At 56.8% G+C, this 140,933-nt stretch overlaps 2 protein-coding genes across 2 annotated transcripts; both read left to right on the plus strand.

Moving 5' to 3' along the window:
* Nucleotides 1-45,474: 45,474 nt before the first annotated feature.
* On the plus strand, nt 45,475-111,387 carry LOC309679058 (tektin-3-like; the record flags this gene model as incomplete). Its single annotated transcript, XM_082492289.1, has 15 exons — nt 45,475-45,481; nt 45,778-45,960; nt 47,289-47,299; nt 52,462-52,632; nt 66,150-66,380; nt 79,928-80,158; nt 93,686-93,916; nt 96,336-96,450; nt 107,221-107,828; nt 108,386-108,469; nt 109,282-109,352; nt 109,610-109,753; nt 110,033-110,255; nt 110,578-110,724; nt 111,220-111,387. The coding sequence occupies 15 exons, from the start codon at nt 45,475-45,477 to the stop codon at nt 111,385-111,387; spliced, it is 2,625 nt and encodes an 874-aa protein (XP_082348415.1).
* A 3,327-nt stretch (nt 111,388-114,714) lies between these two features.
* LOC309679059 (tektin-3-like) lies at nt 114,715-122,657 on the plus strand (the record flags this gene model as incomplete). Its single annotated transcript, XM_082492290.1, has 8 exons — nt 114,715-114,725; nt 117,207-117,390; nt 118,087-118,170; nt 118,365-118,432; nt 119,304-119,450; nt 119,730-119,952; nt 120,265-120,419; nt 122,546-122,657. 8 exons carry the CDS (start codon nt 114,715-114,717, stop codon nt 122,655-122,657), a joined length of 984 nt encoding a protein of 327 aa, XP_082348416.1.
* Nucleotides 122,658-140,933: the final 18,276 nt, after the last annotated feature.

Consider the following 140,933-nt stretch of genomic DNA (forward strand, 5'->3'; position numbering starts at 1 on the left):
ATGGCAGGGGGGTTGGAACTCCATCATCTTGAAGGTCCCTTCCAATCCAAACCATTCTATGGTTCTATGATTCTATGATTTGGGGGACGGCGAGGGGCTCCGCCATGTTGCAGCACGACCAGTCAGGTGGGTCCCAGCAGACCCCTACCAAGCGCCCCCCATGCCACCACCACGCTACATGGCTCCTCCTCGGCAGCTGCCTCACCACCTTGCCCACCACCTGCCATGACTGGTGGAAGGAGTCCACCACCTCCTGCAGCTTCTCATAGCGCTGGAGGAGCTGTAGCCCACCTGTGCTCTGGTGTCCGTGCTGCAGACAGGGCGTGCTGCCTGCGCCTCTGCCTGCTCCTGCCCCGCGCTCTCTATTGGCCTCAGCTTGTGCTGCTGCTGCAGGAAGGGGAGAAGAATTGGCTCTGACATGGCATGGATGCAGCCACGGAGCCCAGGGACCGTGGCAGCTCCACGGCCCCAGCCAGCCCAGGGGACGTGCCACATCCAGCTCCTTCAGCTCCTGCTTTAACTCCTGCAGTTCTGGCAACGAATTTAAAAGCCACAGAGCTCCATTTGGCTAAATCATAGAATCACAGAATCATAGACTGGTTTGGGTTGGAATAGACCTTTAAGGGCCATCTAGTCCAACCTCCTGCCACGAGCAGGGACATTTTCATATAGACCAGGTTGCTCAGAGCCCCGTCCAACCTGGCCTGGAATGTTTCCAGGGATGGCTCGTCTCCCACCTCTCTGGGCAACCTGGGCCAGTGTCTCACCACTCAGCATAAAACGTTTCTTCCTTCTGTCTAGTCTAAATCTTCCCTCTTTCAGTTTAAAACCATCCCACCTTGTTTTACCACAACAGGCCCTGCTAAAAGGCTTGTCTCCACCTTTCTTATCAGCCCCCTTGAGGGACTGGAAGGGGCTCTAAGGTGTTTTGGGAGCCTTCTCTTCTCCAGGCTGAACCCCCCCCAACTCTCCCAGCCTGTCCTCACAGCAGAGGGGCTCCAGCCCTCGCAGCATCTCCGGGGCCTCCTCTGAACCTGCTCCAACAGCTCCGTGTCCTTCTGCTGTTGGGACCCCCCGAGCTGGAGGCAGCACTGCAGCGGGGTCTCCCCAGAGCACAGCAGAGGGGCAGAATACCCCCCTCGCCCTGCTGGCCACCCTGCTGGGGAAGACATTGGTGCCAGCAGCTACGAATCGATCAGGATGGAATTAAGAGGACCTACAACTCCCCGACTAAACGTCTCGATTTCCAGAGGACGAGCTCTGAGGCACTAAGGCGGGCAGAAGGATGGGCAGAGCCCCCCCCGCCAACTCTGAAGGGAAAGCTGCCACCACGGCCTAGCGACCCCTGTGGGCCGGGCTGGGCCGAGCCACGGGGCGCCTCAGGGGGGCCGCGAGGGGAGCGGGCCCTGCCGGGGGAGGCGAGATGCCAGGGACACTGGGCACGCAGACCACCAACATGGGGACACATCAAGGTTGCCGAGCCCCCAGACCACCACCGTGGGAACACAGCTAGGTCCACCAGGAACCCATATCACCAATCTGGGAACACAGCAAGGGTCCCCTGAATGCAGACCGACACCCTTGGGACAGAGCCAGGGCCACTGGGCATGAAGACCACCACCCTGGGGACACAGCCTGGGCAACCAGGCACCAAAACTACCACCTGGGGACAGAGCCAGGGCTACTGGGCACGGAGACCACCACACTGGGGAGAAAGCCAGTATCCCCGAGAACCCAGACCACCACCCTGAGGACACAGCCGGGGCCACCGGGCATCTAGACCACCACCCTGAGGACACAGCCAGGGCCACCAGAAACCCAGATCACCAAACTGGGGACACAGCAAGGGTCTCCGAGCACCCAGACCACCACACTGGTGACACAGCAAGGGTCCCCTGGTATGCAGACCACCACCTGTGAACACAGCCAGGGCCACCGGGCACCCAGGCCACGACTCTGAGGACACAGCCGGGGCCACCAGGCAGGAAGACCACCACCCTGGGGAAACAACCATGGTCCCCGTGCACACTGATCACAACTTTGGGCACACAGCTAGTGTCCCTGAGCACCCATAGCACCACTCTGGGGACAAAGTCAGGGCTACCAAGTATGCAGACCACAACACTGGGGACACAGCCAGGGCCACCGGGCACGCAGACCACCAATCCGGGGACACAGCCAGGGTTCCCTGGCACCAGAACACCACACCTGGGAGGCACTCAGGGGCACCAGGGACCAAGACGACCACCCCAGTCTAACACCAGGGATAGAGCCAGTGTTTCCCAGACTCTGGATCACCGCACCGGGGGTTTCTTTGTGGTAGGTGAAACCTCCATCATGGCTCTTAATGGCAGAAAGCTCCATCACCATCCCACGGAAGGCCAGAGCAGAACCTCTTCACAGGGGGGGACAGGCGCCCACTAGCTTGGTGCCTGCTGTATTTCCCGATAGGATCTGGGGGGGCAAAGTGGATCTGGGGGCTGTGAATTATGAAGGTGATGCCGCCCCCTCAGTCCCACTGACTGCTGCTCCTGGCCCATCCCTGAGAAAGGGGGAAGCTGGGGAACTTTTTAGATTTCAAATCAACATTGCTTAAAAAAAAAGGCCCCCCCCAAAAAAAGAAAAAAGACCAAAACAACCCAGGTTGACTTTTTTTTTTATTTCTTACATAGAAACAATGAATTCAATAATTAAATAACAATGAATTCAAGAATTGTTGTCCCTGTTGGGCTGCCCGGGTGCTGGATCCGTCCCGCGGGGCCCCCGCTCAGCAAGCAGCTGCTGGTCCAGCCGGCCCCTGCGGATGCAGCCGTCCTTGCCCAACAGACCCGTCATGTTGCCCTGGGAAGGAGAGAGCGTCTGGCTGAACCACGGGCCGAATTCAGCATCCCCAAGCAACGCTCCCACACCCAGCTCTCCCTGGGGAGACTGAGGCACGGACCCCCAGACGCTCAGCATCACCCTCCCAGCCCCAGTCACCCCCACCGTATCCCGACCTTTGTCACCCCTACCTTGTTGGGGAGCGTGAGGGGTGGGAGGAGCAGGGGAGGCCGGAGACACTGCAGGCGCCGCAGCGGGGCAGTGACAGTGCGCTGTTCCCCGCAGCTCCGTGGCACGGTGGGGTACACACCCTCAGCCGCCGTCTCTCTGTGGGATGGGGAAGGGGGATGCTCAGTGCCCAGCACTGTGGCACCCTGTGCTTCACCCCGCTACGCCCGCGAGGGGGCCAGGGGCTGCTCCCCGGTGGGGTCTGTCCCTCCCGGCTCCCCTCCGACTGCTGCGGGAGACACCCCACCCGTCCAACCATGCGGGATCTGCTCTTTCCCCACAGCCCCGGTGAGCTGGTCATGGCCAGGGCAGGTCCCTGCAGCCCACCCAAGGACAGCAGGAGGCAGGAGCTGGGCTGTCCCAGCTGCAGGGCTTAATTTTGGCAAGGTGTTTGAGGAGCCACGTGACCCCCCATGGCCCAGGTCAGGCTGAGACCAGACACAACTCGGCACGTGTGGCTTCAGCACCTTTGAGACAGAGCCCTGGGCCAGACGGGGCAGTGTGTGGGGGGTGTAAAACCTCACAGAGCTGGGGCACGGGATGGGTCCCCGTATCCCCTGCTTGTGGCTGTGCTGCCAGTTTTCCTCTGGCTTGAGGACAGAAGTTGGGTGGCAGTTGAGGTGGGGGGGTAATTTTGGCATCGATGGGGTGGCCACAGTGTGCCTGGGGAGAGCAGGAGCCGCAGATGGTTTATGGGGTACAAACGACCTACCCTGGCTCGGGGCAGCACCCCAAAACCCACGGGCTTGTACCCCATAGCACCGCCTGCCTGATACCACGCAGGCACCGACCAAGACAGCCAGAGGGACCAGGGCCAGCGCTGTCCCCATCACACTCACTCCTTAATCAAAGCCACATCATCAGCCGCTGGCTGCGGTGTCTTCTCCTGGAGCTGCTCCACTATTCTCTTGCTGTGCTCCTCCAGCTGCTGCCGGAACGCCCCCAGCTCCAGGCGGTCCAGCTGTGGATGGTGCACACCCTCAGCCTCAGGGAGGACCCTCAGAGGGATTCTACCTTAGGCTGATGAGCCACAGAGGTGCGAGATTTGCGTGGTGGGGATGAGCCACTCCTCACCTTGGACAGCAGCTCTTCATTGAACTGCTGCTCCACCTGCTCCTGGTCCTTCACCTGGCTCAGCATCTCCTCAACTATCTCATTCAGCTGCTTCATGCTTGCATCAAACTCGGTGTGATTGATTTTGCTGGCAAGGGCGGTGGTGTCTGCTTTCTAGCCAGAGGGAAAGGCAGGAGAGCGGTGGGGAAAGGGTGGAGGGACCATGGGCAGGGCCACCTCCTGACAGGAGGAGAAGGACAAGTGGCTACATGGCCGCCCTTGCCCCATCAGCACCGTGGGGTTGGTCCCAGCAGCCAAAGGGACCCGGGGAGAAAGAGAGGGACCTGGGGAGGGTCCCGCAGCTGGTCTGGAAATCCTCCTTCCCCCTGGCAAGTTCTGCCACCAAGCACCCAAGGGACAACGGGTGTTTGTCACCCTGCCTGGAACCCCCTTGGCCTGTGCCAGGGCCCTCAAGGGCTTACCACATCAATTCCCAGCACTGGGTCCTCCTTCTCTGCTTTGTCCTTCTCCAGCCTCTCCGGGGACTGCAACAGAGCCTTCACATGCAGAAAGCACCCCAGGATGCCATGGCAGGGTCAGAGCTGCCTCCCAGCCAGCTGAGACCCCCCAACCTCCCCAGTTCCCTCCAAAACCTCCAGGAAAGGCAGTGGGAACCCTGCCCCCTACCACACCCCCTCCCCCATGCCACCACCACACTACATGGCTCCTCCTTGCCAGCTGCCTCAACACCTTGCCCACCACCTGCCTCACCACCTTGCCCACCACCTGCCATGACATGAAGTCTACCACCTCCTGCAGCTTCTCATAGCGCTGGAGGAGCCGTAGCCCACCTGTGCTCTAGTGTCTGTGCTGCAGACGGGGCGTGCTGCCTGCGCCCTTGCCTGCTCCTGCCCCGCGCTCTCTATCGGCCTCAGCTTGTGCTGCTGCAGGAAGGGGAGAAGAATCGGCTCTGACGTGGCATGGATGCAGCCCAGGAGCCCAGGGGCCGTGGTGGCTCCATGGCCCCAGCCAGCCCAGGGGACGTGGCCAGGAACCCCACCAGAACCACTGCACTGAGCCGGCGGGCAGTGGGAGCACTCCCTGCAGACTTCACCTGTGCCTTCATTTGTTCGGCTGTCTGCATCACCACCTTCTTCAGTGTGGCCTTGGTCCTCTCCTGGTACTCTCCGAGCTCCTTCAGCTCCCGCTCTACCTCCTCTAGTCCCAGGTCCTTCATCTCTATCAGCTCCTGCTTGACTTTTTGCAGCGTGTATCTGGCCAGTGAGACGGGGGCACGGGCAGGATTAGCCTCCACGGGGCTGCTCAGGGGGTGTCCCTCGCCCCCCAAACCAGGATGCTCCCACCCCTCTGAATCCCTTGTAGCCCCACGGGGTAGGAAACCCTCTCCGTCCTTTTACCCCAGCTGCAGGCTGATCTGGTTGCTGACACGTGCTTTGCAGTCACCTCCAGTCACCCCCGGCTTTCCAAGGGCATCCTCCGGCTGCCTGATCTGGGAACGGCAGTGGTGGCACAGTCAGGGCATGGGTCCCGCTGTCGTCCCAGCACGGGGGTCCCTGGGATGCCCTGGTCTCAGGAGCTCACTTGTCCCCCGCAGGGGCTGCTGTGGGATGTCACTGCCATAGGCAGTGGAGGAGGTCTGTCTGTCTGTCAGGCCAGCTGAGGAGCTGCCCTGGCACTGCCTGTGCCAGGTCCTGTCTCCTGGCAGGATGCGCAGGGAAGAGAAGTGCTGAGCAAAGCGCCGCAGAGGCCGCGAGGCGTGCGGTGGCTGGAGGCGCTGGGTGCTGCGGTCCCTCTTGGTCCCGCTCCCGCAGACGGGATGCCCCAGCACTTACCACCAACAGACCTCAGACTCCTCTTCCTCTTTCTCCTCCTCCTCCTCCTCCTCCTCCTCCTCCTCCTCCCCCTCATCTCCCCCTCCTGCTTTGCTGCCCACCAGGCAATCCATCCCCCAGAACCCCCCAGCCCACCATGCTGCACTACCTCCTGTCCTGGTGCAGGACCTCGTGGCCGTACCACATCATGGTCCAACACTGTCTGGTCCTGAGGACCCAGAAGCTGGCTGGCAGCATCCTGGAATTTCCTCTGAAGAGGGGCAAGGAGAGGGGCACCAGTGTGGATGTGGGCATGGGATCTATAAGGAGCATCTGCAAAATAGCTTGGCACAAGGCAGGGACGCGGGGCTGGGCTTTCTCTCCCCTCTTTCCCAGCTCCCACGTTTCTTTTTATAAGCCTGTTTAGTTCCCCAGTGCCTCAGCATCCCTTTGGTGGATGCCTGCAATTCCCTCTACCCCAGCATGACCTGCAGGCAGTGGTGCCCGTTTCTGCCCTCCCCGGGGCAGTGCTGGCCAGTAGAGAGTGGGGGGCTCCAGGGGGGTGCGCTGAGCTCCCCCGCTCCCCCCAGTGGGACACCCTTCCCACTCTTCCCTCCTGGTGCCCTTCCCGCCAGGTGACAGCGCTGGCTGATGGCCACGGGGCAGGGGCTGGGGTGGCAATGGGGAGAGAGGCAGGGAGGGGGCGAGGGCCAAGCTCCCTCCTGGGGGCACCGGCAGAAGCTCACCAAGCCAAGTGCCTCCTGTATCACCCGGATCTCCTCCGCCATGCGGGACTGCGCCGCCTTCATCGCGCTGATCTCCTGGAGGAGCTCCTGGGAGCGAGCCATGGCCTGGGAGAGGGGGGTGGTGGGGTGAGCCCCAGGGGAAGGTCCCTGGGGTGCAGGACCTTTACCCCTGCTGTGATCTTTCCTTGAACCCGAGCTTATTTCTCCCTACGGCGGATGCTCTGGCAAAGCAGGTCTGCCAGTGGCTCAGCGCTGTGCAGGATGAGGCCCCACTCCCGTCCCCCCCAGGGCTGGCTTTAGCCGCTGGGCGAGCTGAGGGGATTTGCAGTGGGAGATGAGGCCCATGAGGTGCAGATGGAGCCTCTCAGCTGCCCCAGGAGCAGATGTGGTACCGGCTGTAGGTCAGCAGTGGAGAAGGGAGGGATGGAGAAGATGGTGGGGCCGGACCTCCAGGGGTGCTGAGCCTACAGCCAGAGGAGCCAAGGACACGGGGGGCTGTAGCGGACCCACCATGATTCACTGATGGCAATGTGGAGAGGACCCTGAGCAAGTGGAGCAGCATTTCAGCCCCAGCTCTTCCTCCCCAAAACTCCATCCATTCCTGCACTGAAGCCCCATGTGCCACCATGAGCTCGGGCTTGAGCCAGACCTTGGTCTAAGGGCAGGCCAACAGTGACATGGACCCTGGAGGAGGGGTGTCTTTTGCGGGAGGACCCAGGGGACCGGCAAAAGCCTTTACTTTGAAGATGCTGCTCTCATTGGCTTGAATTTTTTTCTTCATGTGCCTCACGCTGGCAGCCTCAGAGGAGAGCTGGGGGCCACTGGTGGGGTCCTGCAGTGGGTCCTTCCTGGGCAGCCGCTGCTCCGGCTCCTGGGGCTGCTGCCCCGGGCCCTGGGCCCTGTCCCCCTCCTTCTCCAGGACAGGGCGTGCCTTGGCAGGCTGGTCCGTCTCCAGGAGGGGGGTCGGGCTGTGCCCCCACTCCTGGACAGGGAGGTCCTGCAGGCCCAGGTGCCCGAGCACGACCTGCAGCAGGCAGCGCAGTGCCGTGAAGTTGATGGCTCCGACCTCGCCGGGCTCAATGGCGACATCCAGCAGCTGGGATAGCCTGAGCTGGGCCATCGCTGCTGCCCTGCTGAAAGGACAGTGGGACCTGAGGGGGACGGGAGCCTTTCTGCCGAGGGGGGACCGGGATGGGTGGGAGGAATAGGCAGTCGGCAGCCTTCCTCCTCCTCGTCTCCTTGTCCTCGTGCTCGTCCTCCTCCTCCTCGTCCTCCTCCTGCTCCTCCTGGCAGCCGAATGACCACCCCGGTGGCAGGACGGGTGCTAAGGACAATGAGGTCACCCATTGCCGGGCAGCACCCCGTAACCCCGGAGATGACGGGCCCCGCCCCGGTCCCGGCCTGTCCTTGGGATGAAGTTATCCACAGGGATGGAGGCGTGCAGGGGCCCAAACCGCAGCAGGCGCAGCCTGTGCTCGGTCAGAGGCACCTCCGCACAGGGTCTGTCCCTGTCCTGGGTGGCTGCACCGTGTGGGGAGAGGGACGGTCACACCACCTGCTCTGGCTGAGACTGTCCCGGAGGAGACCAGTCCCAGCAAGGAAGCACCTGAATTACTTTTTTGGGCGTACGAGACAAGGCCGGGTTGGCAGAGGGGGGAAGGATTGGGGGGGTCTGGGAGGGGCCGTTGGGAGCAGCAGTTCCCCAGAAATGCACTGGGATCATTGTCGAGGTTTTATTGTTAATTTAGAGGAAGGACACACTGCCGGGAGGGCACCAGCCCCAGGGCCCTCCAGCTGGTCTTTTCTACCCCCAGTTTGTTTTCATAGAATCATAGAATCACTATCATATCCAAATATATAGAATGTGTATAAATCCAGGCAGAAGGAAGCTGCAGCACAGAAGCGCTGCTGGGTGGGGGGTCCCTATGTCAGCCCTCCCCTAACATCCCTGCAGCGCAGCAGGAGACGCAATGATTAAATAATACTAAATCCCTTTTTAACAGCAGCTGTCCCTGCCCGGCTCTCCACTGCTGGACCGGTCTCACACTGTCCCACCGGTGCCCCCGTGCCTGGTAGAGATGGCCAGTGGACACGTCTACCCTTGCGCTCCACTGGCTGGGGCTTTTGGGCAGCGAGACGGGGGCACGGGCAGGATTAGCCTACACAGGGCCACTCGGGGGGTGTCCGTCACCCCCCAAACCGGGATGCTCCCACCTCCCCAGGCTCCTTTAGAGCCCCATGGGGTAGGAAACCCTCTCCGTCCTTTTACCCCATCTGCAGGATGAGCTGGGTGCTGCCAGAACGGGAATGGCAGTGGTGGCAGTCAGGGCATCACAAGTCCTCCCATCTGATGGAGCGTCTGCCCATTTCCCAGGGGTTTCTGGTGCCCTCTGTGTCCCTGCTGGCATCCCCCGGGAGCCAGGCTGTGTCCCCAAAGTCCCCTTGCTGGTCCAGGGCACAGGGTGTGTCCCTGGTCCCTCCAGCCCTACCACTGAGCTCGGCCCCCACTGGGTGTCCACATCCAACTGGACGTCCTCAGCAGGAGCAGAGTGGCCCCAGTGTCCCCTGAGAACAGGAAGCGAAGGAGAGCTGTGGGTTAACAAGACGTTAAACACATTGTGAAACATCAAAGACCAGAAGGAAGAAGAAAACAAGCAGAAATGTTAACAGAAGACAACGCATAGACAGCTTGTGAGAACTCTGCTGATTCGAGAAGAATCCGCTTGTCTGGCAGCTATTTCGCAAAAGGATGTTGATGGGGGAAGATGCTAACGCTGATTATCCCAGTGAAAAAGTACTGAGAAACCAGAGAAACTATGAAAGTTGAGTTTGGTTGGTAATAAACGATTCTGGTTGCAGACCCAACCTCATACGCTACAGGGAGCAGCTTCACGGGCAGTCATGCAGCGGTGCGGACAGACCCCAGAACCCTCCGCCGTGTCCCCACTCCCTGTCGCCAAACCACCACCTCACAGGGCCAAACTCAAGGACACCCACGGAGCCCAAGGCTGCCCACCCCGCGCAGACCTCCCAGGTCCCATGGCCACAGCCACCCGGCCCCTCCCCAGACCCCTTAGTGCTTCGCTCCCCTCTGCACCTGCAGGCTTGGAGCAGCCCAGCCAGGGGAGCAGCAAACCCCCCCCACTCCCCAGGCCATGGCAGCCAGGCCTTTGGCTCTCCACCAGTGCCATTTGCTGCTCCACACCTGCTGGACCAGAGCTGCTTCCCAGACCAACGGGCTGCGCCGGCAGTTCAGGAGCAGCAGCTCCAGGCAGGATTTGGAAACCATCTCACGGTGCAAAATGCCGGGCCCTGCCCCAAAATGTCCCGCCACTGTCCCCCGCTCCCACCCAGGGGCTGTATCGCACCCACCATGATTTGCTGATGGCAACATGGGGAGGACCCAGAGTGCAGGTTCATAGCCCCCCAAAAAAGCAGAAAAAAACCCAATAAAAACAGCTTGAAGGACTTTTATTAATTAAATAATAATAAATCAATTTTTAAAAATAGCATTTCCTACCCGCCTGCCCGATCCATCCGGGGGGGGGAGGGGCAAGGCCCTCTAGCCGGTCTGTTCTCCCCCCATTTTGTCTCCTTATATCCTCATATCTAAACATATCTAACGTGTATAAATCCAGGCAGAAGGAAGCTGCAGCACAGAGGCGCTGCTGGGTGGGGCGTCCCTATGTCAGCCCTCCCCTAACATCCCTGCAGCGTGGCAGGAGAGGGAACGCCTATCCCTCCTGAACAGCCTGTAGCCATCCACAGCCGCACGCCAGCCATGGGATTTGTCCCCTCAGGTTTCAGTAATGGCAACCAGGTCGTAGCGGCAGGGTGCCTTCCAGTTCCTCCTGTTTCTTGCCCATGCTGTGGGCATTGGTATAGAGGCACGTCAGCTGGGCTGTCGGCCATGTCACCTTCCCAGAGGAACACCCCTTGATGCCTTTGGGCAATGGTGTTGGCTCGGCAATGGCTCTTGGCTCCCATGACCTCAGGAGCCCCTGGCTCATCTCTCCAAGACTCCAAGTGTGCTGCAGTGTCGCCAGCGCCTCTCAGAGCAACAGACTGCAGGCCCTCGCTGGCACCCCGTCCCTCTAACCTTGCCGTGCCATCTCACAGCTTGTCACGGGCAAGCCTGATATTGTCCCCCTCTCCCTTCACACCCTGTTTACAGCCCTGTTGGGGAGCCCCACTAGCTCCTGAGCAAAGACCCTCTTCTCCCTTGGAAAAAGGTGAACCCCACCTGTGGGAGAGTAACTTAGGGATTTTTTGCTTCAGCCATTTTCTGGGTTTCAGCCACTTTGTATAGAGAATGATGACACGAGCAAGGTTGAGTAGCTTAGAACAACTCCTTCAAAGAAGAATGCGAATCGAGCCTGTGCTAGGCAAACCGATCGTGAAAGAATGTGCGCCCTAAAGTACCAAACCAAAGGGAAAAGGGACAGGAACTTGGGTGATTGAGGGGAAGGTGTAAATACCTGAAGTTTTGTAACTGGGTGGGCCTCTATTTGAGACACACCCGACTCAGCTGTCTCCCCCTTTTTGTTTTAAATAGTTTTTTCTATCTTTGCTTCAAAGGCTTTCTACATTCTAACCCCGAGCAAGCGTTTCTCACGCACCTGACACCAACAAGCCTGATGCCGCGTACACCACCTCATTATCAAAATAACGCCATACTGGACTCTCTGTTCCCCTCAGTAGGCAGTCGACTACAACTATAACCCATTTTTCTTCCTCGTGGAGCTGGTTGTCATACAGGTGGTACGCCGTCCCGACCATACCAGCAGCTCTGCTCTACACAGACCATCGTCCACACCATCCACTGAGTGGCCTTCCACATCCACAGCCCCATCCCTGCTGTATGGCAGCACCCGGGAAGGCGAGGTGGGCACGGAGGGGCTCTGCCTGCCGCCCTGAGTGTGGACTTGTCTCCCTTTGCTCCTCCGCTTTACGCTGCTGCCTTCAGACTGGCAGGGGCATGACACAAAATCCCCTTATCGGGGGGGTTTCTGGCGGCCGTTCCTGTCTCAGGGAGGGCAGAGCACAGTCCCACAGCCTCCCTCCGCCTAAGCCTTCCTCCTTCCCCTCGCAGCTCTGCCACCGCGCTGAGCACCCCGCCCTGCCCACGACGCCCACCCCTCGCAGGGACGGCGGGCTCTGCCGGTCTCTGCAGCCCCAGCCCGGGGTGGCTGCACCTCTCGCCAACGGCTCTCCCCGCTGCAGCACGCGGAGAACATGGCGTCCCGCGGAGGAGGGGGACGGTGCGCTGACCGAGCTCGGCCGGGCTGGGCGGGGGACCACGCCCCCCCCCCGCGAGCCCCGCCCCATCTGCCGCGCGCCGCTTCCCGCCCTCTGCACCCCGCCCCTCCCCACCGCGCGCCGCTTCCCGCCCGTGGCAGCGCCGCTGCTCGCTCGCCCGCCCTCCCGGGGCCGCTGCAGGCACCGGGCGGTCGCGGCTGCCGGCCCCCCCCCGGCCTCCTCAGCGCCTCCCGCCAGAGCTGCCGGCTCCCGGCGGCTCTCTCCGCGGCCCCGGCGGCTCCCCGCCTGAGGAAAAAGCCCCGCTGGGCGCCCAGACCGGCCGCTGCGGCGGGGCCGGGCCGGCTGCGGAGCAGCTCCGCGCGGCGACTGAGGTGCCTTTGCAGTTGTGATGTGAACCCCCAGCAGACCCCGAGCTCTCCCCACAGCCCGCAGGTGTAAAGCCCCCACAGGCTCCGTGGGACGCGGGCAGTGATGCTCATGGGGGGACAGAGTTACCTGGGGGGGGCGAGATCTGCGGGGACGTGGAACGGGGAGGAAGCCGCTGTGCCCCTACATCCCCCCCCACAGCTCTTGTTTGCATCTTGCAGCTCCAACAGGGCGGCCCAGCACCATCTGGAGAAGGACCTGGCCAACAAGCAGGTGGCCCACCACATCGACGACACGTGCCACCACCTGAGGAACTCCTCCCAGGGCATCCACTATTACCGAGGGGTGGAGCGCGTCGATGCCACGTGAGTGCATTGTCCTTTGCGCTTACTGCTCTAGTAAACTGGCTTTATCTCCACCCAGGAGTTTTTCCCTTTCCCCCTATTTTCTCCCTCTTCTGCCACACTTCTGATCAAGATGCCGCGTGGTCCTAGCTGCCGGCTGGCCTTAAGCCATGACATAGAGTCAATTTAAAAGCCTAGATTGAAGCTACATTTAATCCCCGCTGCTCCCTGGCAGGGTGCGTGCCTGCCCACGTCCAGCTTCAGCAGCACGGGCTTAGTGGGGGCCTCTCCTTACCTCCCCAGGATCTCGGTGCCAGCCTCATGGGCCAAGTTCACCAATAGCAGCATCCTCGGCTTTCAGAGCATGCGGGCTGCCTCCACCAAGCTGGGCGATGACATCCAAAGCCTGCTGGTGGTGACGGCCAACGAGATGTGGAGGCAATTCAACAGCACCAACATTGCCTTTACGAACCGCATCTCTGAGACAGCTGATGCCAAGGGCAGGATCCAGACCCACCTGGCCAAGGTAGCCGGAAGCCCTCCCTTTCGCTGGGGCACTGTCACTTCCCAGTGACACCTCTGAAGCGGGACCCTCCACGCAGCCCTGGCCCAAGCAGAGGAACGGGCACCACCAGAAGCTACTTCTAGTGTCATTTTCTCTTTGAAACTCAGAGCGCTGGGGCCTTTCTTCTTGCAGCAGGATGAGTTGGCACTGTGATTTCATCCCAGGGACAGTGCATCCCAGCTGACAGCCTGCTGGTGGAGGGGAGAAAAGGGAAATGACGTTGTCGCTTGAGAATATCTTTTTTCATTTATGCATGCGTTTCTTTTTTACGCCAGACCCTGCAAGGATTATTCCAGCTTGAGCGGAATATTGAAACCATCCAAAAGGCCATCAAGGACCACGGGCCTCCGTTAAAAGTGGCTCAGACGCGGCTGGATGCGTGCATGTGGAGGCCAAACGTGGAGCTGTGCCGGGACACTGCCCAGCTGCGGTACGGCGGGAGCGCGGGGCCGGCGGGGTCCTTGAGGAGTCCCGGGTGGTCGCACCCAGGAGTATCACTGGGTGGCAAAATTAATACGGGGCTGTTTGTTTCCTAATGAGTTCTTCAACGAGTGCACTGATAGACTCCCAAGCACCCAGCAGGTATCCCAGCCTTTCGGTGCTGGGAGAGCTCTGCCCCCACGGCCAGGTACTGCCTGATGCCACCCCATGAGGTGCTGGATTTTTCCCACTAGGGGAAACCTCTTCTTCTCTCTCACCTGCTTCCCGGCGGCCGGGTGTGGTCAGCTCCTGCCAGAAACGGGGGGTCTGCGTGAGTCTGAGCACGCTGAAGGGGGAAAGCCTGTGCCCAAGGGGCCCATCTGCAATGCCGGCCTAGAAACCACCCCCAGCACAGGACCGTTAACCAGGGCTTCTTGCTCTTTTCCAGCCTTGTCAATGAGGTCCACAACATCAACGAGACCCTCCAGAGCCTTCAGCAGCGCCTGAACCACATCGAGGGCGCGCTGCAAACTCTGGTTAGTGCCAAGGCTCTCCTGCAGCACGACCTGGCCATCAAAGCCAACTCTCTATTCATTGACCAGGAGAAACGCATGGGGATGCGCAAGACCTTCCCCAGCACTGCGCGGCTGCTGCGTCCCTCTTAGGTGTTGCGGTGTGATTCCTAGTTTTGCTTAGGTAGTTTGAAACCCCGTGATTAGACTTCCCCTTTCTGATGAAGCCCTTAGTAGAAATTAAGTAAGTTATCACTTTGTGTGTTAGAGGGTCTACCAGGATTTTTTTTTCCTTTGTTTTTTTTTGCTTCCGCTGCTCTTTCACAGCGTGCCAGAAAGTAACGGGAAGTATCTTCAATGAAGAGTAAATCCACTCATGGGGGTTCATTCCTACCCTTTCAGTCTGTGAATTGAGGAGAAAAACTGTCGCGCCTTCCTCCTTTTGAGTCTCTCTGACGTGGAAGAGCAGAGGGTGAAGCCGTGCCGGCTGTCTGGAATCCCCTCCCTGCCCTCCGTTGCCTTAGCATGGCTTCGAGGAGGGTCAGTTCTGAGATCTGCCCAGGCGCAGAGGGGAGGCTGCCGGGTCAGTAGTTGCCAGGGCTCTCCTTTCCACCCTTTATACAAACAGGTGCAGAGTTGCCCTTTTTCCAGTCCCCGAGGACTTCACCTGACAGCCATCACTTTTGCAGTATCACCTTCCCAGACGAAGGCCCCTCGATGCCTTTGGGGTGTTTCAGTGGGGTATTTCACTGAGGAGGGCCACGAAGATGCTCCGAGGGCTGGAGCACCTCTCCTATGAGGAAAGGCTGAGAGAGTTGAGGGTGTTCAGCCTGGAGAAGAGAAGGCTCCGATGAGACCTTCTTGCGGCCTTCCAGTACCTCAAGGGCCTATAGGAGAGCTGGGGAGGGACTTTTAACAAGGGCGTGTAGTGATAGGATGAGGGGGAATGGCTTCAAACTGGAAGAGGGGAGATTTAGATTAAATATCAGGAAAAAGTTCTTTCCTGTGCGGGTGTTGAGGCCCAGGCCCAGGTTGCCCAGAGAAGCTGTGTCTGCCCCATCGCTGGAGGTGTTGAAGGCCAGGTTGGAGGGGGCTTGGGGCAACCTGGTCTCGTGGGAGGTGTCCCTGCGCATGGCAGAGGGGTTGGAACTCCATCATCTTGAAGGTCCCTTCCAAGCTAAATAATTCTATGATTCTATGATTTGGGGGTCAGCGAGGGGCTCCCCCACGTTACAGCACGACCAGTCAGGTGGGTCCCAGCAGACCCCTACCAAACCCCCCCCATGCCACCACCACGCTACATGGCTCCTCCTCGACAGCTGCCTCACCACCTTTCCCACCCCTGCCATGATATTAAGGGGTCCACCACCTCCTGCAGCATAAACACTTGAGCTTCTCCTACCATGGGAAAAGGACACAAGGTTTTGAGGGGCTGTTGGCAGAGGAAGGGAGAGCCCCAGATATCTCCAGGGGCTGCCCATGTCCAAAGCTGGCTCTTTCTCCTCACCAACCTGCTCAGCCTCCTCTCCCTCTCCTCCATGGTCAGTGTCCAACCCTCCAGCCCTCCTCCTGCCGGTCCCAGCCTCTGCCGTGGTGGTGGGTGTCTCAGAGATGGCCATGACCATCTTTTTCCACTGGCCATGTGCAGAGATCACAGCAGCCCAGGCCTCACCCCGAGAGTCCTTGGCTATCCACCTTTTATGATCCACTCATCATTTTAAACGGAACGTGGGAAACCCAGGAAAACCCTGGGAAGTCTGCTGTGTTTCCCGGCCAGATGGAGCCTGCTGCAGCACTGCGTGTAACTCGTGCAGCTCGTCCCTCGGCGCCAGCCTTGGTTTCGTAGGGACATAAAATCTTGAAGCCTGTTTGGATCCTTAGAGTGCCCTGGGGCAGTTGGGAGTGTGCGCTGCCTGAGAACATCCTTGTCCTTCGGCGTGACAGCAGAGGCTGTGCCACACAGAGTTTAACTTTGTATTCATCCTCCATCAATTACTGTGACTTTTGAGCGTTATTCTGCTATTGGATAGACAATTGATCCCTTTCAGGCAGGTACAGTGTTTACAGGTGAGAGGAATAGTCAAAAGAGGCATAAAACTGCGACTGGACAATGTTATGGGTACGTGTAGACCCACGACGGATGCTATAAAAGATCTGGATCTGGGTATTTTGAGAAGGGCAGCTTATGGTCCAGCGTAGTGCTATATTAATAGACAGTGAGGATGTAGAGCTGTGACAGAAAGACCATTGGCCATATTGGCAACAAGGGCACATTGCTGAGTCATGGATAATTTACTGTTTACCGGGACCCCCAGATCCTTCTCCTCAGAGCTACTTCCCAGCAGGTCCGCCCCTAACCTATACTGGTGCTTTACATTCTTCTTCCGCAGGTGGACCTTGGTGCAGGACCTTGCACTTGCTTTTGTTGAACCTCATTAGGTTCTTCTCTGCCCAGCTCTCCAGCCTGTCTAGGTCACGCTGGATGGCAGCACGGTCCTCTGGGGTGTCAGCCACCCCACCCACCTTGGTATCATCAGCAAACTTGCTGAGGATACACTCTGTCCCCTCATCTAGTGTTGCGGCCAGGTAGAGGGGAGCAAGCACACCGATACGATGTATGTTAGCGTCAATCTCCGCTAAGCTCCGTTTATTGTTAACACTCGGGTTACATATATAGTCATTCATATCTTGTACACGCGATCACGCATTGTTTGATTGGCTGTCTCGCTTTGTGCATGCGGCGAGCACGAAGGGTTATTTCACCCATGATTGGTTAACATTAGCATATTGTTTAGTCTTGCTCAAGCGTTATTTTTCTTGCGGACACCTGCTCTTGTTTTACTCTTTCTGCCAACTTTCCTGTTATCTAGTCTCAAGGTTAAGGCGTTCTTCACAATTTGCTATACACACGGTCTATTTTCCAAGGACTGGCTCCCACAATCTAGGTCATTAATGAATATATGAAACAAAACCGGACCAAGATTTGACCCCTGGGGGACACCGATGGTTACAGGCATGCTGTAAAAGATCTGGATCTGGGTATTTTGAGAAGGGCAGCTTATGATCCAGCGTAGTGCTATATTAATAGACAATGAGAATGTAGAGCTGCGACAGAAAGACTGACAGCTTTTGGCTGAGATTTTGTGCTTTGGTATCTGAATGGATCCCTGGAAATTCCAGTTCAGTCACCTCGGCAAACCTGGGGTGCCGTGCCGAGAATGGGCACCCCCGCATAACATCAGCCTCCTGTTTTCACCCTGTTTTTCGTGGTGTTTTTTCTGATTCTGAGCTACAACAGTCGAGGCTCGGGAACAAACATATCTATCAAAACTGGATATGCCCCACCAGAACTGGGAGCGGTAGTTTAGTCATTTTAGTGACTTTGCTGCTGCTGGAGATGCAGTCAAAATTAAGGACCCCACTTTAATTGCTTGACTAAATGGAGATGATGTGAGTAGTCTACTTAATTCGGTGTGGTACCCAGAGCAGGAGGGATTTGGGGACCACTTACTGGGTGCAGTTGATAACTTTTTGCGTGAAGGTCACTTAGCTCGTGAATTTGACTGTTTTGCCCGTGCCAATGCTAAGCATGTGTAGCTTTTAGGTACATCGCTTGAAAAGCCATTCCAGATGCTACGGTGGGACCAAAGCTTCATGCATTTTGGTGTCCCTTGGCATCCCTGTGCATGGTGGTGCTCATGGGAGCTTCCCCAGAAAGTCCTGGTCTGCGTGCTTTGCAGAGCACCCGTGGGCCTTTCACAATATTATCTGATTCGTACTGCTGCATTTAGCAAATCCTTCAGAAACGGTGCGGTTGCCTACGACAATGCCTGCTGCCCCTCGTCGTGCAGCGATTCACCTGAGCCAAATTAGCTGCGGGCAGGCAGAGAGAGCGGGCATAGAAGGAGGCTGGGAGCGCTGCAAGGAGCAGAGAGCAGGGCTGGTACCAGGGTGTGCGCGCGTCCTGCGAGGGGCAGAGGTCGGCTTGCTTTAACTGGCATGATTGTCTCGGGTTTAGCTATGGGCAAGCAGCTTTTTACTTCTGTTGGATGGAGTTGGTTCTTCACCCGGCTGGAGCGAGACGCGTGTTTAGAGTGAAACCAAAGTGTGCGAACCTTTGCGTACACAAACCAGTGTGAGTTATCTCTTGTGTCAGACCTCTGGCAGCAGAGGCACGGCTTTCTCATGGAGGCCAGCTCCGCGTGCCTGTGCGCAGAAAGCAGGAGCGGTGGGACAGGGTGTCACTGCACTCACGAGAAGCTGTAAACCATTTTGGTACCGTCTCAGCCCTCATCTGCAATAACGGGGAAAATGAGAGGCAACTGAAAAAGGCTGTGGGAAGACGGACGGAATGGCCTGAGTATTGGATGAGGGCAGTGGTTTGCCCATTAGGAGCTCTGCTTTGCCTATGGCTGGCACTTGGTTGCCCAAGGGCTGTACTGCGTTGCCCATTGGCGGCACCGGGGATTGTCCATGGACAGGCTCAAGTTGCCCAGCAAAGGCATGAGGTAGCACACAGCATGCGCTGAGTTGCCCAGGGGTGGCCCCGCGTTGCCCATGGAGAGCCCTGGCTTGCCCAATGGCTACATCAGGTTGCCACAGTGGCTGCAGGGAGTAGGCAGGACGGAACCCGGTGACTCAGCACCTTGTGCCAGTGGCAACACTGCCCTGGTTCCGTGACACAGAGCGCACTGGGGATGCTCCAGTGTCTGGCAGAGCTTCGACCTGACCGGACAGCACAGCAGCGAGCAGCAGCCCCCCCGGGCACCCCCAAGCCTCTGCAGGGACAGGGTACGTACCTTACCTGGGAGGGGAGGAGTGAAAAAGCAGGGATTTCTCCTACTGCCCCCAACAGCTCCTCTGTCCTCCAGATGGACCCGGAGCCGGGGATCGGGGCATCCCATCATGCGTCCTGTTGAGGGCTGGCAGAAAGTGTCACCCTGGGGTGGCTTTACCGAGGGGGATGCAGGGGTGTTTGTTTCGGCTGGAAATGCAGGGAAAAGTAAGCCCGGTCCATTCCCGAGGGATTTTCCTCCCTTCCTTAAGTGTGTGCCTGTCAGGAGCTGAAGGGCAGTAATAGAGCAATAGCACCCACAGTGCCGTAAGCAGTTCTTGGGAGACAAATCTTCACGTGTGGCCCTTCCTCCTAGGACTGCTCCAAGGCTGGTGTTTGCAAAGGACTCCGAAAAGCTTTTCTGAGAGATCTTCTTCTGAAGCGCAGTGATTTGACATCAGGTGAGCCACAGACTTTCTTCTTCCTTTACAAGGCAAGAGACGGCTGTTCTGCTGAGGCTGATAGGGGGGTATGGGCGGGGTGGTTCAAATGTGGCTATAGTCAGCTCACCCGCAGACTCCTCACTCGAGCATTCGATGCAAGTGACGAGAGAGGGGTTTGTTTGTCTCTGCATTTCGGGACCTGACGCTCGATGCTGACAGCAGAGTCAAATCCTTTTCCCTACACAAATGCTTGGGATGGTGTCAGAGGGGATTTGCTCTCAAGAGCTTTAGGCCTCGACTGGGGATGCGTGGGTGCTGTGTGCATCGCTGGTGGTGTTAGAAGTTGCATGTGTGGCTGTAAGGGGTAAGGCAAGGAGCTTACTGAGTGGGTTTGTCTTCTCTCTCCTCCTCTGTGCAGGACACGGACCGAAGAGCGGTGTTGCAGAATGCAGCCTGTCAGCTCTCCCTTAACAGCAAAGTTTGCCCATGCAAGATCCATCCCCTCCAACTTTCTCCCTCCCATCAGCCCCGTGGCTTCCAGCTACAAGAATGGATTTCCTGAGCGCCCGTCATCTCAGAGCTTCAGCCGCCCCTGGATACCCAACAGCTACTACAGAACAGCTGCCCTCAAACCAACTTTGGCTGCCTTTTCCCAGATTGCCCAGGGCATCCCCGACAGCAAGAGGCTTCCATCTATTTCCAGCAGGACAACCGTATTCCACCGCTACACCCCCGAAGACTGGTACAGGTCCAACCACACCAACTATAAGGAGTCAGAGACAGCCCGACAAAATGTGAAGCTCCTGAGAGTTGATAACTCCCTCATGGTTCAGGATAACTATCAGAAGACGAAGAACACGCAACAGGAAAGCACCAAAGACCTTAGTGTACGGGCTAATGATATCGAGTTTTGGAAGTCTGAGCTCTTCCATGAGCTAGACAAGATGATTGGGGAGACCAACGCGCTCAGCGATGTGAAGAACAGGCTGGAGAGAGCCTTGGCGGAGACGGAGGCCCCTCTCCAGGTAAGGACCCCATCCAGTGGGCTGTAAGCTGCAGCCGCTGCTGAAACATCTGCAGCTGTTCAAACCTCTAATTAAGTTTCCCTGCAGCTCCGTAACGTCTAGAAAGGTTTTATGAAGGGCCCGTGAGTTAAGTTAGTAATAAACCAACCCCTTGTCATCTGCTGCATCCCCTACCAGCACGTGCTGAGCCCATCAGAGCAGCGTTTCTTAACCACCTATTTTCAGAGGTGCTCCATGCAAAATCCCGGTTTGGGAGACAAAAGCCCCATGTGTCACTGCGCGGCTCTGGCGAGGTCAGCATCAAGGCTGACACAGGTCCCTGATTTCGGCTGTGGTTGCACCAGGGACGCGTGTGCTCCCTCATGTCGATGCGATGCTGATGTGGCAGCTCGGCTGCTCGTTCTCAGCTAAAACAGCTGCCCCGGGCAGTTTTTTTTCCCCTGCTGCCATCTCTGTGCACACCTAGAATGTCTTTTCTTCTTCCGTTACTTGTGATGGGGAGCGTCCCTCGAGAGAACCCTGCCCCTGCAGCCAGCACTGATGGCATGTCCCCAACAGGTCGCTGAGGAGTTCTTGCGCCAGCAGGAGAAGAGGATGGGCATCGACCTGGTCCGTGATGACGTGGAGGAACAGCTCTTCACTGTAAGTTTGGCAACATAGAGCAGGTGTTGCAGGTGCTCTCTGTACCTCAACTGCCCGAAAGAGGCTTTGCAGCCCCTTCCTTAGTGCCGGTGAGGTGCCAAACTCTCCAAAGCCCCCAAACCTGCCGGGCCAGGGAGAGGAGCTGCAGACCCAGCGGTGTGTTTGTGTAGCGTATCGGGGTGCTCTGTCCCTCTTCAAGGGGTTGGTGAGAGCGTCCTGCCTTTCCCAGCCCTGCCAGAGCGGCACCTCTCTGTGTCTATGGCACATACCTATGGTATAGCTCTACATCTGTGTCACACACATACGCACACACAGATCTGGAGAAGGCGGTGTGCGCCTGAGAGCTTGCCCGCTTTTCCCAGCTCCGTTAGTTGGGATAAGGAAAGAGTGGGCTCCTGCAGACAGGAGGGCTGAAAATGGACTGGATGTGGAGCACTAATCCCCTGCCTGCAGTAGCTGGGGCTTCACAGACGCAATGGGTTTGTGCTGAAGTCAAGTGAGCTGAGAGCAGCACATGCCTTCCTCCAGCGCAGCTGAAGGCTTCTTAGAAATTCAGAGTGGGGATTTACAGCAGAGTCAAGTCCATCTCCTCTTGTCCCGTATGGATGGGATTGGTCCTGGGGAGGAAAACATTTTGGGAGCCAAACGGGCAGGTGCTGGTTTGGGGAGGAGTGTGAGCAGGACAAGTGAGTCTGGACACTGACGGGGCCATGTTTTGCCTTTGCCCAGGAAGTGGATGTCATCCGGTCGTGCCAAGAGAGGATGCAGCAGCACCTGGAGAAGGCAAAAGCCCAGCTCGGGTAAGGAGGAGCTCCTTCTCTCCTGCCCCAGGGCTGAGGTGCCTTTGCAGTTGTGATGTGAACCCACAGCAGACCCCGAGCTCTCCCCACAGCCCGCAGGTGTAACGCCCCCGCAGGCTCCATGGGACGCGGGCAGTGATGCTGATGGGGGGACAGAGCTGCCCGTGGGGTGAGAGCTGCGGCGACGTGGATCGGGGAGGAAGCTGCTGCGCCCCTACATCCCCCGCCCCCCACGGCTCTTGTTTGCATCTTGCAGCTCCAACAGGGCGGCCCAGCACCATCTGAAGAAAGACCTGGCCAACAAGCAGATGGCCCCCCGCATCGATGACAGATGCCATCACCTGAGGAACTACTCCCAGGGCATCCACTACTACCGAGGGGTGGAGCGCGTCGATGCCACGTGAGTGCATCTTCCTTTGCTCTTATTGCTCTAGTAAACGGGCTTTATCTGCACCCAGGAGTTTTTCCCTTTCCCCCTATTTTCTCCCTCTTCTGCCACACTTCTGATCAAGATGCTGCGTGGTCCTAGCTCCTGGCTGGCCTTAAGCCATGACATAGAGTCAATTTAAAAGCCTAGATTGAAGCTACATTTAATCCCCGCTGCTCCCTGGCAGGGTGCGTGCCTGCCCGCATCCAGCTTCAGCAGCACGGGCTTAGCGGGGGCCTCTCCTTACCTCCCCAGGATCTCGGTGCCAGCCTCATGGGCCAAGTTCACGGATGAGAACATCCTCCGCTCTCAGAGCGTGCGCGCCGCCTCCGCCAAGCTGCGCCATGAGACCGAGAGCCTGCTGGTCGTGACGGCTGATGAGATGTGGGGACAATTCAACAAGACCAACGTAGCCTTTACGAACCGCATCGCTGAGACGGCTGACGCCAAGGGCAGGATCCAGACCCACCTGGCCAAGGTAGCTGGAAGCCCTCCCTTTCGCTGGGGCACTGTCACTTCCCAGTGACACCTCTGAAGCAGGACCCTCCACGCAGCCCTGGCCCAAGCAGAGGAACGCATACCCCCAGGAGCTGCTTCTAGTATAATTTTGTCTTTGAAACTCAGAGTGCTGGGGCCTTTCTTCTTGCAGCAGGATGAGTTGGCACTGTGATTTCATCGCAGGGACAGTGCATCCCAGCTGACAGCCTGCTGGTGGAGGGGAGAAAAGGGAAATGACGTTATCGCTTGAGAATATCTTTTTTCATTTATGCATGCGTTTCTTTTTTACGCCAGACCCTGCAGGAAATATACCACCTCGAGAGGAACATCAAAGCTGTCCAAAAGGCGATCAGGGACCAAGGGCCTCCATTAAAAGTGGCTCAGACGCGGCTGGATGCGCGCACGCGGAGGCCAAACGTGGAGCTGTGCCGGGACACTGCCCAGCTGCGGTACGGCGGGAGCGCGGGGCCGGCGGGGTCCTTGAGGATTCCCGGGTGGTCGCACCCAGGAGCATCACTGGGTGGCAAAATTAATGCGGGGGTGTTTGTTTCCTAATGAGTCCTTGCACGAGTGCACTGATAGACTCCCAAGCACCCAGCAGGTATCCCAGCCTTTGCGTGCTGGGAGAGCTCTGCCCCCTCGGCCGGGTACCGCCTGATGGCCCCCCGTGAGGGGCTGGATTTTTCCCACTTGGGGAAACCTCATCTTCTCTCCCGCCTGCTTCCCAGCGGCCGGGTGTGCTCGGCTCCTGCCAGAAACAGGGGGTCCGCGTGAGTCTGAGCACTCTGAAGGGGAAAAGCCTGTGTCCAAGGGGCCCATCTGCAATGCCGGGCTAGAAACCACCCCTGGCACGGGACCGTTAACCAGGGCTTCTTGCTCTTTTCCAGCCTTGTCAACGAGTTCTACAACATTGACGAGACCCTCCAGAGCCTTCAGCAGCGCCTGAAACACACTGAGGACGTGCTGCAGACTCTGGTTAGAGCCCAGGCAGTCCTCCAGCATGACCTAGCCATCAAAGCCAACTCTCTATTCATAGACCAGGAGAAATGCATGGGGATGCGCAAGACCTTCCCCAGTACTGCGCGGCTCCTGGGTCCCTCTTAGGTGTTCGGTGTTGCTCATATGTTTTGAAAACACATGCTGAGAGTTGCCCGTCCTGATGAAACCCTGAGGAGAAAGTTAATTAATTATCACATTTAGGTTAAATGGTTCTATGGGGGACCTCCCCACCCCCCCGCTCACGCTCCTCCTCCCGCCCTGCCTGAGGCGCCGCGCGCCGCTTCCCGCCCTCTGCACCCCGCCCCTCCCCACCGCGCGCCGCTTCCCGCCCTCTGCACCCCGCCCCTCCCCACCGCGCGCCGCTTCCCGCCCGTGGCAGCGCCGCTGCTCGCTCGCCCGCCCTCCCGGGGCCGCTGCAGGCACCGGGCGGTCGCGGCTGCCGGGCCCCCCCCGGCCTCCTCAGCGCCTCCCGCCAGAGCTGCCGGCTCCCGGCGGCTCTCTCCGCGGCCCCGGCGGCTCCCCGCCTGAGGAAAAACCCCGCTGGGCGCCCAGACCGGCCGCTGCGGCGGGGCAGGACCGGCTGCGGAGCAGCTCCGGGCGGCGCTGACCCGTGTGCTGCGGGCTGAGAGCGACCGATTTCGAGACAAGTGCAACAAGAAGGAGTCGGAGCGCTGCCTCTGCAAAATGCCTCTCTCCTTCCCTGGGACCCCTTTGAGAGATGTCCCTTTTCCCCACGGGACAGAGAGAGTCCCTAACTTGTCCCAGACCCCCGGAAAACACGGGGCCATCACAAGAATGTCAAAATGCTGCTTCAAAGAATATCGCCACAGACTTGTATAAGACCATGGGACAGTTACAGAGATTTCCATCTGTACCCCGCTGAAGCCTTAAGTGTCGAGGGTGGGAAGTTGAATATATGCCCCAACAGAACAGGAGCTAGACGTTATAGTTCTTAGTGTCAGCTTCTGCAACTTTCTGTGTTCTGCAAGTCCTACTGACATGAAATAAAAGCAGATCCTGCAGAAATAGGGTATCTCTGCCATAAGAGAGATCCAACGTCTTGCGTATTCCCACATCTCTGTGCTATTCAGCTTCCCACTTTCATGACAGAGAAAAACCTGTAGCCACCATGGACGGCCAGAGATGAGGGTGGGTTGGCGGAGGGGGGAGGGGGATTGGGGGGGTCCGGGCTGGGGTGTTGGGAGCGGGGGCTCCCCCAGAAACTCACTGGGATCATTGTCTCGGTTTTATTATTAATTGAGGGGAGGGACACGCTGCCAGGAGGGCACCAGCCCATGGGATCCTCTAGCTGGTCTTTTCTCCCCCATTTTATTTCTTCATTAAATATAAAATGTAAATTTAAGGAGTTATATATATATGTAATGCGTATAAATCCAGAGAGAAGGAAGCAGCAGCGCAGAGGCGCTGCCAGGGTGGGGGGTTTCCCTATGTCCCCCCCAGCATCCCTGCAGCAGGGCAGGGGAGGGAAAGGGGAGAGTAATGAAAAATAAATGGATGGAGGCAGCTGTCGGCATCCCAGATCATGGCCATGGCGGCACAGAGATGATGGTAACCCTGGCCAAGGGGATGACCTGATGTCCCCCACATTCACCCCAGAAATCGAGACACTGTGGTTCGCAGGGGGCAGCTGGGACAGGGGACCATTGGAGAGATGCTACTGGAGGCCGAGGACCTCCAGGGGACCCTGGCAGTGTCTCAGGTGTCTTGATCGGGGTGCCCGAGGACGCTGGCTGTGTCCCCTGGGTGGTGATCTGGGTGCCAGGCACCCTGGCTGCCTCCCAGGGTTCGTGGTGCAGGGTCCAGGGGACACTGGCTGCATCTCTGGGGTGGTGGCGCTGGCATCAGAAGCCCTCCTCCCATCTGAAGGAGCGCCTGCCTGCTTCTCAGTGCTCTTTGAGTGCCCCCTCCCTGCTGAAATCCCCCCAGCATCCCCACAGCCCCCTCGAGGACTGCCGACTCCTCACCTTCCCCTTCTGAGGTGGAAGGGTGATGACTTGACCATGCAGGGAGGACACCGAACGATGGGGGGGCGATGCTGTCCTCATCTAGAGGGACACGGTCCAAGGGGACACGCTGCCAGTGAAGGGGTCTTGCCCTCGGGTCCAGGTTCAGAGCACAATGAGCCCCCGACCCAGGGTGACCCCACAGCAAACACCCCACGGGAGCCCCCCCACCCAGGGCTCCCGCCTCCCTCCGGGAAGAGCAGGTGCAGCTTCTCCAGCTTGCTATGGTCTGACTTGGTGGCTTCCAGCTGGGCCACCTTCTTCTTCAGGTGGCCAAGCTGCCTAGTCTGGCAGAGAGCCTCCACCGTCTCCATACAGCAGCCGGAGACTCTGCATGAGCCCAAGGACCCCCAGGGCACAGCCGGCTCCTGCAAAGGGGACATGGCCCTGACATCGGTGTCACAGCGGATCCTGGACCCCTGGGATGTTGGCAAGAGGGTCCCTGCTGCCACGTGACCTGCCCGGGCAAGCTGTGTGCTGGGCAAAGCCTCTGCACATCTCCAGGGCTGGTGGGAAGCAGAAATACGGGGTAATTTTTCAAGATTATCCCCTCTGTTGTGCTTGTGACCGTTGTTCAGAGCCCCCCAAAAATAGGGGAAACAATAAGGAATGGGTTGAAAGTTTTTTATTCATTAAATAATAGTAAATCAATTTTTAACAAAAGCTGTCCCTGCCCACCTGCCAGATCCGTCCTGTGGGGCCCCAGCGCCCTCTAGCTGTTCTTTTCTACCCCCAGTTTGTTTTGTTTTGATTTGTTTTGGATTTTAATATATAAATATATCTCATGTGTATAAATCCAGGCAGAAGGAAGTTGCAGCAGAGAGGCGCTGCTGGTAGGGGGATCCCTATGTCAGCCCTCCCCTAACATCCCTGCAGCGCAGCAGGAGACGGAATGATTAAATAATACTAAATCCCTTTTTAACAGCAGCTGTCCCTGCCCGGCTCTCCACTGCTGGACCCGTCTCGCACTGTCCCACTGGTGCCCCCGCGGCTGGCAGAGATGTCCCCCTCATCCCCCCCTCCTGCTTTGCTGCCCACCAGGCAATCCATCCCCCAGAACCCCCCAGCCCACCATGCTGCACTACCTCCTGTCCTGGTGCAGCATCCGGGCGTGCTCGTGGCCGTACCACATCACGGTCCAACACTGTCTGGTCCTGGGGACCCAGAAGCTGGCTGGCAGCATCCTGGAATTTCCTCTGAAGAGGGGCAAGGAGAGGGGCACCAGTGTGGATGTGGGCATGGGATTTATAAGGAGCATCTGCAAAATAGCTTGGCACAAGGCAGGGACGCGGGGCTGGGCTTTCTCTCCCCTCTTTCCCAGCTCCCACGTTTCTTTTTATAAGCCTGTTTAGTTCCCCAGTGCCTCAGCATCCCTTTGGTGGATGCCTGCAATTCCCTCTACCCCAGCATGACCTGCAGGCAGTGGTGCCCGTTTCTGCCCTCCCCGGGGCAGTGCTGGCCAGTAGAGAGTGGGGGGCTCCAGGGAGGTGCGCTGAGCTCCCCCGCTCCCCCCAGTGGGACACCCTTCCCACTCTTCCCTCCTGGTGCCCTTCCCGCCAGGTGACAGCGCTGGCTGATGGCCACGGGGCAGGGGCTGGGGTGGCAATGGGGAGAGAGGCAGGGAGGGGGCGAGGGCCAAGCTCCCTCCTGGGGGCACCGGCAGAAGCTCACCAAGCCAAGTGCCTCCTGTATCACCCGGATCTCCTCCGCCATGCGGGACTGCGCCGCCTTCATCGCGCTGATCTCCTGGAGGAGCTCCTGGGAGCGAGCCATGGCCTGGGAGAGGGGGGTGGTGGGGTGAGCCCCAGGGGAGGGTCCTGGCAGGCTGCTCTCTCTCCAGGACGGGGGTTGGGCTGTGCCCCCACTCCTGGACAAGGAGGTCCAGCAGGCCCAGGTGCCCGAGCACGACCTGCAGGAGGCAGCGCAGTGCCGTGAAGTTGATGGCCTTCACCCCCCAAACCGGGATGCTCCCACCCCCCCCAGGCTCCTTTAGAGCCCCACGGGGTAGGAAATCCTCTCCGTCCTTATACCCCAGCTGCAGGCTGAGCTGGGTGCTGCCAGAACGGGAATGGCAGTGGTGGCAGTCAGGGCATCACAAGTCCTCCCATCTGATGGAGCGTCTGCCCATTTCCCAGGGGTTTCTGGTACCCTCTGTGTCCCTGCTGGCATCCCCCGGGAGCCAGGCTGTGTCCCTGCAGTCCCCTTGCTGGTCCAGGGCACAGGGTGTGTCCCTGGTCCCTTCAGCCCTACCACTGAGCTCGGCCCCCACTGGGTGTCCACATCCAACTGGACGTCCTCAGCAGGAGCAGAGTGGCCCCAGTGTCCCCTGAGAACAGGAAGCGAAGGAGAGCTGTGGGTTAACAAGACGTTAAACACATTGTGAAACATCAAAGACCAGAAGGAAGAACAAAACAAGCAGAAATGTTAACAGAAGACAACGCATAGACAGCTTGTGAGAACTCTGCTGATTCGAGAAGAATCCGCTTGTCTGACAGCTATTTCGCAAAAGGATGTTGATGGGGGAAGATGCTAACGCTGATTATCCCAGTGAAAAAGTACTGAGAAACCAGAGAAACTATGAAAGTTGAGTTTGGTTGGTAATAAACGATTCTGGTTGCAGACCCAACCTCATACGCTACAGGGAGCAGCTTCACGGGCAGTCATGCAGCGGTGCAGTCAGCAGCTGCTGGTCCAGCCGGCCCCTGCGGATGCAGCCGTCCTTGCCTAAAAGACCCGTCATGTTGCGCTGGGAAGGAGAGAGCATCTGGCTGAACCACGGGCCGAATTCAGCATCCCCAGGCCATGCTCCCACACCCAGCTCTCCCTGGGGAGACTGAGGCACGGATACCCAGACACCCAGCATCACCCTCCCAGCCCCAGTCGCCTCCGCCGTATCCCGACCTTTGTCACCTCTACCTTGTTGGGGAGCGTGAGAGGCTGGAGGCACGTCGAGGGGGGGGAGGCGAGGGAAAGGGGTGTGGAGACAGTGCAGGTGCCGCAGTGTGGTGGTGATGGTGTGTTGGTACCCGCAGCTCCATGGCACGGTGGGGTAGCCACCCTCAGCCGCCTGCTCCCTGTGGGACAGGGCAGGGGGATGCTCAGTGCCTGACACCATGGCACCCTGTGCTTCACCCCGCTATGCCCGCACTGGGGCCAGGGGCTGCTCCCCGGTGGGGTCTGTCCCTCCCGGCTCCCCTCCGACTGCTGCGGGAGACACCCCACCCGTCCAACCATGCGGGATCTGCTCTTTCCCCACAGCCCTGGTGAGCTGGTCATGGCCGGGGCAGGTCCCTGCAGCCCACCCAAGGACAGCAGGAGGCAGGAGCTGGGCTATCCCAGCTGCAGGGCTTAATTTTGGCAAGGTGTTTCAGAGGAGCCACGTGACCCCCCAAGGCCCAGGTCAGGCTGAGACCAGACACAACTCGGCACGTGTGGCTTCAGCACCTTTGAGACAGAGCCCTGGGCCAGACGGGGCAGTGTGTGGGGGGTGTAAAACCCCACGAGCTGGGGCACGGGATGGGTCCCCGTGTCCCCTACCTGTGAATGTGCTGCCAGTTTTTCTCCGGCTTGAGGACACTAGGTGGGTGGCAGTTGAGGTGGGGGGGGTAATGTTGTCATCGATGGGGTGGCCACAGTGTGCTTGGGGAGAGCAGGAGCCGCAGATGGGTGATGGGGGAGAAACGACCTACCCTGGCTCGGGGCAGCACCCCAAAACCCACGGGCTTGTACCCCACAGCACCCCCTGCCTGCTGCCCCCTGGGGAGGGCTGCCTGTCCCCCCACTGCCGTGCAGGTCTGTGAGTGGACTTGGCAGGGTCAGGACCCCCAGGCAGACACACGAACCCCCGTGCCCAGCACAGCAGGGCACCACCAGTACCCATCTGCCCCTGTCCCACCCAGGATGCTGGGTGCTACTGAGGGCCAGGCACCCCCATGCTGAGGGGCCGGTGGCAGGACAGACTGGGGACATGGCTCAGTAGCTGCTTCATCAGCATCCCCACGGTTCGCTGGTGAAATTGGTCCCATGCCAGGGTACCATGCGGGCAGCAACCAGGACAGCCAGAGGGACTGGGGCGAGCGCTGTCCCCAAAGTCACCACTATCCCCATCACACTCACTCCTTAATCTCAGCTGCATCATCGGCCTCTGGCTGCGGCACCTTCTCCTGGAGCTGCTGCAGGGTGCTCTTGCTGTGCGCCTCCAGCTGCTGCCAGATCGCCCCCAGCTCCAGGCGGTCCAGCTGTGGGTGGTGCACACACCCATCCGCCCCGGTATAGGACATAGCAGTCCCCGGGGGGAACACCCAGGAGGGGGGAGCCTCAGAGGCATGCTGCCTTAGGCTGACGAGCCACAGAGGTGCCAGTTTGGTTGGCGGTGGTGAGAGAACCATCACCTTGGAGGCCACCTCTGTCACTGAACTGTCACTGGACCTGCCCCCGGCCCGTCACTTGGCTCTGCATCTCCTCGACCGTCTCATTCAGCCGCTTCACGCTTGCGTCAAACTTGGTGTGATTGACTTTGCTGGCCCGGGCGGTGGTGTCTGCTTTCCAGCCAGAGGGAAAGGCAGGAGAGCGGTAGGGAAAGGGTGGACGGACCACGGGCAGGGCCAGCTCGTGACAAGAGAGGGACAAGTGGCTACATGGCCCTGCTCGCCCCATCAACACTGTGGGGTTGCTCCCATCAGCCAAAGGGACGTGCGGAGAGACAGGGGGACCTAGGGAGGGACCTGCAGCTGGTCTGGAAATCCTCCTTCCCCCCGGCTGGTTCTGCCATCGAGCACCCAAGGGACAACGGGCGTTTGTCAGCCTACACAGGACCCCTCTTGGCTGCTGCGGTGGTCACTTGAGGCCGTACCACAGCAATTCCCAGCACTGGGTCCTCCTTCTCCGCTTTGTCCTTCTCCAGCCTCTCCGGGACTGCAACAGAGCCTTCACACGCAGAAAGCACCCCAGGATGCTATGGCAGGGTCAGAGCTGCCTTCTGGCCAGCTGAGACCCCCCGACCTCCCCAGTTCCCTCCAAAACCTCCAGGAAAGGCAGTGGGAACCTCTGCAGGGCTGCCAGCATGTTTGCAGGGGAACTAAGCCCTTGTGGTGCCCAGCCTGGGCTCTGCCTGGAGGATGCTCTGACTCCACGGGAGTTTCAGAGACATTCCTCGTTGTGTTTCTGCTACTGGGGACTGTCATCCAGGAGGTTCCCCATGACAGAGCTGAGCTTCTCATAGTCCCCTTGCACCTGCCCCATGGTGGCTTGGCTGAGCTTCAGCAGCTCCTCATCCTGCTTCAGGGAGGAAGGTGACAAGGCCGGGTGGCACTGGCTGCCCCGTGGGGACAGACCCAGGTTACTTGGCTGGTGGCCAGGGGCTATCAATGGCAGCAGGACATTTCCACAGGACTATAATTTCCTTCCCCACAGCTGACTTGTCCAAGCCCATTTGAGGAGAAGGACCTGGGGCTGTTGGTGGATGAGAAGCTCAACATGAGCCGGCAATGTGCGATCGCAGCCCAGAGGGCCAACTGAATTCTGGGCTGCATCAGAAGTGTGGCCAGCAGGTCAAGGGAGGGCATTCTGCCCCTCTTCTCCACTCTCATGAGACCCCCACCTGGAGTAGTGCGTCCAGCTCTGGAGCAGGCCTGAGGAGGGCCATGAAGATGCTCAGAGGGCTGGAGTACCTCTCCTATGAGGAAAGGCTGAAAGAGTTGGGGTTGTTCAGCCTGGAGAAGAGATGGCTCCAGGAAGACCTTATGGCGGCCTTCCAGTATGTCCTGGTTTGAGAGACACAGGACTAATTTCTCTTCTAATACTTGGGAAAACTGCACTTTTAGAAGACTCCACTGTCTGAATCTGTGAAAATATTGACTTTACAGTTTTCAGAGTTGGAAGGGACCTCTAGAGATCATCTAGTCCAACTCCCCTGCTAAAGCAGGATTGCCCAGAGCACATTACTCAGGACTGCATCCAGGCGGGTCTTGAAAATCTCCAGAGAAGGGGACTCCACCACCTCCCTGGGCAGCCTGTGCCAGTGCTCTGTCACCCCCACCGTAAAGAAGTTTTTCCGTGTATTTGAACGGGACTTCCTATGTTTTAACTTGTGCCCGTTACCCCTCTTCCTGTCACTGGGAAATTAGGAGGAAATTTTATATTAGGAGGAATTTAATAATTTAATATTAGGAGGAAATTTTTAAATGTGAGGGTAGTTAGGCCCAGGCCCAGGTTGCCCAGAGAAGCTGTGGCTGCTCCATCCCTGGAGGTGTTCAAGGCCAGGTTGGACGGGGCTTGGAGCAACCTGGGCTGGGGGGAGGTGTCCCTGCCCATGGCAGGGGGTTGGAACTCCATGATCTTGAAGGTCCCTTCCAACCCAAACCATTCAATGGTTCTATGGTTCTATGATTCTATGATTTGAGGGACAGCCAGAGGCTCCCCCACGTTACAGCAAAGCACAACCAGCCAGGGGGGTCCCAGCAGACCCTCACCAAGCCCCCCGCACTGTTCTCTCTACATGTCTCCTCCTCAGCAGCTGCCTCACCACCTTGCCCAGCCATGACAGGTGGAAGGAGTTCACCACATCCTGCAGCTTCTCATCCTACAGCGCTGGAGGAGCTGTAGCCCACCTGTGCTCTGGTGTCCGTGCTGCAGACGGGGCATGCTGCCTGCGCCTCTGCCTGCTCCTGCCCCGCGCTCTCTATTGGCCTCAGCTTGTGCTGCTGCTGGAGGGACTTTTTACAAGGGCGTGTAGTGATAGGATGAGGGGGAAAGGCTTCAAACTGGAAGAGGGGAAATTTAGATTAAATATTAGGAAGAAATTGTTCACTTTAAGGGTGTTGAGGCCCAGGCCCAGGCTGCCCAGAGAAGCTGTGTCTGCCCCATCCCTGGAGGGGTTGAAGGCAAGGTTGGACGGGGGCTTGAGTAACCTGGTTGGGTGGGAGGTGTCCCTGCGCATGGCAGGGGGGTTGGAACTCCATCATCTTGAAGGTCCCTTCCAATCCAAACCATTCTATGGTTCTATGATTCTATGATTTGGGGGACGGCGAGGGGCTCCGCCATGTTGCAGCACGACCAGTCAGGTGGGTCCCAGCAGACCCCTACCAAGCGCCCCCCATGCCACCACCACGCTACATGGCTCCTCCTCGGCAGCTGCCTCACCACCTTGCCCACCACCTGCCATGACTGGTGGAAAGAGTCCACCACCTCTTGCAGCTTCTCATAGCGCTGGAGGAGCTGTAGCCCACCTGTGCTCTGGTGTCCGTGCTGCAGACGGGGCATGCTGCCTGCGCCTCTGCCTGCTCCTGCCCCGCGCTCTCTATTGGCCTCAGCTTGTGCTGCTGCTGCAGGAAGGGGAGAAGAATTGGCTCTGACATGGCATGGATGCAGCCACGGAGCCCAGGGACCGTGGCAGCTCCACGGCCCCAGCCAGCCCAGGGGACGTGCCACATCCAGCTCCTTCAGCTCCTGCTTTAACTCCTGCAGTTCTGGCAACGAATTTAAAAGCCACAGAGCTCCATTTGGCTAAATCATAGAATCACAGAATCATAGACTGGTTTGGGTTGGAATAGACCTTTAAGGGCCATCTAGTCCAACCTCCTGCCACGAGCAGGGACATTTTCATATAGACCAGGTTGCTCAGAGCCCCGTCCAACCTGGCCTGGAATGTTTCCAGGGATGGCTCGTCTCCCACCTCTCTGGGCAACCTGGGCCAGTGTCTCACCACTCAGCATAAAACGTTTCTTCCTTCTGTCTAGTCTAAATCTTCCCTCTTTCAGTTTAAAACCATCCCACCTTGTTTTACCACAACAGGCCCTGCTAAAAGGCTTGTCTCCACCTTTCTTATCAGCCCCCTTGAGGGACTGGAAGGGGCTCTAAGGTGTTTTGGGAGCCTTCTCTTCTCCAGGCTGAACCCCCCCCAACTCTCCCAGCCTGTCCTCACAGCAGAGGGGCTCCAGCCCTCGCAGCATCTCCGGGGCCTCCTCTGAACCTGCTCCAACAGCTCCGTGTCCTTCTGCTGTTGGGACCCCCCGAGCTGGAGGCAGCACTGCAGCGGGGTCTCCCCAGAGCACAGCAGAGGGGCAGAATACCCCCCTCGCCCTGCTGGCCACCCTGCTGGGGAAGACATTGGTGCCAGCAGCTACGAATCGATCAGGATGGAATTAAGAGGACCTACAACTCCCCGACTAAACGTCTCGATTTCCAGAGGACGAGCTCTGAGGCACTAAGGCGGGCAGAAGGATGGGCAGAGCCCCCCCCGCCAACTCTGAAGGGAAAGCTGCCACCACGGCCTAGCGACCCCTGCGGGCCGGGCTGGGCCGAGCCACGGGGCGCCTCAGGGGGGCCGCGAGGGGAGCGGGCCCTGCCGGGGGAGGCGAGATGCCAGGGACACTGGGCACGCAGACCACCAACATGGGGACACATCAAGGTTGCCGAGCCCCCAGACCACCACCGTGGGAACACAGCTAGGTCCACCAGGAACCCATATCACCAATCTGGGAACACAGCAAGGGTCCCCTGAATGCAGACCGACACCCTTGGGACAGAGCCAGGGCCACTGGGCATGAAGACCACCACCCTGGGGACACAGCCTGGGCAACCAGGCACCAAAACTACCACCTGGGGACAGAGCCAGGGCTACTGGGCACGGAGACCACCACACTGGGGAGAAAGCCAGTATCCCCGAGAACCCAGACCACCACCCTGAGGACACAGCCGGGGCCACCGGGCATCTAGACCACCACCCTGAGGACACAGCCAGGGCCACCAGAAACCCAGATCACCAAACTGGGGACACAGCAAGGGTCTCCGAGCACCCAGACCACCACACTGGTGACACAGCAAGGGTCCCCTGGTATGCAGACCACCACCTGTGAACACAGCCAGGGCCACCGGGCACCCAGGCCACGACTCTGAGGACACAGCCGGGGCCACCAGGCAGGAAGACCACCACCCTGGGGAAACAGCCATGGTCCCCGTGCACACTGATCACAACTTTGGGCACACAGCTAGTGTCCCTGAGCACCCATAGCACCACTCTGGGGACAAAGTCAGGGCTACCAAGTATGCAGACCACAACACTGGGGACACAGCCAGGGCCACCGGGCACGCAGACCACCAATCCGGGGACACAGCCAGGGTTCCCTGGCACCCAGAACACCACACCTGGGAGGCACTCAGGGGCACCAGGGACCAAGACGACCACCCCAGTCTAACACCAGGGATAGAGCCAGTGTTTCCCAGACTCTGGATCACCGCACCGGGGGTTTCTTTGTGGTAGGTGAAACCTCCATCATGGCTCTTAATGGCAGAAAGCTCCATCACCATCCCACGGAAGGCCAGAGCAGAACCTCTTCACAGGGGGGGACAGGCGCCCACTAGCTTGGTGCCTGCTGTATTTCCCGATAGGATCTGGGGGGGCAAAGTGGATCTGGGGGCTGTGAATTATGAAGGTGATGCCGCCCCCTCAGTCCCACTGACTGCTGCTCCTGGCCCATCCCTGAGAAAGGGGGAAGCTGGGGAACTTTTTAGATTTCAAATCAACATTGCTTAAAAAAAAAGGCCCCCCCCAAAAAAAGAAAAAAGACCAAAACAACCCAGGTTGACTTTTTTTTTTATTTCTTACATAGAAACAATGAATTCAATAATTAAATAACAATGAATTCAAGAATTGTTGTCCCTGTTGGGCTGCCCAGGTGCTGGATCCGTCCCGCGGGGCCCCCGCTCAGCAAGCAGCTGCTGGTCCAGCCAGCCCCTGCGGATGCAGCCGTCCTTGCCCAACAGACCTGTCATGTTGCCCTGGGAAGGAGAGAGCGTCTGGCTGAACCACGGGCCGAATTCAGCATCCCCAAGCAACGCACCCACACCCAGCTCTCCCTGGGGAGACTGAGGCACGGACCCCCAGACGCTCAGCATCACCCTCCCAGCCCCAGTCACCCCCACCGTATCCCGACCTTTGTCACCCCTACCTTGTTGGGGAGCGTGAGGGGTGGGAGGAGCAGGGGAGGCCGGAGACACTGCAGGCGCCGCAGCGGGGTAGTGACAGTGCGCTGTTCCCCGCAGCTCCGTGGCACGGTGGGGTACCCACCCTCAGCCGCCGTCTCTCTGTGGGATGGGGAAGGGGGATGCTCAGTGCCCAGCACTGTGGCACCCTGTGCTTCACCCCGCTACGCCCGCGAGGGGGCCAGGGGCTGCTCCCCGGTGGGGTCTGTCCCTCCCGGCTCCCCTCCGACTGCTGCGGGAGACACCCCACCCGTCCAACCATGCGGGATCTGCTCTTTCCCCACAGCCCCGGTGAGATGGCCATGGCCAGGGCAGGTCCCTGCAGCCCACCCAAGGACAGCAGGAGGCAGGAGCTGGGCTGTCCCAGCTGCAGGGCTTAATTTTGGCAAGGTGTTTCAGAGGAGCCACGTGACCCCCCAAGGCCCAGGTCAGGCTGAGACCAGACACAACTCGGCACGTGTGGCTTCAGCACCTTTGAGACAGAGCCCTGGGCCAGACGGGGCAGTGTGTGTGGGGTGTAAAACCTCACAGAGCTGGGGCACGGGATGGGTCCCCGTGTCCCCTGCCTGTGGCTGTGCTGCCAGTTTTCCTCTGGCTTGAGGACAGAAGTTGGGTGGCAGTTGAGGTGGGGGGGTAATTTTGGCATCGATGGGGTGGCCACAGTGTGCCTGGGGAGAGCAGGAGCCGCAGATGGTTTATGGGGTACAAACGACCTACCCTGGCTCGGGGCAGCACCCCAAAACCCACGGGCTTGTACCCCATAGCACCGCCTGCCTGATACCACGCAGGCACCGACCAAGACAGCCAGAGGGACCAGGGCCAGCGCTGTCCCCATCACACTCACTCCTTAATCAAAGCCACATCATCAGCCTCTGGCTGCGGTGTCTTCTCCTGGAGCTGCTCCACTATTCTCTTGCTGTGCTCCTCCAGCTGCTGCCGGAACGCCCCCAGCTCCAGGCGGTCCAGCTGTGGATGGTGCACACCCTCAGCCTCAGGGAGGACCCTCAGAGGGATTCTGCCTTAGGCTGATGAGCCACAGAGGTGCGAGATTTGCGTGGTGGGGATGAGCCACTCCTCACCTTGGACAGCAGCTCTTCATTGAACTGCTGCTCCACCTGCTCCTGGTCCTTCACCTGGCTCAGCATCTCCTCAACTATCTCATTCAGCTGCTTCATGCTTGCATCAAACTCGGTGTGATTGATTTTGCTGGCAAGGGCGGTGGTGTCTGCTTTCTAGCCAGAGGGAAAGGCAGGAGAGTGGTGGGGAAAGGGTGGAGGGACCATGGGCAGGGCCACCTCCTGACAGGAGGAGAAGGACAAGTGGCTACATGGCCGCCCTTGCCCCATCAGCACCGTGGGGTTGGTCCCAGCAGCCAAAGGGACCCGGGGAGAAAGAGAGGGACCTGGGGAGGGTCCCGCAGCTGGTCTGGAAATCCTCCTTCCCCCTGGCAAGTTCTGCCACCGAGCACCCAAGGGACAACGGGTGTTTGTCACCCTGCCTGGAACCCCCTTGGCCTGTGCCAGGGCCCTCAAGGGCTTACCACATCAATTCCCAGCACTGGGTCCTCCTTCTCCGCTTTGTCCTTCTCCAGCCTCTCCGGGGACTGCAACAGAGCCTTCACATGCAGAAAGCACCCCAGGATGCCATGGCAGGGTCAGAGCTGCCTCCCAGCCAGCTGAGACCCCCCAACCTCCCCAGTTCCCTCCAAAACCTCCAGGAAAGGCAGTGGGAACCCTGCCCCCTACCACACCCCCTCCCCCATGCCACCACCACACTACATGGCTCCTCCTTGCCAGCTGCCTCAACACCTTGCCCACCACCTGCCATGACATGAAGTCTACCACCTCCTGCAGCTTCTCATAGCGCTGGAGGAGCCGTAGCCCACCTGTGCTCTAGTGTCTGTGCTGCAGACGGGGCGTGCTGCCTGCGCCTCTGCCTGCTCCTGCCCCGCGCTCTCTATCGGCCTCAGCTTGTGCTGCTGCAGGAAGGGGAGAAGAATCGGCTCTGACGTGGCATGGATGCAGCCAAGGAGCCCAGGGGCTGTGGTGGCTCCATGGCCCCAGCCAGCCCAGGGGACGTGGCCAGGAACCCCACCAGAACCACTGCACTGAGCCGGCGGGCAGTGGGAGCACTCCCTGCAGACTTCACCTGTGCCTTCATTTGTTCGGCTGTCTGCATCACCACCTTCTTCAGTGTGGCCTTGGTCCTCTCCTGGTACTCTCCGAGCTCCTTCAGCTCCCGCTCTACCTCCTCTAGTCCCAGGTCCTTCATCTCTATCAGCTCCTGCTTGACTTTTTGCAGCGTGTATCTGGCCAGTGAGACGGGGGCACGGGCAGGATTAGCCTCCACGGGGCTGCTCAGGGGGTGTCCCTCGCCCCCCAAACCAGGATGCTCCCACCCCTCTGAATCCCTTGTAGCCCCACGGGGTAGGAAACCCTCTCCGTCCTTTTACCCCAGCTGCAGGCTGATCTGGTTGCTGACACGTGCTTTGCAGTCACCTCCAGTCACCCCCGGCTTTCCAAGGGCATCCTCCGGCTGCCTGATCTGGGAACGGCAGTGGTGGCACAGTCAGGGCATGGGTCCCGCTGTCGTCCCAGCACGGGGGTCCCTGGGATGCCCTGGTCTCAGGAGCTCACTTGTCCCCCGCAGGGGCTGCTGTGGGATGTCACTGCCATAGGCAGTGGAGGAGGTCTGTCTGTCTATCAGGCCAGCTGAGGAGCTGCCCTGGCACTGCCTGTGCCAGGTCCTGTCTCCTGGCAGGATGCGCAGGGAAGAGAAGTGCTGAGCAAAGCGCCGCAGAGGCCGCGAGGCGTGCGGTGGCTGGAGGCGCTGGGTGCTGCGGTCCCTCTTGGTCCCGCTCCCGCAGACGGGATGCCCCAGCACTTACCACCAACAGACCTCAGACTCCTCTTCCTCTTTCTCCTCCTCCTCCTCCTCCTCCTCCTCCTCCTCCTCCTCCTCCTCCTCCTCCTCCCCCTCATCCCCCCCTCCTGCTTTGCTGCCCACCAGGCAATCCATCCCCCAGCACCCCCCAGCCCACCATGCTGCACTACCTCCTGTCCTGGTGCAGGACCTCGTGGCCGTACCACATCACGGTCCAACACTGTCTGGTCCTGAGGACCCAGAAGCTGGCTGGCAGCATCCTGGAATTTCCTCTGAAGAGGGGCAAGGAGAGGGGCACCAGTGTGGATGTGGGCATGGGATCTATAAGGAGCATCTGCAAAATAGCTTGGCACAAGGCAGGGACGCGGGGCTGGGCTTTCTCTCCCCTCTTTCCCAGCTCCCACGTTTCTTTTTATAAGCCTGTTTAGTTCCCCAGTGCCTCAGCATCCCTTTGGTGGATGCCTGCAATTCCCTCTACCCCAGCATGACCTGCAGGCAGTGGTGCCCGTTTCTGCCCTCCCCGGGGCAGTGCTGGCCAGTAGAGAGTGGGGGGCTCCAGGGGGGTGCGCTGAGCTCCCCCGCTCCCCCCAGTGGGACACCCTTCCCACTCTTCCCTCCTGGTGCCCTTCCCGCCAGGTGACAGCGCTGGCTGATGGCCACGGGGCAGGGGCTGGGGTGGCAATGGGGAGAGAGGCAGGGAGGGGGCGAGGGCCAAGCTCCCTCCTGGGGGCACCGGCAGAAGCTCACCAAGCCAAGTGCCTCCTGTATCACCCGGATCTCCTCCGCCATGCGGGACTGCGCCGCCTTCATCGCGCTGATCTCCTGGAGGAGCTCCTGGGAGCGAGCCATGGCCTGGGAGAGGGGGGTGGTGGGGTGAGCCCCAGGGGAAGGTCCCTGGGGTGCAGGACCTTTACCCCTGCTGTGATCTTTCCTTGAACCCGAGCTTATTTCTCCCTACGGCGGATGCTCTGGCAAAGCAGGTCTGCCAGTGGCTCAGCGCTGTGCAGGATGAGGCCCCACTCCCGTCCCCCCCAGGGCTGGCTTTAGCCGCTGGGCGAGCTGAGGGGATTTGCAGTGGGAGATGAGGCCCATGAGGTGCAGATGGAGCCTCTCAGCTGCCCCAGGAGCAGATGTGGTACCGGCTGTAGGTCAGCAGTGGAGAAGGGAGGGATGGAGAAGATGGTGGGGCCGGACCTCCAGGGGTGCTGAGCCTACAGCCAGAGGAGCCAAGGACACGGGGGGCTGTAGCGGACCCACCATGATTCACTGATGGCAATGTGGAGAGGACCCTGAGCAAGTGGAGCAGCATTTCAGCCCCAGCTCTTCCTCCCCAAAACTCCATCCCTTTCCTGCACTGAAGCCCCACGTGCCACCATGAGCTCGGGCTTGAGCCAGACCTTGGTCTAAGGGCAGGCCAACAGTGACATGGACCCTGGAGGAGGGGTGTCTTTTGCGGGAGGACCCAGGGGACCGGCAAAAGCCTTTACCTTGAAGATGCTGCTCTCATTGGCTTGAATTTTTTTCTTCATGTGCCTCACGCTGGCAGCCTCAGAGGAGAGCTGGGGGCCACTGGTGGGGTCCTGCAGTGGGTCCTTCCTGGGCAGCCGCTGCTCCGGCTCCTGGGGCTGCTGCCCCGGGCCCCGGGCCCTGTCCCCCTCCTTCTCCACGACAGGGCGTGCCTTGGCAGGCTGGTCCGTCTCCAGGAGGGGGGTCGGGCTGTGCCCCCACTCCTGGACAGGGAGGTCCTGCAGGCCCAGGTGCCCAAGCACGACCTGCAGCAGGCAGCGCAGTGCCGTGAAGTTGATGGCTCCGACCTCGCCGGGCTCAATGGCGACATCCAGCAGCTGGGAAAGGCTGAGCTGGGCCATCGCTGCTGCCCTGCTGAAAGGACAGTGGGACCTGAGGGGGACGGGAGCCTTTCTGCCTGCGGGGGAGCGGGATGGAGGGGAGGGATGGGCAGTCAGCAGCTTTCCCCCTCCTGGGGGGACAGGAGCCTTTCTGCCGAGGGGGGGACCGGGATGTGTGGGAGGAATAGGCAGTCGGCAGCCTTCCTCCTCCTCGTCTCCTTGTCCTCGTGCTCGTCCTCCTCCTCCTCGTCCTCCTCCTGCTCCTCCTGGCAGCAGAGTGACCACCCCGGTGTCAGGACGGGTGCTAAGGACAATGAGGTCACCCATTGCCGGGCAGCACCCCGTATCCGCAGAGATGACGGGCCCCGCCCCAGTCCCGGCCTGTCCTTGGGATGAAGTTATCCACAGGGATGGAGGCGTGCAGGGGCCCGGCGGCCTTTGCCACTTCCATACCCAAACCACAGCAGGCGCAGCCCGTGCTCGGTCAGAGGCACCTCCGCACAGGGTCTGTCCCTGTCCTGGGTGGCTGCACCATGTGGGGAGAGGGACGGTCACACCACCTGCTCTGGCTGAGACTGTCCCGGAGGAGACCAGTCCCAGCAAGGAAGCACCTGAATTACTTTTTTGGGCGTACGAGACAAGGCCGGGTTGGCAGAGGGGGGAAGGATTGGGGGGTCTGGGAAGGGCCGTTGGGAGCAGGAGTTCCCCAGAAATGCACTGGGATCATTGTCGAGGTTTTATTGTTAATTTAGAGGAAGGACACACTGCTGGGAGGGCACCAGCCCCAGGGCCCTCCAGCTGGTCTTTTCTACCCCCAGTTTGTTTTCATAGAATCATAGAATCACTATCATATCTAAATATATAGAATGTGTATAAATCCAGGCAGAAGGAAGCTGCAGCACAGAAGCGCTGCTGGGTGGGGGGTCCCTATGTCAGCCCTCTCCTAACATCCCTGCAGCGCAGCAGGAGACGGAATGATTAAATAACACTAAATCCCTTTTTAACAGCAGCTGTCCCTGCCCGGCTCTCCACTGCTGGACCGGTCTCACACTGTCCCACCGGTGCCCCCGTGCCTGGTAGAGATGGCCAGTGAACACGTCTACCCTTGCGCTCCACTGGCTGGGGCTTTTGGGCAGCGAGACGGGGGCACGGGCAGGATTAGCCTACACAGGGCCACTCGGGGGGTGTCCGTCACCCCCCAAACCGGGATGCTCCCACCTCCCCAGGCTCCTTTAGAGCCCCATGGGGTGGGAAACCCTCTCCGTCCTTTTACCCCATCTGCAGGATGAGCTGGGTGCTGCCAGAACGGGAATGGCAGTGGTGGCAGTCAGGGCATCACAAGTCCTCCCATCTGAGGGAGCGTCTGCCCATTTCCCAGGGGTTTCTGGTGCCCTCTGTGTCCCTGCTGGCATCCCCCGGGAGCCAGGCTGTGTCCCCAAAGTCCCCTTGCTGGTCCAGGGCACAGGGTGTGTCCCTGGTCCCTCCAGCCCCACCACTGAGCTCGGCCCCCACTGGGTGTCCACATCCAACTGGACGTCCTCAGCAGGAGCAGAGTGGCCCCAGTGTCCCCTGAGAACAGGAAGCGAAGGAGAGCTGTGGGTTAACAAGACGTTAAACACATTGTGAAACATCAAAGACCAGAAGGAAGAACAAAACAAGCAGAAATGTTAACAGAAGACAACGCATAGACAGCTTGTGAGAACTCTGCTGATTCGAGAAGAATCCGCTTGTCTGGCAGCTATTTCGCAAAAGGATGTTGATGGGGGAAGATGCTAACGCTGATTATCCCAGTGAAAAAGTACTGAGAAACCAGAGAAACTATGAAAGTTGAGTTTGGTTGGTAATAAACGATTCTGGTTGCAGACCCAACCTCATACGCTACAGGGAGCAGCTTCACGGGCAGTCATGCAGCGGTGCGGACAGACCCCAGAACCCTCCGCCGTGTCCCCACTCCCTGTCGCCAAACCACCACCTCACAGGGCCAAACTCAAGGACACCCACGGAGCCCAAGGCTGCCCACCCCGCGCAGACCTCCCAGGTCCCATGGCCACAGCCACCCGGCCCCTCCCCAGACCCCTTAGTGCTTCGCTCCCCTCTGCACCTGCAGGCTTGGAGCAGCCCAGCCAGGGGAGCAGCAAACCCCCCCCACTCCCCAGGCCATGGCAGCCAGGCCTTTGGCTCTCCACCAGTGCCATTTGCTGCTCCACACCTGCTGGACCAGAGCTGCTTCCCAGACCAACGGGCTGCGCCGGCGGTTCAGGAGCAGCAGCTCCAGGCAGGATTTGGAAACCATCTCACGGTGCAAAATACCGGGCCCTGCCCCAAAATGTCCCGCCACTGTCCCCCGCTCCCACCCAGGGGCTGTATCGCACCCACCATGATTTGCTGATGGCAACATGGGGAGGACCCAGAGTGCAGGTTCATAGCCCCCCAAAAAAGCAGAAAAAAACCCAATAAAAACAGCTTGAAGGACTTTTATTAATTAAATAATAATAAATCAATTTTTAAAAAAAGCATTCCCTGCCCGCCTGCCCGATCCATCCGGGGGGGGGGGAGGGGCAAGGCCCTCTAGCCGGTCTGTTCTCCCCCCATTTTGTCTCCTTATATCCTCATATCTAAACATATCTAACGTGTACAAATCCAGGCAGAAGGAAGCTGCAGCACAGAGGCGCTGCTGGGTGGGGCGTCCCTATGTCAGCCCTCCCCTAACATCCCTGCAGCGTGGCAGGAGAGGGAATGCCTATCCCTCCTGAACAGCCTGTAGCCATCCACAGCCGCACGCCAGCCATGGGATTTGTCCCCTCAGGTTTCAGTAATGGCAACCAGGTCGTAGCGGCAGGGTGCCTTCCAGTTCCTCCTGTTTCTTGCCCATGCTGTGGGCATTGGTATAGAGGCACGTCAGCTGGGCTGTCGGCCATGTCACCTTCCCAGAGGAACACCCCTTGATGCCTTTGGGCAATGGTGTTGGCTCGGCAATGGCTCTTGGCTCCCATGACCTCAGGAGCCCCTGGCTCATCTCTCCAAGACTCCAAGTGTGCTGCAGTGTCGCCAGCGCCTCTCAGAGCAACAGACTGCAGGCCCTCGCTGGCACCCCGTCCCTCTAACCTTGCCGTGCCATCTCACAGCTTGTCACGGGCAAGCCTGATATTGTCCCCCTCTCCCTTCACACCCTGTTTACAGCCCTGTTGGGGAGCCCCACTAGCTCCTGAGCAAAGACCCTCTTCTCCCTTGGAAAAAGGTGAACCCCACCTGTGGGAGAGTAACTTAGGGATTTTTTGCTTCAGCCATTTTCTGGGTTTCAGCCACTTTGTATAGAGAATGATGACACGAGCAAGGTTGAGTAGCTTAGAACAACTCCTTAAAAGAAGAATGCGAATCGAGCCTGTGCTAGGCAAACCGATCGTGAAAGAATGCGCGCCCTAAAGTACCAAACCAAAGGGAAAAGGGACAGGAACTTGGGTGATTGAGGGGAAGGTGTAAATACCTGAAGTTTTGTAACTGGGTGGGCCTCTATTTGAGACACACCCGACTCAGCTGTCTCCCCCTTTTTGTTTTAACTAGTTTTTTCTATCTTTGCTTCAAAGGCTTTCTACATTCTAACCCCGAGCAAGCGTTTCTCACGCACCTGACACCAACAAGCCTGATGCCGTGTACACCACATTATCAAAATAACGCCATATTGGACTCTCTGTTCCCCTCAGTAGGCAGTCGACTACAACTATAACCCATTTTTCTTCCTCGTGGAGCTGGTTGTCATACAGGTGGTACGCCGTCCCGACCATACCAGCAGCTCTGCTCTACACAGACCATCGTCCACACCATCCACTGAGTGGCCTTCCACATCCACAGCCCCATCCCTGCTGTATGGCAGCACCCGGGAAGGCGAGGTGGGCACGGAGGGGCTCTGCCTGCCGCCCTGAGCGTGGACTTGTCTCCCTTTGCTCCTCCGCTTTACGCTGCTGCCTTCAGACTGGCAGGGGCATGACACAAAATCCCCTTATCGGGGGGGTTTCTGGCGGCCGTTCCTGTCTCAGGGAGGGCAGAGCACAGTCCCACAGCCTCCCTCCGCCTAAGCCTTCCTCCTTCCCCTCGCAGCTCTGCCACCGCGCTGAGCACCCCGCCCTGCCCACGACGCCCACCCCTCGCAGGGACGGCGGGCTCTGCCGGTCTCTGCAGCCCCAGCCCGGGGTGGCTGCACCTCTCGCCAACGGCTCTCCCCGCTGCAGCACGCGGAGAACATGGCGTCCCGCGGAGGAGGGGGACGGTGCGCTGACCGAGCTCGGCCGGGCTGGGCGGGGGACCACGCCCCCCCCCCGCGAGCCCCGCCCCATCTGCCGCGCGCCGCTTCCCGCCCTCTGCACCCCGCCCCTCCCCACCGCGCGCCGCTTCCCGCCCGTGGCAGCGCCGCTGCTCGCTCGCCCGCCCTCCCGGGGCCGCTGCAGGCACCGGGCGGTCGCGGCTGCCGGCCCCCCCCCGGCCTCCTCAGCGCCTCCCGCCAGAGCTGCCGGCTCCCGGCGGCTCTCTCCGCGGCCCCGGCGGCTCCCCGCCTGAGGAAAAAGCCCCGCTGGGCGCCCAGACCGGCCGCTGCGGCGGGGCCGGGCCGGCTGCGGAGCAGCTCCGCGCGGCGACTGAGGTGCCTTTGCAGTTGTGATGTGAACCCCCAGCAGACCCCGAGCTCTCCCCACAGCCCGCAGGTGTAAAGCCCCCACAGGCTCCGTGGGACGCGGGCAGTGATGCTCATGGGGGGACAGAGTTACCTGGGGGGGGCGAGATCTGCGGGGACGTGGAACGGGGAGGAAGCCGCTGTGCCCCTACATCCCCCCCCACAGCTCTTGTTTGCATCTTGCAGCTCCAACAGGGCGGCCCAGCACCATCTGGAGAAGGACCTGGCCAACAAACAGGTGGCCCACCACATCGACGACAAGTGCCACCAGCTGAGGAACTACTCCCAGGGCATCCACTACTACCGAGGGGTGGAGCGCATCGATGCCAGGTGAGTGCATCTTCCTTTGCTCCTATCGCTCTAGTAAACGGGCTTTATCTGCACCCAGGAGTTTTTCCCTTTCCTCTTCTTTTCTCCCTCTTCTGCCACACTTCTGATCAAGACGCCGCATGGTCCTAGCTGCCGGCTGGCCTTAAGCCATGACATAGAGTCAATTTAAAAGCCTAGATTGAAGCTACATTTAATCCCCGCTGCTCCCTGGCAGGGTGCGTGCCTGCCCACGTCCAGCTTCAGCAGCACGGGCTTAGTGGGGGCCTCTCCTTACCTCCCCAGGATCTCGGTGCCAGCGTCATGGGCCAAGTTCACCAATAGCAGCATCCTCGGCTTTCAGAGCATGCGGGCTGCCTCCACCAAGCTGGGCGATGACATCCAAAGCCTGCTGGTGGTGACGGCCAACGAGATGTGGCGGCAATTGAAAAACACCAACATTGCCTTTACGAACCGCATCTCTGAGACAGCTGATGCCAAGGGCAGGATCCAGACCCACCTGGCCAAGGTAGCCGGAAGCCCTCCCTTTCGCTGGGGCACTGTCACTTCCCAGTGACACCTCTGAAGCGGGACCCTCCACGCAGCCCTGGCCCAAGCAGAGGAACGGGCACCACCAGAAGCTACTTCTAGTATCATTTTCTCTTTGAAACTCAGAGTGCTGGGGCCTTTCTTCTTGCAGCAGGATGAGTTGGCACTGTGATTTCATCCCAGGGACAGTGCATCCCAGCTGACAGCCTGCTGGTGGATGGGAGAAAAGGGAAATGACGTTGTCGCTTGAGAATATCTTTTTTCATTTATGCATGCGTTTCTTTTTTACGCCAGACCCTGCAAGGATTATTCCAGCTTGAGCGGAATATTGAAACCATCCAAAAGGCCATCAAGGACCACGGGCCTCCGTTAAAAGTGGCTCAGACGCGGCTGGATGCGTGCATGTGGAGGCCAAACGTGGAGCTGTGCCGGGACACTGCCCAGCTGCGGTACGGCAGGAGTGCGGGGCCGGCGGGGTCCTTGAGGAGTCCCGGGTGGTCGCACCCAGGAGTATCACTGGGTGGCAAAATTAATACGGGGCTGTTTGTTTCCTAATGAGTTCTTCAACGAGTGCACTGATAGACTCCCAAGCACCCAGCAGGTATCCCAGCCTTTGGGTGCTGGGAGAGCTCTGCCCCCGCGGCCGGGTACTGCCTGATGCCACCCCATGAGGGGCTGGATTTTTCCCACTAGGGGAAACCTCTTCTTCTCTCTCACCTGCTTCCCGGCGGCCGGGTGTGGTCAGCTCCTGCCAGAAACGGGGCGGTGGTTTGCGTGAGTCTGAGCACGCTGAAGGGGGAAAGCCTGTGCCCAAGGGGCCCATCTGCAATGCCGGCCTAGAAACCACCCCCAGCACAGGACCGTTAACCAGGGCTTCTTGCTCTTTTCCAGCCTTGTCAATGAGGTCCACAACATCAACGAGACCCTCCAGAGCCTTCAGCAGCGCCTGAACCACATCGAGGGCGCGCTGCAAACTCTGGTTAGTGCCAAGGCTCTCCTGCAGCACGACCTGGCCATCAAAGCCAACTCTCTATTCATTGACCAGGAGAAACGCATGGGGATGCGCAAGACCTTCCCCAGCACTGCGCGGCTGCTGCGTCCCTCTTAGGTGTTGCGGTGTGATTCCTAGTTTTGCTTAGGTAGTTTGAAACCCCGTGATTAGACTTCCCCTTTCTGATGAAGCCCTTAGTAGAAATTAAGTAAGTTATCACTTTGTGTGTTAGAGGGTCTACCAGGATTTTTTTTTCCTTTGTTTTATTTTGCTTCCGCTGCTCTTTCACAGCGTGCCAGAAAGTAACGGGAATATCTTCAATGAAGAGTAAATCCACTCATGGGGGTTCATTCCTACCCTTTCAGTCTGTGAATTGAGGAGAAAAACTGTCGCGCCTTCCTCCTTTTGAGTCTCTCTGACGTGGAAGAGCAGAGGGTGAAGCCGTGCCGGCTGTCTGGAATCCCCTCCCTGCCCTCCATTGCCTTAGCATGGCTTTGAGGAGGGTCAGTTCTGAGATCTGCCCAGGCGCAGAGGGGAGGCTGCCGGGTCGGTAGTTGCCAGGGCTCTCCTTTCCACCCTTTATACAAACAGGTGCAGAGTTGCCCTTTTCCCAGTCCCCGAGGACTTCACCTGACAGCCATCACTTTTGCAGTATCACCTTCCCAGACGAAGGCCCCTCGATGCCTTTGGGGTGTTTCAGTGGGGTATTTCACTGAGGAGGGCCACGAAGATGCTCCGAGGGCTGGAGCACCTCTCCTATGAGGAAAGGCTGAGAGAGTTGAGGGTGTTCAGCCTGGAGAAGAGAAGGCTCCGATGAGACCTTCTTGCGGCCTTCCAGTACCTCAAGGGCCTACAGGAGAGCTGGGGAGGGACTTTTAACAAGGGCGTGTAGTGATAGGATGAGGGGGAATGGCTTCAAACTGGAAGAGGGGAGATTTAGATTAAATATCAGGAAAAAGTTCTTTCCTGTGCGGGTGTTGAGGCCCAGGCCCAGGTTGCCCAGAGAAGCTGTGTCTGCCCCATCGCTGGAGGTGTTGAAGGCCAGGTTGGAGGGGGCTTGGGGCAACCTGGTCTCGTGGGAGGTGTCCCTGCGCATGGCAGAGGGGTTGGAACTCCATCATCTTGAAGGTCCCTTCCAAGCTAAATAATTCTATGATTCTATGATTTGGGGGTCAGCGAGGGGCTCCCCCACGTTACAGCACGACCAGTCAGGTGGGTCCCAGCAGACCCCTACCAAGCCCCCCCCATGCCACCACCACGCTACATGGCTCTTCCTCGACAGCTGCCTCACCACCTTGCCCACCCCTGCCATGATATTAAGGGGTCCACCACCTCCTGCAGCATAAACACTTGAGCTTCTCCTACCATGGGAAAAGGACACAAGGTTTTGAGGGGCTGTTGGCAGAGGAAGGGAGAGCCCCAGATATCTCCAGGGGCTGCCCAGGTCCAAAGCTGGCTCTTTCTCCTCACCAACCTGCTCAGCCTCCTCTCCCTCTCCTCCATGGTCAGTGTCCAACCCTCCAGCCCTCCTCCTGCCGGTCCCAGCCTCTGCCGTGGTGGTGGGTGTCTCAGAGATGGCCATGACCATCTTTTTCCACTGGCCATGTGCAGAGATCACAGCAGCCCAGGCCTCACCCCGAGAGTCCTTGGCTATCCACCTTTTATGATCCACTCATCATTTTCACTGGAACGTGGGAAACCCAGGAAAACCCTGGGAAGTCTGCTGTGTTTCCCGGCCAGATGGAGCCTGCTGCAGCACTGCGTGTAACTCGTGCAGCTCGTCCCTCGGCGCCAGCCTTGGTTTCGTAGGGACATAAAATCTTGAAGCCTGTTTGGATCCTTAGAGTGCCCTGGGGCAGTTGGGAGCGTGCGCTGCCTGAGAACATCCTTGTCCTTCGGCGTGACAGCAGAGGCTGTGCCACACAGAGTTTAACTTTGTATTCATCCTCCATCAATTAATGTGACTTTTGAGCGTTATTCTGCTATTGGATAGACAATTGATCCCTTTCGGGCAGGTACAGTGTTTACAGGAGAGAGGAATAGTCAAAAGAGGCATAAAACTACGACTGGACAATGTTATGGGTACGTGTAGACCCACGACGGATGCTATAAAAGATCTGGATCTGGGTATTTTGAGAAGGGCAGCTTATGGTCCAGCGTAGTGCTATATTAATAGACAGTGAGGATGTAGAGCTGTGACAGAAATACCATTGGCCATATTGGCAACAAGGGCACATTGCTGAGTCATGGATAGTTTACTGTCTACCGGGACCCCCAGATCCTTCTCCTCAGAGCTACTTCCGAGCAGGTCCGCCCCTAACCTATACTGGTGCTTTACATTCTTCTTCCGCAGGTGGACCTTGGTGCAGGACCTTGCACTTGCTTTTGTTGAACCTCATTAGGTTCTTCTCTGCCCAGCTCTCCAGCCTGTCTAGGTCACGCGGGATGGCAGCACGGTCCTCTGGGGTGTCAGCCACCCCACCCACCTTGGTATCATCAGCAAACTTGCTGAGGATACACTCTGTCCCCTCATCTAGGTCATTAATGAATATATGAAACAAAACCGGACCAAGATTTGACCCCTAGGGGACACCGATGGTTACAGGCATGCTGTAAAAGATCTGGATCTGGGTATTTTGAGAAGGGCAGCTTATGATCCAGCGTAGTGCTATATTAATAGACAATGAGAATGTAGAGCTGCGACAGAAAGACTGACAGCTTTTGGCTGAGATTTTGTGCTTTGGTATCTGAATGGATCCCTGGAAATTCCAGTTCAGTCACCTCGGCAAACCTGGGGTGCCGTGCCGAGAATGGGCACCCCCGCATAACATCAGCCTCCTGTTTTCACCCTGTTTTTCGTGGTGTTTTTTCTGATTCTGAGCTACGACAGTCGAGGCTTCGGAACAAACATATCTATCAAAACTGGATATGCCCCACCAGAACTGGGAGCGGTAGTTTAGTCATTTTAGTGACTTTGCTGCTGCTGGAGATGCAGTCACAATTAAGGACCCCAGTTTAATTGCTTGACTAAATGGAGATGATGTGAGTAGTCTACTTAATTCGGTGTGGTACCCAGAGCAGGAGGGATTTGGGGACCACTTACTGGGTGCAGTTGATAACTTTTTGCGTGAAGGTCACTTAGCTCGTGAATTTGACTGTTTTGCCCGTGCCAATGCTAAGCATGTGTAGCTTTTAGGTACATCGCTTGAAAAGCCATTCCAGATGTTACGGTGGGACCAAAGCTTCATGCATTTTGGTGTCCCTTGGCATCCCTGTGCATGGTGGTGCTCATGGGAGCTTCCCCAGAAAGTCCTGGTCTGCGTGCTTTGCAGAGCACCCGTGGGCCTTTCACAATATTATCTGATTCGTACTGCTGCATTTAGCAAATCCTTCAGAAACGGTGCGGTTGCCTACGACAATGCCTGCTGCCCCTCGTCGTGCAGCGATTCACCTGAGCCAAATTAGCTGCGGGCAGGCAGAGAGAGCGGGCATAGAAGGAGGCTGGGAGCGCTGCAAGGAGCAGAGAGCAGGGCTGGTACCAGGGTGTGCGCGCGTCCTGCGAGGGGCAGAGGTCGGCTTGCTTTAACTGGCATGATTGTCTCGGGTTTAGCTATGGGCAAGCAGCTTTTTACTTCTGTTGGATGGAGTTGGTTCTTCACCCGGCTGGAGCGAGACGTGTGTTTAGAGTGAAACCAAAGTGTGCGAACCTTTGCGTACACAAACCAGTGTGAGTTATCTCTTGTGTCAGACCTCTGGCAGCAGAGGCACGGCTTTCTCATGGAGGCCAGCTCCGCGTGCCTGTGCGCAGAAAGCAGGAGCGGTGGGACAGGGTGTCACTGCACTCACGAGAAGCTGTAAACCATTTTGGTACCGTCTCAGCCCTCATCTGCAATAACGGGGAAAATGAGAGGCAACTGAAAAAGGCTGTGGGAAGACGGACGGAATGGCCTGAGTATTGGATGAGGGCAGTGGTTTGCCCATCAGGAGCTCTGCTTTGCCTATGGCTGGCACTTGGTTGCCCAAGGGCTGTACTGCGTTGCCCATTGGCGGCACCGGGGATTGTCCATGGACAGGCTCAAGTTGCCCAGCAAAGGCATGAGGTAGCACACAGCATGCGCTGAGTTGCCCAGGGGTGGCCCCGCGTTGCCCATGGAGAGCCCTGGCTTGCCCAATGGCTACATCAGGTTGCCACAGTGGCTGCAGGGAGTAGGCAGGACGGAACCCGGTGACTCAGCACCTTGTGCCAGTGGCAACACTGCCCTGGTTCCGTGACACAGAGCGCACTGGGGATGCTCCAGTGTCTGGCAGAGCTTCGACCTGATCGTACGGCACAGCAGCGAGCAGCAGCCCCCCCGGCACCCCCAAGCCTCTGCAGGGACAGGGTACGTACCTTACCTGGGAGGGGAGGACTGAAAAAGCAGGGATTTCTCCTACTGCCCCCAACAGCTCCTCTGTCCTCCAGATGGACCCGGAGCCGGGGATCGGGGGATCCCATCATGCGTCCTGTTGAGGGCTGGCAGAAAGTGTCACCCTGGGGTGGCTTTACCGAGGGGGATGCAGGGGTGTTTGTTTCGGCTGGAAATGCAGGGAAAAGTAAGCCCGGTCCATTCCCGAGGGATTTTCCTCCCTTCCTTAAGTGTGTGCCTGTCAGGAGCTGAAGGGCAGTAATAGAGCAATAGCACCCACAGTGCCGTAAGCAGTTCTTGGGAGACAAATCTTCACGTGTGGCCCTTCCTCCTAGGACTGCTCCAAGGCTGGTGTTTGCAAAGGACTCCGAAAAGCTTTTCTGAGAGATCTTCTTCTGAAGCGCAGTGATTTGACATCAGGTGAGCCACAGACTTTCTTCTTCCTTTACAAGGCAAGAGACGGCTGTTCTGCTGAGGCTGATAGGGGGGTATGGGCGGGGTGGTTCAAATGTGGCTATAGTCAGCTCACCCGCAGACTCCTCACTCGAGCATTCGATGCAAGTGACGAGAGAGGGGTTTGTTTGTCTCTGCATTTCGGGACCTGACGCTCGATGCTGACAGCAGAGTCAAATCCTTTTCCCTACACAAATGCTTGGGATGGTGTCAGAGGGGATTTGCTCTCAAGAGCTTTAGGCCTCGACTGGGGATGCGTGGGTGCTGTGTGCATCGCTGGTGGTGTTAGAAGTTGCATGTGTGGCTGTAAGGGGTAAGGCAAGGAGCTTACTGAGTGGGTTTGTCTTCTCTCTCCTCCTCTGTGCAGGACACGGACCGAAGAGCGGTGTTGCAGAATGCAGCCTGTCAGCTCTCCCTTAACAGCAAAGTTTGCCCATGCAAGATCCATCCCCTCCAACTTTCTCCCTCCCATCAGCCCCGTGGCTTCCAGCTACAAGAATGGATTTCCTGAGCGCCCGTCATCTCAGAGCTTCAGCCGCCCCTGGATGCCCAACAGCTACTACAGAACAGCTGCCCTCAAACCAACTTTGGCTGCCTTTTCCCAGATTGCCCAGGGCATCCCCGACAGCAAGAGGCTTCCATCTATTTCCAGCAGGACAACCGTATTCCACCGCTACACCCCCGAAGACTGGTACAGGTCCAACCACACCAACTATAAGGAGTCAGAGACAGCCCGACAAAATGTGAAGCTCCTGAGAGTTGATAACTCCCTCATGGTTCAGGATAACTAACAGAAGACGAAGAACACGCAACAGGAAAGCACCAAAGACCTGAGTGTACGGGCTAATGATATCGAGTTTTGGAAGTCTGAGCTCTTCCATGAGCTAGACAAGATGATTGGGGAGACCAACGCGCTCAGCGATGTGAAGAACAGGCTGGAGAGAGCCTTGGCGGAGACGGAGGCCCCTCTCCAGGTAAGCACCCCATCCAGTGGGCTGCAAGCTGCAGCCGCTGCTGAAACATCTGCAGCTGTTCAAACCTCTAATTAAGTTTCCCTGCAGCTCCGTAACGTCTAGAAAGGTTTTATGAAGGGCCCGTGAGTTAAGTTAGTAATAAACCAACCCCTTGTCATCTGCTGCATCCCCTACCAGCACGTGCTGAGCCCATCAGAGCAGCGTTTCTTAACCACCTATTTTCAGAGGTGCTCCATGCAAAATCCCCGTTTGGGAGACAAAAGCCCCATGTGTCACTGCGCGGCTCTGGCGAGGTCAGCATCAAGGCTGACACAGGTCCCTGATTTCGGCTGTGGTTGCACCAGGGACGCGTGTGCTCCCTCATGTCGATGCGATGCTGATGTGGCAGCTCGGCTGCTCGTTCTCAGCTAAAACAGCTGCCCCGGGCAGTTTTTTTTCCCCTGCTGCCATCTCTGTGCACACCTAGAATGTCTTTTCTTCTTCCGTTACTTGTGATGGGGAGCGTCCCTCGAGAGAACCCTGCCCCTGCAGCCAGCACTGATGGCATGTCCCCAACAGGTTGCTGAGGAGTTCTTGCGCCAGCAGGAGAAGAGGATGGGCATCGACCTGGTCCGTGATGACGTGGAGGAACAGCTCTTCACTGTAAGTTTGGCAACATAGAGCAGGTGTTGCAGGTGCTCTCTGTACCTCAACTGCCCGAAAGAGGCTTTGCAGCCCCTTCCTTAGTGCCGGTGAGGTGCCAAACTCTCCAAAGCCCCCAAACCTGCCGGGCCAGGGAGAGGAGCTGCAGACCCAGCGGTGTGTTTGTGTAGCGTATCGGGGTGCTCTGTCCCTCTTCAAGGGGTTGGTGAGAGCGTCCTGCCTTTCCCAGCCCTGCCAGAGCGGCACCTCTCTGTGTCTATGGCACATACCTATGGTATAGCTCTACATCTGTGTCACACACATACGCACACACAGATCTGGAGAAGGCGGTGTGCGCCTGAGAGCTTGCCCGCTTTTCCCAGCTCCGTTAGTTGGGATAAGGAAAGAGTGGGCTCCTGCAGACAGGAGGGCTGAAAATGGACTGGATGTGGAGCACTAATCCCCTGCCTGCAGTAGCTGGGGCTTCACAGACGCAATGGGTTTGTGCTGAAGTCAAGTGAGCTGAGAGCAGCACATGCCTTCCTCCAGCGCAGCTGAAGGCTTCTTAGAAATTCAGAGTGGGGATTTACAGCAGAGTCAAGTCCATCTCCTCTTGTCCCGTATGGATGGGATTGGTCCTGGGGAGGAAAACATTTTGGGAGCCAAAAGGGCAGGTGCTGGTTTGGGGATGAGTGTGAGCAGGACGAGTGTTTCTGGAGACTGACGGGGCCATGTTTTGCCTTTGCCCAGGAAGTGGATGTCATCCGGTCATGCCAAGAGAGGATGCAGCAGCACCTGGAGAAGGCAAAAGCCCAGCTCGGGTAAGGAGGAGCTCCTTCTCTCCTGCCCCAGGGCTGAGGTGCCTTTGCAGTTGTGATGTGAACCCCCAGCAGACCCCGAGCTCTCCCCACAGCCCGCAGGTGTAAAGCCCCCGCTGGCTCCATGGGATGCGGGCACTGATGCTCATGGGGGGACAGAGCTACCTCGGGGGGCGAGATCTGCGGGGACGTGGAACGGGGAGGAAGCCGCTGCGCCCCTACATCCCCACCCACAGCTCTTGTTTGCATCTTGCAGCTCCAACAGGGCGGCCCAGCACCATCTGGAGAAGGACCTGGCCAACAAGCAGGTGGCCCACCGCATCGACGACACGTGCCACCACCTGAGGAACTCCTCCCAGGGCATCCACTACTACCGAGGGGTGGAGCGCGTCGATGCCACGTGAGTGCATCTTCCTTTGCTCCTATCGCTCTAGTAAACTGGCTTTATCTGCACCCAGGAGTTTCTCCCTTTCCCCTCTTTTGCTCCCTCTTCTCCCCGCCCTTCTGGGGCAGGGGCTGCATGGTCCTAGCTACCGGCTGGCATTAAACAATGACATAGAGTCAATTTAAAAGCCTAGATTGAAGCTACATTTAATCCACACTGTTCCCTGCGTGCCCGCCCCTGTCCAGCTTCAGCAGCACGGGCTTACCGGGGGCCTCCCTCTCCTTACCTCCCCAGGATCTCAGTGCCAGCGTCATGGGCCAAGTTCACCAACGACAACATCCTCCGCTCCCAGAGCGTGCGGGCCGCCTCCGCCAAGCTGCGCCATGACATCCAAAGCTTGCTGGTGGTGACGGCCAATGAGATGTGGAGGCAATTCAACAGCACCAACATTGCCTTTACGAACCGCATCGCTGAGACAGCTGATGCCAAGGGCAGGATCCAGACCCACCTGGCCAAGGTAGCCGGAAGCCCTCCCTTTCGCTGGGGCACTGTCACTTCCCAGTGACACCTCTGAAGCGGGACCCTCCACGCAGCCCTGGCCCAAGCAGAGGAACGGGCACCACCAGAAGCTGCTTCTAGTATCATTTTCTCTTTGAAACTCAAAGACTCAGTGCGCTGGGGACTTTCTTCTTGCAGCAGGATGAGTTGGCACTGTGATTTCATCCCAGGGACAGTGCATCCCAGCTGACAGCCTGCTGGTGGAGGGGAGAAAAGGGAAATGACGTTGTCGCTTGAGAACATATTTTTTCATTTCTGTATGCGATTCTTTTTTATACCAGACCCTGCGAGAAATATTCCACCTTGAGAGGAATATTGAAACCATCCAAAAGGCCATCAAGGACCACGGGCCTCCGTTAAAAGTGGCTCAGACGCGGCTGGATGCGCGCACGCGGAGGCCAAACGTGGAGCTGTGCCGGGACACTGCCCAGCTGCGGTACGGCGGGAGCGCGGGGCCGGCGGGGTCCTTGAGGAGTCCCGGGTGGTCGCACCCGGGAGCATCACTGGGTGACCAAATTAATGCGGGGGTGTTTGTTTCCTAATGAGTCCTTCCACAAGTGCACTGATAGACTCCCAAGCACCCAGCAGGTATCCCAGCCTTTGGGTGCTGGGAGAGCTCTGCCCCCACGGCCGGGTACCGCCTGATGGCCCCCCGTGAGGGGCTGGATTTTTCCCACTTGGGGAAAACTCTTCTTCTCTCCCGCCTGCTTCCCAGCAGCCGGGTGTGCTCGGCTCCTGCCAGAAACAGGGGGTCTGCGTGAGTCTGAGCACTCTGAAGGGGGAAAGCCTGTGCCCAAGGGGCCCATCTGCAATGCCGGGCTAGAAACCACCCCCGGCACGGGACCGTTAACCAGGGCTTCTTGCTCTTTTCCAGCCTTGTCAACGAGGTCCACATCATCGACGAGACCCTCCAGAGCCTTCAGCAGCGCCTGAACCACACCGAGGATGCGCTGCAAACTCTGGTTCGTGCTAAGGCTCTCCTGCAGCACGACCTGGCTGTCAAAGCCAACTCTCTTTTCATAGACCAGGAGAAATGCATGGGGATGCGCAAGACCTTCCCCAGCACTGCGCGGCTCCTGGGTCCCTCTTAGGTGTTCTGTGTTGTGGAGTGATTCTTAGTTTTGTTTAGGTAGTTTGAATCCCCGTGATTAGACTTCCCCTTTCTGATAAAACCCTTAGTAGAAATTAAATTTATCGCTTTGTACGTTATATGGTCTTCCAGGAATTTTTTCCCCATTGGTGCCGGCTGTCTGGAATGCCCTCCCTGCCCTCCATTGCCTTAGCATGGCTTCGAGGAGGGTCAGTTCCGGGATCTGCCCAGGCGCAGAGGGGAGGCTGATGGGTCGGTAGTTCCCAGGGCTCTCCTTTCCACCCTTTTTACAAATAGGTGCAATGTTGCCCTTTTTCCAGTCCCCGAGGACTTCACCTGACTGCCATCACTTTTGCAGTATCACTTTCCCAGACGAAGGCCCCTCGATGCCTTTGGGGTGTTTCACTCGGGTATTTCACTGAGGAGGGCCACGAAGATGCTCCGAGGGCTGGAGCACCTCTCCTATGAGGAAAGGCTGAGAGAGTTGAGGGTGTTCAGCCTGGAGAAGAGAATAAGGTCTTCGTGGAGAGACCTTCTTGCGGCCTTCCACTACTCAAGGGCCTACAGGAGAGCTGGGGAGGGACTTTTAACAAGGGCGTGTAGTGATACGATGAGGGGGAATGGCTTCAAACTGGAAGAGGGGAAATTTAGATTAAATATTAGGAAGAAATTGTTCACCCTGAGGGTGGTGAGACACTGGCCCAGGTTGCCCAGAGAAGTCGTGGCTGCCCAGTCCCTGGAGGTGTTCAAGACCAGGTTGGACGGGCCTTGAGTAACCTGGTCTGGTGGGAGGTATCCCTGACCATAACAGGGGTATTGGAACTCCATCATCTTGTAGGACCCTTCCAACCCAAACCAGTCAAAGGTTCTATGATTCTATGATTTGGGGGACAGTGAGGGGCTCCCCTACGTTACAGCACAACCAGCCAGGGGGGTCCCAGCAGACCCCTACCAAGCCCCCCCCATGCCACCACATGGCTCCTCCTCGGCAGCTGCCTCACCACCTTGCCCACCACCTGCCATGACTGGTGGAAGGAGTTCACCACCTCCTGCAGCTTCTCATAGCGCTGGAGGAGCTGTAGCCCACCTGTGCTCTGGTGTCTGTTCTGCAGACGGGGCGTGCTGCCTGTGCCTCTGCCTGCTCCTGCCCCCTGAGCTATCGCCCTCAGCTTGTGCTGCTGCTGCAGGAAGGGGAGAAGAATTGGCTCTGACAAGGCATGGATGCAGCCACGGAGCCCAGGGACCGTGGTGGCTCCACGGCCCCAGCCAGCACAGGGAACGTGCCACATCCAGCTCCTTCAGCTCCTGCTTTAACTCCTGCAGCACAGCCCTGGCCCCTGAGACGCCCGCATGGGCAGGCTTAGCCTCCATGGGCTGCTTGGGGAACAGGGATCTGCTGGGGAGGGTCCAGCAAAGGGCTACAAAGGTGATGAGGGGATTGGAGCATCTTTCTTACGAGGAAAAGCTGAGGGAATGGGGTCTTTTCAGTCTGGAGAAGAGAAGAGTGAGGGGGGATCTTATCAGTGCTTATAAATACTCAAAGGGAGGGTGCCGGGGGGATGGGAACAGTCTTTGTTCAGTGGTGCCCAGTGACAGGAGAAGAGGGAACGGGCACAAACTGGAACCTAAGAAGTTCCATCGAAACCTGAGGAGGAACTTCTTTCCTGTGAGGGCGGCAGAGCACTGGCACAGGCTGCCCAGAGAGGTGGGGGAGCCTCTTACTCTGGAGCCATTCCAAACCCGCCTGGACGCCGTCCTGTGCAACTGCTGTAAGGTGCCCCTGCTCTGGCAGGGGGGGGGACTGGGGGAGCTCCAGAGGGCCCTTCCAACCCTCACCAGTCTGGGAGTCTGTGATTCTTGGAGTCTGGGAGTCTGTGATTTTCAGTAGGTCTGGTCTTGCTGAAGGACTAAGGGGGTTTGAAGGGAGTCTGGCTTCATCTGCCCTCGGGCAGTTAGACGTCGAGTCTGGGTGTGGGTCTGCGCACCTCTTATGGGACACGGGAGAAATGCACCTTCCCTTGCACCGTTTGCCTAATGCTGAAGGAAAGCATCGGAGGTAGCGCAGATAACGGCCTCTGGAGAGACCCATTTCTTCCTACCGACTGTCAATGAAATTATCTAGGATGCGATGTTGAAACTTAGGTGCGGTGACTCCTGTTCAGCGTGTCCCCCACGGGCCAAAGTGGGGCAGGTGGGCTCCTGTGACGTGTCCCGTGTAGCTCCTGAGCTCCAGGGCAATTTTGTGGGAGGCCAGAGGTATGTCAGCGTAAAATGGCATTGGCGTCTCCCCGCAGCGGGTCTCGCTGGTTGACCTCCACCGTTTTCTCAGTGCCTTTGAGGAATTACAAAAGTGGTGCCTGGGAGAAGCGTACCAGTGCTTCTGGGTAAAAGTGTTAGCAAGGTCTTGCAGCCTGTCCCAGTGATGGTGGGGGATGGTGAATTGTGTGACAGCAAAGACATGAGGGGTAGTGATAATTTGTTAGCTACAGTAGTGTCTGAGTATGATCAGGTGCGAATTAGGGCTTGTCCACCCAAGAAAGTGGCAGGACGATTAGCCCAGCTGAAGTGCATCTATACTAATGCACGCAGCATGGGAAATAAACAGGAGGAGCTGGAGGCCATTGTACAGCAAGGAAACTATGATATAGTTGCCATCACAGAAACGTGGTGGGAGGACATACACAGGTGGAGTGCTGTAATTGATGGCTACCAACTCTTCAAAAAGGATAGGCAAGGTGGTGGGGTGGCCCTCTATGTTAGAGGCAATTTTGAATGTCTGGAACTTAACAGTGTGAATGACAACACTGAGTGTGTATGGATAAGAATTAAGGGGAAGGCCAATAAGGCAGACATCGTGATGGGAGTTTGTTATAGACCTCCTAATCAGGATGTAGAAGCCGATGAAGTATTCTGTAAGCAGCTGGCAGAGGTCTCACGATCAGCTGCCCTTATTCTTGTGGGGGACTTCAACTTCCCAGACGTCTGCTGGAAATACTATGCAGCAGAGAGGCAACAGTCATGGAGGTTCCTGGAGTGTGTGGAAGACAACTTCCTAACACAGCTGGTGAAGGAACCAACTAGGGGAAGTGCCCTACTGGACCTACTGTTTGTTAACAGAGAAGGTCTTGTGGGGGATGTAAAGGTTGGAGGTCGCCTTGGGCAGAGTGATCACGAAATGATAGAATTTTCAATTCTTGATCACGTAAGGCGGGGAGCCAGCAGAACTGCCACCTTGGATTTCCGAAGGGCAGACTTTAGCCTGTTTAGGAGCATGGTCGAGAGTGTCCCTTGGGAGGCAGTTTTGAAGAGCAAAGGTGCCCAGGAAGGCTGGGCATACTTCAAGCAGGTGCTCTTAAAAGCGCAGGAGAAGGCCATCCCCTTGTCTCGAAAAACGAGCAGACGGGGAAGACGACCAGCCTGGCTAAATAGAGAACTTTGGCTGGACCTCAGGAAAAAAAGGAAAGTTTACATTCTCTGGAAAAGGGGGTTGGCAACTTACGAGGACTATCAAGATATAACAAAGCTATGTAGGGGGAAAATGAGAAGGGCCAAAGCTCAATCAGAACTCAGCTTGGCCACTGCAGTTAAAGACAATAAGAAGAGATTCTTTGAGTATATCAATAGAAAAAGGAAGACTAGGGAAAATGTAGGCCCACTGGTGAATGAGACAGGTGCCCTAGTGGTGGAGGATGCAGAGAAGGCAGAGTTACTGAATGCCTTCTTTTCTTCGGTCTTCACTGCTAAAGCTGTCCCTCATGAATCCCACACTCTGAAGGCAAAGGGGAAGGTCTGGAGAGAGGAAGATTTTCCCTCAGTTGAGGAGGACCGTGTCAGAGACCACTTGGCCAAGCTGGACATTCACAAGTCCATGGGCCCTGATGGCATGCATCCGCGAGTGCTGAGAGAGCTGGCGGATGTTATTGCTAGACCACTCTCCATCGTCTTTGAACGGTCATGGAGAACAGGAGAGGTGCCTGAGGACTGGAGGAAGGCTGACATCACTCCAATCTTCAAAAAAGGCAAGAAGGAGGACCCAGGGAACTACAGACCAGTTAGTCTAACCTCTGTCCCTGGGAAGGTAATGGAGCGACTCATTCTGGATGTCATCTCCAAACACGTTGAGGAACAAGAAGTTATTGGAAGTGGTCAACATGGATTTACCAAGGGTAAATCATGCTTGACCAATCTGATAGCTTTCTATGATGTTATAACTGGTTGGCTGGATGAGGGGAGAGTCGTAGATGTCATCTACCTTGACTTTAGCAAGGCTTTTGACACTGTCTCCCATGACATCCTCATTAGGAAGCTGAGGAAGTATGGGCTAGATAAGGTGACAGTGAGGTGGACTGAGAGTTGGCTGCGGGACAGAACTCAGAGGGTTGTGATCAGCGGCACAGAGTCTAGTTGGAGGCCTGTAACCAGTGGTGTCCCCCAGGGGTCAATACTCGGTCCAATTTTGTTCAATATACTCATTAATGACCTGGATGAGGGGACAGAGTGTATCCTCAGCAAGTTTGCTGATGATACCAAACTGGGTGGGGTGGCTGACACCCCAGAGGGCCGTGCTGCCATCCAGCGTGACCTGGACAGGCTGGAGAGCTGGGCAGAGAAGAACCTAATGAGGTTCAACAAAAGCAAGTGCAAGGTCCTGCACCTGGGGAGGAAGAATGCTAGGCACCAGTACAGGTTAGGGGCGGACCTGCTGGGAAGTAGCTTGGAGGAGAAGGATCTGGGGGTTGTGGTAGACAGTAAATTATCCATGACTCAGCAACGTGCCCTTGTCGCCAAAAAGGCCAATGGAATCCTGGGCTGCATAGGGAAGAGTGTGGCCAGTAGGTCGAGGGAGGTCATTCTCCCCCTCTACTCTGCGCTGGTGAGGCCACAACTGGAATACTGTGTCCAATTTTGGGCTCCCCAGTTCAAGAGGGACAGGGAACTGCTGGAGCGAGTGCAGCGAAGGGCAACTAAGATGATTAAGGGCTTGGAGCATCTGCCTTAAGAGGAAAGACTGAGAGAGCTGGGACTCTTTAGCCTGGAGAAGAGAAGGCTGAGGGGAGACCTTATTATGGCGTACAAGTATCTAAAGGGTGGGTTGAAGGAGGATGGAGCCAGGCTCTTCTCAATGGTTCCCAGTGACAGGACGAGGGGCAATGGGCACAAGTTAGAACGCAGGAAGTTCCGTTCAAATACACGGAAACACTTCTTTACGGTGAGGGTGACAGAGCACTGGAACAGGCTGCCCAGGGAGGGGGGGGAGTCCCCTTCCCTGGAGATTTTCAAGACCCGCCTGGATGCAGTCCTGAGTAATGTGCTCTGGGCAATCCTGCTTTAGCAGGGGAGTTGGACTAGATGATCTCTAGAGGTCCCTTCCAACTCTGATAATTCTGTGATTCTGTGATAATTTGGGGAAACGTCCTCCTGCAGGCGAGAGCCGATTCCTCAGCTCTGAGGCAGGGCTGGAGGTGGGACGTGGTCGCCCCGTGAGGACGAGGGTACCCGCGGGATGGGAATGGCCACCCCTGCCTTTGCCCCGGGGACACGAGGGGGCGGTGGGTTGGAGAGGGCAGAGGTTTGCCTTTGCCTCCCCTCGCCGCAGCCTGCCCTTTTCTACCTGCAGCCGGCTCAAGTGTATCCCCCGAGTTTATCGATGGAAAAATCGGGGTGGAAAAGGGGATGTGAACTTGGGCAGAAAACGCAGGTTCTGGGAAAACCATCACTAACCCCCTCAAGAATGTGAAAAAAGAATATGCACGTGACAGACGTAGATAAGAAATGATTCACTGAGGTATCTGTCAGTGATTTGTGCAAAATATTTGGGGGCATTTTTAACAGTATCTCTATGAAGAGCTCCTGTGTCAGAACCCAGCGCAGGACGGGACTGCACATAGTGATGCGCTGACATGGCAAAGGGGTTTCTCCAGCCTTCGCCAGCACGTGCACACAGTCACGGCTGCATCGCAGCATCCGCTGTGGGCTGATTCTTCCTTACTTTACGCTCTACTTTCTGCAGTCCAGGCTCCTGGGCACTGCAGAGGACATCCCACCTTAAACAAGACATGGCCATAACAATCTTTTTCCACTGGCCACATGCAGAGATCACAGCAGCCCAGGCCTCACCCCAAGAGTCATTGGCTATCCACATTTTATGGTCCACCCATCATTTTCACCAGAACGTGGGAAACCCAGGAAAAACCCCAAAAGTCTCATGTATTTCCCGGCCAGATGGAGCCTGCTGCAGGACCGCGTGCAGCTCGTGCAGCTCGTCCCTCGGCGCCAGCCTTGGTTTTGTAAGGAGATCAAATCTTGAAGCCTGTCTGGATCCCTAAAGGACCCTGGGGCAGACGGGAGCGTGCGCTGCCTGAGAGCATCCTTGTCCTTCGGCGTGACAGCACAGGCTGCGCCACACAGAGTTTAACTTTTTTTTCATCCTCCATCAATTAATGTGACTTTTGAACGTTATTCTGCTATTGGATAGACAATTGATGCCTTCCGGACAGGTACAGTGTTTACAGGAGAGAGGAATAGTCAGAAGAGGCGTAAAACTGCAACTGGACAATATCATGGGTACATGTAGACCCACGACGGACGCTATAAAAGATCTGGATCTGGGTATTTTCAGAAGGGCAGCTTATGATCAAGAGTAGTGCTATATTAATAGACAGTGAGAATGTAGAGCTGCGACAGAAAGACTGACAGCTTTTGGCAGGAGATTTTGTGCTTTGGTATCCAAATGTATCCCTTGAAATTCCAGTTCAGTCACCTCGGCAAACCTGGGGTGCCGTGCCGAGAATGGGCACCCCTGCTTAACATCAGCCTCCTGTTTTCACCCTGGTTTTGGTGTTGTTTTTTTGATTCTGAGCTCAAATGATCGAGGCTTCGGGACAAACATATCTATCAAAACTGGATATGCCCCACCAGAACTGGGAGTGGCAGTTTAGTCATTTTAGTGACTTTGCTGCTGCTGGAGTTGCTGAGAGTCACTTAGCTTGTGAATTTGACTGTTTTGCCTGTGCCAATGCTAAGCATTTGTAGCTCTTAGTTACATCACTCGAAAAGCCACTCCAGATGCTACGGTGGGACCAAAGCTTCAAGCATTTTGGTGTCCCCTGGTGTGCCTCTGCATGGTGAGGCTCATGGGAGCTTCCCCAGAAAGTCCTGGTCTGCGTGCTTTGCAGAGCACCCGTGGGCCTTTCACAATATTATCGGATTAATACTGCTGAATTTAGCAAATACTTCAAAAACGGTGCAGTTGCCTATGACAATTAGTGGTGCCCCTCGTCGTGCAGTGATTCATCTGAGCCAAATTCTTCTGGGCAGGGAGTGAGTGCAGGCGTAGATGGAGGCTGGGAGCGTTGCAAGGAGCAGAGAGCAGGGCTGGTCCCAGGGTGTGCGCGCGTCCTGCGAGGGGCAGAGGTCGGCTTGCTTTAATTGGAATGATTTTCTTGGGTTTAGCTATGGGCAAGCAGCTTTTTACTTCAGTTGGATGGAGCTGGTTCTTCACCCGGCTGGAGCGAGACGCGTGTTTAGAGTGAAACCAAAGTGTGCGAACCTTTGCGTACACAAACCAGTGAGAGTTATCTTTGATGTCAGACCTCTGGCAGCAGAGGCACGGCTTTCTCACGGAGGCCAGCTCCGCATGCCTGTGCGCAGAAAGCAGGAGCGGTGGGACAGGGTGTCACTGCACTCACGAGCAGCTGCAAAACATTTCGGTACCGTCTCAGCCCTCATCTGCAATAATGGGGAAAATGAGAGGCAACTGAAAGAGGCTGTGAGAAGATGGACGTATTGGCCTGAGTATTATGAGGGCACTGGTTTGCCCATCAGGAGCTCTGCTTTGCCTATGGCTGGCACTTAGTTGCCCGAGGGCTGTACTGTGTTGCCCATTGGTGGCACCGGGGATTGTCCAGGGACAGGCTCAAGGTGCCCAGCAAAGGCATGAGGTAGCACAGAGTCTGCGCTGAGTTGCCCAGGGGTGGCACTGGGTTGCCCACTGAGGGCACTGAGTTCATAGCATCACACAATAGCTCAAGCTGACAGAGACCCATAAGGATCATCGAGTCCAACTCCCTGCTCCTTGCAGGACTACCTCAACCCAAACACGACTCTGAGCATTGGCAGCCGCTCAACAGCTGCCCAACAGCTGCACCTGCTTGCCCATGGGGTGCACAAATTTGCCCAGCGAGGGCAGTAGATTGTCCAGGGCAGGATCTAGGAGGCCATATGCGGGTATTTTCTTGCCCAGGGGTGGCCCCGCGTTGCCCATGGAGAGCCCTGGCTTGCCCAATGGCTGCATCAGGTTGCCACAGTGGCTGCAGGGAGTAGGCGGGACAGAACCCGGTTACTCAGCACCCTGCGCCAGTGGCAACGCTGCCCTGGTTCTGTGACACAGAGCGCACTGGGGATGCTCCAGTGTCTGGCAGAGCTTCGACGCGACCAGACGGCACAGCAGTGAGCAGCAGCCCCCCCGGGCACCCCCAAGCCTCTGCAGGGACAGGGTACGTACCTTACCTGGGAGGGGAGGACTGAAAAAGCAGGGATTTCTCCTACTGCCCCCAACAGCTCCTTTGTCCTCCAGATGGACCCAGAGCCGGGGATCGGGGGCTCCCATCATGTGTCCTGTTGAGGGCTGGCAGAAAGTGTCACCCTGGGGTGGCTTTACCGAGGGGGATGCAGGGGTGTTTGTTTCGGCTGGAAATGCAGGGAAGAGTAAGCCCGGTCCATTCCCGAGGGATTTTCCTCCCTTCCTTAAGTGTGTGCCTGTCAGGAGCTGAAGGGCAGTAATAGAGCAATAGCACCCGCAGTGCCGTAAGTAGTTCTTGGGAGCCAAATCTTCACGTGTGGCCGTTCCTCCTAGGACTGCTCCAAGGCTGGTGTTGACAAACGATTCCGAAAAGCTTTTTTGAGATATCTCCTTTCCAAGCGCAGGGATTTGACATCAGGTGAGCCACAGACATTCTTCTTCCTTTACAAGGCAAGAGACGGCTGTTCTGCTGAGGCTGAAACGGGGGTTTGGGGGGGGGGGGTGGTTCAAATGTGGCTATAGTCCTGCAAAGCTCAGCTCACTCGCAGACTCCTCTCTCAAGCATTCGATGCAAGTGAAGAGAGAGGGGATGAGGACGGAGTCCCTCACCCCCGAATGGCGCTGGGCTGGTAGCAGCTGTGTGTCCAAAGGGGCGCAGCTCTCGGGGCTGCGAATGGCACTTTGAAAGAGAAAATGACCTCTGGGGCGCTCTAAGAGCAGCAGATACGCCACCCAGAAGCATTAAACGCACCACAGACAATCAGCGACTACACTTTCACGGGACTGACAGCTTGAGGGAAAAGGAAGGTATAGTGTCTGTTGTTCTGCTTTGCAGCCCTGGTTTGATTTTCTCTGCATTTCAGGGCCTGACGCTCGATACTAACAGCAACGAGCGTTTTCCTCTTCCCTACACAGATGCTTTTGATGGTGTCAGAGGGGATTTGCTCTCAAGAGCTTTAGGCCTCGACTGGGGATGCGTGGGTGCTGTGTCCATCGCTGGTGGTGTTAGAAGTTGCATGTGTCGCTGTAAGAAGTAAGGCGAGGAGCTTACTGAGTGGGGTTGTCTTCTCTCTCCTCCTCTGTGCAGGACACGGACCAGAACAGCGGTGTTCCAGAATGCAGCCTGTCAGCTCTCCCTTAACAGCAAAGTTTGCCCATCCAAGATCCATCCCCACCAACTTTCTCCCTCCCATCAGCCCCATGGCTTCAAGCTACAAGAACCGATTTCCTCACCGCTCATCATCTCAGAGCTTCAGCCGCCCCTGGATGCCCAACACCTACTACAAAACAGCTGCCCTCAGACCAACTTTGGCTGCCTTTTCCCAGAGTGCCCAGGGGATCACCGACAGCAAGAAGCTTCCTTCTGTCTCCACCAGAACAACTGTCTTCAACCGCTACACCCCTGAAGACTGGTACAAGTCCAACCACACCACCTATAAAGAGTCAGAGACATCCCGACAAAACGCGGAGCGCCTGAGAGTTGATAACTCCCTCATGGTTCATGCTAAACATCAGGAGACCAAGAAAACGCAACTGGAAAGCGCCAAAAACCTGGGTGTACGGGCCAACGATATTGAATTTTGGAAATCAGAGCTCTTCCATGAGCTAGACGAGATGATTGGGGAGACCAACACGCTCACTGACGTGAAGAACAGACTGGAGAGAGCCTTGGCGGAGACGGAGGCCCCTCTCCAGGTAAGCACCCCATCCAGTGGGCTGCAAGCTGCAGCCGCTGCTGAAACATCTGCAGCCATTCAAACCTCTAATTAAGTTTCCCTGCAGCTCCGTAACATCTAGAAAGTTTTTATGAAGGGCCCATGAGTTAAGTGAATAATAAACCAACCTTTGGCATCTGCTGCATCCCCTACCAGCACGTGCTGAGCCCATCAGAGCAGCGTTTCTTAACCACCTATTTGCAGAGGCGCTCCATGCAAAATCCCGGTTTGGGAGACAAAAGCCCCGTGTGTCACTGCGCGGCTCTGGCGAGGTCAGCATCAAGGCTGACACAGGTCCCTGATTTCGGCTGTGGTTTCACCAGGGACGCGTGTGCTCCCTCATGTCGATGCGATGCTGATGTGGCAGCTCGGCTGCTCGTTCTCAGCTAAAGCACCTGCCCCGGGCAGTTTTTTTCCCCTGCTGCCATCTCTGTGCACACCTAGAATGTCTTTTCTTCTTCCGTTACTTGTGATGGGGAGCGTCCCTCGAGAGAACCCTGCCCCTGCAGCCAGCACTGATGCATGTCCCCAACAGGTCGCTGAGGAGTGCTTGCGCCAGCGGGAGAAGAGGATGGGCATCGACCTGGTCCGTGATGAGGTGGAGGAACAGCTCTTCACTGTAAGTTTGGCAACACAGAGCAGGTGTTGCAGGTGCTCTCTGTACCTCAACTGCCCGAAACAGGCTTTGCAGCCCCTTCCTTAGTGCCGGTGAGGTGCCAAACTCTCCAAAGCCCCAAAACCTGCCGGGCCAGGGGACGGTGTCCCCCACACAGGAGCGTGCCCACACGCTGTGGGTAAGACTCGCACTTACAGAGGAAGGAAGAGCTGCACACCCAGCGGTGTGTTCGTGTAGTGTATCGGGGTGCTCTGTCCCTCTTCAAGGGGTTGGTGAGAGCGTCCTGCCTTTCCCAGCCCTGTCGGAGCAGCACCTATCTCTGTCCATGGCACATATACATGGTATAGCTCTACATCTGTGTCGCACACATACATCTCTATCACACACATACGCACACGCAGATCTGGGGAAGGCAGTGTGCACCTGACAGCTTGCCCGCTTTTCCCAGCTCTATTAGTTGGGATAAGGAAAGAGTGGGCTCCTGCAGACAGGAGGGCTGAAAATGGACTGGATGTGGAGCACTAATCCCCTGCCTGCAGTAGCTGGGGCTTCACAGACGCAATGGGTTTGTGCTGAAGTCAAGTGAGCTGAGAGCAGCACATGCCTTCCTCCAGCGCAGCTGAACGCTTCTTAGAAATTCAGAGTGGGGATTTACAGCAGAGTCAAGTCCATCTCCTCTTGTCCCGTATGGATGGGATTGGTCCTGGGGAGGAAAACATTTTGGGAGCCAAAAGGGCAGGTGCTGGTTTGGGGATGAGTGTGAGCAGGACGAGTGTTTCTGGAGACTGACGGGGTCATGTTTTCCCTTTGCCCAGGAAGTGGATGTCATCCGGTCGTGCCAAGAGAGGATGCAGCAGCACCTGGAGAAGGCAAAAGCCCAGCTCGGGTAAGGAGGAGCTCCTTCTCTCCTGCCCCAGGGCTGAGGTGCCTTTGCAGTTGTGATGTGAACCCCCAGCAGACCCTGAGCTCTCCCCACAGCCCGCAGGTGTAAAGCCCCCACAGGCTCCGTGGGACGCGGGCAGTGATGCTGATGGGGGGACAGAGCTGCCCGGGGGGTGAGAGCTGCGGCGACGTGGATCGGGGAGGAAGCCGCTGTGCCCCTACATCCCCACCCACAGCTCTTGTTTGCATCTTGCAGCTCCAACAGGGCGGCCCAGCACCATCTGGAGAAGGACCTGGCCAACAAGCAGGTGGCCCAACGCATCGACGACACGTGCCACCACCTGAGGAACTCCTCCCAGGGCATCCACTACTACCGAGGGGTGGAGCGCGTCGATGCCACGTGAGTGCATCTTCCTTTGCTCCTATCGCTCTAGTAAACTGGCTTTATCTGCACCCAGGAGTTTCTCCCTTTCCCCTCTTTTGCTCCCTCTTCTTCCCGCCCTTCTGGGGCAGGGGCTGCATGGTCCTAGCTACCGGCTGGCATTAAACAATGACATAGAGTCAATTTAAAAGCCTAGATTGAAGCTACATTTAATCCACACTGTTCCCTGCGTGCCCGCCCCTGTCCAGCTTCAGTAGCATGGGCTTACCAGGGGCCTCCCTCTCCTTACCTCCCCAGGATCTCAGTGCCAGCGTCATGGGCCAAGTTCACCAACGACAACATCCTCCGCTCCCAGAGCGTGCGGGCCGCCTCCGCCAAGCTGCGCCATGACATCCAAAGCTTGCTGGTGGTGATGGCCAATGAGATGTGGAGGCAATTCAACAGCACCAACATTGCCTTTACGAACCGCATCGCTGAGACAGCTGATGCCAAGGGCAGGATCCAGACCCACCTGGCCAAGGTAGCCGGAAGCCCTCCCTTTCGCTGGGGCACTGTCACTTCCCAGTGACACCTCTGAAGCGGGACCCTCCACGCAGCCCTGGCCCAAGCAGAGGAACGGGCACCACCAGAAGCTGCTTCTAGTATCATTTTCTCTTTGAAACTCAAAGACTCAGTGCGCTGGGGACTTTCTTCTTGCAGCAGGATGAGTTGGCACTGTGATTTCATCCCAGGGACAGTGCATCCCAGCTGACAGCCTGCTGGTGGAGGGGAGAAAAGGGAAATGACGTTGTCGCTTGAGAACATATTTTTTCATTTCTGTATGCGATTCTTTTTTATACCAGACCCTGCGAGAAATATTCCACCTTGAGAGGAATATTGAAACCATCCAAAAGGCCATCAAGGACCACGGGCCTCCGTTAAAAGTGGCTCAGACGCGGCTGGATGCGCGCACGCGGAGGCCAAAGATGGAGCTATGCCGGGACACTGCCCAGCTGCGGTACGGCGGGAGCGCGGGGCCGGCGGGGTCCTTGAGGAGTCCCGGGTGGTCGCACCCAGGAGCATCACTGGGTGACCAAATTAATGCGGGGGTGTTTGTTTCCTAATGAGTCCTTCCACAAGGGCACTGATAGACTCCCAAGCACCCAGCAGGTATCCCAGCCTTTGGGTGCTGGGAGAGCTCTGCCCCCACGGCCGGGTACTGCCTGATGGCCCCCCGCGAGGGGCTGGATTTTTCCCACTTGGGGAAAACTCTTCTTCTCTCCCGCCTGCTTCCCAGCAGCCGGGTGTGCTCGGCTCCTGCCAGAAACGGGGGGTCTGCGTGAGTCTGAGCACGCTGAAGGGGGAAAGCCTGTGCCCAAGGGGCCCATCTGCAATGCCGGCCTAGAAACCACCCCCGGCACGGGACCGTTAACCAGGGCTTCTTGCTCTTTTCCAGCCTTGTCAACGAGGTCCACATCATCGACGAGACCCTCCAGAGCCTTCAGCAGCGCCTGAACCACACCGAGGATGCGCTGCAAACTCTGGTTCGTGCTAAGGCTCTCCTGCAGCACGACCTGGCTGTCAAAGCCAACTCTCTTTTCATAGACCAGGAGAAATGCATGGGGATGCGCAAGACCTTCCCCAGCACTGCGCGGCTCCTGGGTCCCTCTTAGGTGTTCTGTGTTGTGGAGTGATTCTTAGTTTTGTTTAGGTAGTTTGAATCCCCGTGATTAGACTTCCCCTTTCTGATAAAACCCTTAGTAGAAATTAAATTTATCGCTTTGTACGTTATATGGTCTTCCAGGAATTTTTTTCCCATTGGTGCCGGCTGTCTGGAATGCCCTCCCTGCCCTCCATTGCCTTAGCGTGGCTTCGAGGAGGGTCAGTTCCGGGATCTGCCCAGGCGCAGAGGGGAGGCTGATGGGTCGGTAGTTCCCAGGGCTCTCCTTTCCACCCTTTTTACAAATAGGTGCAATGTTGCCCTTTTTCCAGTCCCCGAGGACTTCACCTGACTGCCATCACTTTTGCAGTATCACTTTCCCAGACGAAGGCCCCTCGATGCCTTTGGGGTGTTTCACTCGGGTATTTCACTGAGGAGGGCCACGAAGATGCTCCGAGGGCTGGAGCACCTCTCCTATGAGGAAAGGCTGAGAGAGTTGAGGGTGTTCAGCCTGGAGAAGAGAATAAGGTCTTCGTGGAGAGACCTTCTTGCGGCCTTCCACTACTCAAGGGCCTACAGGAGAGCTGGGGAGGGACTTTTAACAAGGGCGTGTAGTGATACGATGAGGGGGAATGGCTTCAAACTGGAAGAGGGGAAATTTAGATTAAATATTAGGAAGAAATTGTTCACCCTGAGGGTGGTGAGACACTGGCCCAGGTTGCCCAGAGAAGTCGTGGCTGCCCAGTCCCTGGAGGTGTTCAAGACCAGGTTGGACGGGCCTTGAGTAACCTGGTCTGGTGGGAGGTATCCCTGACCATAACAGGGGTATTGGAACTCCATCATCTTGTAGGACCCTTCCAACCCAAACCAGTCAAAGGTTCTATGATTCTATGATTTGGGGGACAGTGAGGGGCTCCCCTACGTTACAGCACAACCAGCCAGGGGGGTCCCAGCAGACCCCTAGCAAGCCCCCCCCATGCCACCACCATGCTACATGGCTCCTCCTCGGCAGCTGCCTCACCACCTTGCCCACCACCTGCCATGACTGGTGGAAGGAGTTCACCACCTCCTGCAGCTTCTCATAGCGCTGGAGGAGCTGTAGCCCACCTGTGCTCTGGTGTCCGTGCTGCAGACGGGGCATGCTGCCTGCGCCTCTGCCTGCTCCTGCCCCCTGAGCTCTCTATCGCCCTCAGCTTGTGCTGCTGCTGCAGGGAGGGGAGAAGAATTGGCTCTGACAAGGCATGGATGCAGCCACGGAGCCCAGGGACCGTGGTGGCTCCACGGCCCCAGCCAGCACAGGGAACGTGCCACATCCAGCTCCTTCAGCTCCTGCTTTAACTCCTGCAGCACAGCCCTGGCCCCTGAGACGCCCGCACGGGCAGCCTTAGCCTCCATGGGCTGCTTGGGGAACAGGGATCTGCTGGGGAGGGTCCAGCAAAGGGCTACAAAGGTGATGAGGGGATTGGAGCATCTTTCTTACGAGGAAAGGCTGAGGGAATGGGGTCTTTTCAGTCTGGAGAAGAGAAGAGTGAGGGGGGATCTTATCAGTGCTTATAAATACTCAAAGGGAGGGTGCCAGGGGGATGGGAACAGTCTTTGTTCAGTGGTGCCCAGTGACAGGAGAAGAGGGAACGGGCACAAACTGGAACCTAAGAAGTTCCATCGAAACCTGAGGAGGAACTTCTTTCCTGTGAGGGTGGCAGAGCACTGGCACAGGCTGCCCAGAGAGGTGGGGGAGCCTCTTACTCTGGAGCCATTCCAAACCCGCCTGGACGCCGTCCTGTGCAACTGCTGTAAGGTGCCCCTGCTCTGGCAGGGGGGGGGACTGGGGGAGCTCCAGAGGGCCCTTCCAACCCTCACCAGTCTGGGAGTCTGTGATTCTTGGAGTCTGGGAGTCTGTGATTTTCAGTAGGTCTGGTCTTGCTGAAGGACTAAGGGGGTTTGAAGGGAGTCTGGCTTCATCTGCCCTCGGGCAGTTAGACGTCGAGTCTGGGTGTGGGTCTGCGCACCTCTTATGGGACACGGGAGAAATGCACCTTCCCTTGCACCGTTTGCCTAATGCTGAAGGAAAGCATCGGAGGTAGCGCAGATAACGGCCTCTGGAGAGACCCATTTCTTCCTACCGACTGTCAATGAAATTATCTAGGATGCAATGTTGAAACTTAGGTGCGGTGACTCCTGTTCAGCGTGTCCCCCACGGGCCAAAGTGGGGCAGGTGGGCTCCTGTGACGTGTCCCGTGTAGCTCCTGAGCTCCAGGGCAATTTTGTGGGAGGCCAGAGGTATGTCAGCGTAAAATGGCATTGGCGTCTCCCCGCAGCGGGTCTCGCTGGTTGACCTCCACCGTTTTCTCAGTGCCTTTGAGGAATTACAAAAATGGTGCCTGGGAGAAGCGTACCAGTGCTTCTGGGTAAAAGTGTTAGCAAGGTCTTGCAGCCTGTCCCAGTGATGGTGGGGGATGGTGAATTGTGTGACAGCAAAGACATGAGGGGTAGTGATAATTTGTTAGCTACAGTAGTGTCTGAGTATGATCAGGTGCGAATTAGGGCTTGTCCACCCAAGAAAGTGGCAGGACGATTAGCCCAGCTGAAGTGCATCTATACTAATGCACGCAGCATGGGAAATAAACAGGAGGAGCTGGAGGCCATTGTACAGCAAGGAAACTATGATATAGTTGCCATCACAGAAACGTGGTGGGAGGACATACACAGGTGGAGTGCTGTAATTGATGGCTACCAACTCTTCAAAAAGGATAGGCAAGGTGGTGGGGTGGCCCTCTATGTTAGAGGCAATTTTGAATGTCTGGAACTTAACAGTGTGAATGACAACACTGAGTGTGTATGGATAAGAATTAAGGGGAAGGCCAATAAGGCAGACATCGTGATGGGAGTTTGTTATAGACCTCCTAATCAGGATGTAGAAGCCGATGAAGTATTCTGTAAGCAGCTGGCAGAGGTCTCATGATCAGCTGCCCTTATTCTTGTGGGGGACTTCAACTTCCCAGACGTCTGCTGGAAATACTATGCAGCAGAGAGGCAACAGTCATGGAGGTTCCTGGAGTGTGTGGAAGACAACTTCCTAACACAGCTGGTGAAGGAACCAACTAGGGGAAGTGCACTACTGGACCTACTGTTTGTTAACAGAGAAGGTCTTGTGGGGGATGTAAAGGTTGGAGGTCGCCTTGGGCAGAGTGATCACGAAATGATAGAATTTTCAATTCTTGATCACGTAAGGCGGGGAGCCAGCAGAACTGCCACCTTGGATTTCCGAAGGGCAGACTTTAGCCTGTTTAGGAGCATGGTCGAGAGTGTCCCTTGGGAGGCAGTTTTGAAGAGCAAAGGTGCCCAGGAAGGCTGGGCATACTTCAAGCAGGTGCTCTTAAAAGCGCAGGAGAAGGCCATCCCCTTGTCTCGAAAAACGAGCAGACGGGGAAGACGACCAGCCTGGCTAAATAGAGAACTTTGGCTGGACCTCAGGAAAAAAAGGAAAGTTTACATTCTCTGGAAAAGGGGGTTGGCAACTTACGAGGACTATCAAGATATAACAAAGCTATGTAGGGGGAAAATGAGAAGGGCCAAAGCTCAATCAGAACTCAGCTTGGCCACTGCAGTTAAAGACAATAAGAAGAGATTCTTTGAGTATATCAATAGAAAAAGGAAGACTAGGGAAAATGTAGGCCCACTGGTGAATGAGACAGGTGCCCTAGTGGTGGAGGATGCAGAGAAGGCAGAGTTACTGAATGCCTTCTTTTCTTCGGTCTTCACTGCTAAAGCTGTCCCTCATGAATCCCACACTCTGAAGGCAAAGGGGAAGGTCTGGAGAGAGGAAGATTTTCCCTCAGTTGAGGAGGACCGTGTCAGAGACCACTTGGCCAAGCTGGACATTCACAAGTCCATGGGCCCTGATGGCATGCATCCGCGAGTGCTGAGAGAGCTGGCGGATGTTATTGCTAGACCACTCTCCATCGTCTTTGAACGGTCATGGAGAACAGGAGAGGTGCCTGAGGACTGGAGGAAGGCTGACATCACTCCAATCTTCAAAAAAGGCAAGAAGGAGGACCCAGGGAACTACAGACCAGTTAGTCTAACCTCTGTCCCTGGGAAGGTAATGGAGCGACTCATTCTGGACGTCATCTCCAAACACGTTGAGGAACAAGAAGTTATTGGAAGTGGTCAACATGGATTTACCAAGGGTAAATCATGCTTGACCAATCTGATAGCTTTCTATGATGTTATAACTGGTTGGCTGGATGAGGGGAAAGTCGTGGATGTCATCTACCTTGACTTTAGCAAGGCTTTTGACACTGTCTCCCATGACATCCTCATTAGGAAGCTGAGGAAGTATGGGCTAGATAAGGTGACAGTGAGGTGGACTGAGAGTTGGCTGCGGGACAGAACTCAGAGGGTTGTGATCAGCGGCACAGAGTCTAGTTGGAGGCCTGTAACCAGTGGTGTCCCCCAGGGGTCAATACTCGGTCCAATTTTGTTCAATATACTCATTAATGACCTGGATGAGGGGACAGAGTGTATCCTCAGCAAGTTTGCTGATGATACCAAACTGGGTGGGGTGGCTGACACCCCAGAGGGCCGTGCTGCCATCCAGCGTGACCTGGACAGGCTGGAGAGCTGGGCAGAGAAGAACCTAATGAGGTTCAACAAAAGCAAGTGCAAGGTCCTGCACCTGGGGAGGAAGAATGCTAGGCACCAGTACAGGTTAGGGGCGGACCTGCTGGGAAGTAGCTTGGAGGAGAAGGATCTGGGGGTTGTGGTAGACAGTAAATTATCCATGACTCAGCAATGTGCCCTTGTCGCCAAAAAGGCCAATGGAATCCTGGGCTGCATAGGGAAGAGTGTGGCCAGTAGGTCGAGGGAGGTCATTCTCCCCCTCTACTCTGCGCTGGTGAGGCCACAACTGGAATACTGTGTCCAATTTTGGGCTCCCCAGTTCAAGAGGGACAGGGAACTGCTGGAGCGAGTGCAGCGAAGGGCAACTAAGATGATTAAGGGCTTGGAGCATCTGCCTTAAGAGGAAAGACTGAGAGCGCTGGGACTCTTTAGCCTGGAGAAGAGAAGGCTGAGGGGAGACCTTATTATGGCGTACAAGTATCTAAAGGGTGGGTTGAAGGAGGATGGAGCCAGGCTCTTCTCAATGGTTCCCAGTGACAGGACAAGGGGCAATGGGCACAAGTTAGAACGCAGGAAGTTCCGTTCAAATACACGGAAACACTTCTTTACGGTGAGGGTGACAGAGCACTGGAACAGGCTGCCCAGGGAGGTGGTGGAGTCCCCTTCCCTGGAGATTTTCAAGACCCGCCTGGATGCAGTCCTGAGTAATGTGCTCTGGGTAATCCTGCTTTAGCAGGGGAGTTGGACTAGATGATCTCTAGAGGTCCCTTCCAACTCTGATAATTCTGTGATTCTGTGATAATTTGGGGAAACGTCCTCCTGCAGGCGAGAGCCGATTCCTCAGCTCTGAGGCAGGGCTGGAGGTGGGACGTGGTCGCCCCGTGAGGACGAGGGTACCCGCGGGATGGGAATGGCCACCCCTGCCTTTGCCCCGGGGACACGAGGGGGCGGTGGGTTGGAGAGGGCAGAGGTTTGCCTTTGCCTCCCCTCGCCGCAGCCTGCCCTTTTCTACCTGCAGCCGGCTCAAGTGTATCCCCCGAGTTTATCGATGGAAAAATCGGGGTGGAAAAGGGGATGTGAACTTGGGCAGAAAACGCAGGTTCTGGGAAAACCATCACTAACCCCCTCAAGAATGTGAAAAAAGAATATGCACGTGACAGACGTAGATAAGAAATGATTCACTGAGGTATCTGTCAGTGATTTGTGCAAAATATTTGGGGGCATTTTTAACAGTATCTCTATGAAGAGCTCCTGTGTCAGAACCCAGCGCAGGACGGGACTGCACATAGTGATGCGCTGACATGGCAAAGGGGTTTCTCCAGCCTTCGCCAGCACATGCACACAGTCACGGCTGCATCGCAGCATCCGCTGTGGGCTGATTCTTCCTTACTTTACGCTCTACTTTCTGCAGTCCAGGCTCCTCGGCACTGCAGAGGACATCCCACCTTAAACCAGACATGGCCATAACAATCTTTTTCCACTGGCCACATGCAGAGATCACAGCAGCCCAGGCCTCACCCCAAGAGTCATTGGCTATCCACATTTTATGGTCCACCCATCATTTTCACCAGAACGTGGGAAACCCAGGAAAAACCCCAAAAGTCTCATGTATTTCCCAGCCAGATGGAGCCTGCTGCAGGACCGCGTGCAGCTCGTGCAGCTCGTCCCTCGGCGCCAGCCTTGGTTTTGTAAGGAGATCAAATCTTGAAGCCTGTCCGGATCCCTAAAGGACCCTGGGGCAGACGGGAGCGTGCGCTGCCTGAGAGCATCCTTGTCCTTCGGCGTGACAGCACAAGCTGCGCCACACAGAGTTTAACTTTTTTTTCATCCTCCATCAATTAATGTGACTTTTGAACGTTATTCTGCTATTGGATAGACAATTGATGCCTTCCGGACAGGTACAGTGTTTACAGGAGAGAGGAATAGTCAGAAGAGGTGTAAAACTGCAACTGGACAATATCATGGGTACATGTAGACCCACGACGGACGCTATAAAAGATCTGGATCTGGGTATTTTCAGAAGGGCAGCTTATGATCAAGAGTAGTGCTATATTAATAGACAGTGAGAATGTAGAGCTGCGACAGAAAGACTGACAGCTTTTGGCAGGAGATTTTGTGCTTTGGTATCCAAATGTATCCCTTGAAATTCCAGTTCAGTCACCTCGGCAAACCTGGGGTGCCGTGCCGAGTATGGGCACCCCGGCTTAACATCAGCCTCCTGTTTTCACCCTGGTTTTGGTGTTGTTTTTTTGATTCTGAGCTCAAATGATCGAGGCTTCGGGACAAACATATCTATCAAAACTGGATATGCCCCACCAGAACTGGGAGTGGTAGTTTAGTCATTTTAGTGACTTTGCTGCTGCTGGAGTTGCTGAGAGTCACTTAGCTTGTGAATTTGACTGTTTTGCCTGTGCCAATGCTAAGCATTTGTAGCTCTTAGTTACATCACTCGAAAAGCCACTCCAGATGCTACGGTGGGACCAAAGCTTCAAGCATTTTGGTGTCCCCTGGTGTGCTTCTGCATGGTGGTGCTCATGGGAGCTTCCCCAGAAAGTCCTGGTCTGCGTGCTTTGCAGAGCACCCGTGGGCCTTTCACAATATTATCGGATTAATACTGCTGAATTTAGCAAATACTTCAAAAATGGTGCAGTTGCCTATGACAATTAGTGGTGCCCCTCGTCGTGCAGTGATTCATCTGAGCCAAACTCTTCTGGGCAGGGAGTGAGAGCAGGCGTAGATGGAGGCTGGGAGCGTTGCAAGGAGCAGAGAGCAGGGCTGGTCCCAGGGTGTGCGCGCGTCCTGCGAGGGGCACAGGTCGGCTTGCTTTAATTGGAATGATTTTCTTGGGTTTAGCTATGGGCAAGCAGCTTTTTACTTCAGTTGGATGGAGCTGGTTCTTCACCCGGCTGGAGCGAGACGCGTGTTTAGAGTGAAACCAAAGTGTGCGAACCTTTGCGTACACAAACCAGTGAGAGTTATCTTTGATGTCAGACCTTTGGCAGCAGAGGCACGGCTTTCTCACGGAGGCCAGCTCCGCATGCCTGTGCGCAGAAAGCAGGAGCGGTGGGACAGGGTGTCACTGCACTCACGAGCAGCTGCAAAACATTTCGGTACTGTCTCAGCCCTCAGCTGCAATAATGGGGAAAATGAGAGGCAACTGAAAGAGGCTGTGAGAAGATGGACGTATTGGCCTGAGTATTATGAGGGCACTGGTTTGCCCATCAGGAGCTCTGCTTTGCCTATGGCTGGCACTTGGTTGCCCGAGGGCTGTACTGTGTTGCCCATTGGTGGCACCGGGGATTGTCCATGGACAGGCTCAAGGTGCCCAGCAAAGGCATGAGGTAGCACAGAGTCTGCGCTGAGTTGCCCAGGGGTGGCACTGGGTTGCCCACTGAGGGCACTGAGTTCATAGCATCACACAATAGCTCAAGCTGACAGAGACCCATAAGGATCATCGAGTCCAACTCCCTGCTCCTTGCAGGACTACCTCAACCCAAACACGACTCTGAGCATTGCCAGCCGCTCAACAGCTGCCCAACAGCTGCACCTGCTTGCCCATGGGGTGCACAAATTTGCCCAGCGAGGGCAGTAGATTGTCCAGGGCAGGATCTAGGAGGCCATATGCGGGTATTTTCTTGCCCAGGGGTGGCCCCACGTTGCCCATGGAGAGCCCTGGCTTGCCCAATGGCTGCATCAGGTTGCCACAGTGGCTGCAGGGAGTAGGCGGGACAGAACCCGGTTACTCAGCACCCTGCGCCAGTGGCAACGCTGCCCTGGTTCTGTGACACAGAGCGCACTGGGGATGCTCCAGTGTCTGGCAGAGCTTCGACCCGACCAGACGGCACAGCAGTGAGCAGCAGCCCCCCCGGGCACCCCCAAGCCTCTGCAGGCGGAGGGTACGTACCTTACCTGGGAGGGGAGGACAGAAAAAGCAGGGATTTCTCCTACTGCCCCCAACAGCTCCTCTGTCCTCCAGATGGACCCAGAGCCGGGGATCGGGGGCTCCCGGCGTGTGTCCTGTTGAGGGCTGGCAGAAAGTGTCACCCTGGGGTGGCTTTACCGAGGGGGATGCAGGGGTGTTTGTTTCGGCTGGAAATGCAGGGAAGAGTAAGCCCGGTCCATTCCCGAGGGATTTTCCTCCCTTCCTTAAGTGTGTGCCTGTCAGGAGCTGAAGGGCAGTAATAGAGCAATAGCACCCGCGGTGCCGTAAGCAGTTCTTGGGAGACAAATCTTCACGTGTGGCCCTTCCTCCTAGGACTGCTCCAAGGCTGGTGTTGACAAACGATTCCGAAAAGCTTTTTTGAGAGATCTCCTTTCCAAGCGCAGGGATTTGACATCAGGTGAGCCACAGACATTCTTCTTCCTTTACAAGGCAAAAGACGGCTGTTCTGCTGAGGCTGAAACGGGGGTTTGGGGGGGGGTGTGGTTCAAATGTGGCTATAGTCCTGCAAAGCTCAGCTCACTCGCAGACTCCTCTCTCAAGCATTCGATGCAAGTGAAGAGAGAGGGGATGAGGACGGAGTCCCTCACCCCCGAATGGCGCTGGGCTGGTAGCAGCTGTGTGTCCAAAGGGGCGCAGCTCTCAGGGCTGGGAATGGCACTTTGAAAGAGAAAATGACCTCTGGGGCGCTCTAAGAGCAGCAGATACGCCACCCAGAAGCAACAAACACACCGCAGACAATCAGCGACTAAACTTTCACGGGACTGACAGCTTGAGGGAAAAGGAAGGCATAGTGTCTGTTGTTCTGCTTTGCAGCCCTGGTTTGATTTTCTCTGCATTTCAGGGCCTGACGCTCGATACTAACAGCAACGAGCGTTTTCCTCTTCCCTACACAGATGCTTGTGATGGTGTCAGAGGGGATTTGCTCTCAAGAGCTTTAGGCCTCGACTGGGGATGCGTGGGTGCTGTGTCCATCGCTGGTGGTGTTAGAAGTTGCATGTGTCGCTGTAAGAAGTAAGGCGAGGAGCTTACTCAGTGGGGTTGTCTTCTCTCTCCTCCTCTGTGCAGGACACGGACCAGAACAGCGGTGTTCCAGAATGCAGCCTGTCAGCTCTCCCTTAACAGCAAAGTTTGCCCATCCAAGATCCATCCCCACCAACTTTCTCCCTCCCATCAGCCCCATGGCTTCAAGCTACAAGAACCGATTTCCTCACCGCTCATCATCTCAGAGCTTCAGCCGCCCCTGGATGCCCAACACCTACTACAAAACAGCTGCCCTCAGACCAACTTTGGCTGCCTTTTCCCAGAGTGCCCAGGGGATCACCGACAGCAAGAAGCTTCCTTCTGTCTCCACCAGAACAACTGTCTTCAACCGCTACACCCCTGAAGACTGGTACAAGTCCAACCACACCACCTATAAAGAGTCAGAGACATCCCGACAAAACGCGGAGCGCCTGAGAGTTGATAACTCCCTCATGGTTCATGCTAAACATCAGGAGACCAAGAAAACGCAACTGGAAAGCGCCAAAAACCTGGGTGTACGGGCCAACGATATTGAATTTTGGAAATCAGAGCTCTTCCATGAGCTAGACGAGATGATTGGGGAGACCAACACGCTCACTGACGTGAAGAACAGACTGGAGAGAGCCTTGGCGGAGACGGAGGCCCCTCTCCAGGTAAGCACCCCATCCAGTGGGCTGCAAGCTGCAGCCGCTGCTGAAACATCTGCAGCCATTCAAACCTCTAATTAAGTTTCCCTGCAGCTCCGTAACATCTAGAAAGTTTTTATGAAGGGCCCATGAGTTAAGTGAATAATAAACCAACCTTTGGCATCTGCTGCATCCCCTACCAGCACGTGCTGAGCCCATCAGAGCAGCGTTTCTTAACCACCTATTTGCAGAGGCGCTCCATGCAAAATCCCGGTTTGGGAGACAAAAGCCCCGTGTGTCACTGCGCGGCTCTGGCGAGGTCAGCATCAAGGCTGACACAGGTCCCTGATTTCGGCTGTGGTTTCACCAGGGACGCGTGTGCTCCCTCATGTCGATGCGATGCTGATGTGGCAGCTCGGCTGCTCGTTCTCAGCTAAAACAGCTGCCCCGGGCAGTTTTTTTTCCCCTGCTGCCATCTCTGTGCCCACCTAGAATGTCTTTTCTTCTTCCGTTACTTGTGATGGGGAGCGTCCCTCGAGAGAACCCTGCCCCTGCAGCCAGCACTGATGGCATGTCCCCAACAGGTCGCTGAGGAGTGCTTGCGCCACCGGGAGAAGAGGATGGGCATCGACCTGGTCCGTGATGAGGTGGAGGAACAGCTCTTCACTGTAAGTTTGGCAACACAGAGCAGATGTTGCAGGTGCTCTCTGTACCTCAACTGCCCGAAACAGGCTTTGCAGCCCCTTCCTTAGTGCCGGTGAGGTGCCAAACTCTCCAAAGCCCCAAAACCTGCCGGGCCAGGGGACGGTGTCCCCCACACAGGAGCGTGCCCACACGCTGTGGGTAAGACTCGCCCTTACAGAGGAAGGAAGAGCTGCACACCCAGCGGTGTGTTCGTGTAGTGTATCGGGGTGCTCTGTCCCTCTTCAAGGGGTTGGTGAGAGCGTCCTGCCTTTCCCAGCCCTGTCGGAGCAGCACCTATCTCTGTCCATGGCACATACACATGGTATAGCTCTACATCTGTGTCGCACACATACATCTCTATCACACACATACGCACACGCAGATCTGGGGAAGGCAGTGTGCACCTGACAGCTTGCCCGCTTTTCCCAGCTCTATTAGTTGGGATAAGGAAAGAGTGGGCTCCTGCAGACAGGAGGGCTGAAAATGGACTGGATGTGGAGCACTAATCCCCTGCCTGCAGTAGCTGGGGCTTCACAGACGCAATGGGTTTGTGCTGAAGTCAAGTGAGCTGAGAGCAGCACATGCCTTCCTCCAGCGCAGCTGAACGCTTCTTAGAAATTCAGAGTGGGGATTTACAGCAGAGTCAAGTCCATCTCCTCTTGTCCCGTATGGATGGGATTGGTCCTGGGGAGGAAAACATTTTGGGAGCCAAACAGGCAGGTGCTGGTTTGGGGATGAGTGTGAGCAGGACGAGTGTTTCTGGAGACTGACGGGGTCATGTTTTCCCTTTGCCCAGGAAGTGGATGTCATCCGGTCGTGCCAAGAGAGGATGCAGCAGCACCTGGAGAAGGCAAAAGCCCAGCTCGGGTAAGGAGGAGCTCCTTCTCTCCTGCCCCAGGGCTGAGGTGCCTTTGCAGTTGTGATGTGAACCCCCAGCAGACCCCGAGCTCTCCCCACAGCCCGCAGGTGTAAAGCCCCCACAGGCTCCGTGGGACGCGGGCAGTGATGCTCATGGGGGGACAGAGCTGCCCGGGGGGTGAGAGCTGCGGCGACGTGGATCGGGGAGGAAGCCGCTGTGCCCCTACATCCCCACCCACAGCTCTTGTTTGCATCTTGCAGCTCCAACAGGGCGGCCCAGCACCATCTGGAGAAGGACCTGGCCAACAAGCAGGTGGCCCACCGCATCGACGACACGTGCCACCACCTGAGGAACTCCTCCCAGGGCATCCACTACTACCGAGGGGTGGAGCGCGTCGATGCCACGTGAGTGCATCTTCCTTTGCTCCTATCGCTCTAGTAAACTGGCTTTATCTGCACCCAGGAGTTTCTCCCTTTCCCCTCTTTTGCTCCCTCTTCTCCCCGCCCTTCTGGGGCAGGGGCTGCATGGTCCTAGCTACCGGCTGGCATTAAACAATGACATAGAGTCAATTTAAAAGCCTAGATTGAAGCTACATTTAATCCACACTGTTCCCTGCGTGCCCGCCCCTGTCCAGCTTCAGCAGCACGGGCTTACCGGGGGCCTCCCTCTCCTTACCTCCCCAGGATCTCAGTGCCAGCGTCATGGGCCAAGTTCACCAACGACAACATCCTCCGCTCCCAGAGCGTGCGGGCCGCCTCCGCCAAGCTGCGCCATGACATCCAAAGCTTGCTGGTGGTGACGGCCAATGAGATGTGGAGGCAATTCAACAGCACCAACATTGCCTTTACGAACCGCATCGCTGAGACAGCTGATGCCAAGGGCAGGATCCAGACCCACCTGGCCAAGGTAGCCGGAAGCCCTCCCTTTCGCTGGGGCACTGTCACTTCCCAGTGACACCTCTGAAGCGGGACCCTCCACGCAGCCCTGGCCCAAGCAGAGGAACGGGCACCACCAGAAGCTGCTTCTAGTATCATTTTCTCTTTGAAACTCAAAGACTCAGTGCGCTGGGGACTTTCTTCTTGCAGCAGGATGAGTTGGCACTGTGATTTCATCCCAGGGACAGTGCATCCCAGCTGACAGCCTGCTGGTGGAGGGGAGAAAAGGGAAATGACGTTGTCGCTTGAGAACATATTTTTTCATTTCTGTATGCGATTCTTTTTTATACCAGACCCTGCGAGAAATATTCCACCTTGAGAGGAATATTGAAACCATCCAAAAGGCCATCAAGGACCACGGGCCTCCGTTAAAAGTGGCTCAGACGCGGCTGGATGCGCGCACGCGGAGGCCAAAGATGGAGCTGTGCCGGGACACTGCCCAGCTGCGGTACGGCGGGAGCGCGGGGCCGGCGGGGTCCTTGAGGAGTCCCGGGTGGTCGCACCCAGGAGCATCACTGGGTGACCAAATTAATGCGGGGGTGTTTGTTTCCTAATGAGTCCTTCCACAAGGGCACTGATAGACTCCCAAGCACCCAGCAGGTATCCCAGCCTTTGGGTGCTGGGAGAGCTCTGCCCCCACGGCCGGGTACTGCCTGATGGCCCCCCGTGAGGGGCTGGATTTTTCCCACTTGGGGAAAACTCTTCTTCTCTCCCGCCTGCTTCCCAGCAGCCGGGTGTGCTCGGCTCCTGCCAGAAACGGGGGGTCTGCGTGAGTCTGAGCACGCTGAAGGGGGAAAGCCTGTGCCCAAGGGGCCCATCTGCAATGCCGGCCTAGAAACCACCCCCGGCACGGGACCGTTAACCAGGGCTTCTTGCTCTTTTCCAGCCTTGTCAACGAGGTCCACATCATCGACGAGACCCTCCAGAGCCTTCAGCAGCGCCTGAACCACACCGAGGATGCGCTGCAAACTCTGGTTCGTGCTAAGGCTCTCCTGCAGCATGACCTGGCTGTCAAAGCCAACTCTCTTTTCATAGACCAGGAGAAATGCATGGGGATGCGCAAGACCTTCCCCAGCACTGCGCGGCTCCTGGGTCCCTCTTAGGTGTTCTGTGTTGTGGAGTGATTCTTAGTTTTGTTTAGGTAGTTTGAATCCCCGTGATTAGACTTCCCCTTTCTGATAAAACCCTTAGTAGAAATTAAATTTATCGCTTTGTACGTTATATGGTCTTCCAGGAATTTTTTTCCCATTGGTGCCGGCTGTCTGGAATGCCCTCCCTGCCCTCCATTGCCTTAGCGTGGCTTCGAGGAGGGTCAGTTCCGGGATCTGCCCAGGCGCAGAGGGGAGGCTGATGGGTCGGTAGTTCCCAGGGCTCTCCTTTCCACCCTTTTTACAAATAGGTGCAATGTTGCCCTTTTTCCAGTCCCCGAGGACTTCACCTGACTGCCATCACTTTTGCAGTATCACTTTCCCAGACGAAGGCCCCTCGATGCCTTTGGGGTGTTTCACTCGGGTATTTCACTGAGGAGGGCCACGAAGATGCTCCGAGGGCTGGAGCACCTCTCCTATGAGGAAAGGCTGAGAGAGTTGAGGGTGTTCAGCCTGGAGAAGAGAATAAGGTCTTCGTGGAGAGACCTTCTTGCGGCCTTCCACTACTCAAGGGCCTACAGGAGAGCTGGGGAGGGACTTTTAACAAGGGCGTGTAGTGATACGATGAGGGGGAATGGCTTCAAACTGGAAGAGGGGAAATTTAGATTAAATATTAGGAAGAAATTGTTCACCCTGAGGGTGGTGAGACACTGGCCCAGGTTGCCCAGAGAAGTCGTGGCTGCCCAGTCCCTGGAGGTGTTCAAGACCAGGTTGGACGGGCCTTGAGTAACCTGGTCTGGTGGGAGGTATCCCTGACCATAACAGGGGTATTGGAACTCCATCATCTTGTAGGACCCTTCCAACCCAAACCAGTCAAAGGTTCTATGATTCTATGATTTGGGGGACAGTGAGGGGCTCCCCTACGTTACAGCACAACCAGCCAGGGGGGTCCCAGCAGACCCCTACCAAGCCCCCCCCATGCCACCACCATGCTACATGGCTCCTCCTCGGCAGCTGCCTCACCACCTTGCCCACCACCTGCCATGACTGGTGGAAGGAGTTCACCACCTCCTGCAGCTTCTCATAGCGCTGGAGGAGCTGTAGCCCACCTGTGCTCTGGTGTCCGTGCTGCAGACGGGGCATGCTGCCTGCGCCTCTGCCTGCTCCTGCCCCCTGAGCTCTCTATCGCCCTCAGCTTGTGCTGCTGCTGCAGGGAGGGGAGAAGAATTGGCTCTGACAAGGCATGGATGCAGCCACGGAGCCCAGGGACCGTGGTGGCTCCACGGCCCCAGCCAGCACAGGGAACGTGCCACATCCAGCTCCTTCAGCTCCTGCTTTAACTCCTGCAGCACAGCCCTGGCCCCTGAGACGCCCGCACGGGCAGCCTTAGCCTCCATGGGCTGCTTGGGGAACAGGGATCTGCTGGGGAGGGTCCAGCAAAGGGCTACAAAGGTGATGAGGGGATTGGAGCATCTTTCTTACGAGGAAAGGCTGAGGGAATGGGGTCTTTTCAGTCTGGAGAAGAGAAGAGTGAGGGGGGATCTTATCAGTGCTTATAAATACTCAAAGGGAGGGTGCCAGGGGGATGGGAACAGTCTTTGTTCAGTGGTGCCCAGTGACAGGAGAAGAGGGAACGGGCACAAACTGGAACCTAAGAAGTTCCATCGAAACCTGAGGAGGAACTTCTTTCCTGTGAGGGTGGCAGAGCAAGAGGTGGGGGAGCCTCTTACTCTGGAGCCATTCCAAACCCGCCTGGACGCCGTCCTGTGCAACTGCTGTAAGGTGCCCCTGCTCTGGCAGGGGTGGGACTGGGGGAGCTCCAGAGGGCCCTTCCAACCCTCACCAGTCTGGGAGTCTGTGATTCTTGGAGTCTGGGAGTCTGTAATTTTCAGTAGGTCTGGTCTTGCTGAAGGACTAAGGGGGTTTGAAGGGAGTCTGGCTTCATCTGCCCTCGGGCAGTTAGACGTCGAGTCTGGGTGTGGGTCTGCGCACCTCTTATGGGACATGGGAGAAATGCACCTTCCCTTGCACCGTTTGCCTAATGCTGAAGGAAAGCATCGGAGGTAGCGCAGATAACGGCCTCTGGAGAGACCCATTTCTTCCTACCGACTGTCAATGAAATTATCTAGGATGCGATGTTGAAACTTAGGTGCGGTGACTCCTGTTCAGCGTGTCCCCCACGGGCCAAAGTGGGGCAGGTGGGCTCCTGTGACGTGTCCCGTGTAGCTCCTGAGCTCCAGGGCAATTTTGTGGGAGGCCAGAGGTATGTCAGCGTAAAATGGCATTGGCGTCTCCCCGCAGCGGGTCTCGCTGGTTGACCTCCACCGTTTTCTCAGTGCCTTTGAGGAATTACAAAAATGGTGCCTGGGAGAAGCGTACCAGTGCTTCTGGGTAAAAGTGTTAGCAAGGTCTTGCAGCCTGTCCCAGTGATGGTGGGGGATGGTGAATTGTGTGACAGCAAAGACATGAGGGGTAGTGATAATTTGTTAGCTACAGTAGTGTCTGAGTATGATCAGGTGCGAATTAGGGCTTGTCCACCCAAGAAAGTGGCAGGACGATTAGCCCAGCTGAAGTGCATCTATACTAATGCACGCAGCATGGGAAATAAACAGGAGGAGCTGGAGGCCATTGTACAGCAAGGAAACTATGATATAGTTGCCATCACAGAAACGTGGTGGGAGGACATACACAGGTGGAGTGCTGTAATTGATGGCTACCAACTCTTCAAAAAGGATAGGCAAGGTGGTGGGGTGGCCCTCTATGTTAGAGGCAATTTTGAATGTCTGGAACTTAACAGTGTGAATGACAACACTGAGTGTGTATGGATAAGAATTAAGGGGAAGGCCAATAAGGCAGACATCGTGATGGGAGTTTGTTATAGACCTCCTAATCAGGATGTAGAAGCCGATGAAGTATTCTGTAAGCAGCTGGCAGAGGTCTCATGATCAGCTGCCCTTATTCTTGTGGGGGACTTCAACTTCCCAGACGTCTGCTGGAAATACTATGCAGCAGAGAGGGAACAGTCATGGAGGTTCCTGGAGTGTGTGGAAGACAACTTCCTAACACAGCTGGTGAAGGAACCAACTAGGGGAAGTGCACTACTGGACCTACTGTTTGTTAACAGAGAAGGTCTTGTGGGGGATGTAAAGGTTGGAGGTCGCCTTGGGCAGAGTGATCACGAAATGATAGAATTTTCAATTCTTGATCACGTAAGGCGGGGAGCCAGCAGAACTGCCACCTTGGATTTCCGAAGGGCAGACTTTAGCCTGTTTAGGAGCATGGTCGAGAGTGTCCCTTGGGAGGCAGTTTTGAAGAGCAAAGGTGCCCAGGAAGGCTGGGCATACTTCAAGCAGGTGCTCTTAAAAGCGCAGGAGAAGGCCATCCCCTTGTCTCGAAAAACGAGCAGACGGGGAAGACGACCAGCCTGGCTAAATAGAGAACTTTGGCTGGACCTCAGGAAAAAAAGGAAAGTTTACATTCTCTGGAAAAGGGGGTTGGCAACTTACGAGGACTATCAAGATATAACAAAGCTATGTAGGGGGAAAATGAGAAGGGCCAAAGCTCAATCAGAACTCAGCTTGGCCACTGCAGTTAAAGACAATAAGAAGAGATTCTTTGAGTATATCAATAGAAAAAGGAAGACTAGGGAAAATGTAGGCCCACTGGTGAATGAGACAGGTGCCCTAGTGGTGGAGGATGCAGAGAAGGCAGAGTTACTGAATGCCTTCTTTTCTTCGGTCTTCACTGCTAAAGCTGTCCCTCATGAATCCCACACTCTGAAGGCAAAGGGGAAGGTCTGGAGAGAGGAAGATTTTCCCTCAGTTGAGGAGGACTGTGTCAGAGACCACTTGGCCAAGCTGGACATTCACAAGTCCATGGGCCCTGATGGCATGCATCCGCGAGTGCTGAGAGAGCTGGCGGATGTTGTTGCTAGACCACTCTCCATCGTCTTTGAACGGTCATGGAGAACAGGAGAGGTGCCTGAGGACTGGAGGAAGGCTGACATCACTCCAATCTTCAAAAAAGGCAAGAAGGAGGACCCAGGGAACTACAGACCAGTTAGTCTAACCTCTGTCCCTGGGAAGGTAATGGAGCGACTCATTCTGGATGTCATCTCCAAACACGTTGAGGAACAAGAAGTTATTGGAAGTGGTCAACATGGATTTACCAAGGGTAAATCATGCTTGACCAATCTGATAGCTTTCTATGATGTTATAACTGGTTGGCTGGATGAGGGGAGAGTCGTAGATGTCATCTACCTTGACTTTAGCAAGGCTTTTGACACTGTCTCCCATGACATCCTCATTAGGAAGCTGAGGAAGTATGGGCTAGATAAGGTGACAGTGAGGTGGACTGAGAGTTGGCTGCGGGACAGAACTCAGAGGGTTGTGATCAGCGGCACAGAGTCTAGTTGGAGGCCTGTAACCAGTGGTGTCCCCCAGGGGTCAATACTCGGTCCAATTTTGTTCAATATACTCATTAATGACCTGGATGAGGGGACAGAGTGTATCCTCAGCAAGTTTGCTGATGATACCAAACTGGGTGGGGTGGCTGACACCCCAGAGGGCCGTGCTGCCATCCAGCGTGACCTGGACAGGCTGGAGAGCTGGGCAGAGAAGAACCTAATGAGGTTCAACAAAAGCAAGTGCAAGGTCCTGCACCTGGGGAGGAAGAATGCTAGGCACCAGTACAGGTTAGGGGCGGACCTGCTGGGAAGTAGCTTGGAGGAGAAGGATCTGGGGGTTGTGGTAGACAGTAAATTATCCATGACTCAGCAATGTGCCCTTGTCGCCAAAAAGGCCAATGGAATCCTGGGCTGCATAGGGAAGAGTGTGGCCAGTAGGTCGAGGGAGGTCATTCTCCCCCTCTACTCTGCGCTGGTGAGGCCACAACTGGAATACTGTGTCCAATTTTGGGCTCCCCAGTTCAAGAGGGACAGGGAACTGCTGGAGCGAGTGCAGCGAAGGGCAACTAAGATGATTAAGGGCTTGGAGCATCTGCCTTAAGAGGAAAGACTGAGAGCGCTGGGACTCTTTAGCCTGGAGAAGAGAAGGCTGAGGGGAGACCTTATTATGGCGTACAAGTATCTAAAGGGTGGGTTGAAGGAGGATGGAGCCAGGCTCTTCTCAATGGTTCCCAGTGACAGGACGAGGGGCAATGGGCACAAGTTAGAACGCAGGAAGTTCCGTTCAAATACACGGAAACACTTCTTTACGGTGAGGGTGACAGAGCACTGGAACAGGCTGCCCAGGGAGGTGGTGGAGTCCCCTTCCCTGGAGATTTTCAAGACCCGCCTGGATGCAGTCCTGAGTAATGTGCTCTGGGTAATCCTGCTTTAGCAGGGGAGTTGGACTAGATGATCTCTAGAGGTCCCTTCCAACTCTGATAATTCTGTGATTCTGTGATAATTTGGGGAAACGTCCTCCTGCAGGCGAGAGCCGATTCCTCAGCTCTGAGGCAGGGCTGGAGGTGGGACGTGGTCGCCCCGTGAGGACGAGGGTACCCGCGGGATGGGAATGGCCACCCCTGCCTTTGCCCCGGGGACACGAGGGGGCGGTGGGTTGGAGAGGGCAGAGGTTTGCCTTTGCCTCCCCTCGCCGCAGCCTGCCCTTTTCTACCTGCAGCCGGCTCAAGTGTATCCCCCGAGTTTATCGATGGAAAAATCGGGGTGGAAAAGGGGATGTGAACTTGGGCAGAAAACGCAGGTTCTGGGAAAACCATCACTAACCCCCTCAAGAATGTGAAAAAAGAATATGCACGTGACAGACGTAGATAAGAAATGATTCACTGAGGTATCTGTCAGTGATTTGTGCAAAATATTTGGGGGCATTTTTAACAGTATCTCTATGAAGAGCTCCTGTGTCAGAACCCAGCGCAGGACGGGACTGCACATAGTGATGCGCTGACATGGCAAAGGGGTTTCTCCAGCCTTCGCCAGCACGTGCACACAGTCACGGCTGCATCGCAGCATCCGCTGTGGGCTGATTCTTCCTTACTTTACGCTCTACTTTCTGCAGTCCAGGCTCCTCGGCACTGCAGAGGACATCCCACCTTAAACCAGACATGGCCATAACAATCTTTTTCCACTGGCCACATGCAGAGATCACAGCAGCCCAGGCCTCACCCCAAGAGTCATTGGCTATCCACATTTTATGGTCCACCCATCATTTTCACCAGAACGTGGGAAACCCAGGAAAAACCCCAAAAGTCTCATGTATTTCCCAGCCAGATGGAGCCTGCTGCAGGACCGCGTGCAGCTCGTGCAGCTCGTCCCTCGGCGCCAGCCTTGGTTTTGTAAGGAGATCAAATCTTGAAGCCTGTCCGGATCCCTAAAGGACCCTGGGGCAGACGGGAGCGTGCGCTGCCTGAGAGCATCCTTGTCCTTCGGCGTGACAGCACAAGCTGCGCCACACAGAGTTTAACTTTTTTTTCATCCTCCATCAATTAATGTGACTTTTGAACGTTATTCTGCTATTGGATAGACAATTGATGCCTTCCGGACAGGTACAGTGTTTACAGGAGAGAGGAATAGTCAGAAGAGGTGTAAAACTGCAACTGGACAATATCATGGGTACATGTAGACCCACGACGGACGCTATAAAAGATCTGGATCTGGGTATTTTCAGAAGGGCAGCTTATGATCAAGAGTAGTGCTATATTAATAGACAGTGAGAATGTAGAGCTGCGACAGAAAGACTGACAGCTTTTGGCAGGAGATTTTGTGCTTTGGTATCCAAATGTATCCCTTGAAATTCCAGTTCAGTCACCTCGGCAAACCTGGGGTGCCGTGCCGAGTATGGGCACCCCGGCTTAACATCAGCCTCCTGTTTTCACCCTGGTTTTGGTGTTGTTTTTTTGATTCTGAGCTCAAATGATCGAGGCTTCGGGACAAACATATCTATCAAAACTGGATATGCCCCACCAGAACTGGGAGTGGTAGTTTAGTCATTTTAGTGACTTTGCTGCTGCTGGAGTTGCTGAGAGTCACTTAGCTTGTGAATTTGACTGTTTTGCCTGTGCCAATGCTAAGCATTTGTAGCTCTTAGTTACATCACTCGAAAAGCCACTCCAGATGCTACGGTGGGACCAAAGCTTCAAGCATTTTGGTGTCCCCTGGTGTGCTTCTGCATGGTGGTGCTCATGGGAGCTTCCCCAGAAAGTCCTGGTCTGCGTGCTTTGCAGAGCACCCGTGGGCCTTTCACAATATTATCGGATTAATACTGCTGAATTTAGCAAATACTTCAAAAATGGTGCAGTTGCCTATGACAATTAGTGGTGCCCCTCGTCGTGCAGTGATTCATCTGAGCCAAATTCTTCTGGGCAGGGAGTGAGTGCAGGCGTAGATGGAGGCTGGGAGCGTTGCAAGGAGCAGAGAGCAGGGCTGGTCCCAGGGTGTGCGCGCGTCCTGCGAGGGGCAGAGGTCGGCTTGCTTTAATTGGAATGATTTTCTTGGGTTTAGCTATGGGCAAGCAGCTTTTTACTTCTGTTGGATGGAGTTGGTTCTTCACCCGGCTGGAGCGAGACGCGTGTTTAGAGTGAAACCAAAGTGTGCGAACCTTTGCGTACACAAACCAGTGAGAGTTATCTTTGATGTCAGACCTTTGGCAGCAGAGGCACGGCTTTCTCACGGAGGCCAGCTCCGCATGCCTGTGCGCAGAAAGCAGGAGCGGTGGGACAGGGTGTCACTGCACTCACGAGCAGCTGCAAAACATTTCGGTACTGTCTCAGCCCTCAGCTGCAATAATGGGGAAAATGAGAGGCAACTGAAAGAGGCTGTGAGAAGATGGACGTATTGGCCTGAGTATTATGAGGGCACTGGTTTGCCCATCAGGAGCTCTGCTTTGCCTATGGCTGGCACTTGGTTGCCCGAGGGCTGTACTGTGTTGCCCATTGGTGGCACCGGGGATTGTCCATGGACAGGCTCAAGGTGCCCAGCAAAGGCATGAGGTAGCACAGAGTCTGCGCTGAGTTGCCCAGGGGTGGCACTGGGTTGCCCACTGAGGGCACTGAGTTCATAGCATCACACAATAGCTCAAGCTGACAGAGACCCATAAGGATCATCGAGTCCAACTCCCTGCTCCTTGCAGGACTACCTCAACCCAAACACGACTCTGAGCATTGCCAGCCGCTCAACAGCTGCCCAACAGCTGCACCTGCTTGCCCATGGGGTGCACAAATTTGCCCAGCGAGGGCAGTAGATTGTCCAGGGCAGGATCTAGGAGGCCATATGTGGGTATTTTCTTGCCCAGGGGTGGCCCCGCGTTGCCCATGGAGAGCCCTGGCTTGCCCAATGGCTGCATCAGGTTGCCACAGTGGCTGCAGGGAGTAGGCGGGACAGAACCCGGTTACTCAGCACCCTGCGCCAGTGGCAACGCTGCCCTGGTTCTGTGACACAGAGCGCACTGGGGATGCTCCAGTGTCTGGCAGAGCTTCGACCTGACTGGACGGCACAGCAGCGAGCAGCAGCCCCTCCGGGCACCCCCAAGCCTCTGCAGGCGGAGGGTACGTACCTTACCTGGGAGGGGAGGACAGAAAAAGCAGGGATTTCTCCTACTGCCCCCAACAGCTCCTCTGTCCTCCAGATGGACCCAGAGCCGGGGATCGGGGGCTCCCGGCGTGTGTCCTGTTGAGGGCTGGCAGAAAGTGTCACCCTGGGGTGGCTTTACCGAGGGGGATGCAGGGGTGTTTGTTTCGGCTGGAAATGCAGGGAAGAGTAAGCCCGGTCCATTCCCGAGGGATTTTCCTCCCTTCCTTAAGTGTGTGCCTGTCAGGAGCTGAAGGGCAGTAATAGAGCAATAGCACCCGCGGTGCCGTAAGCAGTTCTTGGGAGACAAATCTTCACGTGTGGCCCTTCCTCCTAGGACTGCTCCAAGGCTGGTGTTGACAAACGATTCCGAAAAGCTTTTTTGAGAGATCTCCTTTCCAAGCGCAGGGATTTGACATCAGGTGAGCCACAGACATTCTTCTTCCTTTACAAGGCAAAAGACGGCTGTTCTGCTGAGGCTGAAACGGGGGTTTGGGGGGTGTGGTTCAAATGTGGCTATAGTCCTGCAAAGCTCCTCTCACCCGCAGACTCCTCACTCGAGCATTCGATGCAAGTGAAGAGAGAGGGGATGAGGACGGAGTCCCTCACCCCCGAATGGCGCTGGGCTGGTAGCAGCTGTGTGTCCAAAGGGGCGCAGCTCTCAGGGCTGGGAATGGCACTTTGAAAGAGAAAATGACCTCTGGGGCGCTCTAAGAGCAGCAGATACGCCACCCAGAAGCAACAAACACACCGCAGACAATCAGCGACTAAACTTTCACGGGACTGACAGCTTGAGGGAAAAGGAAGGCATAGTGTCTGTTGTTCTGCTTTGCAGCCCTGGTTTGATTTTCTCTGCATTTCAGGGCCTGACGCTCGATACTAACAGCAACGAGCGTTTTCCTCTTCCCTACACAGATGCTTGTGATGGTGTCAGAGGGGATTTGCTCTCAAGAGCTTTAGGCCTCGACTGGGGATGCGTGGGTGCTGTGTCCATCGCTGGTGGTGTTAGAAGTTGCATGTGTCGCTGTAAGAAGTAAGGCGAGGAGCTTACTCAGTGGGGTTGTCTTCTCTCTCCTCCTCTGTGCAGGACACGGACCAGAACAGCGGTGTTCCAGAATGCAGCCTGTCAGCTCTCCCTTAACAGCAAAGTTTGCCCATCCAAGATCCATCCCCACCAACTTTCTCCCTCCCATCAGCCCCATGGCTTCAAGCTACAAGAACCGATTTCCTCACCGCTCATCATCTCAGAGCTTCAGCCGCCCCTGGATGCCCAACACCTACTACAAAACAGCTGCCCTCAGACCAACTTTGGCTGCCTTTTCCCAGAGTGCCCAGGGGATCACCGACAGCAAGAAGCTTCCTTCTGTCTCCACCAGAACAACTGTCTTCAACCGCTACACCCCTGAAGACTGGTACAAGTCCAACCACACCACCTATAAAGAGTCAGAGACATCCCGACAAAACGCGGAGCGCCTGAGAGTTGATAACTCCCTCATGGTTCATGCTAAACATCAGGAGACCAAGAAAACGCAACTGGAAAGCGCCAAAAACCTGGGTGTACGGGCCAACGATATTGAATTTTGGAAATCAGAGCTCTTCCATGAGCTAGACGAGATGATTGGGGAGACCAACACGCTCACTGACGTGAAGAACAGACTGGAGAGAGCCTTGGCGGAGACGGAGGCCCCTCTCCAGGTAAGCACCCCATCCAGTGGGCTGCAAGCTGCAGCCGCTGCTGAAACATCTGCAGCCATTCAAACCTCTAATTAAGTTTCCCTGCAGCTCCGTAACATCTAGAAAGTTTTTATGAAGGGCCCATGAGTTAAGTGAATAATAAACCAACCTTTGGCATCTGCTGCATCCCCTACCAGCACGTGCTGAGCCCATCAGAGCAGCGTTTCTTAACCACCTATTTGCAGAGGCGCTCCATGCAAAATCCCGGTTTGGGAGACAAAAGCCCCGTGTGTCACTGCGCGGCTCTGGCGAGGTCAGCATCAAGGCTGACACAGGTCCCTGATTTCGGCTGTGGTTTCACCAGGGACGCGTGTGCTCCCTCATGTCGATGCGATGCTGATGTGGCAGCTCGGCTGCTCGTTCTCAGCTAAAACAGCTGCCCCGGGCAGTTTTTTTTCCCCTGCTGCCATCTCTGTGCCCACCTAGAATGTCTTTTCTTCTTCCGTTACTTGTGATGGGGAGCGTCCCTCGAGAGAACCCTGCCCCTGCAGCCAGCACTGATGGCATGTCCCCAACAGGTCGCTGAGGAGTGCTTGCGCCACCGGGAGAAGAGGATGGGCATCGACCTGGTCCGTGATGAGGTGGAGGAACAGCTCTTCACTGTAAGTTTGGCAACACAGAGCAGATGTTGCAGGTGCTCTCTGTACCTCAACTGCCCGAAACAGGCTTTGCAGCCCCTTCCTTAGTGCCGGTGAGGTGCCAAACTCTCCAAAGCCCCAAAACCTGCCGGGCCAGGGGACGGTGTCCCCCACACAGGAGCGTGCCCACACGCTGTGGGTAAGACTCGCCCTTACAGAGGAAGGAAGAGCTGCACACCCAGCGGTGTGTTCGTGTAGTGTATCGGGGTGCTCTGTCCCTCTTCAAGGGGTTGGTGAGAGCGTCCTGCCTTTCCCAGCCCTGTCGGAGCAGCACCTATCTCTGTCCATGGCACATATACATGGTATAGCTCTACATCTGTGTCGCACACATACATCTCTATCACACACATACGCACACGCAGATCTGGGGAAGGCAGTGTGCACCTGACAGCTTGCCCGCTTTTCCCAGCTCTATTAGTTGGGATAAGGAAAGAGTGGGCTCCTGCAGACAGGAGGGCTGAAAATGGACTGGATGTGGAGCACTAATCCCCTGCCTGCAGTAGCTGGGGCTTCACAGACGCAATGGGTTTGTGCTGAAGTCAAGTGAGCTGAGAGCAGCACATGCCTTCCTCCAGCGCAGCTGAACGCTTCTTAGAAATTCAGAGTGGGGATTTACAGCAGAGTCAAGTCCATCTCCTCTTGTCCCGTATGGATGGGATTGGTCCTGGGGAGGAAAACATTTTGGGAGCCAAACAGGCAGGTGCTGGTTTGGGGATGAGTGTGAGCAGGACGAGTGTTTCTGGAGACTGACGGGGTCATGTTTTCCCTTTGCCCAGGAAGTGGATGTCATCCGGTCGTGCCAAGAGAGGATGCAGCAGCACCTGGAGAAGGCAAAAGCCCAGCTCGGGTAAGGAGGAGCTCCTTCTCTCCTGCCCCAGGGCTGAGGTGCCTTTGCAGTTGTGATGTGAACCCCCAGCAGACCCCGAGCTCTCCCCACAGCCCGCAGGTGTAAAGCCCCCACAGGCTCCGTGGGACGCGGGCAGTGATGCTCATGGGGGGACAGAGCTGCCCGGGGGGTGAGAGCTGCGGCGACGTGGATCGGGGAGGAAGCCGCTGTGCCCCTACATCCCCACCCACAGCTCTTGTTTGCATCTTGCAGCTCCAACAGGGCGGCCCAGCACCATCTGGAGAAGGACCTGGCCAACAAGCAGGTGGCCCACCGCATCGACGACACGTGCCACCACCTGAGGAACTCCTCCCAGGGCATCCACTACTACCGAGGGGTGGAGCGCGTCGATGCCACGTGAGTGCATCTTCCTTTGCTCCTATCGCTCTAGTAAACTGGCTTTATCTGCACCCAGGAGTTTCTCCCTTTCCCCTCTTTTGCTCCCTCTTCTCCCCGCCCTTCTGGGGCAGGGGCTGCATGGTCCTAGCTACCGGCTGGCATTAAACAATGACATAGAGTCAATTTAAAAGCCTAGATTGAAGCTACATTTAATCCACACTGTTCCCTGCGTGCCCGCCCCTGTCCAGCTTCAGCAGCACGGGCTTACCGGGGGCCTCCCTCTCCTTACCTCCCCAGGATCTCAGTGCCAGCGTCATGGGCCAAGTTCACCAACGACAACATCCTCCGCTCCCAGAGCGTGCGGGCCGCCTCCGCCAAGCTGCGCCATGACATCCAAAGCTTGCTGGTGGTGACGGCCAATGAGATGTGGAGGCAATTCAACAGCACCAACATTGCCTTTACGAACCGCATCGCTGAGACAGCTGATGCCAAGGGCAGGATCCAGACCCACCTGGCCAAGGTAGCCGGAAGCCCTCCCTTTCGCTGGGGCACTGTCACTTCCCAGTGACACCTCTGAAGCGGGACCCTCCACGCAGCCCTGGCCCAAGCAGAGGAACGGGCACCACCAGAAGCTGCTTCTAGTATCATTTTCTCTTTGAAACTCAAAGACTCAGTGCGCTGGGGACTTTCTTCTTGCAGCAGGATGAGTTGGCACTGTGATTTCATCCCAGGGACAGTGCATCCCAGCTGACAGCCTGCTGGTGGAGGGGAGAAAAGGGAAATGATGTTGTCGCTTGAGAACATATTTTTTCATTTCTGTATGCGATTCTTTTTTATACCAGACCCTGCGAGAAATATTCCACCTTGAGAGGAATATTGAAACCATCCAAAAGGCCATCAAGGACCACGGGCCTCCGTTAAAAGTGGCTCAGACGCGGCTGGATGCGCGCACGCGGAGGCCAAAGATGGAGCTGTGCCGGGACACTGCCCAGCTGCGGTACGGCGGGAGCGTGGGGCCGGCGGGGTCCTTGAGGAGTCCCGGGTGGTCGCACCCAGGAGCATCACTGGGTGACCAAATTAATGCGGGGGTGTTTGTTTCCTAATGAGTCCTTCCACAAGTGCACTGATAGACTCCCAAGCACCCAGCAGGTATCCCAGCCTTTGGGTGCTGGGAGAGCTCTGCCCCCACGGCCGGGTACTGCCTGATGGCCCCCTGTGAGGGGCTGGATTTTTCCCACTTGGGGAAACCTCATCTTCTCTCCCGCCTGCTTCCCAGCAGCCGGGTGTGCTCGGCTCCTGCCAGAAACGGGGGGTCTGCGTGAGTCTGAGCACTCTGAAGGGGGAAAGCCTGTGTCCAAGGGGCCCATCTGCAATGCCGGGCTAGAAACCACCCCCGGCACGGGACCGTTAACCAGGGCTTCTTGCTCTTTTCCAGCCTTGTCAACGAGGTCCACATCATCGACGAGACCCTCCAGAGCCTTCAGCAGCGCCTGAACCACACCGAGGATGCGCTGCAAACTCTGGTTCGTGCTAAGGCTCTCCTGCAGCACGACCTGGCTGTCAAAGCCAACTCTCTTTTCATAGACCAGGAGAAATGCATGGGGATGCGCAAGACCTTCCCCAGCACTGCGCGGCTCCTGGGTCCCTCTTAGGTGTTCTGTGTTGTGGAGTGATTCTTAGTTTTGTTTAGGTAGTTTGAATCCCCGTGATTAGACTTCCCCTTTCTGATAAAACCCTTAGTAGAAATTAAATTTATCGCTTTGTACGTTATATGGTCTTCCAGGAATTTTTTTCCCATTGGTGCCGGCTGTCTGGAATGCCCTCCCTGCCCTCCATTGCCTTAGCGTGGCTTCGAGGAGGGTCAGTTCCGGGATCTGCCCAGGCGCAGAGGGGAGGCTGATGGGTCGGTAGTTCCCAGGGCTCTCCTTTCCACCCTTTTTACAAATAGGTGCAATGTTGCCCTTTTTCCAGTCCCCGAGGACTTCACCTGACTGCCATCACTTTTGCAGTATCACTTTCCCAGACGAAGGCCCCTCGATGCCTTTGGGGTGTTTCACTCGGGTATTTCACTGAGGAGGGCCACGAAGATGCTCCGAGGGCTGGAGCACCTCTCCTATGAGGAAAGGCTGAGAGAGTTGAGGGTGTTCAGCCTGGAGAAGAGAATAAGGTCTTCGTGGAGAGACCTTCTTGCGGCCTTCCACTACTCAAGGGCCTACAGGAGAGCTGGGGAGGGACTTTTAACAAGGGCGTGTAGTGATACGATGAGGGGGAATGGCTTCAAACTGGAAGAGGGGAAATTTAGATTAAATATTAGGAAGAAATTGTTCACCCTGAGGGTGGTGAGACACTGGCCCAGGTTGCCCAGAGAAGTCGTGGCTGCCCAGTCCCTGGAGGTGTTCAAGACCAGGTTGGACGGGCCTTGAGTAACCTGGTCTGGTGGGAGGTATCCCTGACCATAACAGGGGTATTGGAACTCCATCATCTTGTAGGACCCTTCCAACCCAAACCAGTCAAAGGTTCTATGATTCTATGATTTGGGGGACAGTGAGGGGCTCCCCTACGTTACAGCACAACCAGCCAGGGGGGTCCCAGCAGACCCCTACCAAGCCCCCCCCATGCCACCACCATGCTACATGGCTCCTCCTCGGCAGCTGCCTCACCACCTTGCCCACCACCTGCCATGACTGGTGGAAGGAGTTCACCACCTCCTGCAGCTTCTCATAGCGCTGGAGGAGCTGTAGCCCACCTGTGCTCTGGTGTCCGTGCTGCAGACGGGGCGTGCTGCCTGCGCCTCTGCCTGCTCCTGCCCCCTGAGCTCTCTATCGCCCTCAGCTTGTGCTGCTGCTGCAGGAAGGGGAGAAGAATTGACTCTGACAAGGCATGGATGCAGCCACGGAGCCCAGGGACCGTGGTGGCTCCACGGCCCCAGCCAGCACAGGGAACGTGCCACATCCAGCTCCTTCAGCTCCTGCTTTAACTCCTGCAGCACAGCCCTGGCCCCTGAGACGCCCGCACGGGCAGCCTTAGCCTCCATGGGCTGCTTGGGGAACAGGGATCTGCTGGGGAGGGTCCAGCAAAGGGCTACAAAGGTGATGAGGGGATTGGAGCATCTTTCTTACGAGGAAAGGCTGAGGGAATGGGGTCTTTTCAGTCTGGAGAAGAGAAGAGTGAGGGGGGATCTTATCAGTGCTTATAAATACTCAAAGGGAGGGTGCCAGGGGGATGGGAACAGTCTTTGTTCAGTGGTGCCCAGTGACAGGAGAAGAGGGAACGGGCACAAACTGGAACCTAAGAAGTTCCATCGAAACCTGAGGAGGAACTTCTTTCCTGTGAGGGTGGCAGAGCACTGGCACAGGCTGCCCAGAGAGGTGGGGGAGCCTCTTACTCTGGAGCCATTCCAAACCCGCCTGGACGCCGTCCTGTGCAACTGCTGTAAGGTGCCCCTGCTCTGGCAGGGGGGGGGACTGGGGGAGCTCCAGAGGGCCCTTCCAACCCTCACCAGTCTGGGAGTCTGTGATTCTTGGAGTCTGGGAGTCTGTGATTTTCAGTAGGTCTGGTCTTGCTGAAGGACTAAGGGGGTTTGAAGGGAGTCTGGCTTCATCTGCCCTCGGGCAGTTAGACGTCGAGTCTGGGTGTGGGTCTGCGCACCTCTTATGGGACACGGGAGAAATGCACCTTCCCTTGCACCGTTTGCCTAATGCTGAAGGAAAGCATCGGAGGTAGCGCAGATAACGGCCTCTGGAGAGACCCATTTCTTCCTACCGACTGTCAATGAAATTATCTAGGATGCGATGTTGAAACTTAGGTGCGGTGACTCCTGTTCAGCGTGTCCCCCACGGGCCAAAGTGGGGCAGGTGGGCTCCTGTGACGTGTCCCGTGTAGCTCCTGAGCTCCAGGGCAATTTTGTGGGAGGCCAGAGGTATGTCAGCGTAAAATGGCATTGGCGTCTCCCCGCAGCGGGTCTCGCTGGTTGACCTCCACCGTTTTCTCAGTGCCTTTGAGGAATTACAAAAATGGTGCCTGGGAGAAGCGTACCAGTGCTTCTGGGTAAAAGTGTTAGCAAGGTCTTGCAGCCTGTCCCAGTGATGGTGGGGGATGGTGAATTGTGTGACAGCAAAGACATGAGGGGTAGTGATAATTTGTTAGCTACAGTAGTGTCTGAGTATGATCAGGTGCGAATTAGGGCTTGTCCACCCAAGAAAGTGGCAGGACGATTAGCCCAGCTGAAGTGCATCTATACTAATGCACGCAGCATGGGAAATAAACAGGAGGAGCTGGAGGCCATTGTACAGCAAGGAAACTATGATATAGTTGCCATCACAGAAACGTGGTGGGAGGACATACACAGGTGGAGTGCTGTAATTGATGGCTACCAACTCTTCAAAAAGGATAGGCAAGGTGGTGGGGTGGCCCTCTATGTTAGAGGCAATTTTGAATGTCTGGAACTTAACAGTGTGAATGACAACACTGAGTGTGTATGGATAAGAATTAAGGGGAAGGCCAATAAGGCAGACATCGTGATGGGAGTTTGTTATAGACCTCCTAATCAGGATGTAGAAGCCGATGAAGTATTCTGTAAGCAGCTGGCAGAGGTCTCATGATCAGCTGCCCTTATTCTTGTGGGGGACTTCAACTTCCCAGACGTCTGCTGGAAATACTATGCAGCAGAGAGGGAACAGTCATGGAGGTTCCTGGAGTGTGTGGAAGACAACTTCCTAACACAGCTGGTGAAGGAACCAACTAGGGGAAGTGCACTACTGGACCTACTGTTTGTTAACAGAGAAGGTCTTGTGGGGGATGTAAAGGTTGGAGGTCGCCTTGGGCAGAGTGATCACGAAATGATAGAATTTTCAATTCTTGATCACGTAAGGCGGGGAGCCAGCAGAACTGCCACCTTGGATTTCCGAAGGGCAGACTTTAGCCTGTTTAGGAGCATGGTCGAGAGTGTCCCTTGGGAGGCAGTTTTGAAGAGCAAAGGTGCCCAGGAAGGCTGGGCATACTTCAAGCAGGTGCTCTTAAAAGCGCAGGAGAAGGCCATCCCCTTGTCTCGAAAAACGAGCAGACGGGGAAGACGACCAGCCTGGCTAAATAGAGAACTTTGGCTGGACCTCAGGAAAAAAAGGAAAGTTTACATTCTCTGGAAAAGGGGGTTGGCAACTTACGAGGACTATCAAGATATAACAAAGCTATGTAGGGGGAAAATGAGAAGGGCCAAAGCTCAATCAGAACTCAGCTTGGCCACTGCAGTTAAAGACAATAAGAAGAGATTCTTTGAGTATATCAATAGAAAAAGGAAGACTAGGGAAAATGTAGGCCCACTGGTGAATGAGACAGGTGCCCTAGTGGTGGAGGATGCAGAGAAGGCAGAGTTACTGAATGCCTTCTTTTCTTCGGTCTTCACTGCTAAAGCTGTCCCTCATGAATCCCACACTCTGAAGGCAAAGGGGAAGGTCTGGAGAGAGGAAGATTTTCCCTCAGTTGAGGAGGACCGTGTCAGAGACCACTTGGCCAAGCTGGACATTCACAAGTCCATGGGCCCTGATGGCATGCATCCGCGAGTGCTGAGAGAGCTGGCGGATGTTATTGCTAGACCACTCTCCATCGTCTTTGAACGGTCATGGAGAACAGGAGAGGTGCCTGAGGACTGGAGGAAGGCTGACATCACTCCAATCTTCAAAAAAGGCAAGAAGGAGGACCCAGGGAACTACAGACCAGTTAGTCTAACCTCTGTCCCTGGGAAGGTAATGGAGCGACTCATTCTGGACGTCATCTCCAAACACGTTGAGGAACAAGAAGTTATTGGAAGTGGTCAACATGGATTTACCAAGGGTAAATCATGCTTGACCAATCTGATAGCTTTCTATGATGTTATAACTGGTTGGCTGGATGAGGGGAAAGTCGTGGATGTCATCTACCTTGACTTTAGCAAGGCTTTTGACACTGTCTCCCATGACATCCTCATTAGGAAGCTGAGGAAGTATGGGCTAGATAAGGTGACAGTGAGGTGGACTGAGAGTTGGCTGCGGGACAGAACTCAGAGGGTTGTGATCAGCGGCACAGAGTCTAGTTGGAGGCCTGTAACCAGTGGTGTCCCCCAGGGGTCAATACTCGGTCCAATTTTGTTCAATATACTCATTAATGACCTGGATGAGGGGACAGAGTGTATCCTCAGCAAGTTTGCTGATGATACCAAACTGGGTGGGGTGGCTGACACCCCAGAGGGCCGTGCTGCCATCCAGCGTGACCTGGACAGGCTGGAGAGCTGGGCAGAGAAGAACCTAATGAGGTTCAACAAAAGCAAGTGCAAGGTCCTGCACCTGGGGAGGAAGAATGCTAGGCACCAGTACAGGCTAGGGGCGGACCTGCTGGGAAGTAGCTTGGAGGAGAAGGATCTGGGGGTTGTGGTAGACAGTAAATTATCCATGACTCAGCAATGTGCCCTTGTCGCCAAAAAGGCCAATGGAATCCTGGGCTGCATAGGGAAGAGTGTGGCCAGTAGGTCGAGGGAGGTCATTCTCCCCCTCTACTCTGCGCTGGTGAGGCCACAACTGGAATACTGTGTCCAATTTTGGGCTCCCCAGTTCAAGAGGGACAGGGAACTGCTGGAGCGAGTGCAGCGAAGGGCAACTAAGATGATTAAGGGCTTGGAGCATCTGCCTTATGAGGAAAGGCTGAGAGAGCTGGGACTCTTTAGCCTGGAGAAGAGAAGGCTGAGGGGAGACCTTATTATGGCGTACAAGTATCTAAAGGGTGGGTTGAAGGAGGATGGAGCCAGGCTCTTCTCAATGGTTCCCAGTGACAGGACGAGGGGCAATGGGCACAAGTTAGAACGCAGGAAGTTCCGTTCAAATACACGGAAACACTTCTTTACGGTGAGGGTGACAGAGCACTGGAACAGGCTGCCCAGGGAGGTGGTGGAGTCCCCTTCCCTGGAGATTTTCAAGACCCGCCTGGATGCAGTCCTGAGTAATGTGCTCTGGGTAATCCTGCTTTAGCAGGGGAGTTGGACTAGATGATCTCTAGAGGTCCCTTCCAACTCTGATAATTCTGTGATTCTGTGATAATTTGGGGAAACGTCCTCCTGCAGGCGAGAGCCGATTCCTCAGCTCTGAGGCAGGGCTGGAGGTGGGACGTGGTCGCCCCGTGAGGACGAGGGTACCCGCGGGATGGGAATGGCCACCCCTGCCTTTGCCCCGGGGACACGAGGGGGCGGTGGGTTGGAGAGGGCAGAGGTTTGCCTTTGCCTCCCCTCGCCGCAGCCTGCCCTTTTCTACCTGCAGCCGGCTCAAGTGTATCCCCCGAGTTTATCGATGGAAAAATCGGGGTGAAAAGGGGATGTGAACTTGGGCAGAAAACGCAGGTTCTGGGAAAACCATCACTAACCCCCTCAAGAATGTGAAAAAAGAATATGCACGTGACAGACGTAGATAAGAAATGATTCACTGAGGTATCTGTCAGTGATTTGTGCAAAATATTTGGGGGCATTTTTAACAGTATCTCTATGAAGAGCTCCTGTGTCAGAACCCAGCGCAGGACGGGACTGCACATAGTGATGCGCTGACATGGCAAAGGGGTTTCTCCAGCCTTCGCCAGCACGTGCACACAGTCACGGCTGCATCGCAGCATCCGCTGTGGGCTGATTCTTCCTTACTTTACGCTCTACTTTCTGCAGTCCAGGCTCCTGGGCACTGCAGAGGACATCCCACCTTAAACCAGACATGGCCATAACAATCTTTTTCCACTGGCCACATGCAGAGATCACAGCAGCCCAGGCCTCACCCCAAGAGTCATTGGCTATCCACATTTTATGGTCCACCCATCATTTTCACCAGAACGTGGGAAACCCAGGAAAAACCCCAAAAGTCTCATGTATTTCCCGGCCAGATGGAGCCTGCTGCAGGACCGCGTGCAGCTCATGCAGCTCGTCCCTCGGCGCCAGCCTTGGTTTTGTAAGGAGATCAAATCTTGAAGCCTGTCCGGATCCCTAAAGGACCCTGGGGCAGACGGGAGCGTGCGCTGCCTGAGAGCATCCTTGTCCTTCGGCGTGACAGCACAGGCTGCGCCACAGAGTTTAACTTTTTTTTCATCCTCCATCAATTAATGTGACTTTTGAACGTTATTCTGCTATTGGATAGACAATTGATGCCTTCCGGACAGGTACAGTGTTTACAGGAGAGAGGAATAGTCAGAAGAGGCGTAAAACTGCAACTGGACAATATCATGGGTACATGTAGACCCACGACGGACGCTATAAAAGATCTGGATCTGGGTATTTTCAGAAGGGCAGCTTATGATCAAGAGTAGTGCTATATTAATAGACAGTGAGAATGTAGAGCTGCGACAGAAAGACTGACAGCTTTTGGCAGGAGATTTTGTGCTTTGGTATCCAAATGTATCCCTTGAAATTCCAGTTCAGTCACCTCGGCAAACCTGGGGTGCCGTGCCGAGTATGGGCACCCCGGCTTAACATCAGCCTCCTGTTTTCACCCTGGTTTTGGTGTTGTTTTTTTGATTCTGAGCTCAAATGATCGAGGCTTCGGGACAAACATATCTATCAAAACTGGATATGCCCCACCAGAACTGGGAGCGGTAGTTTAGTCATTTTAGTGACTTTGCTGCTGCTGGAGTTGCTGAGAGTCACTTAGGTTGTGAATTTGACTGTTTTGCCTGTGCCAATGCTAAGCATTTGTAGCTCTTAGTTACATCACTCGAAAAGCCACTCCAGATGCTACGGTGGGACCAAAGCTTCAAGCATTTTGGTGTCCCCTGGTGTGCCTCTGCATGGTGAGGCTCATGGGAGCTTCCCCAGAAAGTCCTGGTCTGCGTGCTTTGCAGAGCACCCGTGGGCCTTTCACAATATTATCGGATTAATACTGCTGAATTTAGCAAATACTTCAAAAATGGTGCAGTTGCCTATGACAATTAGTGGTGCCCCTCGTCGTGCAGTGATTCATCTGAGCCAAATTCTTCTGGGCAGGGAGTGAGAGCAGGCGTAGATGGAGGCTGGGAGCGTTGCAAGGAGCAGAGAGCAGGGCTGGTCCCAGGGTGTGCGCGCGTCCTGCGAGGGGCAGAGGTCGGCTTGCTTTAATTGGAATGATTTTCTTGGGTTTAGCTATGGGCAAGCAGCTTTTTACTTCTGTTGGATGGAGTTGGTTCTTCACCCGGCTGGAGCGAGACGCGTGTTTAGAGTGAAACCAAAGTGTGCGAACCTTTGCGTACACAAACCAGTGAGAGTTATCTTTGATGTCAGACCTTTGGCAGCAGAGGCACGGCTTTCTCAGGGAGGCCAGCTCTGCATGCCTGTGCGCAGAAAGCAGGAGCGGTGGGACAGGGTGTCACTGCACTCACGAGCAGCTGCAAAACATTTCGGTACCGTCTCAGCCCTCATCTGAAATAACGGGGAAAATGAGAGGCAACTGAAAGAGGCTGTGAGAAGATGGACGTATTGGCCTGAGTATTATGAGGGCACTGGTTTGCCCATCAGGAGCTCTGCTTTGCCTATGGCTGGCACTTGGTTGCCCAAGGGCTGTACTGTGTTGCCCATTGGTGGCACCGGGGATTGTCCATGAACAGGCTCAAGGTGCCCAGCAAAGGCATGAGGTAGCACAGAGTCTGCGCTGAGTTGCCCAGGGGTGGCACTGGGTTGCCCACTGAGGGCACTGAGTTCATAGCATCACACAATAGCTCAAGCTGACAGAGACCCATAAGGATCATCGAGTCCAACTCCCTGCTCCTTGCAGGACTACCTCAACCCAAACACGACTCTGAGCATTGCCAGCCGCTCAACAGCTGCCCAACAGCTGCACCTGCTTGCCCATGGGGTGCAAAAATTTGCCCAGCGAGGGCAGTAGATTGTCCAGGGCAGGATCTAGGCCATATGTGGGTATTTTCTTGCCCAGGGGTGGCCCCACGTTGCCCATGGAGAGCCCTGGCTTGCCCAACGGCTGCATCAGGTTGCCACAGTGGCTGCAGGGAGTAGGCGGGACAGAACCCGGTTACTCAGCACCCTGCGCCAGTGGCAACGCTGCCCTGGTTCTGTGACACAGAGCGCACTGGGGATGCTCCAGTGTCTGGCAGAGCTTCGACCCGACCAGACGGCACAGCAGTGAGCAGCAGCCCCCCCGGGCACCCCCAAGCCTCTGCAGGGACAGGGTACGTACCTTACCTGGGAGGGGAGGACTGAAAAAGCAGGGATTTCTCCTACTGCCCCCAACAGCTCCTCTGTCCTCCAGATGGACCCGGAGCCGGGGATCGGGGGCTCCCGGCGTGCGTCCTGTTGAGGGCTGGCAGAAAGTGTCACCCTGGGGTGGCTTTACCGAGGGGGATGCAGGGGTGTTTGTTTCGGCTGGAAATGCAGGGAAAAGTAAGCCCGGTCCATTCCCGAGGGATTTTCCTCCCTTCCTTAAGTGTGTGCCTGTCAGGAGCTGAAGGGCAGTAATAGAGCAATAGCACCCGCAGCGCCGTAAGCAGTTCTTGGGAGCCAAATCTTCACGTGTGGCCGTTCCTCCTAGGACTGCTCCAAGGCTGGTGTTTGCAAAGGACTCCGAAAAGCTTTTCTGAGAGATCTTCTTCTGAAGCGCAGTGATTTGACATCAGGTGAGCCACAGACATTCTTCTTCCTTTACAAGGCAAGAGACGGCTGTTCTGCTGAGGCTGAAACGGGGGTTTGGGGGGGTGTGTGGTTCAAATGTGGCTATAGTCCTGCAAAGCTCAGCTCACTCGCAGACTCCTCACTCGAGCATTCGATGCAAGTGAAGAGAGAAGGGATGAGGACGGAGTCCCTCACCCCCGAACGGCGCTGGGCTCGTAGCAGCTGTGTGTCCAAAGGGGCGCAGCTCTCGGGGCTGGGAATGGCACTTTGAAAGAGAAAATGACCTCTGGGGCGCTCTAAGAGCAGCAGATACGCCACCCAGAAGCATTAAACGCACCACAGACAATCAGCGACTACACTTTCACGGGACTGACAGCTTGAGGGAAAAGGAAGGCATAGTGTCTGTTGTTCTGCTTTGCAGCCCTGGTTTGATTTTCTCTGCATTTCAGGGCCTGACGCTCGATACTAACAGCAACGAGCGTTTTCCTCTTCCCTACACAGATGCTTGTGATGGTGTCAGAGGGGATTTGCTCTCAAGAGCTTTAGGCCTCGACTGGGGATGCGTGGGTGCTGTGTCCATCGCTGGTGGTGTTAGAAGTTGCATGTGTCGCTGTAAGAAGTAAGGCGAGGAGCTTACTCAGTGGGGTTGTCTTCTCTCTCCTCCTCTGTGCAGGACACGGACCAGAACAGCGGTGTTCCAGAATGGAGCCTGTCAGCTCTCCCTTAACAGCAAAGTTTGCCCATCCAAGATCCATCCCCACCAACTTTCTCCCTCCCATCAGCTCCATGGCTTCGAGCTACAAGAACCGATTTCCTCACCGCTCATCATCTCAGAGCTTCAGCCGCCCCTGGATGCCCAACACCTACTACAAAACAGCTGCCCTCAGACCAACTTTGGCTGCCTTTTCCCAGAGTGCCCAGGGGATCACCGACAGCAAGAAGCTTCCTTCTGTCTCCACCAGAACAACTGTCTTCAACCGCTACACCCCTGAAGACTGGTACAAGTCCAACCACACCACCTATAAAGAGTCAGAGACATCCCGACAAAACGCGGAGCGCTTGAGAGTTGATAACTCCCTCATGGTTCATGCTAAACATCAGGAGACCAAGAAAACGCAACTGGAAAGCACCAAAAACCTGGGTGTACGGGCCAACGATATTGAATTTTGGAAATCAGAGCTCTTCCATGAGCTAGACGAGATGATTGGGGAGACCAACACGCTCACTGACGTGAAGAACAAACTGGAGAGAGCCTTGGCGGAGACGGAGGCCCCTCTCCAGGTAAGCACCCCATCCAGTGGGCTGCAAGCTGCAGCCGCTGCTGAAACATCTGCAGCCATTCAAACCTCTAATTAAGTTTCCCTGCAGCTCCGTAACATCTAGAAAGTTTTTATGAAGGGCCCATGAGTTAAGTGAGTAATAAACCAACCTTTGGCATCTGCTGCATCCCCTACCAGCACGTGCTGAGCCCATCAGAGCAGCGTTTCTTAACCACCTATTTGCAGAGGCGCTCCATGCAAAATCCCGGTTTGGGAGACAAAAGCCCCGTGTGTCACTGCGCGGCTCTGGCGAGGTCAGCATCAAGGCTGACACAGGTCCCTGATTTCGGCTGTGGTTGCACCAGGAACGTGTGTGCTCCCTCATGTCGATGCGATGCTGATGTGGCAGCTCGGCTGCTCGTTCTCAGCTAAAGCAGCTGCCCCGGGCAGTTTTTTTTCCCCTGCTGCCATCTCTGTGCCCACCTAGAATGTCTTTTCTTCTTCCGTTACTTGTGATGGGGAGCGTCCCTCGAGAGAACCCTGCCCCTGCAGCCAGCACTGATGGCATGTCCCCAACAGGTCGCTGAGGAGTGCTTGCGCCACCGGGAGAAGAGAATGGGCATCGACCTGGTCCGTGATGATGTGGAGGAACAGCTCTTCACTGTAAGTTTGGCAACACAGAGCAGGTGTTGCAGGTGCTCTCTGTACCTCAACTGCCCGAAACAGGCTTTGCAGCCCCTTCCTTAGTGCCGGTGAGGTGCCAAACTCTCCAAAGCCCCAAAACCTGCCAGGCCAGGGGACGGTGTCCCCCACACAGGAGCGTGCCCACGCACTGTGGGTAAGACTCGCCCTTACAGAGGAAGGAAGAGCTGCACACCCAGCGGTGTGTTCGTGTAGCATATCAGGGTGCTCTGTCCCTCTTCAAGGGGTTGGTGAGAGCGTCCTGCCTTTCCCAGCCCTGCCAGAGCAGCACCAATCTCTATCTATGGCACATACACATGGTGTAGCTCTACATCTGTGTCGCACACATACATCTCTATCACACACATACGCACACACAGATCTGGGGAAGGCAGTGTGCGCCTGACAGCTTGCCCGCTTTTCCCAGCTCCGTTAGTTGGGATAAGGAAAGAGTGGGCTCCTGCAGACAGGAGGGCTGAAAATGGACTGGATGTGGAGCACTAATCCCCTGCCTGCAGTAGCTGGGGCTTCACAGACGCAATGGGTTTGTGCTGAAGTCAAGTGAGCTGAGAGCAGCACATGCCTTCCTCCAGCGCAGCTGAACGCTTCTTAGAAATTCAGAGTGGGGATTTACAGCAGAGTCAAGTCCATCTCCTCTTGTCCCGTATGGATGGGATTGGTCCTGGGGAGGAAAACATTTTGGGAGCCAAACGGGCAGGTGCTGGTTTGGGGATGAGTGTGAGCAGGACGAGTGAGTCTGGACACTGACAGCGTCACGTTTTGCCTTTGCCCAGGAAGTGGATGTCATCCGGTCGTGCCAAGAGAGGATGCAGCAGCACCTGGAGAAGGCAAAAGCCCAGCTCGGGTAAGCAGGAGCTCCTTCTCTCCTGCCCCAGGGCTGAGGTGCCTTTGCAGTTGTGATGTGAACCCCCAGCAGACCCCGAGCTCTCCCCAGAGCCCGCAGGTGTAACGCCCCCACAGGCTCCGTGGGACGCGGGCAGTGATGCTCATGGGGGGACAGAGCTGCCCGGGGGGGCAAGATCTGCGGCGACGTGGATCGGGGAGGAAGCTGCTGCGCCCCTACATCCCCCGCCCCCCACGGCTCTTGTTTGCATCTTGCAGCTCCAACAGGGCGGCCCAGCACCAGCTGGAGAAAGACCTGGCCAACAAGCAGGTGGCCCACCGCATCGACGACACGTGCCACCACCTGAGGAACTCCTCCCAGGGCATCCACTACTACCGAGGGGTGGAGCGCGTCGATGCCACGTGAGTGCATCTTCCTTTGCTCCTATCGCTCTAGTAAACTGGCTTTATCTGCACCCAGGAGTTTCTCCCTTTCCCCTCTTTTGCTCCCTCTTCTCCCCGCCCTTCTGGGGCAGGGGCTGCATGGTCCTAGCTACCGGCTGGCATTAAACAATGACATAGAGTCAATTTAAAAGCCTAGATTGAAGCTACATTTAATCCACACTGTTCCCTGCGTGCCCGCCCCTGTCCAGCTTCAGCAGCACGGGCTTACCAGGGGCCTCCCTCTCCTTACCTCCCCAGGATCTCAGTGCCAGCGTCATGGGCCAAGTTCACCAACGACAACATCCTCCGCTCCCAGAGCGTGCGGGCCGCCTCCGCCAAGCTGCGCCATGACATCCAAAGCTTGCTGGTGGTGACGGCCAATGAGATGTGGAGGCAATTCAACAGCACCAACATTGCCTTTACGAACCGCATCGCTGAGACAGCTGATGCCAAGGGCAGGATCCAGACCCACCTGGCCAAGGTAGCCGGAAGCCCTCCCTTTCGCTGGGGCACTGTCACTTCCCAGTGACACCTCTGAAGCGGGACCCTCCACGCAGCCCTGGCCCAAGCAGAGGAACGGGCACCAGCAGAAGCTGCTTCTAGTATCATTTTCTCTTTGAAATTCAAAGACTCAGAGTGCTGGGGACTTTCTTCTTGCAGCAGGATGAGTTGGCACTGTGATTTCATCCCAGGGACAGTGCATCCCAGCTGACAGCCTGCTGGTGGAGGGGAGAAAAGGGAAATGACGTTGTCTCTTGAGAACATATTTTTTCATTTATGCATGCGTTTCTTTTTTACACTAGACCCTGCGGGAAATATACCACCTCGAGAGGAACATCGAAGCCGTCCAAAAGGAGATCAGGGACCACGGGCCTCCGTTAAAAGTGGCTCAGACGCGGCTGGATGCGCGCACGCGGAGGCCAAACGTGGAGCTGTGCCGGGACACTGCCCAGCTGCGGTACGGCGGGAGCGCGGGGCCGGCGGGGTCCTTGAGGAGTCCCAGGTGGTCGCACCCAGGAGCATCACTGGGTGACCAAATTAACGCGGGGGTGTTTGTTTCCTAATGAGACCTTCCACAAGGGCACTGATAGACTCCCAAGCACCCAGCAGGTATCCCAGCCTTTGGGTGCTGGGAGAGCTCTGCCCCCGCGGCCGGGTACCGCCTGATGGCCCCCCGTGAGGGGCTGGATTTTTCCCACTTGGGGAAACCTCATCTTCTCTCCCGCCTGCTTCCCCGTGGCCGGGTGTGCTCGGCTCCTGCCAGAAACGGGGGGTCCGCGTGAGTCTGAGCACGCTGAAGGGGGAAAGCCTGTGCCCAAGGGGCCCATCTGCAATGCCGGCCTAGAAACCACCCCCGGCACGGGACCGTTAACCAGGGCTTCTTGCTCTTTTCCAGCCTTGTCAATGAGGTCCACAACATCAACGAGACCCTCCAGAGCCTTCAGCAGCGCCTGAACCACACCGAGGCCACGCTGCAAACTCTGGTTCGTGCCAAGGCTCTCCTGCAGCACGACCTGGCGGTCAAAGCCAACTCTCTATTCATTGACCAGGAGAAATGCATGGGGATGCGCAAGACCTTCCCCAGCACTGCGCGGCTCCTGGGTCCCTCTTAGGTGTTTACATGTTGTCGAGTGATTCCTAGTTTTGCTTAGGTAGTTTGAAACCCCGTGATTAGACTTCCCCTTTCTGATGAAACCCTTAGTAGAAATTAAATAAGTTATCACTTTGTGTGTTAGAGGGTCTACCAGGATTTTTTTTTCCTTTGTTTTTTTTTGCTTCCGCTGCTCTTTCACAGCGTGCCAGAAAGTAACGGGAAGTATCCTCAATGAAGAGTAAATCCACCCATGGGGGTTCATTCCTACCCTTTCAGTCTGTGAATTGAGGAGAAAAACTGTCGCGCCTTCCCCCTTTTGAGCGTCTCTGACGTGGAAGAGCAGAGAGTGAAGCCGTGCCGGCTGTCTGGAATACCCTCCCTGCCCTCCATTGCCTTAGCATGGCTTTGAGGAGGGTCAGTTCTGAGATCTGCCCAGGCGCAGAGGGGAGGCTGCCGGGTGGGTAGTTGCCAGGGCTCTCCTTTCCACCCTTTATACAAACAGATGCAGAGTTGCCCTTTTTCCAGTCCCCGAGGACTTCACCTGACAGCCATCACTTTTGCAATATCACCTTCTGTCGTGGTTTGGCCTCAGCCAGCAACAGAGAACCACGCAGCCGCTCACTCGACTCCCACAGCCGTGGAAAAAAAATCAGCAGAAAAGGGCAAAACTCGTGGGTTGAAATATTATAATTTAACAGAACAGACAAAGGGAAAAAGAAAGAAAAGAAAGAAAGAAAAACAATAACACCGGTAAAGGAATACAAGAACGCGATTACAGTACCGCCGCGAAGCGCACCGACGGGACCCGCACGGCCACAACCCACCCCCAAGTGGCGACTGACTCCCCCGCCCCGGCTAGCTCCTTTTATAGCGGGGCATGGGTCACGTGGTATGGAATACGTGCCTCCCCTGCCGGCTCCTTGGAAATTAACCCCATCCTTGCCGGAACCAGGACACCTTCCCAGACGAAGGCCCCTCGATGCCTTTGGGCTGTTTCAGTGGGGTATTTCACCGAGGAGGGCCATGAAGATGCTCCGAGGGCTGGAGCACCTCTCCTCTGAGGAGAGGCTGAGAGAGTTGGGGTTGTTCAGCCTGGAGAAGAGAAGGCTCCGATGAGACCTTCTTGTGGCCTTCCAGTACCTCAAGGGCCTACAGGAGAGCTGGGGAGGGACTCTTTACAAGGGCGTGTAGTGATAGGATGAGGGGGAATGGCTTCAAACTGGAAGAGGGGAAATTTAGATTAAATATTAGGAAGAAATTGTTCACTTTAAGGGTGTTGAGGCCCAGGCCCAGGCTGCCCAGAGAAGCTGTGTCTGCCCCATCCCTGGAGGGGTTGAAGGCAAGGTTGGACGGGGCCTTGAGTAACCTGGTTGGGTGGGAGGTGTCCCTGTGCATGGCAGAGGGGTTGGAACTCCATCATCTTGAAGGTCCCTTCCAATCCAAACCATTCTATGGTACTATGATTCTATGATTCTATGATTTGGGGGACGGCAAGGGGCTCCGCCATGTTGAAGCACGACCAGTCAGGTGGGTCCCAGCAGACCCCTACCAAGCGCCCCCCATGCCACCACCACGCTACATGGCTCCTCCTCGGCAGCTGCCTCACCACCTTGCCCACCACCTGCCATGACTGGTGGAAGGAGTCCACCACCTCCTGCAGCACAAACACTTGATCTTCTCCCACCGTGGGAAAAGTACACAAGCTCTTTGAGGGGCTGTTGGCAGAGGAAGGGAGAGCCCCAGATGATCTCCAAGGGCTGCCCAGGTCCAAAGCTGGCTCTTTCTCCTCGCCAACCTCCTCAGCCTCCTCTCCCTCTCCTCCATGGTCAGTGTCCAAACCTCCAGCCCTCCTCCTGCCGGTCCCAGCCTCTGCCGTGGTGGTGGGTGTCTCAGAGATTGCCATAACCATCTTTTTCCACTGGCCACATGCAGAGATCACAGAAGCCCAGGCCTCACCCCGAGAGTCCTTGGCTATCCACCTTTTATGATCCACTCATCATTTTCACTGGAACGTGGGAAACCCAGGAAAACCCCCAAAAGTCTGCTGTTTTTCCCGGCCAGATGGAGCCTGCTGCAGGACTGTGTGCAGCTCGTGCAGCCCATCCCTAGGCGCCAGCTTTGGTTTCGTAGGGACATAAAATCTTTAAGCCTGTCCTGATCCCTCGAGTGCCCTGGGGCAGTCGGGAGCACGCACTCCCTGAGAGCATCCTTGTCCTTCGGCGTGACAGCACAGGCTGCGCCACACAGAGTTTAACTTTGTATTCATCCTCCATCAATTAATGTGACTTTTGAGCGTTATTCTGCTATTGGATAGACAATTGACCCCTTTCGGGCAGGTACAGTGTTTACAGGAGAGAGGAATAGTCAAAAGAGGCATAAAACTGCGACTGGACAATGTTATGGGTACCTGTAGACCCATGACGGACGCTATAAAAGATCTGGATCTGGGTATTTTCAGAAGGGCAGCTTATGGTCCAGCGTAGTGCTATATTAATAGTGAGAATGTAGATCTGCGACAGAAAGACCATTGGCCATATTGGCAACAAGGGCACATTGCAGAGTCATGGATAATTTACTGTCTACTAGGACCCCCAGATCCTTCTCCTCGGAGCTACTTCCCAGCAGGTCCGCCCCTAACCTATACTGGTGCTTTACATTCTTCTTCCCCAGGTGGACCTTGGTGCAGGACCTTGCACTTGCTTTTGTTGAACCTCATTAGGTTCTTCTCTGCCCAGCTCTCCAGCCTGTCCAGGTCAAGCTGGATGGCAGCACGGTCCTCTGGGGTGTCAGCCACCCCACCCACCTTGGAATCATCAGCAGACTTGCTGAGGATACACTCTGTCCCCTCATCCAGGTCATTAATAAATATATGAAACAAAATAGACCAAGTATTGACCCCTGGGGGACACCAATGGTTACAGTCATGCTGTAAAAGATCTGGATCTGGGTATTTTCAGAAGGGCAGCTTATGATCCTGCGTAGTGCTATATTAATAGACAATGAGAATGTAGAGCTGTGACAGTAAGACTGACAGCTTTTGGCTGAGATTTTGTGCTTTGGCATCTGAATGGATCCCTTGAAATTCCAGTTCAGTCAACTCGGCAAACCGGGGCTGCCGTGCTGAGAATGGGCACCCGCGCTTAACATCAGCCTCCTGTTTTCACCCTGGGTTTGGTGTTGTTTTTTGTTGATTCTGAGCTACAATTGTCGAGGCTTCAGAACAAACATCTGTCAAAACTGGATATGCCCCACCAGAACTGGGAGCGGTAGTTTAGTCATTTTAGTGACTTTGCTGCTGCTGGAGTTGTAGTCACAACTGAGGACCCCAGGTTAATTGCTTGACTAAATGGAGATGATGTGAGTAGTCTACTTAATTCGGTGTGGTACCCAGAGCAGGAGGGATTTGGGGACCACTTACTGGGTGCAGCTGATAACTTCTTGCGTGAAATTCTTGCGTAAATTCACTTAGCTCGTGAATTTGACTGTTTTGCCTGTGCCAATGCTAAGCATGTGTAGCTTTTAGGTACATCACTTGAAAAGCCACTCCAGATGCTATGGTGGGACCAAAGCTTCATGCATTTTGGTGTCCCGTGGCGTCCGTGTGCATGGTGGGGCTCATGGGAGCTTCCCCAGAAAGTCCTGGTCTGCGTGCTTTGCAGAGCACCCGTGGGCCTTTCACAATATTATCGGATTCGTACTGCTGCATTTAGCAAATCCTTCAGAAACGGTGCGGTTGCCTACGACAATGCCTGCTGCCCCTCGTCGTGCAGCGATTCATCTGAGCCAAATTAGCTGCGGGCAGGCAGAGAGAGCGGGCATAGAAGGAGGCTGGGAGCGCTGCAAGGAGCAGAGAGCAGGGCTGGTCCCAAGGTGTGCGCGCGTCCTGCGAGGGGCAGAGGTCGGCTTGCTTTAACTGGCATGATTGTCTCGGGTTTAGCTATGGGCAATCAGCTTTTTACTTCTGTTGGATGGAGTTGGTTCTTCACCCGGCTGGAGCGAGACGCGTGTTTTGAGTGAAACCAAAGTGTGCGAGCCTTTGCGTACACAAACCAGTGTGAGTTATCTCTTGTGTCAGACCTCTGGCAGCAGAGGCACGGCTTTCTCACGGAGGCCAGCTCCGCGTGCCTGTGCGCAGAAAGCAGGAGCGGTGGGACAGGGTGTCACTGCACTCACGAGCAGCTGCAAAACATTTCGGTACCGTCTCAGCCCTCATCTGCAATAACGGGGAAAATGAGAGGCAACTGAAAAAGGCTGTGGGAAGACGGACGGAATGGCCTGAGTATTATGAGGGCAGTGGTTTGCCCATCAGGAGCTCTGCTTTGCCTATGGCTGGCACTTGGTTGCCCAAGGGCTGTACTGCGTTGCCCATTGGCGGCACCAGGGATTGTCCATGGACAGGCTCAAGTTGCCCAGCAAAGGCATGAGGTAGCACACAGCATGCGCTGAGTTGCCCAGGGGTGGCTCCACGTTGCCCACGGAGAGCCCTGGCTTGCCCAATGGCTGCATCAGGTTGCCACAGTGGCTGCAGGGAGTAGGCGGGAAGGAACCCGGTTACTCAGCACCTTGTGCCAGTGGCAACACTGCCCTGGTTCTGTGACACAGAGCGCACTGGGGATGCTCCAGTGTCTGGCAGAGCTTCGACCTGACCGGACGGCACAGCAGCGAGCAGCAGCCCCCCCGGGCACCCCCAAGCCTCTGCAGGGACAGGGTACGTACCTTACCTGGGAGGGGAGGACTGAAAAAGCAGGGATTTCTCCTACTGCCCCCAACAGCTCCTCTGTCCTCCAGATGGACCCGGAGCCGGGGATCGGGGGCTCCCGGCGTGCGTCCTGTTGAGGGCTGGCAGAAAGTGTCACCCTGGGGTGGCTTTACCGAGGGGGATGCAGGGGTGTTTGTTTCGGCTGGAAATGCAGGGAAAAGTAAGCCCGGTCCATTCCCGAGGGATTTTCCTCCCTTCCTTAAGTGTGTGCCTGTCAGGAGCTGAAGGGCAGTAATAGAGCAATAGCACCCGCAGTGCCGTAAGCAGTTCTTGGGAGCCAAATCTTCACGTGTGGCCGTTCCTCCTAGGACTGCTCCAAGGCTGGTGTTTGCAAAGGACTCCGAAAAGCTTTTCTGAGAGATCTTCTTCTGAAGCGCAGTGATTTGACATCAGGTGAGCCACAGACATTCTTCTTCCTTTACAAGGCAAGAGACGGCTGTTCTGCTGAGGCTGATAGGGGGGTTTGGGCGGGGTGGTTCTAATGTGGCTATAGTCAGCTCACCCGCAGACTCCTCACTCGAGCATTCGATGCAAGTGACGAGAGAGGGGTTTGTTTGTCTCTGCATTTCGGGACCTGACGCTCGATGCTGACAGCAGAGTCAAATCCTTTTCCCTACACAAATGCTTGGGATGGTGTCAGAGGGGATTTGCTCTCAAGAGCTTTAGGCCTCGACTGGGGATGCGTGGGTGCTGTGTGCATCGCTGGTGGTGTTAGAAGTTGCATGTGTGGCTGTAAGGGGTAAGGCGAGGAGCTTACTGAGTGGGGTTGTCTTCTCTCTCCTCCTCTGTGCAGGACACGGACCAGAACAGCGGTGTTCCAGAATGCAGCCTGTCAGCTCTCCCGTAACAGCAAAGTTTGCCCATCCAAGATCCATCCCCACCAACTTTCTCCCTCCCATCAGCCCCGTGGCTTCCATCTACAAGAATGGATTTCCTGAGCGCCCGTCATCTCAGAGCTTCAGCCGCCCCTGGATGCCCAACACCTACTACAAAACAGCTGCCCTCAAACCAACTTTGGCTGCCTTTTCCCAGAGTGCCCAGGGCATCCCCGACAGCAAGAGGCTTCCATCTATTTCCAGCAGGAAAACCGTCTTCCACCGCTACACCCCCGAAGACTGGTACAGGTCCAACCACACCAACTATAAGGAGTCAGAGACATCCCGACAAAATGCGGAGCGCTTGAGAGTTGATAACTCCCTCATGGTTCACGCTAAACATCAGGAGACCAAGAAAATGAGCCTGGAAAACACCAAAAACCTGGGTGTACGGGCCAACGATATTGAATTTTGGAAATCAGAGCTCTTCCATGAGCTAGACGAGATGATTGGGGAGACCAACGCGCTCAGCGATGTGAAGAACAGGCTGGAGAGAGCCTTGGCGGAGACGGAGGCCCCTCTCCAGGTAAGCACCCCATCCAGTGGGCTGCAAGCTGCAGCCACTGCTGAAACATCTGCAGCTGTTCAAACCTCTAATTAAGTTTCCCTGCAGCTCCGTAACGTCTAGAAAGGTTTTATGAAGGGCCCATGAGTTAAGTTAGTAATAAACCAACCCCTTGTCATCTGCTGCATCCCCTACCAGCACGTGCTGAGCCCATCAGAGCAGCGTTTCTTAACCACCTATTTGCAGAGGCGCTCCATGCAAAATCCCGGTTTGGGAGACAAAAGCCCCGTGTGTCACTGCGCGGCTCTGGCGAGGTCAGCATCAAGGCTGACACAGGTCCCTGATTTCGGCTGTGGTTGCACCAGGGACGCGTGTGCTCCCTCATGTCGATGCGATGCTGATGTGGCAGCTCGGCTGCTCGTTCTCAGCTAAAGCAGCTGCCCCGGGCAGTTTTTTTTCCCCTGCTGCCATCTCTGTGCCCACCTAGAATGTCTTTTCTTCTTCCGTTACTTGTGATGGGGAGCGTCCCTCGAGAGAACCCTGCCCCTGCAGCCAGCACTGATGGCATGTCCCCAACAGGTCGCTGAGGAGTGCTTGCGCCACCGGGAGAAGAGAATGGGCATCGACCTGGTCCGTGATGACGTGGAGAAACAGCTCTTCACTGTAAGTTTGGCAACACAGAGCAGGTGTTGCAGGTGCTCTCTGTACCTCAACTGCCCGAAACAGGCTTTGCAGCCCCTTCCTTAGTGCCGGTGAGGTGCCAAACTCTCCAAAGCCCCAAAACCTGCCGGGCCAGCGGACGGTGTCCCCCACGCAGCAGCGTGCCCACGCACTGTGGTTAAGACTCGCCCTTACAGAGGAAGGAAGAGCTGCACACCCAGTGTGTTTGTGCAGCTTATCGGGGTGCTCTGTCCCTCTTCAAGGGGTTTGTGAGAGCGTCCTGTCTTTCCCAGCCCTGCCAGAGCAGCACCTATCTCTGTCCATGGCACATACACATGGTATAGCTCTACATCTGTGTCGCACACATACATCTCTATCACACGCATACGCACACACAGATCTGGAGAAGGCAGTGTGCGCCTGACAGCTTGCCCGCTTTTCCCAGCTCTATTAGTTGGGATAATAAAAGAGTGGGCTCCTGCAGACAGGAGGGCTGAAAATGGACTGGATGTGGAGAACTAATCCCCTGCCTGCAGTAGCCGGGGCTTCACAGACGCAATGGGTTTGTGCTGAAGTCAAGTGAGCTGAGAGCAGCACATGCCTTCCTCCAGCGCAGCTGAACGCTTCTTAGAAATTCAGAGTGGGGATTTACAGCAGAGTCAAGTCCATCTCCTCTTGTCCCGTATGGATGGGATTGGTCCTGGGGAGGAAAACGTTTTTGGAGCCAAAAGGGCAGGTGCTGGTTTGGGGAGGAGTGTGAGCAGGACGAGTGAGTCTGGACACTGACGGCGTCACGTTTTGCCTTTGCCCAGGAAGTGGATGTCATCCGGTCATGCCAAGAGAGGATGCATCAGGACCTGGAGAAGGCAAAAGCCCAGCTTGAGCAAGGAGGAGCTCCTTCTCTCCTGCCCCAGGGCTGAGGTGCCTTTGCAGTTGTGATGTGAACCCCCAGCAGACCCCGAGCTCTCCCCACAGCCCGCAGGTGTGAAGCCCCCGCAGGCTCCATGGGACGCGGGCAGTGATGCTCCTGGGGGGACAGAGCTACCTCGGGGGGCGAGATCTGCGGGGACGTGGATCGGGGAGGAAGCCGCTGTGCCCCTACATCCCCACCCACAGCTCTTGTTTGCATCTTGCAGCTCCAACAGGGCGGCCCAGCACCAGCTGGAGAAAGACCTGGCCACCAAGCAGGTGGCCCACTGCATCGATGACAAGTGCCACCACCTGAGGAACTACTACTCCCAGGGCATCCACTACTACCGAGGGGTGGAGCGCGTCGATGCCACGTGAGTGCATCTTCCTTTGCTCCTATCGCTCTAGTAAACTGGCTTTATCTGCACCCAGGAGTTTCTCCCTTTCCCCTCTTTTGCTCCCTCTTCTCCCCGCCCTTCTGGGGCAGGGGCTGCATGGTCCTAGCTACCGGCTGGCATTAAACAATGACATAGAGTCAATTTAAAAGCCTAGATTGAAGCTACATTTAATCCACACTGTTCCCTGCGTGCCCGCCCCTGTCCAGCTTCAGCAGCACGGGCTTACCGGGGGCCTCCCTCTCCTTACCTCCCCAGGATCTCAGTGCCAGCGTCATGGGCCAAGTTCACGGATGAGAACATCCTCCGCTCCCAGAGCGCGTGGGCTGCCTCCGCCAAGCTGCACCATGACATGGAGAGCCTGCTGGTTGTGACAGCTAATGAGATGTGGGGGCAGTTCAACAAGACCAACATCTCCTTTACGAACCGCATCGCTGAGACGGCTGATGCCAAGGGCAGGATCCAGACCCACCTGGCCAAGGTAGCCGGAAGCCCTCCCTTTCGCTGGGGCACTGTCACTTCCCAGTGACACCTCTAAAGCGGGACCCTCCACACAGCCCTGGCCCAAGCAGAGGAACGCACACCCCCAGGAGCTGCTTCTAGAATCATTTTCTCTTTGAAACTCAGAGTGCTGGGGACTTTCTTCTTGCAGCAGGATGAGTTGGCACTGTATTTAATCCTAGGAACGTGCATCCCAGCTGACAGCCTGCTGGTGGATGGGAAAAAAGGGAAATGACGTTGTCGCTTGAGAACATCTTTTTTCATTTATGCATGCGTTTCTTTTTTACGCCAGACCCTGCGAGAAATATTGCAGCATGAGCGGAATATTGAAACCATCCGAAAGGCCATCAAGGACCATGGGCCTCCGTTAAAAGTGGCTCAGACGCGGCTGGATGCGCGCACGCGGAGGCCAAACGTGGAGCTGTGCCGGGACACTGCCCAGCTGCGGTACGGCGGGAGCGCGGGGCCGGCGGGGTCCTTGAGGAGTCCCGGGTGGTCGCTCCCAGGAGCATCACTGGGTGACCAAATTAATGCGGGGGTGTTTGTTTCCTAATGAGTCCTTCCACAAGTGCACTGATAGACTCCCAAGCACCCAGCAGGTATCCCAGCCTTTGGGTGCTGGGAGAGCTCTGCCCCCTCGGCCGGGTACCGCCTAATGGCCCCCCGTGAGGGGCTGGATTTTTCCCACTTGGGGAAACCTCATCTTCTCTCCCGCCTGCTTCCCCGTGGCCGGGTGTGCTCGGCTCCTGCCAGAAACGGGGGGTCCGCGTGAGTCTGAGCACTCTGAAGGGGGAAAGCCTGTGCCCAAGGGGCCCATCTGCAATGACGGGCTAGAAACCACCCCCGGCACGGGACCGTTAACCAGGGCTTCTTGCTCTTTTCCAGCCTTGTCAACGAGGTCCACAACATCAACGAGACCCTCCAGAGCCTTCAGCAGCGCCTGAACCACACCGAGGATGCGCTGCAAACTCTGGTTCGTGCTAAGGCTCTCCTGCAGCACGACCTGGCCATCAAAGCCAACTCTCTATTCATAGACCAGGAGAAATGCATGGGGATGCGCAGGACCTTCCCCAGCACTGCGCGGCTCCTGGGTCCCTCTTAGGTGTTCGGTGTTGCTCATATGTTTTGAAAACACATGCTGAGAGTTGCCCGTCCTGATGAAACCCTGAGGAGAAAGTTAATTAATTATCACTTTTAGGTTAAATGGTTCTATGGGGGACCTCCCCACCCCCCCGCTCACGCTCCTCCTCCCGCCCTGCCTGAGGCGCCGCGCGCCGCTTCCCGCCCTCTGCACCCCGCCCCTCCCCACCGCGCGCCGCTTCCCGCCCGTGGCAGCGCCGCTGCTCGCTCGCCCGCCCTCCCGGGGCCGCTGCAGGCACCGGGCGGTCGCGGCTGCCGGGCCCCCCCCGGCCTCCTCAGCGCCTCCCGCCAGAGCTGCCGGCTCCCGGCGGCTCTCTCCGCGGCCCCGGCGGCTCCCCGCCTGAGGAAAAACCCCGCTGGGCGCCCAGACCGGCCGCTGCGGCGGGGCAGGACCGGCTGCGGAGCAGCTCCGGGCGGCGCTGACCCGTGTGCTGCGGGCTGAGAGCGACCGATTTCGAGACAAGTGCAACAAGAAGGAGTCGGAGCGCTGCCTCTGCAAAATGCCTCTCTCCTTCCCTGGGACCCCTTTGAGAGATGTCCCTTTTCCCCACGGGACAGAGAGAGTCCCTGACTTGTCCCAGACCCCCGGAAAACACGGGGCCATCACAAGAATGTCAAAATGCTGCTTCAAAGAATATCGCCACAGACTTGTATAAGACCATGGGACAGTTACAGAGATTTCCATCTGTACCCCGCTGAAGCCTTAAGAGTGTCGAGGGTGGGAAGTTGAATATATGCCCCAACAGAACAGGAGCTAGACGTTATAGTTCTTAGTGTCAGCTTCTGCAACTTTCTGTGTTCTGCAAGTCCTACTGACATGAAATAAAAGCAGATCCTGCAGAAACAGGGTATCTCTGCCATAAGAGAGATCCAACGTCTTGCTTATTCCCACATCTCTGGGCTATTCAGCTTCCCACTTTCATGACAGAGAAAAACCTGTAGCCACCATGGACGGCCAGAGATGAGGGTGGGTTGGCGGAGGGGGGGGGGGATTGGGGGGGTCCGGGCTGGGGTGTTGGGAGCGGGGGCTCCCCCAGAAACTCACTGGGATCATTGTCTCGGTTTTATTATTAATTGAGGGGAGGGACACGCTGCCGGGAGGGCACCAGCCCATGGGAGCCTCTAGCTGGTCTTTTCTCCCCCCATTTTATTTCTTCATTAAATATAAAATGTAAATATAAAGAGTTATATATATGTAATGCGTATAAATCCAGAGAGAAGGAAGCAGCAGCGCAGAGGCGCTGCCAGGGTGGGGGGTTTCCCTATGTCCCCCCCAGCATCCCTGCAGCAGGGCAGGGGAGGGAAAGGGGGGAGTAATGAAAAATAAATGGATGGAGGCAGCTGTCAGCATCCCAGATCATGGCCATGGTGGCACAGAGATGATGGTAACCCTGGCCAAGGGGATGACCTGATGTCCCCCACATTCACCCCAGAAATCGAGACACTGTGGTTCGCAGGGGGCAGCTGGGACAGGGGACCATTGGAGAGATGCTACTGGAGGCCGAGGACCTCCAGGGGACCCTGGCAGTGTCTCAGGTGTCTTGATCGGGGTGCCCGAGGACGCTGGCTGTGTCCCCTGGGTGGTGATCTGGGTGCCAGGCACCCTGGCTGCCTCCCAGGGTTCGTGGTGCAGGGTCCAGGGGACACTGGCTGCATCTCTGGGGTGGTGGCGCTGGCATCAGAAGCCCTCCTCCCATCTGAAGGAGCGCCTGCCTGCTTCTCAGTGCTCTTTGAGTGCCCCCTCCCTGCTGAAATCCCCCCAGCATCCCCACAGCCCCCTCGAGGACTGCCGACTCCTCACCTTCCCCTTCTGAGGTGGAAGGGTGATGACTTGACCATGCAGGGAGGACACCGAACGATGGGGGGGCGATGCTGTCCTCATCTAGAGGGACACGGTCCAAGGGGACACGCTGCCAGTGAAGGGGTCTTGCCCTCGGGTCCAGGTTCAGAGCACAATGAGCCCCCGACCCAGGGTGACCCCACAGCAAACACCCCACGGGAGCCCCCCCACCCAGGGCTCCCGCCTCCCTCCGGGAAGAGCAGGTGCAGCTTCTCCAGCTTGCTATGGTCTGACTTGGTGGCTTCCAGCTGGGCCACCTTCTTCTTCAGGTGGCCAAGCTGCCTAGTCTGGCAGAGAGCCTCCACCGTCTCCATACAGCAGCCGGAGACTCTGCATGAGCCCAAGGACCCCCAGGGCACAGCCGGCTCCTGCAAAGGGGACATGGCCCTGACATCGGTGTCACAGCGGATCCTGGACCCCTGGGATGTTGGCAAGAGGGTCCCTGCTGCCACGTGACCTGCCCGGGCAAGCTGTGTGCTGGGCAAAGCCTCTGCACATCTCCAGGGCTGGTGGGAAGCAGAAATACGGGGTAATTTTTCAAGATTATCCCCTCTGTTGTGCTTGTGACCGTTGTTCAGAGCCCCCCAAAAATAGGGGAAACAATAAGGAATGGGTTGAAAGTTTTTTATTCATTAAATAATAGTAAATCAATTTTTAACAAAAGCTGTCCCTGCCCACCTGCCAGATCCGTCCTGTGGGGCCCCAGCGCCCTCTAGCTGTTCTTTTCTACCCCCAGTTTGTTTTGTTTTGATTTGTTTTGGATTTTAATATATAAATATATCTCATGTGTATAAATCCAGGCAGAAGGAAGCTGCAGCAGAGAGGCGCTGCTGGTAGGGGGATCCCTATGTCAGCCCTCCCCTAACATCCCTGCAGCGCAGCAGGAGACGGAATGATTAAATAATACTAAATCCCTTTTTAACAGCAGCTGTCCCTGCCCGGCTCTCCACTGCTGGACCCGTCTCGCACTGTCCCACTGGTGCCCCCGCGGCTGGCAGAGATGGCCAGTGGACACGTCTGCCCTTGCGCTCCACTGGCTGGGGCACCGCTCTTACCACCCCAGCACTTACCACCAACAGACCTGGGCCTCCTCCTCCTCCTCCTCCCCCTCATCCCTCCCTCCTGCTTTGCTGCCCACCAGGCAATCCATCCCCCAGAACCCCCCAGCCCACCATGCTGCACTACCTCCTGTCCTGGTGCAGCATCCGGGCGTGCTCGTGGCCGTACCACATCACGGTCCAACATTGTCTGGTCCTGGGGACCCAGAAGCTGGCTGGCAGCATCCTGGAATTTCCTCTGAAGAGGGGCAAGGAGAGGGGCACCAGTGTGGATGTGGGCATGGGATTTATAAGGAGCATCTGCAAAATAGCTTGGCACAAGGCAGGGACGCGGGGCTGGGCTTTCTCTCCCCTCTTTCCCAGCTCCCACGTTTCTTTTTATAAGCCTGTTTAGTTCCCCAGTGCCTCAGCATCCCTTTGGTGGATGCCTGCAATTCCCTCTACCCCAGCATGACCTGCAGGCAGTGGTGCCCGTTTCTCCCTCCCCGGGGCAGTGCTGGCCAGTAGAGAGTGGGGGGCTCCAGGGGGTTGCGCTGAGCTCCCCCGCTCCCCCCAGTGGGACACCCTTCCCACTCTTCCCTCCTGGTGCCCTTCCCGCCAGGTGACAGCGCTGGCTGATGGCCACGGGGCAGGGGCTGGGGTGGCAATGGGGAGAGAGGCAGGGAGGGGGCGAGGGCCAAGCTCCCTCCTGGGGGCACCGGCAGAAGCTCACCAAGCCAAGTGCCTCCTGTATCACCCGGATCTCCTCCGCCATGCGGGACTGCGCCGCCTTCATCGCGCTGATCTCCTGGAGGAGCTCCTGGGAGCGAGCCATGGCCTGGGAGAGGGGGGTGGTGGGGTGAGCCCCAGGGGAGGGTCCTGGCAGGCTGCTCTCTCTCCAGGACGGGGGTCGGGCTGTGCCCCCACTCCTGGACAAGGAGGTCCAGCAGGCCCAGGTGCCCGAGCACGACCTGCAGGAGGCAGCGCAGTGCCGTGAAGTTGATGGCCTTCACCCCCCAAACGGGCAGGATTAGCCTCCACAGGGCCACTCGGGGGGTGTCCGTCACCCCCCAAACCGGGATGCTCCCACCTCCCCAGGCTCCTTTAGAGCCCCATGGGGTAGGAAACCCTCTCGTCCTTTTACCCCATCTGCAGGATGAGCTGGGTGCTGCCAGAACGGGAATGGCAGTGGTGGCAGTCAGGGCATCACAAGTCCTCCCATCTGAGGGAGCGTCTGCCCATTTCCCAGGGGTTTCTGGTACCCTCTGTGTCCCTGCTGGCATCCCCCGGGAGCCAGGCTGTGTCCCCAAAGTCCCCTTGCTGGTCCAGGGCACAGGGTGTGTCCCTGGTCCCTTCAGCCCCACCACTGAGCTCGCCCCAAGCTGGGTGTACATGTCCAACTGGGGGGCCTCAGTGGGAGCAAAGTGGCCCCAGTGCCCTCTTGGGGAGAGGAGGTGAAGGGGAGCTGTGGGTTAACAAGATGTTGAACAGATTGTGAAAGAAGAAAGAACATATAAATTATTTAAAACAACAAATTATTATAGTATATTATATTACATTACATTACATTATATTATATTTCAAATAAATAAATTAATAAAAACCACTAATGAATCTAGCCTGGGCAGTTCAGCGGGGACAGACTGGCCCTCACCCATCCTCCCCCCCTCTGCACCCCTTCAGGGCCTGGAGGAAGCGGAATGGGGGGCTGTGATTTCTCAAGGTGATTCCGCCCTGTCCCTGTGGCCACCGTTCACGGCCCTTCCCTGGGAAAGGGGGGATATAGCGGGGGGAAGGAATTCCCAAATAAAGCTTGCTTTAAAGAAAGCCGAAAGATAAAAAGACAAAGAAAAACAACCAATAAGAGTTTGAAGCTTTTTTATTAACTGAATTGTAATAATTAATTTAAATTATTAAAAAACAATAATGAATCTAATAATTAAAAAATATCACCTCGTGAATTGCTGTCCTGTTGGAATGCCCGGTGCTGGATCTGTCCCGTGGGGCCCCCGCTCAGCAGGCAGCTGCTGGTCCAGCCGGCCCCTGCGGATGCAGCCGTCCTTGCCTAAAAGACCCGTCATGTTGCGCTGGGAAGGAGAGAGCATCTGGCTGAACCACGGGCCGAATTCAGCATCCCCAGGCAATGCTCCCACACCCAGCTCTCCCTGGGGAGACTGAGGCACGGATCCCCAGACACCCAGCATCACCCTCCCAGCCCCAGTCGCCTCCGCCGTATCCCGACCTTTGTCACCTCTACCTTGTTGGGGAGCGTGGGAGGCTGGAGGCACGTGGGGGGGGGGGGGGGCGGGGGGGGGGGGAGGGGAAAGGGGCGTGGAGACAGTGCAGGTGCCGCAGTGTGGTGGTGATGGTGTGTTGGTACCCGCAGCTCCGTGGCACGGTGGGGTAGCCACCCTCAGCCGCCTGCTCCCTGTGGGACAGGGCAGGGGGATGCTCAGTGCCTGACACCATGGCACCCTGTGCTTCACCCCGCTATGCCCGCACTGGGGCCAGGGGCTGCTCCCCGGTGGGGTCTGTCCCTCCCGGCTCCCCTCCGACTGCTGCGGGAGACACCCCACCCGTCCAACCATGCGGGATCTGCTCTTTCCCCACAGCCCCGGTGAGCTGGTCATGGCCGGGGCAGGTCCCTGCAGCCCACCCAAGGACAGCAGGAGGCAGGAGCTGGGCTGTCCCAGCTGCAGGGCTTAATTTTGGCAAGGTGTTTCAGAGGAGCCACGTGACCCCCCAAGGCCCAGGTCAGGCTGAGACCAGACACAACTCGGCACGTGTGGCTTCAGCACCTTTGAGACAGAGCCCTGGGCCAGACGGGGCAGTGTGTGGGGGGTGTAAAACCCCACGAGCTGGGGCACGGGATGGGTCCCCGTGTCCCCTACCTGTGAATGTGCTGCCAGTTTTTCTCCGGCTTGAGGACAGTAGGTGGGTGGCAGTTGAGGTGGGGGGGGTAATGTTGTCATCGATGGGGTGGCCACAGTGTGCTTGGGGAGAGCAGGAGCCGCAGATGGGTGATGGGGGAGAAACGACCTACCCTGGCTCGGGGCAGCACCCCAAAACCCACGGGCTTGTACCCCACGGCACCCCCTGCCTGCTGCCCCCTGGGGAGGGCTGCCTGTCCCCCCACTGCCGTGCAGGTCTGTGAGTGGACTTGGCAGGGTCAGGACCCCCAGGCAGACACACGAACCCCCGTGCCCAGCACAGCAGGGCACCACCAGTACCCATCTGCCCCTGTCCCACCCAGGATGCTGGGTGCTACTGAGGGCCAGGCACCCCCATGCTGAGGGGCCGGTGGCAGGACAGACTGGGGACATGGCTCAGTAGCTGCTTCATCAGCATCCCCACGGTTCGCTGGTGAAATTGGTCCCATGCCAGGGTACCATGCGGGCACCAACCAGGACAGCCAGAGGGACTGGGGCGAGCGCTGTCCCCAAAGTCACCACTATCCCCATCACACTCACTCCTTAATCTCAGCTGCATCATCGGCCTCTGGCTGCGGCACCTTCTCCTGGAGCTGCTGCAGGGTGCTCTTGCTGTGCGCCTCCAGCTGCTGCCAGATCGCCCCCAGCTCCAGGCGGTCCAGCTGTGGGTGGTGCACACACCCATCCGCCCCGGTATAGGACATAGCAGTCCCCGGGGGGAACACCCAGGAGGGGGGAGCCTCAGAGGCATGCTGCCTTAGGCTGACGAGCCACAGAGGTGCCAGTTTGGTTGGCGGTGGTGAGAGAACCATCACCTTGGAGGCCACCTCTGTCACTGAACTGTCACTGGACCTGCCCCCGGCCCGTCACTTGGCTCTGCATCTCCTCGACCGTCTCATTCAGCCGCTTCACGCTTGCGTCAAACTTGGTGTGATTGACTTTGCTGGCCCGGGCGGTGGTGTCTGCTTTCCAGCCAGAGGGAAAGGCAGGAGAGCGGTAGGGAAAGGGTGGACGGACCACGGGCAGGGCCAGCTCGTGACAAGAGAGGGACAAGTGGCTACATGGCCCTGCTCGCCCCATCAACACTGTGGGGTTGCTCCCATCAGCCAAAGGGACGTGGGGAGAGACAGGGGGACCTAGGGAGGGACCTGCAGCTGGTCTGGAAATCCTCCTTCCCCCCGGCTGGTTCTGCCATCGAGCACCCAAGGGACAACGGGCGTTTGTCAGCCTACACAGGACCCCTCTTGGCTGCTGCGGTGGTCACTTGAGGCCGTACCACAGCAATTCCCAGCACTGGGTCCTCCTTCTCCGCTTTGTCCTTCTCCAGCCTCTCCGGGACTGCAACAGAGCCTTCACACGCAGAAAGCACCCCAGGATGCTATGGCAGGGTCAGAGCTGCCTTCTGGCCAGCTGAGACCCCCCGACCTCCCCAGTTCCCTCCAAAACCTCCAGGAAAGGCAGTGGGAACCTCTGCAGGGCTGCCAGCATGTTTGCAGGGGAACTAAGCCCTTGTGGTGCCCAGCCTGGGCTCTGCCTGGAGGATGCTCTGACTCCACGGGAGTTTCAGAGACATTCCTCGTTGTGTTTCTGCTACTGGGGACTGTCATCCAGGAGGTTCCCCATGACAGAGCTGAGCTTCTCATAGTCCCCTTGCACCTGCCCCATGGTGGCTTGGCTGAGCTTCAGCAGCTCCTCATCCTGCTTCAGGGAGGAAGGTGACAAGGCCGGGTGGCACTGGCTGCCCCGTGGGGACAGACCCAGGTTACTTGGCTGGTGGCCAGGGGCTATCAATGGCAGCAGGACATTTCCACAGGACTATAATTTCCTTCCCCACAGCTGACTTGTCCAAGCCCATTTGAGGAGAAGGACCTGGGGCTGTTGGTGGATGAGAAGCTCAACATGAGCCGGCAATGTGCGATCGCAGCCCAGAGGGCCAACTGAATTCTGGGCTGCATCAGAAGTGTGGCCAGCAGGTCAAGGGAGGGCATTCTGCCCCTCTTCTCCACTCTCATGAGACCCCCACCTGGAGTAGTGCGTCCAGCTCTGGAGCAGGCCTGAGGAGGGCCATGAAGATGCTCAGAGGGCTGGAGTACCTCTCCTATGAGGAAAGGCTGAAAGAGTTGGGGTTGTTCAGCCTGGAGAAGAGATGGCTCCAGGAAGACCTTATTGCGGCCTTCCAGTATGTCCTGGTTTGAGAGACACAGGACTAATTTCTCTTCTAATACTTGGGAAAACTGCACTTTTAGAAGACTCCACTGTCTGAATCTGTGAAAATATTGACTTTACAGTTTTCAGAGTTGGAAGGGACCTCTAGAGATCATCTAGTCCAACTCCCCTGCTAAAGCAGGATTGCCCAGAGCACATTACTCAGGACTGCATCCAGGCGGGTCTTGAAAATCTCCAGAGAAGGGGACTCCACCACCTCCCTGGGCAGCCTGTGCCAGTGCTCTGTCACCCCCACCGTAAAGAAGTTTTTCCGTGTATTTGAACGGAACTTCCTATGTTTTAACTTGTGCCCGTTACCCCTCTTCCTGTCACTGGGAAATTAGGAGGAAATTTTATATTAGGAGGAATTTAATAATTTAATATTAGGAGGAAATTTTTAAATGTGAGGGTAGTTAGGCCCAGGCCCAGGTTGCCCAGAGAAGCTGTGGCTGCTCCATCCCTGGAGGTGTTCAAGGCCAGGTTGGACGGGGCTTGGAGCAACCTGGGCTGGGGGGAGGTGTCCCTGCCCATGGCAGGGGGTTGGAACTCCATGATCTTGAAGGTCCCTTCCAACCCAAACCATTCAATGGTTCTATGGTTCTATGATTCTATGATTTGAGGGACAGCCAGAGGCTCCCCCACGTTACAGCAAAGCACAACCAGCCAGGGGGGTCCCAGCAGACCCTCACCAATCCCCCCGCACTGTTCTCTCTACATGTCTCCTCCTCAGCAGCTGCCTCACCACCTTGCCCAGCCATGACAGGTGGAAGGAGTTCACCACATCCTGCAGCTTCTCATCCTACAGCGCTGGAGGAGCTGTAGCCCACCTGTGCTCTGGTGTCCGTGCTGCAGACGGGGCATGCTGCATGCGCCTCTGCCTGCTCCTGCCCCGCGCTCTCTATTGGCCTCAGCTTGTGCTGCTGCTGGAGGGACTTTTTACAAGGGCGTGTAGTGATAGGATGAGGGGGAAAGGCTTCAAACTGGAAGAGGGGAAATTTAGATTAAATATTAGGAAGAAATTGTTCACTTTAAGGGTGTTGAGGCCCAGGCCCAGGCTGCCCAGAGAAGCTGTGTCTGCCCTATCCCTGGAGGGGTTGAAGGCAAGGTTGGACGGGGGCTTGAGTAACCTGGTTGGGTGGGAGGTGTCCCTGCGCATGGCAGGGGGGTTGGAACTCCATCATCTTGAAGGTCCCTTCCAATCCAAACCATTCTATGGTTCTATGATTCTATGATTTGGGGGACGGCGAGGGGCTCCGCCATGTTGCAGCACGACCAGTCAGGTGGGTCCCAGCAGACCCCTACCAAGCGCCCCCCATGCCACCACCACGCTACATGGCTCCTCCTCGGCAGCTGCCTCACCACCTTGCCCACCACCTGCCATGACTGGTGGAAGGAGTCCACCACCTCCTGCAGCTTCTCATAGCGCTGGAGGAGCTGTAGCCCACCTGTGCTCTGGTGTCCGTGCTGCAGACAGGGCGTGCTGCCTGCGCCTCTGCCTGCTCCTGCCCCGCGCTCTCTATTGGCCTCAGCTTGTGCTGCTGCTGCAGGAAGGGGAGAAGAATTGGCTCTGACATGGCATGGATGCAGCCACGGAGCCCAGGGACCGTGGCAGCTCCACGGCCCCAGCCAGCCCAGGGGACGTGCCACATCCAGCTCCTTCAGCTCCTGCTTTAACTCCTGCAGTTCTGGCAACGAATTTAAAAGCCACAGAGCTCCATTTGGCTAAATCATAGAATCACAGAATCATAGACTGGTTTGGGTTGGAATAGACCTTTAAGGGCCATCTAGTCCAACCTCCTGCCACGAGCAGGGACATTTTCATATAGACCAGGTTGCTCAGAGCCCCGTCCAACCTGGCCTGGAATGTTTCCAGGGATGGCTCGTCTCCCACCTCTCTGGGCAACCTGGGCCAGTGTCTCACCACTCAGCATAAAACGTTTCTTCCTTCTGTCTAGTCTAAATCTTCCCTCTTTCAGTTTAAAACCATCCCACCTTGTTTTACCACAACAGGCCCTGCTAAAAGGCTTGTCTCCACCTTTCTTATCAGCCCCCTTGAGGGACTGGAAGGGGCTCTAAGGTGTTTTGGGAGCCTTCTCTTCTCCAGGCTGAACCCCCCCCAACTCTCCCAGCCTGTCCTCACAGCAGAGGGGCTCCAGCCCTCGCAGCATCTCCGGGGCCTCCTCTGAACCTGCTCCAACAGCTCCGTGTCCTTCTGCTGTTGGGACCCCCCGAGCTGGAGGCAGCACTGCAGCGGGGTCTCCCCAGAGCACAGCAGAGGGGCAGAATACCCCCCTCGCCCTGCTGGCCACCCTGCTGGGGAAGACATTGGTGCCAGCAGCTACGAATCGATCAGGATGGAATTAAGAGGACCTACAACTCCCCGACTAAACGTCTCGATTTCCAGAGGACGAGCTCTGAGGCACTAAGGCGGGCAGAAGGATGGGCAGAGCCCCCCCCCGCCAACACCGATGGGAAAGCTGCCACCACGGCCTAGCGACCCCTGTGGGCCGGGCTGGGCCGAGCCACGGGGCACCTCAGGGGGGCCGCGAGGGGAGCGGGCCCTGCCAGGGGAGGCGAGATGCCAGGGACACTGGGCACGCAGACCACCAATATGGGGACACATCAAGGTCGCCGAGCCCCCAGACCACCACCGTGGGAACACAGCTAGGTCCACCAGGAACCCATATCACCAATCTGGGAACACAGCAAGGGTCCCCTGAATGCAGACCGACACCCTTGGGACAGAGCCAGGGCCACTGGGCATGAAGACCACCACCCTGGGGACACAGCCTGGGCAACCAGGCACCAAAACTACCACCTGGGGACAGAGCCAGGGCTACTGGGCACGGAGACCACCACACTGGGGAGAAAGCCAGTATCCCCGAGAACCCAGACCACCACCCTGAGGACACAGCCGGGGCCACCGGGCATCTAGACCACCACCCTGAGGACACAGCCAGGGCCACCAGAAACCCAGATCACCAAACTGGGGACACAGCAAGGGTCTCCGAGCACCCAGACCACCACACTGGTGACACAGCAAGGGTCCCCTGGTATGCAGACCACCACCTGTGAACACAGCCAGGGCCACCGGGCACCCAGGCCACGACTCTGAGGACACAGCCGGGGCCACCAGGCAGGAAGACCACCACCCTGGGGAAACAACCATGGTCCCCGTGCACACTGATCACAACTTTGGGCACACAGCTAGTGTCCCTGAGCACCCATAGCACCACTCTGGGGACAAAGTCAGGGCTACCAAGTATGCAGACCACAACACTGGGGACACAGCCAGGGCCACCGGGCACGCAGACCACCAATCCGGGGACACAGCCAGGGTTCCCTGGCACCAGAACACCACACCTGGGAGGCACTCAGGGGCACCAGGGACCAAGACGACCACCCCAGTCTAACACCAGGGATAGAGCCAGTGTTTCCCAGACTCTGGATCACCGCACTGGGGGTTTCTTTGTGGTAGGTGAAACCTCCATCATGGCTCTTAATGGCAGAAAGCTCCATCACCATCCCACGGAAGGCCAGAGCAGAACCTCTTCACAGGGGGGGACAGGCGCCCACTAGCTTGGTGCCTGCTGTATTTCCCGATAGGATCTGGGGGGGCAAAGTGGATCTGGGGGCTGTGAATTATGAAGGTGATGCCGCCCCCTCAGTCCCACTGACTGCTGCTCCTGGCCCATCCCTGAGAAAGGGGGAAGCTGGGGAACTTTTTAGATTTCAAATCAACATTGCTTAAAAAAAAAGGCCCCCCCCAAAAAAAGAAAAAAGACCAAAACAACCCAGGTTGACTTTTTTTTTATTTCTTACATAGAAACAATGAATTCAATAATTAAATAACAATGAATTCAAGAATTGTTGTCCCTGTTGGGCTGCCCGGGTGCTGGATCCGTCCCGCAGGGCCCCCGCTCAGCAGGCAGCTGCTGGTCCAGCCGGCCCCTGCGGATGCAGCCGTCCTTGCCCAACAGACCCGTCATGTTGCCCTGGGAAGGAGAGAGCGTCTGGCTGAACCACGGGCCGAATTCAGCATCCCCAAGCAACGCTCCCACACCCAGCTCTCCCTGGGGAGACTGAGGCACGGACCCCCAGACGCTCAGCATCACCCTCCCAGCCCCAGTCACCCCCACCGTATCCCGACCTTTGTCACCCCTACCTTGTTGGGGAGCGTGAGGGGTGGGAGGAGCAGGGGAGGCCGGAGACACTGCAGGCGCCGCAGCGGGGCAGTGACAGTGCGCTGTTCCCCGCAGCTCCGTGGCACGGTGGGGTACACACCCTCAGCCGCCGTCTCTCTGTGGGATGGGGAAGGGGGATGCTCAGTGCCCAGCACTGTGGCACCCTGTGCTTCACCCCGCTACGCCCGCGAGGGGGCCAGGGGCTGCTCCCCGGTGGGGTCTGTCCCTCCCGGCTCCCCTCCGACTGCTGCGGGAGACACCCCACCCGTCCAACCATGCGGGATCTGCTCTTTCCCCACAGCCCTGGTGAGCTGGTCATGGCCGGGGCAGGTCCCTGCAGCCCACCCAAGGACAGCAGGAGGCAGGAGCTGGGCTGTCCCAGCTGCAGGGCTTAATTTTGGCAAGGTGTTTGAGGAGCCACGTGACCCCCCATGGCCCAGGTCAGGCTGAGACCAGACACAACTCGGCACGTGTGGCTTCAGCACCTTTGAGACAGAGCCCTGGGCCAGACGGGGCAGTGTGTGGGGGGTGTAAAACCTCACAGAGCTGGGGCACGGGATGGGTCCCCGTATCCCCTGCTTGTGGCTGTGCTGCCAGTTTTCCTCTGGCTTGAGGACAGAAGTTGGGTGGCAGTTGAGGTGGGGGGGTAATTTTGGCATCGATGGGGTGGCCACAGTGTGCCTGGGGAGAGCAGGAGCCGCAGATGGTTTATGGGGTACAAACGACCTACCCTGGCTCGGGGCAGCACCCCAAAACCCACGGGCTTGTACCCCATAGCACCGCCTGCCTGATACCACGCAGGCACCGACCAAGACAGCCAGAGGGACCAGGGCCAGCGCTGTCCCCATCACACTCACTCCTTAATCAAAGCCACATCATCAGCCGCTGGCTGCGGTGTCTTCTCCTGGAGCTGCTCCACTATTCTCTTGCTGTGCTCCTCCAGCTGCTGCCGGAACGCCCCCAGCTCCAGGCGGTCCAGCTGTGGATGGTGCACACCCTCAGCCTCAGGGAGGACCCTCAGAGGGATTCTACCTTAGGCTGATGAGCCACAGAGGTGCGAGATTTGCGTGGTGGGGATGAGCCACTCCTCACCTTGGACAGCAGCTCTTCATTGAACTGCTGCTCCACCTGCTCCTGGTCCTTCACCTGGCTCAGCATCTCCTCAACTATCTCATTCAGCTGCTTCATGCTTGCATCAAACTCGGTGTGATTGATTTTGCTGGCAAGGGCGGTGGTGTCTGCTTTCTAGCCAGAGGGAAAGGCAGGAGAGCGGTGGGGAAAGGGTGGAGGGACCATGGGCAGGGCCACCTCCTGACAGGAGGAGAAGGACAAGTGGCTACATGGCCGCCCTTGCCCCATCAGCACCGTGGGGTTGGTCCCAGCAGCCAAAGGGACCCGGGGAGAAAGAGAGGGACCTGGGGAGGGTCCCGCAGCTGGTCTGGAAATCCTCCTTCCCCCTGGCAAGTTCTGCCACCAAGCACCCAAGGGACAACGGGTGTTTGTCACCCTGCCTGGAACCCCCTTGGCCTGTGCCAGGGCCCTCAAGGGCTTACCACATCAATTCCCAGCACTGGGTCCTCCTTCTCTGCTTTGTCCTTCTCCAGCCTCTCCGGGGACTGCAACAGAGCCTTCACATGCAGAAAGCACCCCAGGATGCCATGGCAGGGTCAGAGCTGCCTCCCAGCCAGCTGAGACCCCCCAACCTCCCCAGTTCCCTCCAAAACCTCCAGGAAAGGCAGTGGGAACCCTGCCCCCTACCACACCCCCTCCCCCATGCCACCACCACACTACATGGCTCCTCCTTGCCAGCTGCCTCAACACCTTGCCCACCACCTGCCTCACCACCTTGCCCACCACCTGCCATGACATGAAGTCTACCACCTCCTGCAGCTTCTCATAGCGCTGGAGGAGCCGTAGCCCACCTGTGCTCTAGTGTCTGTGCTGCAGACGGGGCGTGCTGCCTGCGCCCTTGCCTGCTCCTGCCCCGCGCTCTCTATCGGCCTCAGCTTGTGCTGCTGCAGGAAGGGGAGAAGAATCGGCTCTGACGTGGCATGGATGCAGCCCAGGAGCCCAGGGGCCGTGGTGGCTCCATGGCCCCAGCCAGCCCAGGGGACGTGGCCAGGAACCCCACCAGAACCACTGCACTGAGCCGGCGGGCAGTGGGAGCACTCCCTGCAGACTTCACCTGTGCCTTCATTTGTTCGGCTGTCTGCATCACCACCTTCTTCAGTGTGTCCTTGGTCCTCTCCTGGTACTCTCCGAGCTCCTTCAGCTCCCGCTCTACCTCCTCTAGTCCCAGGTCCTTCATCTCTATCAGCTCCTGCTTGACTTTTTGCAGCGTGTATCTGGCCAGTGAGACGGGGGCACGGGCAGGATTAGCCTCCACGGGGCTGCTCAGGGGGTGTCCCTCGCCCCCCAAACCAGGATGCTCCCACCCCTCCGAATCCCTTGTAGCCCCACGGGGTAGGAAACCCTCTCCGTCCTTTTACCCCAGCTGCAGGCTGATCTGGTTGCTGACACGTGCTTTGCAGTCACCTCCAGTCACCCCCGGCTTTCCAAGGGCATCCTCCGGCTGCCTGATCTGGGAACGGCAGTGGTGGCACAGTCAGGGCATGGGTCCCGCTGTCGTCCCAGCACGGGGGTCCCTGGGATGCCCTGGTCTCAGGAGCTCACTTGTCCCCCGCAGGGGCTGCTGTGGGATGTCACTGCCATAGGCAGTGGAGGAGGTCTGTCTGTCTGTCAGGCCAGCTGAGGAGCTGCCCTGGCACTGCCTGTGCCAGGTCCTGTCTCCTGGCAGGATGCGCAGGGAAGAGAAGTGCTGAGCAAAGCGCCGCAGAGGCCGCGAGGCGTGCGGTGGCTGGAGGCGCTGGGTGCTGCGGTCCCTCTTGGTCCCGCTCCCGCAGACGGGATGCCCCAGCACTTACCACCAACAGACCTCAGACTCCTCTTCCTCTTTCTCCTCCTCCTCCTCCTCCTCCTCCTCCTCCCCCTCATCTCCCCCTCCTGCTTTGCTGCCCACCAGGCAATCCATCCCCCAGCACCCCCCAGCCCACCATGCTGCACTACCTCCTGTCCTGGTGCAGGACCTCGTGGCCGTACCACATCACGGTCCAACACTGTCTGGTCCTGAGGACCCAGAAGCTGGCTGGCAGCATCCTGGAATTTCCTCTGAAGAGGGGCAAGGAGAGGGGCACCAGTGTGGATGTGGGCATGGGATCTATAAGGAGCATCTGCAAAATAGCTTGGCACAAGGCAGGGACGCGGGGCTGGGCTTTCTCTCCCCTCTTTCCCAGCTCCCACGTTTCTTTTTATAAGCCTGTTTAGTTCCCCAGTGCCTCAGCATCCCTTTGGTGGATGCCTGCAATTCCCTCTACCCCAGCATGACCTGCAGGCAGTGGTGCCCGTTTCTGCCCTCCCCGGGGCAGTGCTGGCCAGTAGAGAGTGGGGGGCTCCAGGGGGGTGCGCTGAGCTCCCCCGCTCCCCCCAGTGGGACACCCTTCCCACTCTTCCCTCCTGGTGCCCTTCCCGCCAGGTGACAGCGCTGGCTGATGGCCACGGGGCAGGGGCTGGGGTGGCAATGGGGAGAGAGGCAGGGAGGGGGCGAGGGCCAAGCTCCCTCCTGGGGGCACCGGCAGAAGCTCACCAAGCCAAGTGCCTCCTGTATCACCCGGATCTCCTCCGCCATGCGGGACTGCGCCGCCTTCATCGCGCTGATCTCCTGGAGGAGCTCCTGGGAGCGAGCCATGGCCTGGGAGAGGGGGGTGGTGGGGTGAGCCCCAGGGGAAGGTCCCTGGGGTGCAGGACCTTTACCCCTGCTGTGATCTTTCCTTGAACCCGAGCTTATTTCTCCCTACGGCGGATGCTCTAGCAAAGCAGGTCTGCCAGTGGCTCAGCGCTGTGCAGGATGAGGCCCCACTCCCGTCCCCCCCAGTGCTGGCTTTAGCCGCTGGGCGAGCTGAGGGGATTTGCAGTGGGAGATGAGGCCCATGAGGTGCAGATGGAGCCTCTCAGCTGCCCCAGGAGCAGATGTGGTATCGGCTGTAGGTCAGCAGTGGAGAAGGGAGGGATGGAGAAGATGGTGGGGCCGGACCTCCAGGGGTGCTGAGCCTACAGCCAGAGGAGCCAAGGACACGGGGGGCTGTAGCGGACCCACCATGATTCACTGATGGCAATGTGGAGAGGACCCTGAGCAAGTGGAGCAGCATTTCAGCCCCAGCTCTTCCTCCCCAAAACTCCATCCATTCCTGCACTGAAGCCCCATGTGCCACCATGAGCTCGGGCTTGAGCCAGACCTTGGTCTAAGGGCAGGCCAACAGTGACATGGACCCTGGAGGAGGGGTGTCTTTTGCGGGAGGACCCAGGGGACCGGCAAAAGCCTTTACCTTGAAGATGCTGCTCTCATTGGCTTGAATTTTTTTCTTCATGTGCCTCACGCTGGCAGCCTCAGAGGAGAGCTGGGGGCCACTGGTGGGGTCCTGCAGTGGGTCCTTCCTGGGCAGCCGCTGCTCCGGCTCCTGGGGCTGCTGCCCCGGGCCCCGGGCCCTGTCCCCCTCCTTCTCCAGGACAGGGCGTGCCTTGGCAGGCTGGTCCGTCTCCAGGAGGGGGGTCGGGCTGTGCCCCCACTCCTGGACAGGGAGGTCCTGCAGGCCCAGGTGCCCGAGCACGACCTGCAGCAGGCAGCGCAGTGCCGTGAAGTTGATGGCTCCGACCTCGCCGGGCTCAATGGCGACATCCAGCAGCTGGGATAGCCTGAGCTGGGCCATCGCTGCTGCCCTGCTGAAAGGACAGTGGGACCTGAGGGGGACGGGAGCCTTTCTGCCTGCGGGGGAGCGGGATGGAGGGGAGGGATGGGCAGTCAGCAGCTTTCCCCCTCCTGGGGGGACAGGAGCCTTTCTGCCGAGGGGGGACCGGGATGGGTGGGAGGAATAGGCAGTCGGCAGCCTTCCTCCTCCTCGTCTCCTTGTCCTCGTGCTCGTCCTCCTCCTCCTCGTCCTCCTCCTGCTCCTCCTGGCAGCCGAATGACCACCCCGGTGGCAGGACGGGTGCTAAGGACAATGAGGTCACCCATTGCCGGGCAGCACCCCGTAACCCCGGAGATGACGGGCCCCGCCCCGGTCCCGGCCTGTCCTTGGGATGAAGTTATCCACAGGGATGGAGGCGTGCAGGGGCCCAAACCGCAGCAGGCGCAGCCTGTGCTCGGTCAGAGGCACCTCCGCACAGGGTCTGTCCCTGTCCTGGGTGGCTGCACCGTGTGGGGAGAGGGACGGTCACACCACCTGCTCTGGCTGAGACTGTCCCGGAGGAGACCAGTCCCAGCAAGGAAGCACCTGAATTACTTTTTTGGGCGTACGAGACAAGGCCGGGTTGGCAGAGGGGGGAAGGATTGGGGGGGTCTGGGAGGGGCTGTTGGGAGCAGGAGTTCCCCAGAAATGCACTGGGATCATTGTCGAGGTTTTATTGTTAATTTAGAGGAAGGACACACTGCCGGGAGGGCACCAGCCCCAGGGCCCTCCAGCTGGTCTTTTCTACCCCCAGTTTGTTTTCATAGAATCATAGAATCACTATCATATCCAAATATATAGAATGTGTATAAATCCAGGCAGAAGGAAGCTGCAGCACAGAAGCGCTGCTGGGTGGGGGGTCCCTATGTCAGCCCTCCCCTAACATCCCTGCAGCGCAGCAGGAGACGCAATGATTAAATAATACTAAATCCCTTTTTAACAGCAGCTGTCCCTGCCCGGCTCTCCACTGCTGGACCGGTCTCACACTGTCCCACCGGTGCCCCCGTGCCTGGTAGAGATGGCCAGTGGACACGTCTACCCTTGCGCTCCACTGGCTGGGGCTTTTGGGCAGCGAGACGGGGGCACGGGCAGGATTAGCCTCCACAGGGCCACTCGGGGGGTGTCCGTCACCCCCCAAACCGGGATGCTCCCACCTCCCCAGGCTCCTTTAGAGCCCCATGGGGTAGGAAACCCTCTCCGTCCTTTTACCCCATCTGCAGGATGAGCTGGGTGCTGCCAGAACGGGAATGGCAGTGGTGGCAGTCAGGGCATCACAAGTCCTCCCATCTGATGGAGCGTCTGCCCATTTCCCAGGGGTTTCTGGTGCCCTCTGTGTCCCTGCTGGCATCCCCCGGGAGCCAGGCTGTGTCCCCAAAGTCCCCTTGCTGGTCCAGGGCACAGGGTGTGTCCCTGGTCCCTCCAGCCCTACCACTGAGCTCGGCCCCCACTGGGTGTCCACATCCAACTGGACGTCCTCAGCAGGAGCAGAGTGGCCCCAGTGTCCCCTGAGAACAGGAAGCGAAGGAGAGCTGTGGGTTAACAAGACGTTAAACACATTGTGAAACATCAAAGACCAGAAGGAAGAAGAAAACAAGCAGAAATGTTAACAGAAGACAACGCATAGACAGCTTGTGAGAACTCTGCTGATTCGAGAAGAATCCGCTTGTCTGGCAGCTATTTCGCAAAAGGATGTTGATGGGGGAAGATGCTAACGCTGATTATCCCAGTGAAAAAGTACTGAGAAACCAGAGAAACTATGAAAGTTGAGTTTGGTTGGTAATAAACGATTCTGGTTGCAGACCCAACCTCATACGCTACAGGGAGCAGCTTCACGGGCAGTCATGCAGCGGTGCGGACAGACCCCAGAACCCTCCGCCGTGTCCCCACTCCCTGTCGCCAAACCACCACCTCACAGGGCCAAACTCAAGGACACCCACGGAGCCCAAGGCTGCCCACCCCGCGCAGACCTCCCAGGTCCCATGGCCACAGCCACCCGGCCCCTCCCCAGACCCCTTAGTGCTTCGCTCCCCTCTGCACCTGCAGGCTTGGAGCAGCCCAGCCAGGGGAGCAGCAAACCCCCCCCACTCCCCAGGCCATGGCAGCCAGGCCTTTGGCTCTCCACCAGTGCCATTTGCTGCTCCACACCTGCTGGACCAGAGCTGCTTCCCAGACCAACGGGCTGCGCCGGCAGTTCAGGAGCAGCAGCTCCAGGCAGGATTTGGAAACCATCTCACGGTGCAAAATGCCGGGCCCTGCCCCAAAATGTCCCGCCACTGTCCCCCGCTCCCACCCAGGGGCTGTATCGCACCCACCATGATTTGCTGATGGCAACATGGGGAGGACCCAGAGTGCAGGTTCATAGCCCCCCAAAAAAGCAGAAAAAAAACCAATAAAAACAGCTTGAAGGACTTTTATTAATTAAATAATAATAAATCAATTTTTAAAAATAGCATTTCCTACCCGCCTGCCCGATCCATCCGGGGGGGGGGAGGGGCAAGGCCCTCTAGCCGGTCTGTTCTCCCCCCATTTTGTCTCCTTATATCCTCATATCTAAACATATCTAACGTGTATAAATCCAGGCAGAAGGAAGCTGCAGCACAGAGGCGCTGCTGGGTGGGGCGTCCCTATGTCAGCCCTCCCCTAACATCCCTGCAGCGTGGCAGGAGAGGGAACGCCTATCCCTCCTGAACAGCCTGTAGCCATCCACAGCCGCACGCCAGCCATGGGATTTGTCCCCTCAGGTTTCAGTAATGGCAACCAGGTCGTAGCGGCAGGGTGCCTTCCAGTTCCTCCTGTTTCTTGCCCATGCTGTGGGCATTGGTATAGAGGCACGTCAGCTGGGCT

Source organism: Vanellus vanellus (genome assembly GCF_965231255.1).
Source record: "Vanellus vanellus genome assembly, chromosome: 17".
Lineage (NCBI taxonomy): Eukaryota > Metazoa > Chordata > Aves > Charadriiformes > Charadriidae > Vanellus > Vanellus vanellus.